Here is a 107,535-nt window from a genome sequence, read left to right as displayed (position 1 = left end):
AGGTAGAGGTCAGGGTTGACTCTGTTTCCCACATCCACGCATTCAGCCTCTTTAATCTTCGGGTGATGATTTCAGGATAACTGAGGGGGATTTATTGGCAGGAGACTGTTACTTTATCATTCACCTCCACAGACAGAGTTCAAATATAATCCCAACATAACTCATAATACGATGATTTTGCCTCAAAAATTATATTTTGACATGTAAAATACACACGCATAACATCAGTGGCCACTGCATTTTTTTGTAGGAGGAGCTTTTGTATTGCAGCAACTCGATTCTGAAGTAGAAAGGGACGCCAAAATGTGACGTTCTGACGCCATCCAGCATCATGGTGCATTTGCAGAATCGTGCCTTTCAGTGAGGAGAGACAGAAGAATAAAGTACTAAATTCAGAATATGAGTGTACAGATTAACAGATGATTTGTGCTGGTTAAGATTTAACAGAAATCTCTGGCACTTTGGACACCAGAGGGAGATATTTTGTGATAGAGGGACATCTGAGTGGCAGCAGGATAAATCCCTCTATGGAGTCCAGACACTGGTGGTGGTGGTGGTCGCTGACTGCTGAGGCTGCTGAGGCAGATGAGGTTGATGAATCAGTAAAGACTAGGTGGCGATGGGGAGGTGGAGGGCTTGCATGACGGCAGCAAGAAAGAACTATATTTACAAAAAGGAGCAGTGAGATGAAGTTGGCTGATTGTGAATCAGCTGATGACTCATTGGACCTACCCAGACAATGACACCTAGAGATAGTGAGCTCTGGATAAGTGTAGGTGCAGGGAATAACCACACAGGAGCCCTGAAGGACAAGATTTTTTGCCAGTATGTTTGCAGTCCATTGGCCATGAGAAGACTGGACATCATCACCGAAAACAAGAATAAACATTAATTTATCATTACATGTAGCATGAAGTATTTTATGCAATGGTATTTTAGTTTAAGACTCACCATGTAACAACAGAGAAGGAAACCAAAGCCCAAGCTTCATCACTGATGAGGAAGAGAAATTTAAAGTGTGAAAAAGGCGAGGAAAAACACGTGAAACTGCATTTCTGTTGTAATTTTGCACACATAGCAATAGTTCACTCACCTCTGAATCCTTTTAATGGCTGTTTGAATACACTTTTGCTTACAGTGCTTGTGAGAGTTGTGCCTGTCTTTGGATGTCATCTTTATACTCTAGCTTTATTGAGCACATAATGTCAGACAACGCCTAAACAGCTACACCACAAGTCTAGGAGACAGATTTTGTTGCAATATGTGGTTACTTTCGTGTTGTTTGTCACCTGTTTAACTTCTGTTTAACTTCTTTTTCACCAACAAATGACGACAGAGAGAAATACACAACACTGAGTTCCAGTAATGCACAGACGAGAGTTAAATGAAAAAGATGAATCAACAAAGGGCCGTTGTGTTTAAAGACCATCTAAAGGCCATCCAGTCTGTAAGAGACAAAACTTATATAGGAGGAGGAATGATTTACAAGATATATTTCTAACATTACCACATGTAAATTTAGCTTTTTATCAGTCTGGGATTTTTTTAAAGGGAAATACAACCATAACCACATTTGCATTTGAAGAAATCAAAACTGGGGAAAAAGCTATTCCTAAATTTCACAGCTTTGCTGTTTAGGCACATTTTGAAGGGTCATGTGATGAGCAGTCAAATGAGGTCAAACCTCATAAAGAAGAAGTGGTATGTTATGGATTTAAATAGCTTTTAATGTAATACTGCAGTGCCATTCTTGTAAGTCTGTGAACTGAACAAAAAAAATCTATTTGATGAAAAAATTCTGCGTTATTGAATGTCATGTAAGAGCCCTGAAACACCAAGCCGGGAGCCATTGGTCAATGTCTGGCCGTTGGTGAGTGTCTGTCGCCCTAGTTTTTGTGGTGTGTCCTGCACCACTGGCACGAGTCGGCCCTTGTCAGCTTTTTTGTTTAAGCTGGTTCAGCATGTTGACGCAAAAAACAGTTAATGTCATGAGGGGATGAGATCATTATATTAGGTAAGATTGTTTTTTAACCATTTAGTTCTTTAACATAAATATTTCGGAATTGTTTGTGTTTTTCAGTGGCACACAGTAAATGTAATATGTTCTTTCAGCATCGGGTTGGGTTATTAATGTGCTAACTGGCTAACTAGCGTCTTGAATCCATCCTGTCAGTCTTCCACTTTCCCTTTTTTAATGACGAATACAGACTACCGCCGTCTGCTGGTATGATGGGTTATATCCTCTCATGCAGGCACAGGATGTATGTGCTACTTGGCTGTTGGCTATAATCATTGCAGTGTGTTCAGTGCAACTTTTTGGCAAAGACCCAGGCGATGTCAAGGTGTAGGCATTTGCATGGTCTGTCATGTAAATTAAATTTCTGTATAGAGATGCATGAAAAACTGATGGAAATAGTCTGAGAAACAAACCCTGGGAGGACACCAAACACTCAGTATCATGATGATGATACAACCCAATTCAAGAAAGTCTCACTCCTCAGCAAAGCCTTATCAGGGTGTAACTGTTGCTCAACAAAATTAAGCAGAAACACAAAACGGGGCAACATTTTCAGCCTCACTAACTTCCACTTTATTCACCATAGGCGTTCACCCAGTTGGCTGCTCTTGATTGGTTCAGTTTTATACACTGCTGCAGTTCCGTGGAAGAAGAGTAGACAATGAAGATCACTGTGGACTAGCATTCACCTTTAAGTCTTTATTGTTTGGTACAGTCCTAAATGTCACATTGTGGGTAATAACTCAATCTCTAAACAGGAGATTGAATCAGAAAAGAAAACAGAAGTTTCAGCTCCAGCACAGATGGCACGGGAAGTAAATTGGCAAACATGTTGAGAAAGACGAGGAAAAACACAAGTGAAGTTATTCAGCTGTGCAGCTGTGCACAGTTTTACAGAGAGCACAGTGGTACAAGTGAATAATTATGTATTACTACACACATTTAAAGCCCTGGTTCTGAGCAATTATAAACTGTACACTATCAGTGTATTACTATAGCCAGATACACAACTTATAATAATGTAATATACAATTATACAAATAAATAGCTGCTGCTTTTACAGGCTGTTCTCATGCACTGTCCAAATGTATACCCACAAAGAGTAATGCCCCACAGTTCATATGTGACCCATGTAAGCATGAACCTGTGATCTATAACCAATGTAAGTGGGAAGGCTGTGATCACATGACTAATGCGTTGAAGGGAAGTTAAGAATGAAAGTGTGTGTAAGGAGGCAGGCAGGGGTGGAGGATGGGTCAACCAACACAGGACTTTCCCCTAAGGAACCTAACCCTAACACTAACCCAACACAGGACTTTCCTTCAGTGTAAACCGTGTGAAACTAAGAGAAAGCAAGTTATTCTAATGTGCATAGTCACCATGTAACCTTTAGTAAAATGAACTTCCATGACTTTACTTTAAGTATGTAACTTTACTGTAAGTCTATAAGGTCTTTTTGTAAGATATCATCCAAACTGTTGCATGAGGATATGTTGATTTGTGACGCCAAATAGCCGAAGGCAGGGATACTCAACTTGCTTTACCTGGGGGTCACTTTTGCAAAGTTACAGGAGGCCAGGTGCCAGTTACAGCAGCCATGGACCGGTCATGTGTAAGTAGAACGTGTGTAGGATTTGAGGAGGTTCGGAGCTTAGCAGAAACACCTGTCAGGTGTCTGGGGGTTTCTCCCCTGGCATGTTTCTCTCAAGCTCTAATTTGATGCTTGGTATGCACTCTATTTACATTCAAAGCACAAAATATACCACTGTGAATCAATTTATTATTAATCTAAATTAGAAAATGGTCAGCGGGCCACCCAGCACCCTACTGCGGGCCATATTTTCCTGGGGGCCGTAAGTTGAGTATCACTGGCCTAAAGCCATGGAAAATGGTCCCTAAAAAACCAAAATGTAAAAGTTCCCTGTTCCTCCTGAAAGAGACAAGTTCAAGTCCAAACAGATTTGCGAGATGCAGCTTCTCTGCTATTTTGTATAATCCACATTTGCATATACATTATCCATGTCATTCATACTCTGATCCATCTGACCGAGAGGGGCCTGCAGAGACAGAAGTTGGGTTTAATTAAAAGTATCCCTCTGAGTTTTATTTGTTACTTCTTTTTAGATTAAACCCAGCTGAATGGGATCACTGTACCTCAGTGTTGATGTAGATAGGTTCATCAATAGCCTTCACTTCAGGAAGTTTCTTGTTCTCTTGTTTGTTGCAAGATGCTTCTCTGAAAAGACAAAGCAGACCTGTTTGGACTCTTTGCTTCTTGCACATACTTCTCTCACATACACAGTGACAAAAAGGATCATTTGTTCTCACAGTTGTGCCATGTAACAAACCTTTCTGCTTGGTTTGATGATGCTCGGCTAAAATTTGCATAATATCCAGATTCCTCCCTGGTGAAAGATTGTGACCTGTGAAAGCAGGTTAAAGGATATCAGTGTATCATCTGTCTAAAAAACGATATTTAAAACAAACATATTTAAAGACCCCCTCCAGACATGTTATATATGAAAATGAACATACACATGAAATACTGGATGATTTTGTCTGGTATGGGTTTCCACAAACAAATACCTAATTAAAGGTTATTTAAATTACATATTTTACTTATTTTCCACATCAAACAATTGGTTTCCAAACTAGTTTATATGTACACATCTTTAACTCAGAGTTAAGGTGAGAAAAGTTCTTATTCTCTAATGTCAACCTGCACATACTTTCCTTCTCACAGTGACGGTCAAACATCCAAGTGAATTAAAAATAACCAAAACACATGTTTGAGTGGAGGGGGACTATATAATGTCTGCACATTGATTACACACGAAAATCACGAGAGTCACAAGAAACAAACACTCAGTTTACATACAAGCTAAAAGTGATGTTACCTTTTGTGTCTTATGTAAAAGACGATTCCGATGACAAAAAGAATGACCAGAATCACAGCAACTGGTACAAAGATGGCCGTATACCTTGATGCTGACTGCGGACTGACTGTGGAGAAAAGTGCGATTGCTGTGAGCAGTAATCTTTTATGATAGCGGAAACTTCATTACAGATTTTGACATATTAAATGTTCAACACTGAAACCGTCCTGAGAAGCAAACTGTGTAAGCTTACCTGTCACTGTTATAAAGGTGGGTAACTGTGGTGGTAGGGCTGTAATATCTAAAAAACAAATTAGTCTTCATGAGAGTTACATTTTTTGTTATAGCTGTTAAAATAATATAAGGTCTATAAGCAAATTGAGGACTACAGAAAAAAATGAAAGAAATGTGAATGAGATAATAAAACCAGAGAGGTTACCTGGCTTGAAAGTGAATGATGGAACACCTGGACCTGTGGGAGAAACATGTGAGGCATTCATTTAATTTCAGGCTCATATAAATGAAGATATAAAATATATATTATTTAAATTCTAAAAAAAATTTGAATTGTGATTAAAAAAAATTAATGAAATTCTTACTGGATACAAAAATGGAGACAAGTTCTTTGCTGAAGCTCCATTTTTCCTCATTTCCAAAAACTCTCAGGTAGATGTTTGGTACATTTTCCGTGACGTTTAAGATCTGGAGGGTGCAGTTACCTGCAGTTTTATTTCCAATGAGCTTGGTCCTTCCTCTGTACTTCTCAATTACATTTGAGTCATCCGGGTGAAAAATGAATGCATGTTTGTTATTGTCAGAGATTTCAATGGGACTTCGCACATTCATTTTCCACCAAACTTTAACGTCTTTGGTGTGGAATTTAGTCGGATAGGTAAATGTACATGGTATGGTCACGTCTGAGCCCAGTGTTGCATTAATCCTTCTAGTTACGTTAACAGACCAGTCTTCACCTGTGTTCGAAACCAAACCAGAATTTATATTCATCAATGTGCACTTCATACTTCATACTTCAAATTGAAAACAAACACAACAACTTAAAATGTCACCCACCTTTTGAATTAGAGGCCATGATGAATATGAGACCAAGATTTATCAGGCCCGGCAGCTTCATCTGATCCAAGAAAGACATCCTGAGGTTATAATCCTGAACTCAGTGAGTGAACTCAGTTTTACAGAAGTATCTCTGGTAGCCTACATGCTACAAAGCTCTGAAGTTAAACTGCCTGTTTCCTGCGTTAAGTAAATACTCACCGTGAGAGCAACCCAAAAGAGTGCTTGTGCTTTGCCAATGTGTATTAGATCTTGACAATGATGTGAAATTGTTGGGTGTGTTTCCTGTTGCGGTGTGACTTGAAAAAAAGGAAGCTGGTTCAAAAATGCACACTGACCATAGTACTTGTCATTGAAGTTCAGGGAAAATATTGCACATATACACATCAACAATCTTCAGGGAGTAAACTGCAACAGTTGTCATATCATTTGAAAATACAAATGCTATATACAGTAAATATGTGCAAGGATATTAACTTGACGTTTAAGTATATTTTTACATCTCTCTGACTTGCCAACATTTTTTTTTACACTCAAAATAACAACTCAGAAGTGTGAAGATACTAAGGAAGTCCCACACTGCATGATACACTTAAAATAAAATGAGAACAATGCAAATAGACACTCCTCAAATTGATCTAAAAAATTCACATCACAATAAAAACACCCACCAAAACAAATGAAGATTCCTCCTCAGTAACCTCTTTTATTGCCGTACCTACTGTGTATATGTGTGTATGTTAAAGTGTACCATGAAAACTGCTTTTACAAAATAATCAAAAGACCTCGTAGAGGTAATTTTATGTGTGCGTTTTTTTCCATTGATTTCTATTAAAAAACAAATACAAACACTAAGGAGCTGAAATCACCTTAACTATACTTCCGAAACACAGGTAATTTGGTGATATCCCTTCAGTTGTGGTCTTGATCGGTACTGAAATAAAATCCAGAGTCCTCTTTGTCTTAGATTGAGACAAGACCGGATAAAAAAAAGTGGTTGCATCTGAGACGAGTCCAAGACCTTCTAAAAGTGGTCATGAGAAAGAAATCTAATATATAACTGAGTAACCTCCTGAGACCCAAACTTTTGTTTGGTATGCATTTTTCATTTCTCCTAGGTATTTGGGATTAGTAGGACTGGATAAGTATAAAAAATGAAACATTCAAAGAGCTGATAATTAAGTCCTAATGTCCTCAAACTACTTCCTAATTAACAGTGTCTTAGCTTGTTTCTGTTGCTAAAATTAGTAAAGTTTGTGCAGCATATCAAACTACTATTAAATCTGATCAAGTTTTGGACCTTGTCCACTTTTGTGTTGGGACCGGCTGCAGACTGACTTGGCAGAAATGGCTGCCATCTTGTTTTTACATGGATTAGTGTATTGTGCTCTTACTACCACTAGAAGGCACAAAAAAGTGTCCATGAATGAGGACAACAGGTAGCCTGGAAATCCAGACCCAAATCTAGAAAGATCTGGGGTCTGGCCATGAGTAATGAAAATGGCCCAACTCGAGGGGCGGCACCAAGCATGGATTTGTAAATATCACTGCACGCAATTGGATAACACTAGGACCAATCAGAACAATTCACAGGGTGATGTGTCCAGAGTTTAGCTACCAGCGGAGCTAACTGGTAGATTAGACTCTTGCCGTATCCGGTCGGCAAAACAGCAAAAACGCCCTTCTTGCAAAGGAAAGACTCGAGCGCCGTCTTCTGTTCCTCTTTTAGAGAAAAAGCCAAGTCTAACTCGTTCATTGTAGCGGCCAAAGCCGTTTTAAACAACTGGTGTTCATCCGTAGCCATCTTGCAATGTTTACTGACTGATTCCGGACTTCGTTGTCGCAGCGCTGTCGTCATCTGTTTAGCTCGCCTCTGGCCCGCCTATATCAGATACACCGATGTGATTGGTGCAGCTTGGTTTCATGGGCATAGGTAATGGGCATCATTACTGATTGCCAGAGTGACTCGCTGAGCAAATTCAAATTGTGCTCTCACGAGAACTCTGGATTTCCAGGGTAGACAACAGGTCCAGGTCAAGCAGAATGAAGTATAAGGTCCAGTAAACCCAAAATGTAATGTCCTCATATGAGGACACAGGGTCTCAGGAGGGTAAATGTCCTTCTGTTGGCTGTATATTCACTTTAGAGTATTTGAATACTGAAGACCACATTTATTTGGCATTGTTGGGGAGCCTTAATTTACAGTTGGACCGGTCCAGGCTATTGTTTCATGGATTTAAATGTACCAGACATGTCAGCTTAACATTAATTCTGTGAAATCTATTCTAGCATAGGATAACAAAAATAAGTTTTAAGATTAGTAATGCCATTTACACCAAACTCCTACCCTACTTTATTTCAGAATAATGAAGACAGATGGAGAATAAATAGATACAAAATAGGATGTAGTTTCTGCAGGATGAATTTTCTCCTTGGCAACTATCATGTTTTCCCAAATGATAGCTTTTTTAGGCTTTCTGTTATCCCAAGACTTGGAAATCAGTGCATATAGCTCCCACAAATGGGGAAGAGAAACCTTCCCCAACTTTGGGCTGAGCTTTGTATGTCTGAATCACAGACTAGTTCAAATGCAGATAAAGCAGAGTACATGGTATTCTACACCTCCAACAGTGACTACACTGCCATTTAAACTTAAAATAGCACCCATATTACTTTTGTTCAGTCATAAAAATACTTAGGAATTTGGCCTGAAAGCAGATCATCATTCAAGATTCATATTCAACATTTGACTCAAATATTAAAAAATTTTGAACTCATCACTGTTCTCTGTATCACAAGGTTGGCGATGGATTTCCTTACAGTCAAGAGGAAAAAACCATCTCATGTTATTCATGTTATCTACCTAACCTTAAATGTCCAATATACTCACTAATGTTGGCAGAACTTGTTTCAGGTACATGCATGCTATTAAATGTCATGAACTGCAAACTGCCCTCAAACTTGAGTCTTACATCCCCCTGGGATATTTTAAAGCTTTATTATCTGGGACCGTAATCACAAACACTAGTCCATACCCATTGGTAGCTTTGTCACCTTCTACCTATGCCAATCCTCAATGCCTATGTGCAGTTTCACATAGATTGACCACGTCAGTGAGTAGAAAAATGTGGGACAGACAGAATGACTGACTGACAGAATGACACACTGACAGTTTCCGTGATTATGTACAGCATACCATACCATGACTTAGTCATACCAAATATTAGAAGAAAAAAACCAAAAACATTCAGCCTCAGGGGGAGCCACAGCGATCGGTCGCATTTTAGCCATTTTTAAGCATTTTTCTGTTGTTATAGCGCCACCCAGTTGCCAATTAGAGTTAAATTTCTCCAGTCACCTTGAGGTGTCCTGTTCTACATATCTACCAAGTTTAGTAAAAATAGATATGGCAGTTAGGCCTAGATAAGAAACTAGCTCTCTAGCACCCCCATTTTGTTTGATGGGGTCAATAATGGAGGGGTCCCCTCAGATTATGTGTGGTCATATGCCTACAAAGTTGTGTGGTGATCGGTGAAACCCTTGAGATGTTATACACCTTTATGTGATGAGTCACGCCCTCCGCAATATTCATTGCCTTATAGAAGCTCAGTTTTAGTAAGTTTTCCAACTTTTGCCAAGAGGGAACTTTAGATATTGGTCCCTAGATTATGTTCACCAAGTTTCATGCAGATCGGTCAAACTTCCTAGGAAGAGATCGATTTTAAGTGTTTTTCAAAAAATTCAAAATGGCGGAAAATCTCTATAACCGGAAGTTATGGGTTCTTGAGGCAAATTTGTTCCTCATGAGGAGAGGCATCTCTGTGCAGAGTTTCATGTCTCTACGACATACGGGGCATGAGATATTCCCATTCAAAGTTTGCAATTTCAATCGGTTGCTATAGCGCCCCCCCTTCGGCCAATTGATGTAATATTGCTTCATTCGCATCCTCCCATGACCCTCTGCCACTGTGCCAAATTTCACATGGATTGACCAAGTCAGTGAGGAGAAAAACGTGGAACAGACACACACACACACAGTTTTTGTCATTATATAGTAAGATTTTGAGAATCTCCTAACTTAGCCTAGAAATTTAAGTAAGTAAGGAGTCCTAGCTTAGGAGTGATTTAGGAAAGTTCTCAGAGCAACTATGAGCAAAGAAGGGACAGAAACGTTTACCTTAGTGAGCCTGTTGCTAGGTATGACACATTCTTTTAACAGATGTGATTGGTTGTCACAGACAAGCCCTTTTATGACCCTGCAACATGTGGACACCCAGTGGAAATGAAATGCACTGCCGACTGTGAAAGTGTTGTCATTGTTAGAGTGATCACTCTGCTGAAGGTTGAGACAGACCCAAGTCATCACAGCTGCAGTGTTGTCATCATTTTATTTCTGGTATTTAGTGTTAGGTGGGAAATGTGTGTGGATCCCTAATGACATTAGCCACACATATTATCCCTGCATGATCTAATCTGTAGCATTTCATTTACTCACTGTCATCCAGCATTTGGAGAACATTTCTACGACCTTTTCTGTGTTTCCACCATTTTACTCCTGTGCTTAAGAAACTCTTAAGCCCATTAGAAGTCCTCCTCCCTGCTCCTTACACTATTTTAAGGTCTAAGATGCTCTGTGAACTTTTATCTTAAGGACTTAGTCTTAACTTTAAGGTGAAATTCTAAGAAAATTTTGCTGATTGTGTTCTTATAAATGTGTTTTGTTCACTAGCCTCTCTTTGAAAAGAGGCCTTAATCTCAGTGAGACTGCCTGATTAAATATAGACTGAATAAAATAATGACCAGTTTCTCCTATTGGCCAGAAAGGTAACTAAAAGGTTTCAGCAGTCTGAGTGTGACACCTCAAAATTTATCTTTCAAAGTTACAGTCTTTTTGGCACCAGTTTCCCTCTGTGTGTTACCGTCCCTCTGCTGCAGAAACGCAGTGTATAAAAGCACAAGGAGGGATTTTCATGTTAAACAGACAGATACCCGTTTGACTTAAAGCCTCGTATTAGCTTTAAATGAACTTTAGAATACATATTTGCTCTGACTGGATTTTGCCCCCGTCACTTCAGTTTAAACTCGGACAGTAGAAAGGAAAGACTCTGCAGCCAGTACAGACAGGAGGAGTGATTATAGAGATCAATAATTCTTTAAATGTACACAATGACAGGACTGTTATAAGATAGACTTGGAAACAATGTGGGCTTATCTTTTAAAGCTTTTCACACAGTGTTGTTAATGTGTCTCCTGCTGCTGACAGTGACACTGCTGTTACAGCCGTTAAGATTAGAGATCATGGACTGTATGTTGGTAGCTGACAACAGCAGCTATCTCAGGTCAAAAACTCAGTGAGGTCAGTGTTTTTGTTGTTTTCTGTAAATAAAACCATCATTAGACCTTCACTGCACATTTAGATATATTATTTAACCTGTTGCGTTGCTGCTTTAGGAGGAGCTGCTTTATTTTCCCCCATATATCACATTGTACCCCACAATTATGAGATCACTTTCTTTAACTTATCATTTGGCTGTTCTTGGGTTTCTTGTTTTGTTCCACTAGCAAAAGCAAGCAGGCAAACTTTGTCAGTTCCCATGTTGAATTCTACTGGAAATAAACATGGGTGGATGTGGATGATGAGACAACAGCCCCCAGGGCCAAACGCACGAAAGGCCCCACCACCTCTCCTACACAGGAGCATGACACAGAGTTTGTGGTGCTTTTGCATCACTTTGGAGTCGTTATGAGGTTTTGTGTCTCTTTATAGTCATTTTGTGTCTCCTTGTGGTTGTTTTGTGTCTTTTTGTAGTTCATTTTGTGTCTTTTTCTGTTGCTTTTCAGTCATTTTGTGTCTCCTTGTGCTGGTTTTGTGTCTCTTTAGAGTCATTTTGTGTCTTCTTCTCATTGTTTTGCGTAGTTGTTTCAGTCTCTTTGAACAAAGTTTGTCTTTTTGGGTGTTTTGTGTCTCCTTGTGCTGGTTTTGTGTCTCTTTATAGTTATTTTGTCTCTCTCTGTGGTTGTTTCAGTCTCTCTGAGCAAAATTTGTGTCTTTTTGTGTCTTTTTCTGTTGCTTTTCAGTCATTTTGAGTCTCCTTGTGTTGGTTTTGTGTCTCTTTAGAGTCATTTTGTGTCTTCTTGTGGTTGTTTTGCATAGTTGTTTCAGTCTCTTTGAGCAAAGTTTGTGTCTTTTGGGTGTTTTGTGTCTCCTTGTATTGGTTTTGTGTCTCTTTATAGTCATTTTGTCTCTCTCTGTGGTTGTTTCAGTCTCTTTGAGCAAAGTTTGTGTCTTTTTGGGTGTTTTGTGTCTTTTTCTGTTGCTTTTCAGTCATTTTGAGTCTCCTTGTGTTGGTTTTGTGTCTCTTTAGAGTCATTTTGTGTCTTCTTGTGGTTGTTTTGTGTAGCTGTTTCAGTGTCTTTGAGCAAAGTTTGTGTCTTTTTGGTTGTTTTGTGTCTCCTTGTGCTGGTTTTGTGTCTCTTTAGAGTCATTTTGTGTCTTCTTCTCGTGTCTCTTTGTGTCTTTTCAGTCATTTTGAGTCTCCTTGCGCTGGTTTTGTGTCTCTTTAGAGTCATTTTGTGTCTTCTTCTTCTCGTTGTTTTGCGTAGTTGTTTCAGTGTCTTTCAGCAAAGTTTGTGTCTTTTTGGGTGTTTTGTGTCTCCTTGTGTTGGTTTTGTGTCTCTTTATAGTCATTTTGTCTCTCTCTGTGGTTGTTTCAGTCTCTTTGAGCAAAGTTTGTGTCTTTTTGTGTTCATTTTGTGTCTTTTTCTGTTGCTTTTCGGCCATTTTGAGTCTCCTTGTGCTGGTTTTGTGTCTCTTTATAGTCATTTTGTGTCTTCTTGTGGTTGTTTTGTGTAGTTGTTTCAGTGTCTTTGAGCAAAGTTTGTGTCTTTTTGGTTGTTTTGTGTCTCCTTGTGCTGGTTTTGCGTCTCTTTGTGGTTGTTTTGCCTGTTTTTTAGTAATTTTGCATCTTTTTACAGTTTCTTTGCACCTCTTTGTGGTAATTTTAGGTCTCTGATTGGTCATAGGTGTTCATTCGAGTGACACTTTGCATATGAAGGCCTATATTTCCATCCATGGAAATATAGAAATAACCCACACATACCCACGTACATGGGTGGATGAGTAAAATGGCAAGTAGCAAGTGCCCCAAGTCTGTTCCTCTAATTAAGCTTCATTAAATAATACTTGAATAAAGACGGATGATTGTGTCTGTTCTACATGAATATGTTTTGTCCTGTCTGTCAGAGCCACTCCTGGGATTTAACTTTTGGTGCTTGGTGCTGTTAAATGAAGCCACTAGGTGGAGTGAGACATGCTCACAACTCCTCTGTGAACTTTGGCTCTGTAGTCCACCTGGAATGTGGGCCAAACTCGGATCTCAAGGTGCAGTCATATGACTCCCAGATGGCCAGATGAGACTCAACGGGGCTGCAAACGGTTCGCTGAAACTCATTCAACAAGTTTTGTGATCTTGAGTCGACTCATGTTGGCAGAGCTCGGTCCTATCCTGGCTGCTCTCAGCTCCATATGGCTTTCGGGAAGAGACGCGCTGTATAAGGAGCAGTAGGTAGTGTGCAGCAGGATGACAGTGTGCTGAGGCTCCGTGGATGCAACAAACTAAATAACACTACTCCTTCACCTGTGCGTGCGCGCTGTGATCGCCAGGACTGCGGGCAGAGATGGAGGATGTGGATCACGGGTGTCCGCGGCAGGCAGCGGGAGAGGAGACGAGATCACCGGACAGTCAGCAGGCAGATGTTCGCTGTCGGGGAGGAGTAGCAGCTCTCAGCTCTCCTGCTCTGTCCACAGCACGTCTCACCTTACCTGGAGTCATGGACGCTGAGGGCAGGGTGGACGAGTCAAGACTGAGGATGCATATTTTCAAAAACGGTATTATTTATTTATCCATCTATCTAGAATATTATGTAATTCATAAATATGTGGAATTTATACAGCTTGACCTCGCATAGCATTCAAGACAACTTTGTCTTCATTCATGTGCAATAATTTGGCATGCAACATAAGTATAACTGGCTCAGTTTGAATTAATGCAGTAGAAACTAATGATTGTGAGGTCACAGCAGGCCAAAAATAAATCTCTAATAATTCCATAATGCCCATTTAGAAATGTTTAATCCAGTGAAAATCATCTTTGAGAGATTATTCATATTTCTGCATATAAAAGTGCTTGTCACGCACTTATAAAACTATATAATCTATATTGTTTTTCAAGCTGAGCACTGTCTTGCTGTTGCAGTAAATACTTCAACAGGGATTATTATTATCAGACGCATCAGTGACCATTCCTGCAGACCTAGAGGAAGTCAAGTGATGCTTTGCTTCAGGACAAGCTGAGCCATAGTCAGCCCATTCTCTAAAATCCAACATTGCGTTGTGCTTCTGACCCCCTGGAGCACAGAAGTCCAGCGTGACTACACCAATAACTATTTATGGTTTGTGAGATTTCCGAGAAGCAGAATAAAATCACATGAGATTCACCAGCCAGACGAGAACATTCAGTGAAGTGTGTGAAGCTCAGCAATGAGGACACATCTGGATTAGTGTTTCAGATGTGTATACATGTGTTGAACGAGCCTATAAACACAATCCCCAGACTGTCGCTCAGCTGGTCCTGGCACTAACTTGGCATGCTGATTGGGCACCAAGCACAGGGCAACAAACATCTACACAGAAGAGTTCCCGCTGGGGTAAAACATCACTTTGAATCTATCATATGAGCAGGAATGTGGACTCACCCTCCTTCGTTTGGCCTTTTGACCTTAATGCACATTCCACCCCTACATGGAAGCATGGAAACCAAAGATTAAAGAACCTGCAGAGCAAAACATTACATAAGACAAATCCTCGTCTTAAATCCTGATGGAAGCAGGGTAAAGTTCACCAAATTCGGATCGGCAATCAATCCGCGTCTTAAAAATTCTCTGTTTTCTCAGCTGCAATTCTCAATGTGATCTGTTCAGTGTTTGTTTTGGTCTGGTGAAGATTGGTTTGACTGAATGATATTAGCTCAAATAACCTTTCAGCTTGAGCTTATGATGCTCATATTGACGACTATAAATGATCAAAATTTTTTCGATCCCCGTCCAGGTGGCGTGTGTCCCTCTGAGCGTGGCCTGGTGTGGCGTTTCCTGTTTGGGATGTACCCGTGCAGCTCTACAGCATTAGAGCGCTCTCTGCTGCAGGAGCAGATGGTCATACGTTACCGGGTCATGAAGAGAAAATGGCAGCAGTTCCTTCCCTCAGCAGTGCGGATGCACCTCAACGGCACTGATGGTAAAAGCTCTAACATGCACCAACACAATAAAGGAAGTCATATGGCTCTCAGCTGCCTCAACGTTTTATTCTCTTTTTTTTCTGCCCTACTTTCTGTCTTTTAAAACGTCTGTGACCTCATGATCCTGTCTCCACTCCAGCTGAGCTGGTTGCAGCAGTCAGGTACTTTGACCAGAGGCAGGCACAGGCCCAGCAACAGACCCAGGATCAGTCTGAGGAGGTCAGAGACAGACTGGGTTTCTTGGAGCTTCAGGCACAGGTCAGATGAGTCAAATATAGTGTTGAATTTTACCTTCTTTATTTTCTGTTTTTCTATCCAGTGCATTTCTGCTTTAGATTTCCACAGTTCCATTAAATATATTTTTATCTTTGTGTGGTGGAAGTGTTTAAAGTGGGAGGAGTGAAGTATGTTTAGGGATATTACTCAACAGGATCTTATTATGTTAAACAAATACTTCATGGCTTATTTACATATGGTATCATTTGATCTTCCTGTACTCGCTGAATTCTTAAGCACCTGTATCTGGAGAGTGTGTGCACTTAAGAAGCACCGATATATTTGTGTATTCACAATCATACTTCACATGCAGCTTGAACAGAATGACCTGACACAAGTTTACAGCCCATACTGTACATTATTATTCCCATTTCAAGTGCAAGAGCAAGGTGTTGGGTTTTTCAATGGTCAAAGGACTCTATGCTGTTCGTATTGTAAAGCCACTTGAGGCATACTTGTAATGTGTGGTTTGGGGCTCTATAAATAAATTTTATTTGACTTGACACACAGACCACTAGTGGTCAAACATATTTCCTTCCCGTTACCAGATATTGTTTGAGCGGGTCACGTTCGACCAAGAGGAGCTGCGGGAAGCCACAAGAATCATTGACAAGGATGTGCCTAGAACTAACAGAGACCTGAGCTATTACCAGTGAGTAATATTTAACCATTGTTGTGCTGTTTTTTGCTATACTTAAGATACGTGTGTGGAATCCACTTCCAGTCCCTTGACATGACGTTTGTGGGAGTAAACATCCAGACATTTTGTTTTAAGCAGGTAAAGGGGATTAGTCTGTTTCTGCTCACTTCATTTGACCCACAGAGGAAAACAAACAGTGATAGACTGGGGTAAATTATTGTTCAAGACAGTAAGTTTTAAGGCTGCATCAAGTTTGTAATATTTACAAGAAGCAAGGATTCCTGCCAATATTATTACACAGCCCTTAGTTACGTAGGTCTCTCATGTTTTGTTTCCCCCGTATTAGGCTGTAAGTCTTACAGCTTAAACTTTACAACCAGCCGTGTATAGGCTATCAGCATTTTCTACATGTTAACAGAAAAAAAAGTTTGGTATTTAATTCAAAGATTATAAAGTCCAGTGAGCTGTGAGTTGCTCTGAATTTAGATCAACACTGGAGAGAATAAACAGGCCAAACTTGATTTGGGAGCAACCAAGACATTTTGTCTCCTCCCCCTCAGGGCTGCAGTACCAGCCTGACTGCTTCTCCTAAATACAAACGTGTTGGTACAATACTGAAATAATTTACATAAAGTAGGGCTACACAATCTCTTTCTTTCTTTCTTTCTGTTTTTTGTTTGTCTGTTTTTAAATCCTCATCAGGATGTCATCTTGCATGATTAACATATTCCGAAAGCTTGCAGTGTTGCACTCAGGTACTTGATATTGCACTTGAGGTATTTGAAAGAGAGTCTCAGTAGAAAACTGCATTTCAGCTTAGTGTGAAGTTCCTTCAAAAAAACTGTGTTGGAAATAATTTCCTTAGATTTTTTAATGCAGCGAGCAATGTGTTGTATTTTAGCAGTATACTGAAAGCAGCAGAAGTACCCTTGTATTGTTAACAAAATATTTAACAACTTTATCGCATATTTTCCTCATATTGTGCAGCCCTAACATAAATTAAAAATGAACAGTGGAGAGCTCAATTTTAAATTGTGGCTGCTTGAATAAGCAAATTTGTATCACTTACTGTATAAGCACTCATGAAGTGCTGAAAGTATATTAAAGAATAAAATATATCAAGTAAACTAATTTAACTAATTTTGTATTTCTCTCGTAGAAAAAATAAATCTTTGTTCATTGTTAAATGCACTATAAATATGAGGGAGCAACTGTCATCGTATTTTATGTTTCTGTGGATAATTTTTATAACTACTGAGCGGTGATACTGAAACTAATGGCCTGCAGTCCAAATCTGGCCTGATAGGGTGCAGTGTGGCACACCGACCATTTTCGAATTCACCATGAAAATAAATTGATTCACACTCGGACTTTGAATGTTAATAAGATGCCAAGTGCATTAGAAAAAAGCATCAAAATAGAGCTTGAATTATCAAAAAGTGCCAAAGGAGGATCCACTTGACCCCCTGACAGAGGTTTGGGCTAAGCCCCAGATATCCTCAAATTATGAAACTGGCCCCTGGCCTCCTGTCAGTTTGCAAAAGTGGCCCCTAGGCAAAGTCAGTTGAGTATCCCCACTACAGAGGCATAAGGAAGCTGCTATCTCTACATAGCGCTCATCAAATACGTTTCTAATTTGTTCAACTAACTGTGCTCCCTCATGTGTCCGCAGGGATGAAGGTTCGGGCAATCTGCTGGTGTTGAGAGATATCCTCATCACTTATGCTGCTTTTCATCCAGGTAAACAACAAGAACAAGCACACCTCAGGTTTATTGACACTGACAAGAGCAGACAACAATAGAGACTGTGTGTTGTGCAGTTAAAGTCACTGTTTGCTGTTTGTGCACCACTTGTTTTGTCTCATTTGTTGATCCAGAGGTCAGTTATGCCCAAGGAATGAATGACCTGTGCAGCCGGTTCCTGGAGGTTCTCGACTCGGAGGTCGACACCTTCTGGAGTTTCTCCTGCTACATGGAGAAGTTCTCTAAGGACTTCAGGGCTGATGGTCTGCACAGAAAAATAGGTGGGATGAATAAATGCAACCTCATGTGTTACACATGTTGTGTGTCCAGGATTTATATGGGGTGAGATGAGATTTGTTCCTAAATGTAACTGCAAGAAAAGATTTAGGACCTCTAGTGGTGAAACAAAGACATTGACTCAAAAGCAATAATTCCAGTCTGTCACAGTATATATTGTATACAGTGGTGGAAGAAGTACTTTTACTTCAGTAAAAGTAGCAGCACCACAGTACCACAGTGTAGAAATATGCCTGTTACAAGTAAAATATGTGCATTTGAAATTAATGACATTAATTCATTTGAAAGTATTGTGATCAGTAACTTTCCAACACTGATTGTGTATATTATTGTACAAGTGTTTGGGGGTTTTCTCTTGCTGTATATTGGACTGATTAGCTTATTCAAAAATCTGACATGTCTTTATTTTTCCATTTATGAGAAGATTGGTGCTAGATCAGGCATTCAGGAAAAAACATGCAAAATATGAACAAAATAGACTGTGCTGAAACCAGAAAAAAACACTGGAGTAATGTAATAAAATCCGTCAAGACCAGGGAACAAAGCCTGGGGGCCAGAACCGGCCCCCCAAAGGGTCCTGTCCAGCCCACTAGATGACTTTGCACACCTAATCTTGAAGCAGTTGTGAGGGCCAAGAGGTGCAGCTTTCAGGACCAAGTTAAATGAGTACTCTACTTTATGTAAAATGCCACCGTGTCCAGAATACAGTCCTCGTATTGTGGTCATATGTAAAGATATTGAATATTGTGCAACATTCCACTTTTGGTGGAATCCTACAGCTGAAGTACGGCCAAAACTGTTCATCATCTTTTATGTAAACAGATACATGTTTTTTAAAATGTACTTGTACTTGTTTACACTAAAAGAAAACTGCAGATGTGAAGGTTGTTATTTTTTCTCAGTTATTCTACAGTGGTTTTACTGGTCTTGCCCAAATGAGATTAAATAAAATAAACTACATGAGTTTGACCCAGTTTAGCCACCACAGAGTTCACTGCAAATCTAAAAATAAGTTAAGATTCTGCAGTTTAATCATATTAAAGAGTTGTGTTTCATGTCTTTTAGAGTTGGAGGCCGCCCTATTGAAGGAACTGGACCCTCAGCTGTATGCTCATTTGGTCACAGACAGCATGGAGAGCTTCACCTTCTGCCACAGGTAAATATCTGCAGATCTTTAATATCATCCTGTATTTTTATTCTCTATTAAAGATGTTTTTTTAACCCATATTTAACCAGGTAAGTCACATGAGATCCACAATCTCTTTTAAAATGGAGACCTGGCCAAGAGAGCAGCGCACAGAAAGTTACAGCCAAACAACCACACACTAAAAACACAGGAACTTGTAAAAATATTAGAATCAATATTAGAATCAATCAATCAAAGTAAAGCTTTGGACAGGTGAATAAAAAAAGCTGCATAGCGCTGCTTCATGTCCATGGATTTTATATATTGTTTCATGTGTGTGTGCATGTGTTGTGCGACCTTTAAGGTGGCTGCTGCTGGGTTTCCAGAGGGAGTTTGAACACAGCGATGCACTACGTTTGTTCGAGATCCTGAGCTGTGACCACCTGGAGCTTATCTCCCAGCAAGTAGACCGAGCCCGTTATCAGGAACGGCTGGCACAGCACTCCAGCACAGGTGAAACAAAGAGTTCGAGTTGGCAGAATAAACAAGGCTGAATGTGGAGGTATAGTTACCTCTGTGAGATGTCTGACTTCAATGTGTCGATATGTTTCTGCAGAGGACAGTTCGGAGTCAGAGCTGCAGGCCATCAACACTGACTTCACCTTTGAGCTCTTCATCTGCGCAGCCATCCTGTTAGAGAACAGAGAGTCTCTGCTGCGGTGCCGAGATGACGTACAGCTCATCCAGTTTACCAGCAGGTTAGTCTGTGTCCTAGGACGTGAACATTTCATCACAGAAAAATGGATTATGTGTTTGTTAATGAATGTGTTGGTTAACCTTTGCCTTTTCTTGCAGCCTTCAGGGAACGTTGGACCTGAACAGCACACTGAAGAAAGCAGAGCACCATCTGTACAACTACTGCAAGCGCTGTGCCTGGGACTATATGAATGGGCGCTGCAGAGCACACAAGAGCAAAGGAGAGGACTTTCTTTATCAACTCCGTAGTTTACTTGTTTTAAAGTGATAGCTGCTATTTAATTGTCAAAGATTGCAATGAAACTGAAATGTTTTTTTTAACAAGGGACATATATAATCCCTGTTTGGAGTTGTGATGGCACATATTCTTTGTCTTAGTTTTTATTTCTGAGGGAAACACACTGACGGCTGCTTACCTTATATTTGATCAGCTGTGTATTATAAATGTAAAATATTTATTGTAAGACAGTTGACCGACACCAACTGTGAGTTATTTTTGGTTGCTCTCCTGGACTGCCCTGAATACGAAAAGCTTAAGCTCATGGACATGAAAATCCACGCTCTAAAGGACTTATTCTCCTGGGTTATGCAATATCCAACTGCTACGAGAAAACAACTACTCAACAGGCGTGTGAAGATCTGGTGTGTCGCAACAGGTGGTGTCTTTAACAAACCGCAGTTATATTTAATGCCAGATGGCCTATGTGGCAGAGAGGCCTATGCAACAAGAATAGACGTCCAGGTTTTGAGCTCTGGCAGAGGCACCATACCATAAGGGGAAGGAAATCCTGCGGTGTCTTTATAGAGAACAAAACACACACACAATGTTGATGACATTAAATGATACCTCAATAAAACTACTGACGAATGAGTACTGTTTTCTTATACACCTCACATAACACAGGATGTTAGCACTGACTTTTAGTAGTTGAATTTTGGTTCATGCTTTGAATGACAGATCCCTCATATTACCAACCAACCACAGGTCAACAGAGATACAAAAATAATTGACACTGAATTTGAAATATAGGAATGCAAAAGAATACAGTTCTCTAGAGACACAAAGTACATGGCCTTTTGAAACCACACTTATTCAAACATACAGTGCTTTACAATTTCTGCATCTCATTCACACATATGGACAGACAGCAGTAGAGCAACTTGGGGTTCAGCGTATCACTCAAGGACACTCAAATATGTGGACAGGAGAACAGAACTGGAGTCGGGAATCGAACTTCCGCTCCTGCAATTTAAAGGTCCAGTGTGTAGGATTTAGTAGCAAACAGTGGTGAGGTTGCAGAACTGAAATATCTCCCATGTGACAAAGCTGAATCCAAATGTCCACCCTATGGACTTGCAGACTAAGCACTTTTGGTCTGAAGTCATATGTACTGTGGTATGTTCACTGTCAACACGTGACGTCTGCGAGGACTGCAAGCCTCTGATAGACAGGCCTCAAGTCTGTTTCATTCGTTGCAGTAAAAATGTTCAAGCAACAACTACAGTCATGTACAATCGCTGATCGCCGCTGTCATATTTCTCACACAAGTTGATAAATAGTGTCTGCTCATCTGTCCCTGTTGATAAAAATATATAAATCCCATGTATAGGCTTTTTGTGACTGAACAAAACAATATTAATGAATCTCTTAAGAACATAAGCTGTACACATTCAAATACAGAAATGTTTGTATATAAGGACCAGACTATGATGACCAATTTTCTGGCCTACATATCTGGCATTACACTGTGCAGCCTACAGGGTTAGACTGCAATAACAAAATTCATTTTGATAACCTATACTTCTACATATTTTGTTATCATGATGTGGCTGAATATTATTTCTGTCCTACAAGAATCAAGTAGTATTCTAATAACTACCAGTAACTATTTTATGCATTCATATGTTTTGATTTTTGAGTCAGCAATCGAAAAAAACTACGTCATGTCCACATTGCAATGAATTGGTAAAGTCTGCACCCTTCGCGAACTCTCTGGAAGTCTGCATAAGGTCCACTTGAGGCCCAATGTGGCACTCCAAAACTTCCCAGGAACACACGTAGACTTCCTGGTCCAGAAGTCTGCAAATGTGGTTAAGTCTGGACAAGCATGTAGGGAGAACTATGGTAGTTGACGAGAATGGCCCTTTCTAGAACCAGTGTTTGATTTGTCCATTCTTAGCTCCTGTAGAACAACATGGCAGTTTCTGTAGAAGAAGACCTTCTCCCTATGTAGACATAAACAGCTCATTCTAAGATAACATTTTCAGGTAATTATAAACCAATGAAAACAAATTTCTAGATATTATATTCCATTTCTGGTAATAGATACCCCTAAATTCTACACACTGGACCTTTGATGGACGACCTGCTCTACATCCTGAGCCACAACCACCCCACAAAACAAATCACTGCTAACAATTTGTGTCTCTAAAGTGAGACAATAATGTGATCTGTCTATTTAAGGTCATACACTGCAAATAACATCTGCAATGGGGGGCCTTTTACAATCACAATAGTTAAAAAGTATTTTGAATAAAGTTATACTGTGTATTGTTCAATGTCCCAGCAGCGAGGGCAACTGAACATGTGAACAACATTGTCTATTTTCAGGAACTACTTTTTTCATAACAGAGCACTGCTCTCAAATTAGTGACAACATGTTTAGTTTGGATGCCAAATCAAAGCTTCATCATCATCAACATTTTTTTATTTTACTTTTTGTTGGTTCGTTTAGCCCAGCTAGCAGATAGCTACAGTAGTAACAACAGCAAGCTTTCATTCTAGGAAATCCAGTCAATGAGCCAAAACACGGGCCTAGAACTTTCCTTGGTGGAGTCACCTGACACCCTTATGGGCTCTCCCTGTACAGTCCTCTATATACACTGGAGAGCAGAGACACTCGACCTCTTAGTCCGCCTGCCAGGAGAGGGAAAGGAGTGCTGGAGAGGAGTGTCGTGTGCTGGGCGAAAAACAAAGCACTGCTCTAACTCAGTAAACTCTAAAGTCTTGAACATCTGACAGCACAAGGTAACCCCTTCGATAAGCATTGCTCTCAGCCTGGCTTCGTAGTCTGTCTTGCTCGCTGCTTTGAAAGCCTAACTGCCAAATGTGAGAGGTGTTTCCAAATAAGCGAGGCCTGCATGGTGTCTGTCAAACGATGGCATGACGAGCTGAAGCAGAATCCCTATGAAAAAACACACAGTTCAGTGGCTGCAGACAAAATGGCTCTATGAATGATTATGAATATTCATATCTTTAAAAGAACAGTGTCAGTCAGACGTGATCCTGATATGAGAACACTGAACATTCACCATACTGTATGACTAACGCAAACTGCTTCTGTATGTGTATCAGTTTTTCACAGGCCACAGTGCTGTTATTATCATGTTCAAACTTTTTTTTTTTTTTTTGAGGGGGGGTACTGCACATGGCAGTTTCAGATGTGGGCGTATAGACAGGCAGTGAAGCAAAAGCACTTTGTCAGCATTTTCTGCTCTGTGTTACACAACTGGATAACGAGTGATAATTCAATAGTCTGTCCTAGTTGGAGCAGTTCTGGGACATTAAATTAAAGTTTCTGCTTTCACCGTTAAGCATATGGAGGTTGTGCACTCTCTAATGTGATCAAATATTTGTGTGGAATATGTGTTTCGCAGCTTCTGATAATTGAATTTCCTGCCTGAGTCTGCATGTTTTGTCAGAGCCAAGAAGTGAGGCAACAGGATGCTTTTGTTGAGTTCCTCACTTATCAGATATGTTTGTTCCAGCACCTCAAAGCTGTAGCTCTCTGTGTGTTTTGTTTGTTTGTTTTTTGAAGGCCAGTTTAATGGAAACCAAGCAAGTCTTGCCCGCTCACCATTGATAAGTGATCTGTTAATTTTTAGCCACCTTCCATTCATTGCCATGTAGATACGCTGATACTTATTATAGTAAGGGCTAGCTATTTGGAGCCAGCTGTCGGAAAAGAGACACACTGATCACTACTCCAGGATCACATCACATTTCACCAGCCTGACTGTTGCGGGGGGGGGGGGGGGGGGGGGGGGATTAAAGGGCAGTGTGTGACACAGTCAAGTCGTTTGGTCTCGAGTGTCAGGAGGTGATTTAAGCCACTACACCATGGATGACACTCCACCACTTTTTGGGCCTCACGTGGCCTTGCATTTGGGTTTCTGTAACAGAAATAGGCACATCGTTGTAGATTCACCCACAGGAGGTATACACAGGTAAACGTAGTATGCAGGTGCATACACATTGCTTTAAAAATACTATAAAGATACACTTTTAAAGCCCAAGTATGAAACAGCTACAATAGTAAACATCAAAATAAGCATAAATCCTTCATTTGGTGATGATGAATACTTTCCATACACTAATACAGGATCACTGTACAACATTTTTTAAAAAAGTCTGCAATTACTAACACAGTTCTTTTTTCTTCTATCTAAGATGTCCAAAGGACCAGCAGTAGGCATTGATCTGGGCACCACATATTCCTGTGTGGGCATCTTCCAGCATGGCAAAGTGGAAATCATTGCCAATGACCAAGGAAACAGGACCACTCCCAGCTATGTGGCCTTCACAGATACTGAGAGACTGATTGGAGATGCTGCCAAGAACCAGGTGGCCATGAACCCAGCCAACACTGTGTTTGGTAAGGACTGCAACACTCAAAATGCAACAGGCTCAGAAAAAGTGTTCCAAAATGAGCATATGACTTACAGAGTCTTGTGTTTTTTTCTCTTAAATCTCCTTTAGATGCCAAGCGTCTCATCGGTCGTAAGTTTGACGATCTTGTGGTGCAGGCAGACATGAAGCACTGGCCTTTCAAGGTTGTGAATGATGCATCCAAACCCAAGGTGGAGGTTGAATATAAGGGTGAGATGAAAACCTTCTATGCGGAGGAGATTTCCTCGATGGTCCTCACCAAGATGAAGGAGATCTCGGAAGCTTATCTTGGCAAGGTAGGTGACAAGAAGTGTACAACACTTTGCTCGAAATGACACAGGGTTGTTTGATTTTATGCAGACAAAAGGGTTTTAACATGCGCCTTTAACACACAAATGTCATTTTTTGATCCATTGTATCCTCGTACAAAGGTTTGTATGATACCCTATGAATGCCCCACAAATGACGTTACTCACTTAGCGTTAAGTTACAAAGGTTAGGTTTAAGCAAATACAGTTACTGTGGTTATGTTAAGGAAAAGAAACATGGCGAAGACGTACCTTAAAATAACTCAAAGTATACATGGTTCTGAACACCAGTCTCTTGGGGGAAAGTCCTGAGGTCCTTGTGGCCCATCCACCACTGCAACCTGCCTTCTTATGTTCATTGGTCACATGATCGAAGCTTTTCCAAAGACGTGGGTTATTCACAAATTACTGGCTTATGATTACTTGGGATATGTGTGAATTTTGGTACATTACTTTTTTAGGAAAATGTACAAACATCGTATGAGAACAGCCTGATTGACTCAAGGTCTTACTGTCTTCACAGCCTGTGACCAACGCTGTTATCACAGTTCCTGCTTACTTCAATGACTCCCAGCGTCAAGCCACCAAAGATGCTGGAACCATCGCTGGGCTTAATGTGCTGCGCATCATCAATGAGCCCACTGCTGCAGCCATTGCGTATGGCCTGGACAAAAAGGTAACTAACTAATAAAAGGCAAACCCTAAACTATTTCATGTTTCTTTTCGTAATTTTCACGATTTATTTTAGGTTGGCAGTGAACGTAATGTCCTCATCTTTGACCTTGGAGGTGGGACTTTCGATGTTTCTATCCTGACTATTGAGGATGGCATCTTTGAAGTGAAGTCCACAGCCGGTGACACCCACTTGGGTGGTGAGGACTTTGACAACCGCATGGTCAACCACTTCATCGCTGAGTTCAAGCGCAAGTTCAAAAAGGAAATCACCAACAACAAGCGAGCCGTGCGTCGTCTGCGCACAGCCTGCGAGCGTGCCAAGCGCACCCTCTCCAGCAGCACCCAGGCCAGCATTGAGATCGATTCGCTCTACGAAGGAGCAGATTTCTACACTTCCATCACCAGGGCCCGTTTTGAGGAGCTCAATGCAGACCTGTTCCGTGGAACCCTCGAGCCAGTGGAGAAGGCCCTGAGGGATGCCAAGATGGACAAGGCTCAGATCCATGACATTGTCCTGGTGGGTGGCTCCACACGTATCCCCAAGATTCAAAAGCTGCTGCAGGACTTCTTCAATGGCCGTGACCTCAATAAGAGCATCAACCCTGATGAGGCTGTGGCTTATGGTGCTGGTGGGTATCTCTACAGCATTAGTTTTATAGTCATTTTATAGTCATCTTACTATTTTAGTACAAAGCTGCCATTCAAACATAATTAAGTGGTTTATATGAAAGCTTTCTTATCATGGCATTAGTTTCACCATTTGGAAACTCTTCACAGCTGTTCAGGCAGCCATCTTGGCTGGTGATAAGTCTGAGAATGTACAAGACCTGCTCCTGCTGGATGTCACGCCTCTGTCCCTGGGAATTGAGACCGCTGGGGGAGTAATGACTGTCCTTATCAAAAGGAACACCACTATTCCCACCAAGCAAACCCAGACCTTTACCACCTATTCAGACAACCAACCTGGTGTGCTTATTCAGGTAGGAAAGTTCTAAACAAACAATAATTCACTCCTCGTTGCCCTGGTATATTACAGTTACTCCTGTGAGTGCTCACTGATGCAACAGAATCTGATCTGAGTAATTGTTTTCAGGTTTATGAAGGTGAGAGAGCCATGACCAAGGACAATAATATCCTGGGCAAGTTTGAGCTGACCGGTATTCCACCTGCTCCCAGAGGTGTCCCTCAGATTGAGGTGACCTTTGACATTGATGCCAATGGCATTCTCAATGTGTCTGCAGTGGACAAAAGCACTGGAAAGGAGAACAAGATAACCATCACCAATGATAAAGGTAGGTAAACATATTAAATACTTCTTAAATCAGGAGCTGTTGTAGTACAGAAGCTAGAGAAATGCCACACATGATTAGGGACAATAATAAATATCGCACAGGAGGTACACAGCTTTGTATTTCATCCTCCCATAGGGCGGTTGAGCAAGGAGGAGATTGAGCAGATGGTGCAGGAGGCAGAGCAGTTCAGGAGTGAGGATGAGGCCCAGAGAGACAAGGTCACAGCCAAGAACGCTCTCGAGTCTCTGGCCTTCAACATGAAGAGCACTGTGGAGGATGAGAAGCTCCAAGACAAAATCAGCCCCGAGGACAAAAAGAGCATCGTAGACAAGTGCAATGAAGTCATTGCCTGGCTGGACAGGAACCAGGTAAAAATACTGTTGACTGAACCATAAGTCTTCAAACAGGTTCCTCTTTGGCTCACTTTGTGAAAGTAGAATGGTGCCCTAAATCATGAAAACAATGTTAAGCAAATTTCTTACTTCCCTGAGAAAATGTCAAAAGAGCTCCAGCAACACGTGTGTTATGCAAAACAACTTAATTTACTGACTGACGGGTTTCAGCTTGTGGCCTTCATCAGCCACAAGCTGATGCCAATAAATGAAGTTGTTTTGCTTACCACAAGTGTTGCTGGAGCTCTTGTGACATTTTCCAGTGTTTCCTCACTCTCCATGCACCTTGTGAATTGGTGAAGTTGTGCCAGAAACCACTTTTTACTTCCCTTAGAAGTAATTTCAATACAGTAAACAACTGCAATATTTACCAACTTGCCAAGTCCTCCATGACAACGAATTGTTTGTTGCTTCTGTTACCCAGACGGCAGAGAAGGATGAGTACGAACACCAGCAGAAGGAATTAGAGAAGGTGTGCAACCCCATCATCACCAAGCTGTATCAGGGGGGTATGCCAGGAGGAATGCCAGGAGGAATGCCAGGAGGGATGCCTGGAGGGATGCCTGGTGGCTTCCCCGGTGGAGCTGGAGGTGGCTCTTCCTCTGGGCCAACTATTGAGGAGGTTGACTAAACACTGTGCTGAGAGTATCCTCATCCCAGATCCCAACATACTTCCTCAAAGCTATTTACTGATTACAAATCCAATACGTGAGATTGCAGGCTTTTTTATTTAAATGTGTGCTGTTCAATTCATTTGTTCAGAACTTTTAAGATAACCAAGCCTGACACTTAGCCTACACACAGTTAGAATATTTAGTCACGTGAGACATAATCAGAGTCATTTGTTGTCTTCAGTATTTTTCTCTCTAGTGATGATTCGCATGAAGGATCAAAACTCACCTCTTTTCATTTTTGTTTTCTGAACTTTAAATCAATAAAGATTACCAACGGGATTCTGATTTGCAAAATGGACTCTGTGTGTATTGTGATTAATATATTTCAATACCATTACATTTCTGAATCAGATATACAATATATCTATCAGTGCATAAAATACCTGTGCACTGGGACTCTCGACATGCTGCTGTTGAAATGTGTAGATTGACCTGTAGATAAATCTGGTTCCTATAAGCAGACCACAGTGGTTAAGATCTACATCTGTCTTCCTGTATGTCGCCTAGTATTACAAACAGGAAATGACATTTTTTAAGAAATCTGATTAAAAGCAGGCGTTGCTTCTTGTTTGTGTGAGGTGTGAAACAAGGAGGCAAAGCAAGAGCATACACACCGCAACAGACTGTGATGCAAATGTATCATCCACCTTAGTTTAAGAATGCATGGACTGTAAAACGTTTTTTTTCCCTCTCTCCTCAGCATATCGACGGGCAGTGTTGTTAATTCTTACCAATAGAATGATTACGCAACAATTTGTTTGCTAACAGCCATGACCTATGTGCACAAGAACAGGACAAACACAAGCATAAGACTTAGTGGATGAATGTTTCACTTATAACCAGATGTTTTCTTCCCAGACCAATCGATGTGTGTGTGTCTGTGTGGTGGGGGGGTACCTGCAATATGCAGTGCTACACATGGAACTCAGGATCAAGTGTTGATAACTACACATATAAAAGCCAGTGTCCACCACTGCCAGCACTCAGGGAAGTGAATCACGATCGAGACACAGCCATGTTCTTGCTTGTCAGTTGTTTGGCTCTTGTGGCCTCTGCACTGGGTGAGTGACTGGCGGTTTACCAGCAGATGTATTTATCTGTAGGAAACTTTTTTATTTTTTTTTGCGATAACACACATAGGTATCATTCCTAATGTTTGGCTGATGCCACATTAATAAGATTGCAACATAATAATACTCAGAACAGCAGTTAATTTTGGGGTTGTGTGATCTGGCCACAGGGTGTGGAGTGCCTGCTATCAAGCCCCAAGTGAGAGACAACAAGATTGTCAATGGGCAGACTGCTGTGTCTGGGTCCTGGCCTTGGCAGGTTTCACTTCAGGTAGCGTGCGTAATGCACCCTCCAACCTCAACCCCTTGTGTAATACAGAAAATGCCATTAAGGAAATATTGTAAATATGCATGTTGTCACGTCTAGGATGGTAGGGGATTCCACTTCTGTGGGGGATCCCTGATCAACCAGTACTGGGTTGTCACTGCTGCTCATTGCCGTGTGTCGTAAGTAATGTCGCCATATCCCACATCCGCATGAGAACAAAAGAAAAACAAAACGACTTTGTACGACTTATCTCTGTAATGACTTCCTCTGTATGTTTTTATTCTCTTCAGTCCTAGAAGCCACCGTGTTATCCTGGGAGAGCACGATCGCCAGTCCAGCAGTGAGCCCATTCAGGTCAAGTCCATTTCCAGGGTAAGCCACACTACAACACGTATAAGCTTCCTGTTCTTCATAAAAATGTAATCTTTTACTTGAATTAGCCATTTTCTGGGTAGATTTGTCATTATGCTCATCCCTCCACCCAGGCCATCACTCACCCCTACTACAACACCCAGAACTTCAACAATGACATCACCCTTCTGAGGCTGTCCTCCCCAGTGCAGATGACATCCCGTGTGTCTCCTGTATGTCTGGCCTCCTCCAGCACCAACATCCCCTCTGGAACCAGATGTGTCACCACTGGGTGGGGCAAGACCGGCCAAACCTGTGAGTGAGCGCCTGCTTTCTAAATCTCACACACAGGGTAAATTTACACACGTATGAACGGTTCCATTTCCACAAAGGGGAAAATATAAAGGCACGACTAAGAACGATGGAAAAGATTTAATTGTGCAGTGAGCTTCATCCCCATTTCTCCTCCGTTCTCAGCAAGCCCCCGCTACCTCCAGCAGACCGGCCTGCCTCTGCTCAGCCCTGCTCAGTGCAAGCAGTACTGGGGTTATAACAGAATCACTGATGCCATGATCTGTGCCGGTGCTTCTGGAGTGTCCTCCTGTCAGGTAACAACTAATTACAGCGCCTGAATACAGATTTATAAAAAGTAATTCCTCAAAACAACAATCACCTGAAGGATAGTTATGAAGCAAGTGTTCATGATTGATTGATCGAGCTATGAATAGATTTCGCAAACAGTTAATAACATGTGCATACTTTATCATTAATAAATGAGTCATTAAAAAGGGTTCTGTCTTCTCACTCAACAATAATGTTCTCACACATTTTCTTGGGTGGTAAATGACTCATGGCAGGCCAGCCCACATCCTGTACAAAACTTAAACGACAAAGTCCTCTCACTCTCAAGCAATGTCAAGAGATTGATCCAGGCTTTTATTAAGTGACCCCATGCATGCTCGTGAAAATCAATTAGTAAAAACCTATCTGTCTCATTTCAGGGTGACTCCGGTGGCCCTCTGGTCTGTGAGAATGGTGGAGTGTGGTCCCTTGTGGGTATTGTGTCCTGGGGCACCTCTAACTGCAACGTGCGTGCCCCTGCCGTGTACGCCCGTGTGTCCTACCTGCGCAGCTGGATCGACCAGACCGTTGCTTCCAACTAACATGCAAACACACAGAATCTGCAGTGCACGTGCATTGTTTCCCATCGTCCTGCTCCTCACTGTGATCAGTGAGTGATTCTATACAGTGTCAATATGAGATGCTTTTGCTATTTCCATTGACTTTGAATGGTAGAAACTATTCAGTGTACTGATGCGTTTGGTGCATCTATGAGAAATCATGCATAAAATAAAACTCTTAAAAACACTAATGTCGGTTTTTGTGTTTTTGTCGCACTGTCATGTTGGATTGCATTATATTCTAAGGTGCTAGTGTTTTTTGCCCTCGCCCTGCACATTGCTTATTGCCTAATTACAGCAGAGGCACTGTCTCATTGGCAGCTGCATGAACTGAGAAGGAGGAATAATCAGAGTGAGAGAATCAGTAAAGGCAGAACAAGATACATCAGCTCAGCATAAAGACAGACTCTGGCCACTCAAGTAAAAAACATGGGGACTGGTAAGAAACTTTAAACATATAACTGCATTGCTTTTAAATTGCATTAACAGAAAAGTGATCTACTCTAATTTCTTGCTAACTGATCTAAAACAGGTATGCATTAACCTCCTTTTTATTTAATAGTTGATGTTTTCTAAACACTACAGCAATTAAGTGAAATGATTGGTAAAGTCAACTTTCACTATTCTGTGACTGCTTCATCCAATCTGGTGCTATAGTGGGAGCCAGAGCTGCACAGAACATGAGCCAGGACAGGAGCATTCAAAAATACAATTATAAAAACTACAAAATAGTGCAGAGTTAATTAAAATCAGATCACCTACTTCATCTGGTTGTAAAAGTAATGTTTTCTCAGTGCGTGTTGCAGAACATGTTAAAGATAGTGATGTCTGTAACGACACGTTTCTTCTTTGTTCAATAGATAACATGACTTCCACTGTACGTCAACCAGACAGGATGGAGGGGATTCTCAGGAATGTACGCACAGCCTGCCTGGTCATCTACTGCGTGATATTTCTGGTTGGAACTCTGGGCAACAGTCTGGTCATCTACGTGACAGGCTGCAGGATGAAGAGAACAGTCAACTCAGTCTGGTTTCTCAACTTGGCGCTGGCTGACTTCCTCTTCACGGCCTTCCTGATTTTCTCGATCATTTCTATCTCTCAGGATCACCAATGGCAATTTGGACGATTCATGTGCAAGCTCAACAGCTTTGTGATTGTGGTCAATATGTTTGCCAGTATCTTTCTCCTGACAGCCATAAGTCTTGATCGTTTCCTGTCAGTCTGGTGGGTGGTGTGGGCACAAAACAAGCGCACCATTTGCAAAGCCCAGATCATATGCATTTTCATCTGGATAGCCGCTATAGTCTGCAGCACCCCTTATGCTGTTTTTCGTGAGCTTAGGTTCACTGGGGGGAAGATTTTCTGTAGTTATACTCCACACATGACACATGAACAAGCATGGACTCTCGGCATTTTTCGCTTTGTTATGGGCTTCTTCATCCCATTCCTGGTGATATTTGTCTCTTATGTGGCCATAAGTGTTCGTGCCAGGCGCCTGCAGAGGACCAGGAAACAGAGACCTCGGCGAATCGTTTTCTCCATCATTCTTGCATTCTTCATCTGCTGGTTGCCCTACCACATTGTGCATTTCGTAGAGTTAAAGTCCTATACTGACCCCTCGCTCCGGAATACTGTTAGGATTGCAGGTTCTCTACTTCTGAATCTGGCTTTTATTAACAGCTGCCTGAACCCCATTCTCTATGTTTTCATGTGTGATGAATTCCAGAAGAAGCTCAAGCAGTCCGTATGCCACGTCCTAGAAAGCGCCCTGGCAGAGGACCACTTGTCCTTTATGTCCTCTCGCACCTTATCGTCACACTTTTCTCGGATTTCCCGGAAGTCGGACTCTACTGCGCCTCCAGAGAGGAAAGGCACGGCCACTTCCTCAGACACCGAAAGCAAAGTGGTCATCACAGAAGAAAAAGAGACAGTTAGCTCTGAGTAAGGCCTCCACAGCCACTTGCTTTGACTTCACAGAAAGCAAAGTGGTTATCACAGCAGAGAGACAGTAAGCACTGATTGGGACTGCCACCACAGGTGATGTAAATTTTATGGGTACAGATCTCTTTTTAAAGCCAAACTGAACACATACTGAAAATGGCATGTTGATTCAGACAATGCATTTGTGCGCAGAAAAAAAATGAGTTGGATGTTTGTAATGAGTGATTTGAATGTTTTTTTAATCGCCTATACACGATTAGGTGTTTTCACTTAAAGCTGATAAGAAGAAATGAACATCAAACGCTTTATTTCCTGCACTCTGGTGATTTTTTTTAATGCATCCGTTTGTGTCTTTTCTGCACCAGTGTATGATAATTGAGCTTCCTGCTTCATAGATGTGTTATCCTCTCTCCCTTTAATGGCAGATTGCAACCATGGCTTTGGAGGCAGCAAACTCTTATAACCTACTTTACCAGAGGCACTGTTGCATCTATGATCCTGATCCAGTTTGACAAAATTAAAGTCCTCTGCTACTTTTGATATTTTTTTATTGTTTTTTTATTGAGGTGGATGTGCGTGTGTGTATCGTCAAAAAATCTATGCCTGTGACAGATCTAATCAGCCAGAATAATTGAAAACACCTACACGGGTGTGTTGTGATGTAAGATGTACATATGAATTTCTCCGTGTAACAATGACTTATTTTGTACCACTGTAACCTTCAAGACATCAGATATGGAATTACCTGTAACTCGTGATAAAGACACCAGTTTTATGTTTATGCTTATAACCTTTGGATGAACTTCTTATTTACCCATGCTTATTGATGAGCAAATTGTCCACTGCAGTATCCATGATACTATCACGCAAGTCTGAGCTTTAATAACTAAGCTATATGCATTTTGATACAGTGAATAAAGTCTTATTTTTAATGGGCTGTTCTCTTCCTTCTGCATGAATAAAATGCAACAACTTGATTTTTTCATGCTCTTATTCATAGCTTAGAGTTAAAGCATTGCTTATCACACAAAACACTTTAACACTTTTTTTTTAATGCAGTGAACAAGTATTATAAATGAAGTGGGGTGGTGTATATGGAGTGCTTTGTATTCTTATCTCAGTTTTTGACCAAAAAGATTCCCATATCACAACTCTAGGACTGCACAAATGACTGCAGTTCCTATACTGTTCATCTAAAATATCAGCTATCAAACGACCAAGTAACCACTCTAACCTCAGTCACTGTAAACATTCACAATTAATGTGCTGCAGTAGAGGAAAAATACATGCTGACCTCTTTAGTTTTTGTAACTGCCATCATGTCATCAATATTACAACAGAGCGCACATATGGAGGATGTGCCCATTAACGGACTCTTCACAACAGTTACTAGGAGTTCACTTGTGGTTTAGAGAGCTGACAAAGAACCAAGCCAGTGAAAACAAAATGTTATCTACAGGCCACTGTTATGGACTGATCAGACAACCTCTAATAAGAAACCTCTTTTATTTTATCTTTGCTGCTTTGTTGTATGATACAAATCTGAGAGAAGAGGAGACACAGGTGGACTTTAATCAGTCTTGTTTATAATGAGGATTTACAACTCACAGTATTCCTGGTAAACTGAGGAGCCATTTAATTTATTCAGACATCTTCACAATTATTTTAGAATAAAAAAACACATCAAACTGGAACACATACCTGCTCAAGAAACAGCAGCACACTTTTTTTCAAATTACTGTATTTCTACAATGCATAGGACATATGGTCTGTTTAAGGCTCGAGGATCTGTTCATGCTTTAGTTTGAATCAGATTTTGAAGATGGCGGGTGTGTTGGAACACTGACTGCTACGCCGTGGCTTCTTTCCAGCTGCATAGAGTCCATTCTGTGGTGGAGAGCTACAGTGCGAGCCGGTTAGCGATCATAGAGGTCCTTCATCTCCTTGAGGATCTTGATACTCTCGCTGTATCGTAACTGGTTCTTGTTAGAGCACTCCTTCCATCTGGAGAAAACAAGACCAATGTGGGTCAGCTCAACTCGATCCAAACTTTTGGCTGTTTCAGTGGTTCTTTAAAAATCTAAACTGCATAAATTTATATCCTGATGCGACTTCATGACAGCAACAATTCAAGTATGTTACATGCTGAGCAAGTGAAACACCCACAGGTAAAAGCCTGACCTCGAGGTGAGTTCCTTCCCGTACACAGGTCATTGACAATGTGAATATTTTTATCAGTAAAAGAAAAAGTTGCTTTTCATGAAGAGCATACTTTTGCCTTATCTTTTTCCAACGTTCCATGTGGTCACATATGAGAGCACCTGATAGAGGAACTGGATCTGTTAACTGTGGAGAGAGAAAACATTCAGATTTAGTTAGTTATAAATCTTAAGTTAACTTAAAAATAAATAATTAATTTGATGTAACAATTGCTGTTTCATTTAATATCATTATCCAAGTCAAACACCATCAATAACTCTAATGCATATATCACACAGAACCTTGGTAACAGTAGGTTTTTCAGTCTGCGGGATCCTGAGATTGATGGGTTCACCAGACGTGCTGATGGGACAGGATGTCGGAGGAGGGAGTCTGTACACATTCTGGGCTTTACCATTCATCATGTCTGTAAGCTGGTAAAAGAAAGAAATATTTTTAAAAAGAAATGCAGTGTAACAGTCATTTACGCAAAATTATTCTGTGACTGTGGCATGATGACATCTCCAGGCCAAAGAAATTACTACTACTAACTAGTTAGTATTTTAAGTGGTCTCATTATTGCTTAGTTTAAATGTTCATTTCACTGTTTCAAAAACAATTTTCTGCAAAATTACTTTTCATACGAATAATAAAGATTAAAACTTTGGTGTTTTACAAAGTCTGTACAAACAAATTGCAAAATGCAGGAATGGAAATTTGTTTGAGGTGCTCAAAACACTGATAATTACAACTGAAACACTGAAGAGCAATTTCTTGTCTTGCTTAAACAACAAATACACGTTTTCTGACAGGCAAAGAGAGTTATATGCAGTTATACAGAGTCAGCTGTATACACTTTGATCCATGATAACTACAGTCACTGCCCGTTGCAAGAGAGGTGTCCAGTATACCAGGTTGACTATATATATTATGGTGAAAAATACTGATAGTGACAACACTGCAGACATTTTCCTTTATTACTGCCATGAATTACTACCACCATCATTTTCAGAGGGAACCATGAACACAGCACAACACTCCTGTTTTTATTAGCAGCTTTCTATTGCTCAGTCACCAGAGAGAGCCATGGTGAAAGTCAGAAAGAGGCAGAGAGGTGCTAGTGGCTTGTAAGAGCCCAGTGTAACTGTGCCATGGTTCATCAATGTTAGGCTCTGTCATACCGACATTTTGCACTTGCAAAATTTTAAACATTTACAGTAAAAAAAAAAACAAAAAAACCCAGACCATATATGAAGGAATAAACTGAATTAAGAGACACAGATACAGTACTGCATTTTAAATAATTCCCAGACAACAGTCAGGGTGTCTACAGGTATCAGACACTTACATTTAATGTTTAATGTTTGAAACATCAAAATTGTGAACTTTTATGCAAAAGAATTCAACTTACTTTGACAAAAATATATTAAAAGATGAATAGATTAAATTAGATCAAGCGTTTATGACAATTAAGACACCCAAATGAAACTTTAAGACTTCTTAATGACATCTAAGGCCTATCATTTAAAGAACTGTATTGACATTGAAAGTGAAGACTTTTTAAAGACTTTTTAAGGAGCTGCAGACACTCTGACTGTCCTGAGCTGTTAACAACAACCTGCTCATTTTTATGTGGTGGTCTATACGTTACAGTGTTTGTAGGTGTGTTAAAATCCAAGGCATAGTGTTAAGTATGTTTGTTATATTCAGCGCCATAAGTAGTATTCCCCTGGCGTTTGATGCAATATAGTGATAATACGGTCATATTTCTGAAAATAGATTTACAGTAAAGTATAACTTTAAAGTGATATTTGCCTTTTTGGTGATGTTTGCATATTGTGAATTAACCTGAAGTTATTCAACATAACTGTAACTATAGCCTCACCTCTTCCTCCACCATGCTGTGTGGGGGGCTTGGGGAAGCAGGTGGCACTCGGACAGAAGGATTGTTTCTCATCCAGGCACGGCAGATAGGATACAGAGGGGTGCTGGTGTTGAACTGAGCCAGATCCACACTGCGATCAAACAACTTAATAATGTAAGCATCTAAAATGAGGAGAAAAACAGAAAATGGGGAGGATAAAGGAAAGGTAAGAAATTGTTCAATGAAGTGAAAGGCAGAGTGACCACGCAGTAACTTAACGACACAAAGGATACTACTACAATGTCATTTCTTGCGGCATTGTTTTCAATATTTGCAGCAAGTTTACTTTGTTTGTGCTGATTGCTCTCTGGTATGCCCTCATCCATCTCTTTTCGCTTCTTCCTCCGGTGCTGTGGAAATCGAGCTGATGGCCTGGAAGAATCAAAGCAAGGATGTGGACTTATTACACGTGGAGAAAAAATCATAGGCGTTACAGCTTATAAATATATCATGGTGTGCAGATATGCAACTTGCCAATGTAAAATTATAAAATCTTTATCAGGGCAGGACCACAGAGAATTATTTTCAGCTCCAATTGTAGACAAATAAATTATATGTACATGTTTTTGCATTACTGAATCACTTGCCTTTTTCCAGCAGACGATGGAGACAAATCCCTAGAAACAGCAAGTGAAACATGAAATATACAAACAGGCTTTTACACTCAATGTTGAAATGAGAAAACAGATATTCACTAGATTCACAGCACCAGCTATTAAACAATCTAAAAATCTGACAAATGTGTGAAATCAAAATCATTGATCCGTACTTGTTTAAGGAGTCCGCTGATATTTTTCCAGTATCGCCCTCATTTTGCTCCCTGTTTAAAATACAATATGACTCTGACTGAAAAGTAATCACAATCATTGAATGCGTTTAAAATTTTAATGATAATTTTACTGACCTTTCATTCTCACTCCTCTCTACGAGTCCCTTTAACACAGCATCCAATCTGCTGCGTGCACCAGCCCCCTCTATGTCTGCAGAAGTAACGATAAAGTTTGTAAACAGTGGGTGTTTTATAGAAAGAACAATGAATAGAAAACCCACATTGAGGGGGTTTATATTAAAGGTAGGTGACATTCTCATTTTTCATGCTTTACATTCTCATAGATTTTGAATAAGGTAATGACTATAATGTCTACTAACGTTAAAATGGGCTAGGCCGGGAGGACATTTAAATCAAAACACCTTTGGGGTAAAACATGTTTTATTACAGGTTATTTTTTGTGAAAATCTTAAAAAGCAGCCTCTTACCTGGCCTTTCAGTCTTGATCTTGACGTGGTGCATTATCTCGACCTTTCTAACGTTATATATCAAATTTAACTGGGGAAAATCCAGACTTTTACAACCACACGTTCACTGTCGTATCACAAAAATCTAAATGCACACTCTCTTGATAACGACTTGTAGCTGACGCTAATGTTGCGTTATTTGACAACACTATCGTAGGACAGGTACGGGACGTTGCTTGCTAACGTTAACGTTAGCTAACGTTAGCTGCGGTTAGGTTTCCAATCAGCTAGCCACCCTCTGCATTAGCACTTTTAACCATTGGAAAACGTTTAAGCTAGCGTAGTTTCTTACGCCCAACGATATATGCGTTTACCCATTATAACGATTACCTAACTAACAGGTCCCCCCAGCGGTTTCCATATATTCACTGGTAATAAACTGCAAACTGGACGCTTTAATTTTATTTCGGACCGTCGAGCATACTAGCTCAAATTACCGTTGCTAACTTAGCTTGTTTTGATCAACGGACACTTGCAGACTTTCCTCTTCCGCGCGCTGCCGGTTTCCTATTAACTGATTGGCTCTTGAGCAGCGACGACGTTCTATGTAATTGGCTAAACTGTATGTCCATCATATCAAACTCGGCGCCCATTGGCTGTAAGTCTTGTAGTAAATAACGATCGGCACAAGCTGTGACGCTTTCTTCTGGTTTCTTCTACTATGTTGTATTTGTGAAAAATTAGCAAAGTATGTATGTTTATAGCTACAAATTTGGACTCATTAGATGAATATCTCTTCATAGTGCCCGCTGTAGCACCTTAATTTGCTATTTTATGGACAATTTGTGTCGTGCTGGCGTTTCGCTCCATGGTAACTTTGTTTTGTGGACATGCCAGGTCAACTCGGAAGGTCGGTGGATAATGTGGTCTTCGTCTGTCTAAGTAAATTGTTTGTTATAGTACAGTAAGACCTTAGTAACCCAGTCTGTCAGCCATGTTGACCCAGCTGTGATTTATCGTCACAGAGCTAAGTTGGAAGGCATAAACCAGATACACACAGAAGCAACTTCTTCTTCTGTGCATCCTGTCCTCTATGCTATTATGATTCACCTGTGACAATCTAAAGCTGTAATGAAATCCAGGTAAGACCTTAAGATCACAGTTTGATAGTACCTTAAACAATAGTTACAGTGGGTAACGTGTTGTTTTTGCAGTGAACCTGTGTTCACAAGGCAGAATCCTTTTCAACCAGCATCCAGATTGGGAAGGACACACTACCACCCATCCCGCAACCAGCCCCTGTCAAATAAAAAGAAAAAAACTGTATGTTTTTAAAGGAAACTTGATTACACACAGCAATATTTGATTTGCATTCCTAAGTTATTGCAATAATGGTTATCACTTCATTGTTCTTTTGCAGACTTTGAGTCATGTACGTCTGAACAAGCAATCCAATTCACACACTCTGAGCCCAGAGAGCCAACAACTGTTTGAGCATTGTGACCAACACTTTACTGCCACAGATGAACAAACTGTTTTTACAGAGTCCTGGCCCTCCACCGACTGTGGATCTTCTCCTATCAGCAGTGCAACCTCATCTGACATGGAGACACCCAAACAGTGTGCGAAAGCAGGCAAATCCACAGTTTCATCAGAGCGAGGAGTTCAGCAGGAATCAGTGATGGCAAAGTAGGCTTTAGTTTCCTAGAGTCAAGACCGTACCCTCAAATATAGCAGCGCCTATGCCCGAACTGTATTTTTTCTCACAATGAAAGCTTGCAGTATGTGAGGCATGACTAAACATGGCAGTGATGTGAAGACTGGTAGACACAGACACTGGTCAGTGGTTCTTTTATGTTACTGTTTGAATCACAGCATTGACCTTTGCCCTCCCAGGTACGTAGAACGCTTTCGTCATGGTCGACCACAGAGTCGAGAGGAGCGCCAGCAGATGTCTTCTGCCACTGGAGAGAAGCAGGTGCCTTTTTGGTGGATGTCACCCCCATCTTTCCCCTTTAGTTCAACACCAACTAAGACAACAGATGAAGGTACACTCTTAGTTAAGGGTTTTTAATGTAGAAGTTGTTAACTGTAAACAGCACCTGAATTTCAATATGGAAAGAAACCTTGCTGGTAAAGTTTTTCTGTGGAATCCCTTTCTCTTGGCAGACCATGGACCTGAGATTTTCAATCCAGCTGGACAGCGTCGGCATGACAGATCCCTTTCCCCATGCAGTGTGAGTGCATTTGTGAGTTTACTGAGAATGAGTCACGATATAGCCTGTGATTGTATTTATCTACTAAATAAAAATAATATGTGCATTGTTTGTAGGAAACAACATGTATTTGTGTCCAGATACCATTTCATCTGGGTTAATATCTTTGCATATGCTGTTATAATGGATTATTTGGTCTGCACCGTGCCCTGATTTATGCCAGGTTTGTCTGCATGCCCGGGAAGCAGAGTGTCTGCAGGACACCTTATACCGACCAAGTGTGCATATAAATATTTGCATTTCAACACCACACCACATGTCCATTTGGAAACCTCCGTGTTTACTAAATGCTTGAAGAGCCATCGTTTTTGCAGCCATGTTTGATACTTTTATGGCTTGTTGTTCAGCCTGCTCAAGTCAAATGTATCACCCTCACAAAATTATAAAAGAACTGCAATATATTTGTTAGCAATGTGAAGCCAGATAACTCAAATGCTGCAAATTTAATCATCTAGTTTTATTTATTTACAGGATTGTTTTTATATTGAACTATCAAGAGCACAGTTGTGGCTTATTGGTTGTTCTGTGTGTTCTCTTTGTTTTTTAGGTTTTGTCAGACACATATCAGGGTGAATTAGATGACACAGAGATACTACACCTTCAAGAAAAGGCCAGCAGGCTTCTGCTGAGAGGGTATGAAGACCAGCAAGTAATATTTATGATGAACTAATGAATTCCTCCAATTATAGGTAACTTTTTTTCTTTCTAACAGTGAATGTACTCTGAGTGATGGATCTGTCCCTGTCAGCTCAGAGGGCCTGGCATGCTCAGATTTCTCTTCTCCAGTTAGTGTAGATGAGCCAGTGCGGAGACCTTTGATTCCCAGTTTAATCAAATCTGCTGGTAAGTGTCAAGTAATCTTCATTTTTGAGATGAAATTTTGTTACTTAAAATTTCAACTTGCTCAATGCCGTTCCCTCTTATGCAACCTGTAGAAGATGATTCCTCTTTTTTTATGCTTGATATTTTAAGCGTTATTGCTGTGTCAGTGATATTGTGCAATGTATTTCTTAACATCTACAGCGAAGGCCAGTTCAGACTCAGTTCCAGCTGTGTCCTCCCAAAAATCCGCTGTCATTCCTTCTCTGGTGATCCCCGCACGCCGGGAAGATGACATCTTGTTCCAGTGGCGTTTAAGGAGAAAGATTGAGCAGGCCAGGGAGTGGCCTCCGTCCCTGCAAAACTCAAGTCTTCATGGTCCTACATTTAGCTGGCAAGCTCCCAATTTAAGCCATCCCTCAGCCAGTGGACAGGCTTACAAGGTTTGAGTCATACTGTATGATATTTACTTATTGTTTTTTGTTTGGTATTTATTCTAGGCTTGCAGATTCATTTTAATGTCTTCTTTTTTGCATCATCTTTAGCAACACCAGAGTACCCAACCTCCTGAATTGTCGCACAAAGCTACACATCCTCACATCACTACTCCCCAGCCACAAACTGAAAACGGCAATGGATCATGTCCCCCAGCTTCAGGTCCACCTCACTTCCCTGCCTTTGCCCTCTCTGGCCCTTCAGGCTCTCAACCACAGACTGTTGCCCACGTTCCTGCCCACATGCATATACTCTGTGATGTCTTGCCCTGTCCCATCAAAACAAACATTTCAGACAGTATGGCTGAGTCTCAGACCAAAGTTGTCCGTAAAAAGACCCAAGTCCCTGGACACTCAACGAACGCCTTCACTGATGAGCCTGTTCGTGAGCATGTGCCATCCCCACCACCTGCTTCATCTGGAGCTATACAAGGAGAGCAGCGTAATCACGACACAAGATCTGTGAGAAACAAGACCGAGAAAGCCCAGCCAAGACAGTCAGAGAAGAATGAGAAGAAGACAGTGACGTCCAACACAAAGCAGAAGACAACAAGGTAGTGTCCAAACATGCACACAGGGTAAAAGTCTGAGTGCTTAATATACATGTTTTGCAGATATATTGTGAATATGGAACATGCTGATTGTCCTGGCTCTACAAACAGGAGGTCTTCACATCAAAGAGTTTCTGAAAAGGTCAGGCCGAGGGCAGAACAACAGCAACAGGAGGGAAGCCAGGGGTTTTCCAGGGAGAGCTGCACTGGCGATAATGCGCCACCCCCTTCTCCAATCCACACTGCTTTAGGACAGGTTGGCAATTTATTTTCTTTGATGTTGTCTGTGAAGTAGGGATGTTCCTAATAACTAATTTTTCCCAACGTTTAAACTTAGTCTAGTCAATCAGGCCTTAAGTCAGAAAAACTCTGAGCACAGAGATGTGCGGCACTTTGCACCTTGCATGGTGAAACTGCACATTATCCTTCAAAACATGACAGCTCACTACATAAAAGTGAATAATTAAAATTTATCGATGATAATATACCTCACGAAAATAAATTCTAAGGAATCTGCATTTTTATTGCGTGAATGGTGTCGCATAGCAAACAGCCTATCCTACTAAAAAAATCATCAAAATATGCATTAATATTTCATTTAAATCTGTTCATTAATCAAATAATTGTAATAAACTGTTTAATCAACTTGTATTTCTGGTGTAGACTAAAGAGGGTAGCAATAATAATTAATCGATTAGTTGACTAATTAACTAATAGCGCAGAGCATTATTAAGTAGTTTGATTAATCCAGTGGCCTTAAGAGGCTGAGACTGCCTATTTTGTCTTAATGTGTTTCCTGCTGTCATAATATCTGGGTGACTTGCCAGTAGGGGTGTGCCATATCATCTTGTTCATGATAGTACTGGTATAATTTTTAGCATCATATGAAAAATTCATATTGTGATACTCGCGATATTTCGACTTGTTGATATATTGACGTCATACCGTTACCCACGGCAACAGCAAGCATGGCTGAAAGCGAAATTAATATCGACTCGGCAGTGGTTCAAAAAAAGGAGCAGCTTCAGTAGTGTGGAATAAACTGTGGCGTCCTGAATGTTTTATTCTCAGACTCTTTTAGTGAGTTACTGCTCAGAGGGAACTCATTCAGCAGCTCCTCTGGCAGCAGCACAGCGTCTCTCCTTTTCCTCTCTCACTGTGTGCACACAGGAGTCAGTGCGTCATAAACCTTTGGTAAACCTAAGTGCCGCTTGCAGCTCAACAAAAAACTACATATATGTGAATGTGCAATAGTTATTGTAGCATAACAACCTGTCACAGGTTAAAGCGTGATGATTAGAGGAGAAATGGCAGAGCATAAAGGTTCAGGTGGGAAAACAGCTCAGTCATTTAGGATTTTGCTAAAAGAAGGAAATCACCTGTTGATTTATATATATATATATAAATCCCAGGGTACTTTTTTTGTATTTGGGAGCTGTTCAAATGTGTAATTTGTGGTAGATTTTATTTTGTTGAACTATTAATATTGCACACAGAATCTGAATCTCACTCCCAAGTTACTGTTGTTGTTTACAAACTAAAGAAATGAGAGATCAGTTTAGTTTTTACTGAATATTTGAAGGCAAACTGTTAGGTTAACATGTAAAACTATATCACTTATTTTGTTGCAATTCTGTTTTCTTAAATTAATGATAATTGTTAAAACTAATTTGTCATATTAAGAATATGGTTGTCGCAAAAATACCCTGAGATATCGTTTTATTATTTTAGGGCCATATTGCCCACTCCTACCTGCCAGAGTTAGGTATGTTGAACTGAAAGATGTCAGTGTTACTGCTCAAAATTTTGGATTTATAAATCTTGTGGTGTTTACACAAGGTGATTATCAAATACAAATAACCCACGTTTGAGTTCCTCCAATTTGTCTTCAAGAGATGGACTGTGTGTGAGACATTATTCTGTTAAATCCAAACCTAAAACACAGGTGTTTATTTCTAACCATGTCAGAATGACGTGGAAAAAGTGGCAATAATTCATTAAATATACTGTATCCATTTATCTCAAATCCTGATTGTGTTGCCATGACTTTGTACATCTAGTGTTGTTTAGATGTCATACATACATCTTTTGGTCAATGTCATTGTGGTAATAAAAAGCTGCATTAACCAGTAGGGTGTTCTCTTTGGTCCCCAACAGGTAGTTTCAGAGGTATTGTTCCCCACGCTGGTGTCATCTCCTGCACAGAGGACCTCTGACTCATCAGTTTCTCCTCCTTGCACTTCCCCTGCACCTCCACAGTCCTCAGTTCCTCCATGCAAAGCACAGAACTCTATAGAGGTCATTTCACAGCTGCTGCAAGAAGCTGAAGGTGAGCTTATGGCAGCAAAGAGCACCAACCTTTACCCTGTAGTTAATTGTGGAGACTATATTCTGACCTGTGAATAGTTTACATTCCCAACATGCCACATTCATGAGGTCAAAACCTCTAGAACTTTCTCTGTCTTTGGTGCACGCTCTAACATTTGTGATCCATGTTAAATTTCAATGTAGGCCTTACTCGTGCTGCCTTCGGGGAGTTAAATAACAACTCTGTATGTACATGCTGATAATATTCCATTATCAACACTCTCCTTGCCTCGTTACCTTCAACAGTACTGTTCTTCTTTTTCAGATTCAGATGAAAAAGAGTTTGAAGATGACCCTTTATTACAAGTCCTCCGCAAGCAGAGAAAATGGGTGAAGGAGCAGATCAGGTAAAAATAATAACCTATGAACTAAACTGATTGTCATCATTTATATAAAATTATGTTGTTTCTGGAAGGCTGTTATTCTTAAAATCATATGAAATGCAGCTCCTATAATATTATTTGAATCACATATCACACCAAATTCCAGAAAAATAATCTGCATTTTTTTCCTTGCAGTCAAGTGGACTCTATGTTGAATGCATTCCTGGAGGAGCGACAAGTTACTTGAACACTGAGAAGACACACTTGATGGTTTGTTTTGTTTTTTATAAAGAAATAAAGTTTATTTTTTCATTTTTGAAGAAACATTTCCACATTAAAGAGTTCAGAGATATGTTTGCGTGCATCATTAATCACAACCACAACACAGTGCTTTTTACAAAAAGTTGCAAATTCGAAAAAAACAAACAGCAGTTTGATCTTTCGAACGCAGAATATTTACAAAAGACTGGTTCCTTGAAACATTATGTAACATCGGTGAGTAATAGCAGAGCAGTATATACAAACCTCAGAGAGCAGGGAATATTAGAACGGTGCCAGGAACCAAACAAACGAGTGTTTTGGCACATGGGCCGAGTGTTGCTGTGATTGAAGGAGCCTGAAGTTATTTCTGTATGTGCCTGTGTGTTTCTTAAAGGCTTCTGTTGCATTCGTTTTCATACATGGTGAAGATGACAGAGATTTTAATGTTTGCTATTATTGTGATGAAGTCAGGGTTCTGGAGTCGTGGGTGTGCAGCATCGGTGCAGATATGATGAGGATGCCATCTGGAGAGACTGCTGACTCCAAAGCCATGGTGTCCACTCCCTTTGGGATTCGGTAGCGGCGGTTGAACTGGCGTGTCGTAACCCCTGGGCCATCCTTCTAATAAAACAGATAAATACAAGTTAAATCAGAACTATTGTGGGGTACGTAAACCAAAAAACACAGCAGTGCTCCTCCCAGAATACGAACCTTCTTTTCTTCATGCTTGCCTTGCACCTCCACAAAGTCTCCTATCACTTTGACCATGAGGTCCTCTGGGTTGAAGTGCTTCACATCCACTTGAACTGTAAAACCGCTGTCGTCACAGTTCACCTACCGACATGAGACAAAACACTGTGTATTATTATATGGAGATAAAATCCCTCAAAGCACAATAAACAGCCAAAAAGCCCTTGCCACTAAGCACTGAATAGATATCCTTATGATATATGAGCATCAAAGTTCATTCTTGACCTTGGACATTTGATATAAATGCTCCTCATGTCCTTTTTGGGGCTTTTAACTGCATTTCAGGGTTTTTATGAGTTGAAGGCTAAGATGATGTTGAAAGTTCTGGGAAAAACTGCCAAGTTAACCTTAAGATAGGATTTCTTTCTTTTTTTTGGTAAGCTTAAACAATCAGGGTAATATTGTGTTTGACAAGTTATCATGGTAAAAGGTTAAGTGTTCGTCAGAGTTCATTCTTGACCATGGAAACTTGACAAAAATGTTCTAATTATCTTTTCATGGGCTTTTAACAGCATATAAAAGTTTTTATGAGTTGAAGATGACTAAGATGAAGATAAAAGTTCTGGAAAAAACTACCAAGTGAAGCTTAAGATAGGATTTTTTTTGTCGAGATCTATATTTTTTCACCAAAAATGAGGGGAATACTCTAATGAACGAGTTATGGTAAAAGATTATGTGGTATCACTGACTGTTTTGTGTTTTCGTGCGGTTCAGTTGAGCCAAAATAAAACAACTTCTGAACATTTTTGCCACATATACTGTAGCTATAGTAATTCAAAATGACTTACCTCTGCAGAGCTGGTGTTATCAGTCTCTGGTAAGAGTAGTTTCGGGGACCAATTATGTTGCCCATAAGTCCCATTCAGCCGAGGAATGAGAGGTGGTAAAACCTTCTCCCATGGGATACCCACAGCTGGCAGAGTGGGTGGCAGGATGAAGTCCATTTCTAAAAAGCAGACTTAAAACACAAAGAGAGTTGAGTTGACAGCACTTGAGACTATGTCAGACAACTTTGCATTCAGCTCTGGCCACAGCTTACCTCTGCTTAAATTCCCTGACCAAGTTAGAGTGCTGGCAGGACGGACAGCCCCTGGTTAACTGCTTGTGTCCTGTGTGAAATGAGAGGAGGGATGATGCGCCCGTCTGTCTGACTCCAAGCTCCTCTTTATCTGGATGCTTGACGTGACGGACGTGTTAACGGTGTGTGTGTTTTATACTGGAGTTGCATAATGAGTTGGGAATTCGTAGTGGGGCACCTTGTCTCTGTTTTGTTCTGGATGCGTACCCTTGGGTGAGCAGGCAGGGCTATATAGGATCTGGGTGTATTGTTTTGGGAGTGACGCAGCTGTCGCGGGCTTATTGGCAATTAACGTGTTTAATGGTCATTAGCAGTCGCAGCCGGCAGTTTATTCCTGATGGCACCAGTGAAACAAACGGTTTGAAACACGTTTTCTCACAAAGACCTGTTAGGTAATATATGCTTAAGGTCGGTTGTCAAGGCAGGTCTGTCCAAAAATAAGTTCAAAAGAGATGTTGTTGACCCTCGTGCCAGACAGACAGTGACAGCAGGGACGTCACATGCTGGTGCACGTGTGTTTTCCCCCCATCACGTACCATCACATCAGTGGAGCAACGATACAGATCATGAAGTAAAAGTAGAGATATCTCAGTGTGAAAATATTCCTGCGTTCAACAGCTCAGTTAAGAAGCTTTATGAGTAAGCATCAAAATTAAAAGTATCCATAATGCAGAAAATTTGGGTCCTATGGTTGTTTTATTATTGTATATTCTTATCATAACTAGCACTTAAATGCCTAGTTCGTCTTGGTGAAGCTAAATTTAACTACTTAAAGGTATAGTTCAGATTTTTTTTTAAATTGTAGTTGTATGAAGTACTTATCTATAGGGAGTATATTACATACACTAGATGTCAGTCGGCAAGCTCCCAGTTTGGAGAAGCAGGCTGGAGTCCTACATAGAGGCAAAGTAATGTACTGCTGTGGAGGGGTCTGCAACAAAAGTATTTGCGACACCAAGAAAAAAAACAATATCAGTTTTAGTGTGTGCTATATTCAGAATATTTTCACCGCTGTACCTTAAGCCCCATTTCCACCAAACACTTTCACGATGCTACCTTTGGAACCAAAAGTAACCCTTCAGACATGGTACCAAGACCCTAGACCCCAAACAGTACTCTTAATTGTGGGCGGGGCTGTTGTCACTCACTGCTCCGTCCAGCACTCACTGTATTTCTACATTACCGGTGACAGATGGAAGTCTGCGCGTCATTTATCGTCCACAGGACAGGGTTGCACGCTGACATTTTCTGAACAAAATAGAACAGGCTGCAGTGAGAGTCTCTCTCCATGGGATATTTAAAAGTAGCGGGTTTGTACATTTAGTCCTTCTCAGGCAAGCTCGGGGGTTTAGTGTTGCCGGAGCCCACAGGAACAACGCTCCACAATGCTTTTTTTTTTCTCTAAGTGAGGAGTGGGCTATATGCAGCTCACATAATCCGTTGAAATTAATACATACATATATATATATATATCTATATATATATATATATAAACCCTTGAAGATCCACTCATTACTAAAAGTGCATGTCATACAAAAGCTTAAGTAATGGTCAGAGTTGTCACAGTGAATTTTAAGGTGTGTTGATAGATCCATGTCGTCAGCTCATACATTGACTAACATTACAAGTAAACGTTCCACCTTAAAAGCCGCCAGCAGTCAGCCAAGTAATTTCTTTTTCTCCAACTCCAGCTGCTGCAAGAGGCAGCAAAACATCCTGTCATTTTATTGTTACAGTTAACTAATGTATAAAACTCTCCATGGTATGAACAGTGATTACATGAGCCTCAAAACCAGCCACAACTCAGCCCTGAGCAGAGTGACCACCTGCTATTAACCAATCAACAGACTGTAGTGTTCACAGCTCCACCTTTTAGTACCAGATCTGTGTGCTAGGTACCCCAACAGAGGGGGGATCAAAAAAGGGGATGGTACAGAACAGTTCCATTGGTACCATCCACAACTTTCCACAGTGGAAACGGAAATAAAGCGTACCAAATTGAACTGAACGATACCGTATTGCTCAGTGGAAACAGGGCTTTACTGTCAGACAGTGAATTCCAGTGGGATAATGAAGCTGTTATATCACTCTCTTTAAAGCTAGACTCCATTGAGAAAAACAGTGATTTCACATTGCTGAACACAGGTGCTTCTAAGGCCTGTACGAAGCCAGTTCAACTTACCCAGGATATCTTTTCATTATCTGGTTTGATTAACCCTAACATCTGGTTAACTGGTACTACTGTACAAAGCTGGTTATCAACCAGTTCAGTCAACTCTGGGTTTTCCTACCCAGCCATGAGCGTGTTCATGTTAAAGAGGCGGAGTTGTTTATCATGAGCAACATCATCAGAACCATGACGGAAGGAGGCTGCTTCATATGATATGAGATAACGCGGTACTAAAAGTGCCTGGGACTGCGAGACAGTAAAATGTCAATGACACAGGATGTAAACGATACTCTGTAATCTTAGTACGGAAAATGTAAAATTGTAGTAAATACGATCCAAAAATACACCATCTGCCGGGACTTAAATTACCTGTAGGTATCACCAGGCTGTGTGTGACATAAGTAAAGAGTACTTTTTGCCATTTACTTGGATGATGAAGAAACAAGTCTGAATATATCACCTGAATCATGTTACAGTAACAGCAGACTGTTTCTGCTACTGAAGTAAAGGGTGGAATAGTAGCCTAGATAATGACTGATGAGGTCTATCTGACCATATTGTTGCATTTATAATAACAGTAGCCAATTAACAGTGTGTGGATGATTTTTCTGATAAAATATTATCTTTGTTCCTAGTTCTCATCACACAGGTGTCTCATGTTATTCTGAGCTGCAGTGATGGAATCAGAAGTGGAAAATGAATCAGAAGTGGAAAATGAAATAATTCTACTGACCTGTAACAATTCATAGGATCCTCTTTATTACCTGAGACTCCACACTTTTGTCCACGGATATGTTTTTCTTCAGTGATCTGACTGGTCAGAGGTGGGGTTAGTGACTGGCTGCGATCCCATAATCTGAACATAACCTGTTTCGGAGCAGGTTAGCTGTTCAGCATAAGTTGCCACAGTGATTTATCCCACTAAAAGAAGAACCAGCTTCATGGTACAGAGTTAACTCTCACGCTCCCTCGTTAACTCCAAATCCTGCTTTGTAGAACAGGCCTCTGGTCTACCACTGCCTCGATCAGTTATTTTGTTTATTATTGTGTGACCATGGTGTTTGAAAGTGCTAGTTTGGATCAACAAAGTCTCACATTAACACGTAACTGATCGAAGCAGTGGTAGAGCAGCAGCTCCTGTGTTAAGAGAGCTAAAATTACAGTTTTTGTCAATGGAGTCTGGTGGCTTTGACAAGAGCATAGATGGGGAAATGAAGCCATTATTGACTTCCCTGTTGAATGTGCTGTCTGACGTAGAGGTAAAGCTGTGAAAATACTCTAAATATATTATACACTTATAGGGATATGGATTTTTTTAGGTGTCTAAAATGTTTTGATGCTGACCCCTATCCACAGCATTACATTGTTGAGCTTCTATGTCGGACCCCAGCCTGCTTCTCCTAACTGAGAGTGTGACTTCTACTTTATGTAATACTCTAACTATAAATAAGTAACCCATACAACCCTGCTTCAAAAAATCTTAAGTATCCCTTAAACATTTAGCTGGTTAACATGTTTAACATGTAACTGAAGCCACATCAATTTTTTCAAGCTGATTAAATAATTTTTTTATGAATTTATTGTATCAAATAAATGCAGTTTAAAAAGCACATTTTTTTCCATTAAATGTAGTGAAATACAAAGTAACATGAAATGGAAGATACTCAAAATTGTACTCAAAGTACTTGAGTAAATGTACTTACTTTCCATAACTTCGCTCAGTACACACACAGAAAGCACAACAACACTTGGAAACAATGTCCATAGAAGGATCCTTTGGTTTACTCCTCATATATCAGTTTTATTAAGGGACTCCCTGCATCATAAAAGTACATGCCGATACTTCTGACTTGTTCTTGGCATGCTCTAATGAGGTCAGCACTTTATGCAGCCGCCACATGGTCTCCCTGTTAGTAACGTAAAACCTGTCATTTAAACTTTGACTGGAGAGACTAAAAATGGCACTGATTATGTTATGACTCATGGGATGATAGGGAAGTGGCGACATTTGGAGGGATTAAGGTATTGGGTTTCACAACAGGCGCCAGTGATTGTACAGACTTTAGGAGCCTTCTGAAACAATGCTAAATATTAGGAGTATATATATGGAGGAAATTCCTCCTCAATGTGTCATCAAACAAGTCCATAGAGATGCATAGATCCTAGTGGGATAATGATATACCAACAGGAGTATTAGTGCTTGCCAGGGGAAAAGTCATACATGGAGAAAAACATTATGACTTGGAGACATTATTGTTTTGTTTTTTTTAATCCATCATTCATACACAGGTAAAAATAGTTTGGGGTGCACAATCACACATCAACATTTAACTCCACAGTTTAGACAAAGGAAAAAAACAGTTTGTTGAATCTATTGTTCGAGCTCCTGAAAGCACATCCAGCTTCATCATTAGATACTGTCATGACAGTTGACATCGTCTGCTATACAAGATTAATCAGCCTACTCTAAAACCAAAGAACTTTCTCAAATGCATTGGCACGCACAAAAACATGAATTTTCAAATCCTACAGCATTTATCTTTTGAAGACATGAGTGATTACTTTAACGTTTCTCAGCCATTGAATTTAGCTCCAGAGACCAGACAAATCACCAGAATCTTTCACTGTAGTTAAAGAAGGAGAATTCTTTGGTCCAATTTAGTGGATCATTAGTTATAGTCAAAAGACCTGACACAGGAAAAATGTCTCAAGGAATGCCCAATGGGATAGTAAAGGAGAGGTAATCTCCCACCTCCCCCCACTCTGCTCTGAAGTGCTGGAAAATAGTAATCCATGTGGTGAGTACTGCTACCCATAACAGCAACCCCAGGGCCGACCGCTTCACGTCTAGATGAGAAACACACAGGAGACACTTGGTATTAAAATAATGGACATCCAGGAATAATATATCAGTAACTACCTTTGCCCAAACCTTTCTTAAAAAAAAACATAAAGCTCATAACATTGCAAATATACTGTTTGATAGAGTTTATAAAGTGCAACATGTGTTCTAAATCAAAAGTGTCAATAGTGGCACTCATTTATGTACGGAAATATTTTTGTTTTTCAAACAGAAAATATTTATCACTAGAACATTCACCATGTTTATTTGAAGAAAGCTCCAGAGTCTGTTAATGTTAACTAGCCTAAAATGCACTATGCATATTTTGTCCCACAGTATTTCATAGGTTTAGGTTTAAGAATGGATCAAATTAATACTGTGATAATTTTCCCAGAATATAATATATATCAATATGTATAAAGACAATCAAGTATTCAAAATGCATAATGAGGCAAATGTTTTTTAGTATTGTCCCTCAAACAAAATCCTACAGTTAGGAGAAAAAAATTCTCAGGTGTTCTATTGGTATATTTTTCATGTATGTGGAAACAGGATTTCTATAAATAAAAGTTTCATATTAAAAGGCATATTCAATCAATATTTAGTTCTGCTTAGGAAACATTTTATCAACTCTTTTTACCTAAAGAAGCCTTCCTATCTCCTCCATGGTTTAAAGATCCAGTGTGTTGGATTTGGGTGGATATATATTGGCCGAAATGGAGTATAATACAATAAATATGTTTTTCGTAATATCTGAAAATAATAACGGTTGTGTTTTCGTAATTTTCATATTTCTATAGTCGAACAGAATGGACAAACTAAACACTAGCTCCACATAGGGCCATTTGCATTTTTCGAGACAGCATAGTACTGCAATATTTTGTGTGGCAATATCATATCATATCATTACATGGACGCCAAGTATCGATAATATTATCATATAAATAAATACTATTACAAATGAAAAATAATCTTTTGGTAGTCTACCAAAATAGTATAATGAATTTCTTTTTCAGTCCAATAGATACATTTTGCTGCTGCAAAAGATGAAGTGAGATGAACAGATTGAAAACTTTATCTTATTAGATAAAACAGATGTTGATGAAGTTTTCTTTTGGGGACATAATTTACAGTTGAAAAAAGGGTTATGAATTGCAATATAATAAAAAAAAGACGTTATTGTGATACTCAGCATATCGCAATACATTTGAAATCACAATAATATTGCATTGTGACTTAGGTATCGTGGTAATATCATATTGTGGGGCCTCTGGTGATTCCCACCCCTAAAAAAACAAAATGTAGAACCTTTGCATTAAGGTTTTTACTCAAGGTCTTGACTGGTTTAAAAATGTAAGGAGTGAATGAATTGAGTCCTGTAAGTGTTGAATCCACAGCAGCTACTTTGGGAAACTAGACATGAACTTGAATAAGCTCATACGTTTGTAAAATCATGTATGAAAAGTAACAGTTTTATACTTACAAGTTTTGATCTGGAGCTGTTCAGTGTAGACTGGCTTTACAAAAGCCTCCTTAAAGAACCAAACAACATTGACCAGCCAGAGGAATGGAAGGAATGCAAAGCCACCTGAAAAAAATAAACAGATCAAAAAACACCATCACTGACAATACCACTGAATGTTACTACTTCATATGAGGGCAGATGTACTCAAGGTGCTCATACTTTGGTTTACACAAGACTCCCAGTCACTGTTAGCCTATCCTCACTCTCACATAAATATGATGCATCAGATCATTTTAACCTAAATGTACAACTTATTGAGGCAATACAGACAGTGCAGGGGCCTGTGGGGTGGGAAATAAGCCTGTGTTCAAAGAAGAATTCAAGGTAAATCAAAAATGGTGCGATTTTCTATATATGCCCTCAAAAAGGTAAACCCATCTCCATCATGGTTATCTGTTTTTTTTGTTGTTGGTTTTTTTTGTATTAATCCATAACAAAATTATAATTATTATATTATGTGATTATTCTACATGAACTATAAACAACTATAATTAAACTTATAATGTTCTATTTTCTTTCGTAGTTTTTGTCATATACAGATGTGTACTGCTGATTGCTGGGTAATTTGTGTGTTGGTGTCCAATATCTGCCTCTGTTTAATCATGCAACATCACGATATGATTTACAGTAGCTAGTTTAGGTGCAAATTCTCTCAAGAGTGACAAGCTGGGCACATCTGCAGGCAGATACAACATGAGAGTGGTAGCATGACACATTGTTGGTAAAACATATATACGTCTAGTAAGTCTGTGTGTACTTCATAACTAGTAACTAGGGAGCACTGGGGCCAATCATAACCACCTCACGCCACTGAAAACAGGTGTTAACACTACTTGCATGTACCCTGAATTTAAAAACCAAAAAGGAACAGTAAAGGTAAAATATAAAGATGTTTGTAAAGTCACTTCTGTCATGATTCACTTTTTAAGTACACTCACCTAAATAATATTTTCTGCACAGACTGAGTTTCTCCTCATTGGGCAGCCGTTCCAGGTTCATTGTGAATTAGTGTGGATCCTGCATCACAAAAAATAAAGTCAAGTTATAGTCCAAAACCATCTCCAAACAACCCAAAGACATGAAACTTTTGTGACAACGGCGATGCTTGTTATGTCTCCGTTTAAACCGCGAGCGTCTGGAGTTACTGGTCTAAACATGGCTGCGTTAAGTAATCTCAAAGACACTATAAAATCCGAACAATAAAGCAGCCGGTGACCTGATTGAATTGTCAGATAACTCGGGAGGCACCTCAGGCTACCGTTAGCATTTCGTTAGCTTAGCACTGCAACAGTAGGTTGTTCCGACTGCTACAAATAGCCGTGGCTGTGACTTCAGTCGGTCCCCAGATTCTGGATGAAGTCTTTATCAATATTTCTATGGAACTAAAATAATTTACATGACTGTGGTAATTTACCTGGTATTGGTAAGGCCAAGAGAATCGTCGCAAAAAAAAAAAACTAAACAGACACAAAAATCACTTCCTCCTTCTTCTTCTACTGACTGCGAGATCACATTCTTCTTCGCCTGTCCCCTTTGTTGTAAATGGTAAGCATCCGCTAATCTGTACTGCATAGCGCCACCTGCTGTACCGGAGTGTGTGACTAAGCGGTTCACAGGTGGACGTGGTGTATCCTGAGGGTTAATAAATATAAGATATAGTAGATACTTCTGTTTAACAATTCTTTGATACTCAATTTACCTCTAATCTAAGCTTTTAGTAGTCTATGTTTCTTTTCATATATTTACATCCGGTGTAACAAAATCATCTTTCCTAAAAGTCCACTTAATGGCCTTTTCTAATGTTTTTGTGCAAAGCTTTGAAATAGCTTTGTGTTAAGGTGTTTAGTCACATATGCTCTTCCAAATCTGTTGTTTCCTTGTAGTAAAAAAAAAAAAATGCTGATCAAATCTGAAACATGGATGGCAATTAAGAGATCTGAACTGTGCCACTTTGAAAACAAAAACAGTAAATAAGTAAATAAATAAAATACTCCTACTCTAAAAGAGCTCATATTTTCTGGCAACATCAAATAATTAATAATGAACAGATTTTGCTCTATTTATCATTGGCTATAATCTGTATTGCTCACCTTTATAAGGCTTCCACAGCCAGTTTATTCTGCAACAATATTTCCTTCTATTACATGAGCTGAATATTAACAAAATAAATCTACACTATATATTCCACTGATGATTATTTCTGCATGTTCCTTTCCTTCATCATGAGCTTCTTCTGCTGACGATAAAGAGGCATACTGCCATCTAATGTATTGCAATGTGAATAGCCTGGGCATACAGACCACCAAAATGTGGTAACTGTTTATCTTTATTTTCTGTTCTGCATTCTGTTTCCTCTGACAGAGGTTTATTGTGACCGGACTGATTAAAGATTAAACCTTCCTTTCCAAATGCTATGCCACTTGTATTATTAAATTAGAGATTATTTCAGAGCCACCTTCTGTTTCCTATCATGGGATCAACTTTAAATAAACAGGAGAAACTGCTAACCCCTTTCCCATCATCCTGAATAATTTAATACTCAAAACTCATAGAGACCTGCTTGATATTAAGGTGGTGATGTACTGTATGTTGTTTACAGAAATCAAGACACTCTCCTATTCCCAATTATAACTGTTCTGACTGTTGAACAGAATAATAAAGGCCTGCACTCAGTTGCCAGCTCTGTGATAAATGTACTTTCATGAAGTTTAAATTATCAGCTGCGTTAAAACTGTTTAAGAGAGGTACTGATGAACCTTTAAAGTGAATTTGGGGCTGTGTTAATGTATTATGTGATTGCATATACATGTCTGGAAAGTCTTGCAACATTTAACTCTCAATTTATGTTCTTTTTTTTTTAAAGATTATTTTTATTGGCTTTTTGCCTTTATTGACAGGACAGAGGGTGAAATGGGGAGACAGAGAGAGAGTGTGGACTGACATGCAGCAAAGGGCTGTGAGCCGGATTCGAGCCTGCGGCCACTGCAGCGAGGCAGTGCCTCTGTACATGGGGCGCTGGCACTATCCACTACGCTACCGACGCCCCCTCAATTTATGTTCTTTAAAAAATACATGTTTGTTATTATCAGGTGCACAATCATGGAGAGACAGTCGTTAGTGATGAAAATCATAATTGGAGGCTCCCTATGATGCTCATCATATAGGGATACTTATAGGGATAATAATTCTTTATTTGTCTGCATGATTTATTTTATTTTATTTTTGTTGTTATTATTTGTCTGTTTATCTGTCTGCAAAGTGTACTGAGCAAGTGGCTTTCTACCAGATAATTTCTTTCTTTTTTAAACTTTAATAAAGAGAAAAAAAAATCAAAAATAACATATAGGGATACAATATATATATATATATATATATACATATATATATATATAAATTAGTGAATAGGTTTTGTTGTCGTCAGAGGAATTAAGATTCTTGCAAGCAAACATTAGACCTGTATCTATCTAGCATTTAGTGTTGGGAGAAGTTTGCCTGGAGGACTTTCTGTCAGAAAGTATTTTCTTGGTTAAGCTTTAGAGAGAAAAAGAAAATCATAGTTTGGGTGAAATTAAGATAATTCTGCCAGAAAGGCACATATGTGTCATATGCATATGTGTTTCCTCTGATAAAAAGATGAACGTGGCATGGTATGTTAAATATATTTTGCCTACATTATAAATTAATGCAGATAAGGCACAAATTGGTGCATAAAAATTCACCAAAATGCAGGAAAATTTAGTTTTTGAAGCTCAAATTGTCTGGTGGTGTTGCCCCCTATTTAATAGGCTATGTGCCCCCCCCCACAAATGTTGAAACAAACCTTCACCCTTGCAGAAAGCTTTCTGACAGGCACTCTAGGTCAACTCCTCCCATGTGCGCAAAGTGACATAGTTTAAGATGTAGTCAGTCACACATTTCTGAATGGAGATTTGACGTACAATCACCACCAGAGGTCGACCCTGTTTCCCCTTCCATTGTAGCCTCGTTGAAAGAAAAAAACTCACTTTCCCGTGCTGCATTGCGGCTCCCCCCTCCCATCTCGCGCCTTCCCTCTTGTGTCTCCTCGAAGTGTTAGCCGTCGGTGTGTGTTGTTGTTGAAGCAATGATGGCGGCAGCGGGATGCGGATCAGCAACCGCGGCTGCCGTAGGAGGCCAAGGTGGAACCGCTACGGCCAGAGGTCGTTTCCCCGGTCGGCCTTGGTCGTCACGCAGTCGTTTGCGCTCCGAGAAGCGATGGCAACTCGGACGATCAGGCTTAGAAGCTGATGATGTGACTAACGGAGGGCCAAGGCCCGCAAACCTGGTTCTATCGTTAAACGAAGACCAGTCTCACTTGCGCTTACTTGGGATAGAGGCGAGCCACCAGACCCTTGGCCAGGCTGGATACAGCTCTAGTGGGAGTGAAGAGGTGAGGTCCCAAACCGAACCAGGAGTTAGTATCTTTATTTCATCTTCTCACATTTTGTGTGATTGTTAAATGTGTAAGAATGAGTGCTGTCCACAGCAGTGTGACTGGTTAGTACCATGGAGAAATGTCAACATCCTTTCGCTAGGCTAACGTTAACTTTAGCTTCATTTGTAGCAACATTTCATGCTAGCTAACGTTAGCCTAGTGTAGCTTTCCATGACATTTAATGAACAGCCGCAACACAAAATACCACTTTAGCAAAGCAGCAGGGAAGTTACATTAGCACTGTTCCCTCAACTATTACTATTATGTAATGTTAGGTGAAAATATTAGAGTGTGAAAACATGAGTAAAATATATTTTTTAAAGGAAGTGAGAGAGTACGCCAATTTGTAAACAGGCATCGTAATTATTTCATATATGGCCCGCTCGTTATCGGGCCAGAGTAGCAGTTAGCTAATAGTAGCGAACACAAAGAACGGGAGAGCTAGCGCCTCTGTACGCTTCACAGCGGCTAACGGCTAACTGTACTGTTTTCATACGCTGTCCAGATGCGGGCACAGTAGTCTGCTTAACTTGTTTGAATAAGACAGCACATACGGATCTTATAGGAACCTTCTCGTTGGCATACGTTTTAATTCTGGCTAGCTTTTCTGCAGACTGAAGTGGGTTTAAATGCTTTCGAGATGAGGAGATTGCTAACTGTTAGCTAATGATACCAAACACGACATGTTTAAATGGTGGTGCAGAAGTGTGCCAAAGCCAGTTGCACCCTCGTTGCTGGAACCGAAAGCTCACTATTACTATGTTACGCATGTAAGGGCACAAAGCTCGTTACAACACACATGCAACGTCAATCGTTAATGTATGCTCCTGATCTGAGCGGTTTGCAGGGTTCCGGGTCACAGCTGCAGGCATGTGGGAGATGTATAGTAGTTGGAGGGAATCGTAATTACAGACCTACCTTGCTGTGCAGTTGTTTGTAGGTAGTGTAGGAGTTCATCCTAACTGCTCCAGTGTGATTCATGCAAAGGTTGTAGAGTTCTGATCTTGCATGAGGTGGGATATACTCTAGTCTGTATGCAACTGCATCATAAAAAGTTCAGGAAGAGTTCCCCCTAGCAGTTAAATTGATTTCTGTTTGTTACTTATGCAGGACCTGTTCATGTTTAATGTATTACAACGTAGATGAGATGAATGAAAAGCGTTGGTTTGAATGTGAAGGTATGAAATCAATTGTCCATTGTTTGTCATTGATATAATTGATGTAATGTCTTAACCAAACCAATTTTTATTATTGTTTGATGTAGTTTTTGGTTCAAAATGCTAAGATAAATGTACTTTGTTATGTTAGGTTTATTGATAAAATCATTATGCAGGACATGAATCCATTCTTCATATAGAACTGTCAGTGTCATTTTCAGTGTTCCTCCATCTTCAGTGGATACAGCTAATGCCATGCTCTTGAATTCACAATGAATGCTGTAAACTAAAACACTAAAGTTATTGTTTTGCTGATGGTTTGGCAGCCTCCAGCAGAGGTGTTAACTTTGTCTCAAGTGTTAAATATCTGTTTTTACTTTTCAAGGGAGATGACTTCAGAGGATTTGAAGCTGAGAGAAAAAGCTTCAAAGGACCTGTATGGTCACGACAAAACCCTTCCAAAGGTAAGGAAAAATGTATCACTGTGTCATATTACACATTTATTGTAAGTTTTACACAGTACACACATTTAGACTAAGTATGTATCACAATATAATGTAGGATTGTTTTTGATTCCCAGTTTTGCATTCATTGGAGGAGCCATGAATTTTTTTGTAATATTTAAAATCTTTTTGTTTTGTAGGTGATGCTGTCAACACAAAATCTAAACGACAAAGTGAGAAGCTACCGCTTAAAACGCCAGCAGCAGACGCAGATATTACCCCACCTGATCCTGTAAAGGATGTAAAATCTTTGAAAGAAACGCATGGCTTAACTCCTGAAGCAGAGCCTGCAAAGGATCGCAGGAAAGGTTCAAAACGAAAAAACACTATGGATCGACAGTCCACTAAAAGCGGAGCCTCATCAGCAGCACCAAGGATTACTATTAAGTTGGTGGCCAAAAAGAAAATGAAAACCATAAAGGAGCCTCATAAAAAATCTGCTAAGAAGCTGAAGGTAAAAGGAATCGAGGATCAGCCTAAAGCCAAGGACATTCAGGGTGACCAGATTTCCAGTGCTCATGTCAAATTAAAAACTGAACCTCATGAGGATAAACATGGCACAGAAGATAAGGGAGGGGGGACTGTACCTGGAAGAAGGCGTGGGAGATCTGCTTCAAAGACAACAGAGCCAGTCTGCCAGACTGGCGCCAAAGTTGTGGTTGATGACCAAAAATCAAAAGAGAGAAAATCAGCTGATCAACTTGACACTGTAAAGGAGAGCGAGGCTGTGGAGCCAAAAAGGAATGCAATGAAACTAAAGCATAAGGAAACTGTGTCAGACCAAGGTTCTGAAGTTAATCAGCAAGTCATTCGCAGAAGCAATAGAGTCACCACCCCACTGAGTAAAAAAGTCTCAGGCAGTGCAGCTGAACCAGAAAGTCTGAGTAAAAGTGATGCCCATCTGGTGGAGTCAAAGCCGGAAGTTTCTCAAACAGTGGAGACCAGGCCATCAGCGAGGAAGGACAGACGAAGGCAAAGCAAGAGGTTGAATAAGGATACTACAGTGCCAGAAAACCACGGCCCATCACCCACAGAGACTGATCATTTAGCTGCGCAATCCAAGGACAGTTTGCCTTTTAAAAATGAGGAAATGCGGGTCCCGAGTTTAAAGTTGAAGAAGATCAGAAATCCAAAATATGATCCACAGGGCAGTGGGAAGAACTCAACTCGAAAGAAAAAACAGAGAAAAAAATTTATCTGGACTTTAACATTAGTGAAGGGAGAAAGTCAGACACATAGTTCTGAAAACACTGTCAAAGTAACAGAGAAGACTGTGAGTGAAGTGGATCAGTCCACTTTTTTTGACACGAGTGTCAAGAAGAGTGTGATGGTGATGGATAAAAAATCAAAACCAGATAATTCAGCCCCACAGGAGAGTAAAAGCTTGGACAATAATGAGAAAAATTCCCAAAACAAGGCTGATGTGTCAGTTGAGGAAAAGTCCACTTTGCAGGTAGAAGTTGAAGTGGAACATGAAAATGAAACACCTCCTCAAGAAGTGACTAAAATGGATTGCGGGAAAATTCCACCTCTTCAGATCAAAAAGGTCTCCTCTCCTGGGAAACATAAAAGCTCAAAACCATCCTTTTTAATTCAGCAAGTTAGTCCTGTGTCTGAAAAGAAAGAGGATGTCCTGAAAGATCTAAGTGAAATTAGTGAGGATAAATCATCATGTCTGAATACTGAAGTCACACCAACCAGGAGACTAAGGAGGAGGACATTAAGCTTTGATTCACCACAAACAAAGTCTGTCAGTCAGAAGCCAGTGCCCACTCAGAAACGGAGGCTTAGAACGAGTTCACAGGATGAAGATACACAGCAGGTGCATGTCGAAGATTCCTTTCAGGCATCAACTGGAGATTCCAGCTCACATGGTCTTCCTAAAAACTCCATTCAGGATTTGGCTGAGGAACCCTCACTGATGACCAGTGTAAACTCCACTGAAGTTCCTCATGAGGATTCCTCAAAGATTGCTGAGGATTCCTCAAAGATCACCGAGGATTCCTCAAAGATTGCTGAGGATTCCTTAAGGGTCGCCAAGGATTCCTCAAATTACGCCAAGGATTCCTCAGAGATTGCTGAGGATTCTTCAAAGATCGCAGAGGATTCTTCAAAGATTGCAGAGGATTCCTCAAAGATCGCTGATGATTCCTCAAAGATCGCTGAGGATTCCGTAAAGATTGCAGAGGATTCCTTAAAGATTGCTGATGATCCCTCACCAGTGCCAGTTGAAGTTTCTCCACCAAATGTGGACAGTGAGGTAGAACCACAGATCAAAGAGGCCAAACCATTATCTGTGCCTTCTAAACCTAAAAGATGTAGAAATAATAAACTAGGGAAAAAGAGGTCTGTTCAAAGGAAGAAGCCTGTTGTTGTTCCTGAAACTGCTGTCAGTGCAGAGTTGGCTACAGTTGAAGCTACTATCGCAGATGTACTAAAGGAAGATGCTCAGCCTTTAGTAACAAAAGTCAGTCAGCCAGAAACAAAAGATTGCACCCAGCCTGAGGCAAAACAGGACAATGTGTCAGTGGAAGAAGAGCGGATACAGCTACTGGTAAAAGAGGAAACCGACATTCAGTTGATAGATAGTCAGCCAGCTTTGGTGGAAGAAAGTCAAGTAAGCGATCCAAAAACACTGTGCCTACAAAAGAAATCTCTGAAAAAAGTAAAAAAGAGGCGTAAAAGTTTGATTGGGCAGCGTCAGAAACACAGACACAGGGGCAGGGATGGGAAGTTTGCTCCACTTAAAATATCTGAAAGTCAGAAAATTGTTGAGGGGGACAGTGATATTTCCACTTCATTGGCAGCTATTACACCGACCCCAAGCCCCAAACTTATTGGAGTACAAAAAAAGTGCAAAAAAAGACTCACAGGACTTCATTTTCTTGGGTCGAAAAGGCCAAAACCACAGTCTAAAATCATTACTAAACTGATGGAAATGGGGCTTGACAATGAAGGTTTGAAGCAGGAGGAAACAGACACATTAGTTGATGGAGGACGAGCAGATGTTGTAGATGCCCAGCCTGGTAAATCAAAGTTTGTGAAAAACATCAAGCACTTCATTATGCCTGTTGTAAGTGCCAGATCCTCACGAGTGATCAAGACCCCGCAAAGGTTCATGGATGATGCTGGAATGTCGGTATTGCCTCGAAGAAACTCACCAAAGAAGGGTTTACAATTGGGCTTGCAGATGCGCCCCGTAAAGAGGCGAGATGACGGGATGGGCAGAGCAATATCCCCTATCCTGCCGGTTGACGAGGAGGACATTTTGAGTGAAGCTCAACTGGATGTCGATCTGTTTTCAGCTCAGGACCTTGATGACGACATTGACATAGCTGACAGCCTATTTTCAGAGAAAAAAAGTGGCAAAATTGAAAAGAAGAAGTCTCTAAAGAACTCTGCTTTCAAGTGGCAGTTGCCAGAAGAGTCGCTAGAGGACGTGTATACACTGGACAAAACCTCAGAGGACAAATATGAGGATCTGTTTCTATCTACACCAGTTGATAAGCCCACAGATCTATCTACTGACCTCCTGGATGCCCAGAAAAAGAAAAATTCCCCTAAGTTCAATAAACAAGCGGCTCACCTCAAGATTTATCAAAGGCTAAAGAAGGCACACACGGGTCTTCCAAAAAGCAAGACCACAACAGAGACGGATAGTGTGAGCAAACCTCTTCAGCCTCCAGTTGATTTAGCAGAAGGACTTGATGATGAGGCCATGAGCATCAGCCTTAGGCAGCGGAATACAAATGCAGAAAAGGGCAAATCCAAGCTTAAGATAGAAGACCTTGATTCTCCTGGAGTGGTGAGAAAAGTTTCTGTGTGTGTTAGAACTATGAACTCCAAGTCTAGTGCATTTCAGCACGGAAAAGAGGAGGGTTTAGCAGGGAAAGACACTGCCCAGCATCACTCAGGTAAGCAAAATTATTTAAATAGCATTGATAAATCTAATGGTCAGCAAACAGCATTAGCTTTATTTACTTAGAATGGACCAGAAATTAGCACGTATTACTTTATATCCACAGGAGAGCTGCAGTCAGAAAAGAACTCAGGCGCAGGTGAAGGCGGTTTTCCTGGATCTGTGGAGAAGGGAGCTTCACAAAGAGCGCGCCTCACCGGTGCAAATAAAAGAATGTTTAATCTCCTCAGGAAAGCCAAGGTCCAACTCATCAAGATTGACCAGCAGAAACAGCTTAAATCATCTGGGGTAATGCCATGATCACCACACAAACATCATCTCTGTCATTGTACACCAATTTTTCATTGTTAGATAAAGTCTATGTAATAGGACCTGTCATAGATGAGGGAAACCTCCACGGGTGTTTTGAATGACCCAGGGAGATTTGTTTTAGTTTTCTGAAGCTTGTATTGATGACTTGTTTTTGCCTCTTAACCCTGTAGTTGTTATCTGGCCCGACTGGCGCCAGGTCTCGAGACGTGACCTCTAAGAGGCAAAGGAGGAAACAAAAGGTTAAGCTTGATGCTGATGTTCCAGTCAAGATAGAACCACCTCAAGGACAAGTAAGTGTGCAAATCAATAGCCCTGAGGCAGAAGTCGATCCGAATACAAATCTTGTGTCTGTCTCTGGTTTTACCGGTTCATTATTGTTGATCAGCCTTTCGCTGTAATTGCAAACTTAGCATGAACAAACATGCTCTGTCTCAGTATACTTTACTGAGATGCATGACCAATGATTTAGATTTGGAAAAAAAATCCTCTGTCAATTCAAGCCTCTTTACATCAGTGCCTACATGTTGATCTGATTTTTATATTTTCATTTCTCCAGCCGCAGCTCATCTCCCCGCTGTGTCAGGAGTTCCGTAGAGCAGGAGGTCCACGCATCAAGCATGTGTGTCGTGCTGCATCCGTGGTGCTGGGGCAGCCTCGAGCCTTGGTACCAGATGACATTCCCAGACTGAGTGCTTTGCCTCTGCATGAAAGAACTGGCATTTCCCCTTCAGCCATCCCTAAAGGTAGGTGTAAACTGAGTGGCAGACCAATTCATTTTCATTAGATATGCTCTTAAAACTTCTCACAATTGACTGTGATGACTTGCCAGCAGCAACAGCAGTAGCAGTAATAGACATGGTGATAGTAATAGTTTCAACTTCCCAATCCTGGCAGAGGACGGAGTAATAGAGGAACATGTCTTTTAGCAGATGGATGCATAGTATTGGAATAATTTATGATCAGTGTAATATTTGGATTGTTACACCCCTGCTCTTAGCTGTCTATGCCCATCAGACCATCATTTTGATATTTGTCAGTTTGCATTTTCATCAATTTATCTGTTTTGTGTGGTTCTATAAACGCAGCATTTGTGAGTTTGTGGTCGAATTGATCAAAGGTGATTTGATCAGTGGTTTTGAGGTATAGCTGCTGTAGAGGCGACTGAAAGCAAACTTTTAGACCCAGCGCTGGACCACAGGATGCACAGTTTCCATGCCACATAGCCGAGAGCTTTGATTGGGCCCTAGAATCAGGCAAGTGTCTACATAAACCTGCACTGCCTCTGTCCAAGCCAAATCTGAGCCTGAACCAAGGCAGCAAAAAAAAAAAAAAAAGGCTGATTTGTTTCCTCGCACCACTTCTCCTTCTTCTCTTCCTTTTGTTATTTCAATAGTCTGTGATCGGCTCTGAGTTTGGCATACAACGGGCTGCGCCCCTTGGTGCGTTTCTGTTTTCCATTGCGCATAGCGATGCAGTGTGCAGATGATCATCACCATTCTTTGCTGCATGTTATGCACATCTCTCTCATTGCTGGGAAGGCAGAAGCAAACATTGCCAACGTAATTAATGATAATAATGTATTTCATTTTATAGGCACCTTTCAGAGCACTCAAGGACACCTTACAAGAAATGGTTAAAAAAAACAAACAGCAGTGTATCCGTTGATCATAAAATAAAACAATTCCGTAATATACATTAAAAGTTGATAAAATGACTAAACATGCAGAACCCCTCTCTCTCTTTCTTTCTCTCGTTTTCCATCCCTCTCTCAAGCACACTCAGTCTCTCTCTACTATATTGCTGTTGTTCCTTCACTCTACCTCTATCTACCGCAGTCCCCACCTCTTTCTCTCTATTTCTCTCTTGATCAAGTCCAATGCAACTCCTGCCATTTATGTTCAAGAACTGCATGTCCCTTAAAAAAGAGCACTGTTTAATTGGTGAGAACCCCACCTAATTCAACAGTGAGAAATTACAGCCCAGCCCCGCCTGAACCCAGCAGGTCGGGTGGGGCTGGGCTGTAATTTCATCTGAAGTAGGCTCGAAAAATGATGGACAACACGAAAATGGGAGTATCATTGTTCTAGTAAATAAAGTGTTCTATCTCTATATAAACAGCCAAGTTTCACTTTAACTGTGCCAGACTTCTACTGCTCCATTTGTGCCCAGAGTAGGCTCTGCGCTCCGAGAGTGTGGTGCTCTGAATAACCAAACGGCACATATTCCAACGGCACTCTGAATGAACGGTCCAGCTCCAAAAATAGAAACTCAATACGCGGCAGCAAAAGCTGATATTGCCACCACAGATAAATGTATATGTGGGAAACCCTGGAATGCAAATTAAAGGACTTCAATAAATTGAGCTCTATTTAATTGATGATTATTTAAAATGGTTACTTTACAGTTGGCTTATTGCTGAAACCTTCGTCCTGTCAGTGCTGCTGTTCCAGAGATTAGATTTGACCAATGGATGAATGTCTATTTTTGTTGCAGATATTGGGTCTCCCTCTGAATCAGACAGTCCCGGGCTGTCAGATCCTAAGGTCACCAAGGTCAAGAAGCCGTCGAACTTTGTGAAACGGAAAGGACTCGGGCCATTTGGATATCGCTCACGGAGGTGTGGAGTATGCAAAGGCTGCAACCACGAGGATGATTGTGGCAAGTGCATGAACTGCCTCGACAAACCCAAGTTTGGTGGTCCCAATACCAAACGGCAGTGTTGCGTGTAAGTTGATCTTTATTTAATTCTTAGTTGTAGTGGAGCTCATCGCTTTGTTTAAAAATAATTTAAAATCTGTTTGTTTTTTTACCACTAGGTATAAGAGATGTGATCAAATTGAGGAGAGAAAAGCACGCAGACTAAGTGGGAGGACAGCACCCAAAGGTAATTTTGTGCTTCAGTGGGCGACGCTTCATGTTGCTGTAATGCTTCCAGAGCATTTAACATGTCAGCTACATACCGCCTCTTTTTATTTTAAGGTGCCTCCAAGCGACGGCGATCCTCTCTCAGCGGGGGTCATTCAAGTAATGATGAAGGGAACGAGGGTGCTGTGGACTCACCATCTGGTCTTCAGGGCGACGGTCACAGTCCATCGGTAAGGAAGCAGCCAAAGCGTGTTGTGAAGCCTCGCGTCTACTTTGACCTGGTGGACTACGACTCCGATCTCGATGACAAAGCTTTTTCAAGCTCTGCCTCGCCAGCCAGGAGAAGGGGCACTGGATCCCGTTTTAGTCAAGGTAAAGTAACATTCAGAAACTGGACGACGTATGTAGAAGCTTTTTTCATGAGCTGAATGATTATTTTTATTCTTAACGCCAAAGATAATCTGTCTTTGCAAACACATTTCTTTACAATATATATTTCAAGCTTTCTGATGTGCCTCCTAATAATAGATTTTGTTTTTCTTCTACCTTCTAAAGACTTTGTGTCGTTGGATGGATTCCTTGGAGACATTTCAGATGAAGAAGTCAGGCATCGAAAGTCCAGTTCACACCGTGTACCGCCTGTTCGACGTAAACCTGAGAAGGTGGGTACTTCTAAATTTGATCAGTGCTGATGCCCTGGTTGGCTTACACAACCTGCATTAGTCGCATGTGTTTTGGGCTTGATTTGCTCTTTCACACAATAATTTCCTGTGCAAAAATGTGTGCTGGCAAGCAGAGGCACACTGTGTTGATCAATCCCAAATAACAACATAATGTCACATTTCTATGACACCAAGCTGCCAATTTTATCTTTGAGAACGCGCCAAATGCAGCATTTGTATACTGCCGGCTTTTGGCATGTTGTAGCTGAGAAACCCTCTCATTCCTCCCTGTTCTTTTTTGCAAAATCCAGGATGTGTGGTCTATTTCTGCAGCTTTGTTTTTCCAGAATAAATGTGTGCACTGTTAGTAGGCTGTAGTTCCAGTTCTTGTTTAGCCACTCCTAACTAAAGCCTTGTTCGCAGGGGACTAGTATTACCAGGGGACCTCATGTGATTTAGAAATTACGCCCCCACGCCTGTGTTTCTTGTGGCGCATTCACACGCTACAAGCAAAATCTGTATTTTAATCGAATTTACTGACATTATCTCCTGAATATGATGCGTCATTTGTAACTCCACTCTACACAACACAGAAGCACTACACAGCACTGCCAGCATTAATGTAGAGTGTTAACCTCTTTTCTGACTTTAAAATGTGCCCTCCACATCATTTCAATCTGAATCTGAGCACTCTGTCACATCTGTTCCACATAAAGAATGATCAGATTCAAGCTTCATACATATTGGTGTGAAAAGAGATTACATCACACTGGGCCACCTAAAGTGCGCCGTAGGCTGTGTCAGCTGATTTCATAGCTGATGTGCACCTCATCAAAAGTGTAACCACACTTCAAGGCTCCAGAGGTAATGGAGATGTCAAGTGTGGAACATGAGCACTGTAATTAACCCTTCACTAAGCCTTGCCCCTTTCTGATGTTCCGTCAAGCTGTCAGAGCTAGTGTGGTACCCATACTGTCAAACTGCAATCCCTGAAGTTATATTAAATCTTTGGATAAACGGTTAAGCAGTTTCAGAGAGAAGCAGGTGATAGGGTCTATAATGTGTTTGAAGGATCTGGAATGTTGAAGTGACTCAGTGGCAAAAACAGGTTAAAAAGATAATGGTAGAAGCTAAAACCTACAGATTACAGTGTAAAAGTGAACCACCACGTGACCTGGTGATTGAAACTGAAGAAACTTTCAGACTGCTCTTTGTCATCACAGTGTGTGCAGATGCTGTGTTTGGCTTCCCCCTGTGCTCTGAGCTCTGGGGGAAGCCGGACACAGTTCATCTGGACACACTGCGACAACAGAGCTGGTTGAAAATCAGCAAAGTATCCCTGTTTCATTTCACTGTTCCTGTAAAGCAGAGTTGGTCTTCATTCACTGTGACAATCATTAAAAAGCAAAAGCAGCATGTGTGTACATTCAGTAAACCTTCAGTAGCCAGCTAGCTAACCCTACACGTGTCAGGATTTGATTTTTGGTTTTGCAACAGGGAAGAATCCTTCCAACCTCTCCAACAAGTGTCACTATTAAATGTACCTCATGAACAGTATATAACCATGACGTGCTGGAAATTCACAATACCAGTCTGAAAATAAAGAAAGTCTGCATGAGAGTCAATGGAGCATAGCCTTATGGTTGTTGGACGCTGGTCGGAGCCAGGGAGGGTAAAAAGAGGAGAAGTCACAGCGTCATATTGCATCAAATCATTGAGGTATAGCACATAAGCAGTAAAAGCTGGTCTGCACTTGCCAAAAGGCTCAATAGCTGGCTCACTATCGCAAACATTGGGATGATGGATCCGTTTCATTGAGGCGGCCGCTGTTGACCTTGAGATGGCACATAGTTTATTCAAAAAAGCTGACACCCTCCCTTTACTTCTAGCACAGTTTGCTGTAACCCTCCAACATGGCAGCTGCAGTTATATTGCACATGTGTAATACTCCATAGCTCCCGAGGGGTCGGAGAGCATGTCACAGCCTTCATTTAATTGCCCTGGTCGGAGCTGCTTGAGTTTTCTCCCACAAGCATCTGATGCCGGGTGAGATTGTTGACAGAAAACAGCATCAAGGAAGTTAAAGAAAGACTCTGTCATCTTTTAAATAACACTCTAGCAAAACACTCCGCTGCAAACCCTCTGACTGCAGTCAGAATTATGAGAATGAACATCAACACGGCAATTGCACTGCAGTAATCACCTATTCAGTCATGAGACAAGGCAATAAAGATGTTTCCTGGATGTTAATCCAGTTCTATGAGTACACTATAATAGCCCACTGTTGCTTTAAATCACAAAGTTAATGAAAGAATGTAAAAACAGTTACTCTGAATAATATAATTAAAGCCAATGTGGCTTAATCACAGACGCAGTGCATCTATGGTAGCCATTAGAATGTGCAGGGAAAAGTAAGTACATTAACGCTTTAAGTGCGTCCATTTCTGCCCACATTCATGTTATGGTTGTCCCTCAGGGTCTGTCATCTCAGGGTCCTTTGGAGCAGACTCCTCCCAGTGTCCTGGCTGCCCTGGCCCATGGATATGAGCAGAGAGAGGCTGAGTCTTCGAAACCTACTCATAAAATCAGGGTTGACTTCAAGGTAGGTCACTTTGCTTTGCAGTACAGCACATGCATTGTAATAAAAAACATTTCTTAAATGATGATATTAATTTCCTGTTTGGATGTACAGATATATGATGTACAATGATTGTTGTCAAACATTTGAACATATTTGACTTTGTCATTATTATTAATTACACAAAGTTCTTCTCAGAGTGTCTAACACAAAGTCTCTCATGTAGCTATTGTGATTTAGAAGTTCACATAGCATTATTATTTTTGTCCACTAGAGGTCAGTGTTTGATAGTTAATTATATGTGTCAACCCATCTCCTTCATGACGCATTATAACCTCAGAACATTTCAACACATACGATCATGTAAAAAAAAAAAAACATACAGTTGACCTTACCACCAGAACTTAAAATACAAACCCAATCCTCACATAGTCACCCCATTGAAACAACAACATATATTGGTCGGCAGACGTAGTGTCATGCTGGTAACTACAATGCACAGTATTTTCTCAGCTGGTAACTGAGATGTGTACACTCTGTCTTTATTTCAGGAGGACTGTACTCTGGAAAACGTCTGGAATATGGGTGGTTTGAGTATATTGACCTCTGCACCGCTTATGCCACCCTATGTCTGCTTCCTTTGTGCCAGTAAAGGGCAACATGAGGTAACTACTTCAAAACTTTGCTCTTATTTAATAGAAATCTGTCTCTTTATCCTTCTTAAATTTGTGTTAATGTGGTGATGGACATGGTTGTTGTCTAAAACATATCACCAAATGATGCAGATGAAAAAAACATGAATCTCTTTATAGCAGGTGTTTATATAGTTTGAGGGCAATTTTGTAAGTTTAAATTGTTTTTGTTAATTTCTTTTTGCAGATGCTGTATTGCCAAGTATGCTGTGAGCCCTTCCACCAGTTTTGCCTTGAACCAGCTGATCGCCCCTCCGAGGAGAACAAAGAAAACTGGTGCTGCCGTCGCTGCAAGTTTTGTCACGTGTGTGGCAGGAAAAATAAGCACTCAAAGGTATGGACTGCTACTATGACTTGATTTGCTATATTTTACATCTTATTGTTAATTTAGACATTCAGGGTTATGCTGGGTTCACACTAGATGCGGAAGTGTGGCAAAGCATGGGGATTTTTCATGAAGCGCTGTCTGCTTGCTTTCGGTCCCCATGTTAAGCAGTTGGACCGTTTACACTGAACATGCGGTGGCCCAAGCTCCGCAGCCGGGCTCACAATCTGCAGTGATAAGTTTTGCCGTCTGGTCTTTTTTTCCACGATCCACAAGCAAATCTGGCAAGAAATCACACTGATAATCCTGATAATCTATTATGAACAATATAAAGGATTTATTATATAATATGAATTATCAGATTTCTACCGGTTATAGAATATGCATCTCATGCTCACTTATTCCCAATATTTATCAGTTGTGTATAAACAGACAGCGAGGGAGTGAAGCAGACACACTCACACACACAAGTAGACATATGTGTGATTAGAAAAGAGCAGTGGAGCAGAACCGCTTGGTGACCGACATGAAGAAATGCGCTTTTGGTGTGAACAGCCATGTGACTGCTGATTGGGTGGCTGTATGACGCTTGATATATCAGGGTGCTTCTGTAGCCAGTGTGAACATGGCTTTACACTTTTTATGTCTCCCTCAGCCATTGTTGGAGTGTGAACGTTGCCAGAACTGTTATCATCCTTCGTGTCTGGGGCCTAACTATCCAAAGCAAAACAAGAAGAGGAAAGCTTGGGTAGGTTCATGTTTCTCAGAAAACACAAAGTCATGTGTGTTTACTATAAACACACTGAGGTTAGCGTACGTTAACTGCTGGTCCTAATATGCTGGTTTCTCTGCAGGTTTGTATGACATGTATCAGGTGTAAAAGCTGTGGCGTCACACCAGGGAAGAGTTGGGACACTGACTGGAACCATGAAAAAGGACTTTGTCCAGACTGTTCAAAACTCTATGAACTGGGTGAGGGGAGAATCGATCAATGATCTGTCAGCTACTTTATTAACTTCCAACATTAGCGGTCTATGTCAAGGCTAATCTTTTCTGAATGCCTCCCTCTCTCAGGTAACTACTGTCCGATCTGCTTCAAGTGCTATGAGGACAATGACTATGACAGTCAGATGATGCAGTGTGGCACATGTAACCACTGGGTACATGCCAAGTGTGAGGATCTAACAGGTAACTTTTATTCTGATGAGTACCCTGAGTCTTGAAACAAAACAAAGGACATCAGAATAACAAAAAATGAAGTCAGCAGTAAGAAGCAAAAGCTCAAATGGGCATATCTAGTACCTAATAGTCAAATATCCATTCTTACTTATTACCTAACTGCTGACCGTTCATACAAAGCCCTGCTTCACATATGTGGCAGGTGCACATGATCTAGTGGAAAAAATCTGTAGGTATGTTAACATAATGTAGTTAGAAATGCTAAACTCCTTCCTCCTTTAAACTAATTTCAGATGAGCTATATGAGATCCTGTCCAGTTTGCCAGAGAGTGTGGTGTACTCATGTCGGCCATGCAGTGTGACCCAGCCCAGTGCCTGGAGAGAGCTGCTCTACATTGAGCTCAGAGCCGGGGTGGAGAAGGTGCTGGCTTGCTTGCTCTCCTCCACCCTTACCCAGCACCTTGTTGCCTGCTCACAGGTGAGAGACTCAGACAATTACAACAGTCACATAATGTGTTTATGTCAGTTTGCTTGTTAATGTTCACTGGATTTTAAGTATTGTTTGTATTAGTACTGATGCAGTACTGAACCCTGTGAAATGCAGTGCGTGATACATGCTTTGGTTTCTGCTGCAGTGTGAAAAGTTGGTTGATCCTGACAGTGGAATTGAAGGACAGCCAGCCTGTGACCTCCGAGCTGTAGGCAAGAAGTTTGACAAAGGCCTTTATACCACGTTGGTGAGTACACAACCTCGTATTCAGTGTCTGATCACTTGAGTGAAGTGGACAAAACTCTTTGAATTTTGAGGCTTTGTGGACATTAACTTATAAATTTTAGTAAGAACTGAGAGATTCCTTTGAGGCAAGAAAACAGAAAATGCCAGTATGCTTGGAATATTCCTCTTAAGTTTTGCCTTAGCAAATACATTTTTCACAGTCAGTAGTTTTTGATCCTGTACACCTCAAGATCCAGATACACCAAACCAATGTTGGAGAACTAGCAGTAACAAGAGCCCCCATGCTGTGTCGCCTCTCGTTGCTCTGTCCCAGCCAAAAAGTTGCACATGAACACACCAAAGCAATGGCCAACAAGCACATATGTTCGGCGCCTGTGCGAGTGGACATACCCCTCCATACCAGCAGACTGCGGTCATCTGTAATTGGCATTCATAAAGGGAAACCGGACGACTGTCGTGATGTTAGTTAGCCAGTTAGCATATTAACAACACAATGTTGAAAGAACAAAGCATATTTACCATGCACCAGTGAACAATAACCCAAAGAATCACAAAACTTTTCTGCTAAAGAGTCCAATGACTAAAGAAAAATTGTATTACCTTAAGTAACAAGTTTGTTTCGATCTCACTCCCTCTCAGCTTTAGCTTTTTGTTTACATTCCTCACGTCCATTTCACTCCGGCTCACAACCATTTGCTGCATGTCATCCCCCCACTCTCTCACTCCCCCATTTTACTCTCTTGTCAATTAAAGACAAAAGCCCCAAAAAAATCTAAAAAAAAAAAAAAAAGAAAGAAAGAAAGTCCTCCTAGTACCACCGAGGGCTAACAAGGGTGGCAGACGCTCACCAATGTCCCAGCTTTAACCGACAGCTGACTATTAGCTTGGTGTGTCAGGGGTAAAACTTCTTGATATGCCAGAACTCCAGCCACAGGAAAACTCAGGAGCTCAGACAATATGTCACTTAAAACAAAATTTAAAAAAAAAAAAAAAGAATAAACTTGTAGCTTAAAAGTAAGCCACTTGTGATTTTTAAAGGTAAGTCTAAGATCAGCCGACGGCCCCTCCTCTATGTGATCACAGGCCTCCAACAGTATTCTGCATCTAGTTGCTGTTCTGCAAGCCATCACGTCTCTACAGTGGTAAGAAAACTAAAATAAGGCATGTGTCCAACATGTCTTTTTTCTTTGGCAGAAACATGGTGACAGGGCACTGGTGAGCGCTTTATCCCAGCGCTTCTTAAAAGAATCGCTCATAGTGCTTATTTTAATGACGCACTGTGGTTTGTTCATATGAAATCAATATCTAGACATTAACGTTAACTGGGTAGCTAACCTAATGCTATGTTAACAGAGGGTTAACCTCATAGTTAACTATAAGCTTACAACACGTACGATGATAGAAGCACAACACTCACCATCAACATTTAGTGTCCAACCGATCTGCTACCATAAATGGGCTTGTCTGTCTTGTTTTGATTTTCAACTTGGGATAGACAATAGCTAAAGTAGAGGCAGTAACGTCACTAGCGCCTTTCTGGAAGTTCAGAGATTTTATCCGAGAAGCACTCAAAGCAGCTGCACAAAAAATGTAACGTGTTCTGAGAAAAGACGCTGGGCACACCGCTTTGTTTCTTGGTGGCCACATTGGGCCACATACGCTCTCTTCTTATTGGGAAGATCTGAGAAAAGACGCTAGTGCCCAGAAAGAAAATGCTACGTGGACACAGGCCTATGTGTCACTTAATGAATACTCAAAATAATGTTTGTTTTTTATAGAAAATGTTCCATGAAGATGTGGTTCAGGTGGTGCGAAAGAGGCTTGAGCAAGAGGAGGATCTTCCAGAGGAGCAGAGACCAACTGCCTTGGCACGCTCTTACTACTTAAAGGTGCTGTATGATCACAAAAAAGTAGTGCAGAGATTACTGAGAAGTGTCTGTAAACACATTATTTGTATTAACATGGGAGCGTGAGAAACTGCAAAGTGAAGCTATGTAATAGTTTTAGAAATGCAGGTGAGTTTGCATTTGTAATTAACTGATATTATTTTTCTCTTTAGCTCCTCGAGGAAGTGTTTAATTGGTTCAACAGCCAAGACCCAAAGGTGTGGAACCCTTGTACCAAAGACTTGCCCATGTGAGTAATGGTTTCCACTTACTTATTTGCATAATGATAATGAAGTGGATTCAGTTTTTAAACCCAAAGATGTTTTAAAAGTACATTTAAAAGACATATATGAAAGTTAAAAGCACTGCTCTGTCTTTTAGGGCATGAAAAGAAATGCTTATCAGCCTTTGAATTGTTGAATTTTCTTCTTAAATAGGGGGATGCTGTCCCAAGCTGTTCACCCTCCTACCACAGAGCATGTTTACGCCCAGTGGCAGGAGAGGGAGAGGGTCTCATCCAGGGCTCCCCTGGGGCTCCTGCAGGAGGACAACGGACAAAGCTTAGATGTAAAGGAAGAAGAGGCAGTTTCTCCGTTGTCTGGGGAGCCAACAAGCCGAAACCACTTCAAAACCAGCAGGGCTGTCAGGCTCAAATTCAAAGGTAATGCTGTCATTTTAAGGGAGGCAAAAACAGAGTTAGCTATTGATATTTTTTTAATCTTGTGCTGCACTGTGCCCTATTAACTCTCAAATTTTCGATCTAGGGAAAAGGGGCCGCCTTTCAAAAGCTGATTTAGACACTGGATGGTCTAAGGATGATGAGAGACAGTGCTCTTTGTGCCAAAAGTATGGTGACCTCAAACCTAATGTAAGTAATGCGTTAAACATTAAAATGAATAGTATATTGTAAATACCAAACTTGAAGAGCAAACGTCTTATAAATACTGTACATACAGTATTTATAGGTTACTCAAGGTTTTTAACTATTTTTTTGCTTGTGTTGTTCCACAGGAAGCAGGCAGGTTGCTTTACTTGGGCCAGAATGAATGGGCACATGTCAACTGCAGTCTGTGGTCAGCTGAGGTGTTTGAAGAGGACAATGGCTCTCTGCTGCATGTACACAGTGCTGTCACAAGGGGCCGACTGATGGTTGGTTGTTAATCTACCTAATAAATTAAATTACCTGTTAGTTTAATGATGTATAGGAACACACATTATTAAACTGAGTTGTATTACTTGTAAACTTGTAAATGGATATGGATATTTGAGAACTTAAAAATATGTGAACAATTCAGCAGCCAGGTTCTACTCATATACATAAATATCGATTCTTTTAATTAATGACTGATCCTATATCACATCAATCCCAACCCCCTCTTAGCGATGTGAACGCTGCAACCAGACGGGTGCCACGGTGGGCTGCTGTCTGACATCGTGTCAAAGCAACTATCACTTCATGTGCGCTCGCTCCCGTCACTGTGTGTTCCAGGACGATAAGAAGGTCTACTGCTACAAACACCGACATCTCATCAGTGGGAGGGTAAGATCTGCTCTTACAAGTTGTCTCTGACCCTATCAGTGTAAAGGTTTTCTGAATTTGATTCAAGGTTTCATCATCACTTGTTTTTCTTTTTTGCACAGATGATTACTGGTCAAGAATTTGAAGTAAACCGCAGGGTTTATGTAGACTTTGAGGGCATCAGTCCCCGCAGAAAGTTCTTGACCGGCCTGGAACCAGAATTAATCAACTTGATGATTGGTAAGAACCTATCTTTTATCTGGTTTACTTTTCACTCCTTGGTATTTACTTATATGATCTCATGTTTAACTAATAACTGGTATTCCAATTGTCACCACACAGGTTCCTTACAGATAGACCAACTGGGCATGCTGACAGAACTTTCAGCTTGCAAAGGAAAACTGTTTCCTGTGGGGTTTCAGTAAGTTGCATTTTATCTTTTTATACCTGCTTTTTTAAAACAATTTGTGTTTACATGATGGAATGAAAAGCACTTTTAAAGCTTTGTTCTTCCTTCCTAAGGTGTACTCGTTGGTACTGGAGTACAGTCAATCCCATGCGCCGGTGCAAATACACATGCACTGTGCGAGAGGTTCGGCCCACTGTCCCTGAGAAGCCAGTCGAGGAGATGCCTGACCAGGGAGACAATCACACCATTGCTCACAGTCCCTGTCCACTGCCTGGTGTGTATTTTATGACCAAAAATGTGCTGTATATAAATAAGTGATTTGCTGTTAATTACAGGCCTCTAGACTGCGACCGAAGTGCTCACATATGCCATTTTTTGTGAGTGTGCAAGTTATAATTTCACAGTTGCATTCATGCTAGTACATGATGTAGACAGGTGTCTTTAAGGTGGCAAACAGAGTGACTGCTGACTCATATCAACGGGTCTAACACAGGTTAAATGCACATCAGCAGGTGTTATATGTGTCTGGTGTATAAAAGTCACTGCGATGCGTTTTTGTCTCACGACCTCCTCTTCTACTTGGAGTCCTCGCATTCGTATAACAGAAGTTAAACATAGTAATTACTGGGAGAGCACAGCACCAAATTCAGGTGTTAATGCAAATTCAGGGTAGAGGATTGTGATACAATTTAATATTAATGAGAAAAGGTGCAAACAAATCATTTACAGGTGTGACCAACTAAGAGAGTTGGTAGCACTAGTGCTACCAGTGGATGAAAGTACAAATAGTTTCATAAACTGTTTTTTTTCTTTTTTTTAATCTTCAGAATCTGAAGCCCAGGAGACTGACATAACAGAACCCCAACCCCCAACAGAGGAAAACTTACTCCCAGGACCTAACCCCAAGTCAGATCATGGTGCAAGGCCAAAGATTCCCAGGAGACCAGCTGGAGGAATGTCCCGACCTCTGCCATCCCCAGGTAAAATATAAATTTATATTTTTTTTTTGTTAAAAATTATTTAAATTCACTAACAGCAACCTGTTGATAAAATCAAAAGCTCACGTCACAAACTGTGGTTTCATTCTGATTTCTTCTCAGGAGCACTCCAGTTGAAACCCCACCACATATTAACCATAAGTGATCTGGAGGATACTCGAAGGGTTCGTCGCCACAGCCCACACCTGCAGACAACGGGCCTCCGCAGTCACATGCCTCCCCCTCCTCTGGGCCCTCTGCCTGGACCGATCACCCTCCGAGCTGGAAAGTCTTCCCTCTCCACTTCTCCGCTGTTCCCACTCGGTGCTCCAGACAACCTGTTAAATTCTCCATCGTCCCGCTCAGGCGGAGGTAGAAGTGCTTCCGCAGCCCGATGCCCTGGAAATACAATGACTCATTGTACCTCATCTTTCTTTCCTCAGTCTCCCTGGCAGGACAGTGCGGCAAGCTTTCCCTCTCCAAGTCTGTCTTTCTCTCCATCCATACAGCATCTACCCAGAAATCGATTTTCATTTGATCTGAACCAGCCAGAGTCAGTGGAGGTGCCGCACAACTTCTTAGCTTCACCAGAACCTGAAGATGTCTCTCCAGCAAATGGTACATCACCCCAGGGGGATTTAGACCAACAGAAGGATGAAGAGGAATTCCCTTACAGTTCATTCCACAAGGATCCCAACATGAGTCTGGGCCAAGAGATGAGGACAGAACTGGAAATTGAAGAGACACTCCTGAGTGAAGGTGTGGCAATGAACTGTGGGGGACAAATAGTGGTAGAAGGCGATGATCAGGAGGAATTTTGGGGAAGAACCCAAGAGGTACACAAGCGAAAGACTCTCATTGCTAACCTGCCACGGTCTGCAGCCTCAGCCAGGGATGACTTAGGCAACACCTCTTCTGATGATGATATGGAGCACTATTTTGATTTCTCGCGGACAATAGTCAGCTGTCCCGGATCAAAAGATTCCAGATCTCCCTCCTCCCCCTCTTCCCGGCCTATGACTCAGCTGGATGGTGTAGATGACGGTACAGAGAGTGATGCAAGTATAGCGACCAACGATGATGCTCAGAAAGCTGAGGGTTCTACTCAAGCTCAGATACAAGCCAAAAGCCTAAATAATAAAAATGTCCCTCAATCGGACGCTGCAAACAGCACACAGGCTGTTCAGAGCTTGTTTCCCAAAGCATCATCCAGTCAAAAGCACAGTGAATCTTCATCAGACAGCATCTCTGTTGCCAGCAAAAGTTCTACGGATACTTCACCGCGAGGTACATCTAAATCCCATGATGCCAGCCAATCAAACGAAGACAACATGTTATTTGTTTCTCCACAAATTTCCGGGAACCCTCCAGTAAAAGAGCAAAGCTCTGACACTCCTTTAGTAAATCAGGAGACCGTGCTTCCAACTCCATTTCGTGATGCTCTGCCTAACTTACTCACAAAGGTGCCTGAGACCTCCTTTTCAGAGGAGTTATTCCAGGGTTCAAGTTTAGGTTTTGCCTCTGGAACACCTCTTCTTCTTGAGAGATGTGACACAAATCCACATTTAACTGAGATGGTTCCTTTGCTTGAAGGTACACTGCTTGAGACCCAACAGTCTGAAGCTCGTAAACCCCTGAACTCAGAGCCTGACAGCAGCTACTCCACGGTATTGAACCACCGAACGGCAAATACAATGGAACCCTCATTAGCCGATTCTGCTGATAACAGTCAGGGTGCCCTGCTGGATCTTCTTCAGCCTTCCCCTGTAGTGTCCACGGATGTTCAAAACCCTTCTCAAGGCCTCGTAGACTCTCTGCAGATGTATTCCTGTTTCAGTCAGCCCCCTATAACAAGTATTACACTTCAGCCAGTAACATCCTCGCAAGAGGCAACAACCTTCCCATCCATGGGGCCTTTGTCTACCAAACTTACTACCCTCAGTACCGTTGGAGACATGACTCAAACACTGCTAAACGTTGCCCCTCAGAACGATCCAGTGCTATCAGCTACATCAGGCACTTGCCCCCCAGCAGGAACATGTGCAACAGTGTCTCTCCCTATCTTCTCCACACAAACACAGCCATTGGGTTCCACAGCTGTCACCATTGTTTCTTCTTCTGCATCACTATCGTCTCTGTCTGGGCTGTCGACACACTGTCCAACAGCTCCAACGCCAGGCCAAACCACCTCAGCCCCTGTGATCTTAAATGGTTATAGCTCTTCATCTGTGCAGAAGGAAGCTACATCAGGTCACACTATCTCCATCAACTTTTCTACACCCAGGCCAGCTTTAGAACCGCAGCAGCCAGTGGTTCCCCAGGCTTTACCTGGACATGCTATTCTTACTGTGAAGGAGGTGGGAGGTCCAAATGTGGACCCCACACCACATGTCCTGCTGGTGAACCGCCTCGGGCAGATCTTCGTCAAGAACCCAGAAAGCAACACTTTCCAGTTGCCCACTCCCACCTCTCCCTCCTACAACTGTGTCACTCAGATAGCCAGCCTTTTACAGAGCAACGCACTGTCAGCCACACTAGCAGCAGCTGGTAATATGTCTGCTCCAACTGCCGGGGCCAACGTTGCAACAGCAGTTCCTCCGTTGGTTACACCCACAGTTCAGAATCCAACCACAATTACACAGCTGCTCACTCACAATAGCAACGGTGCAGTGGCGTCAGCTAATGCGAAGAAGTCGAGAAAGAGTGCAAAAACACCAAAAGATGAAACCAATCCGGAGCTGAAAAAAGCAAAGAAGAAGAAGGATTCCAGTGCATCCAGAAAATCCAAGTTATCCAAGGCCTCAGGGCAGCCTGCTCCACCTACTGAGACTCCTCCCATGACTCCTGCAGAGAGTGCTCAAGCAATTATCAATCAAGCAATGGCGAGTAACTACACCCCCAAGTGGAGTGGGCTTCGAACCCTAAGCCCTTCCTCACTGGTTTTACCACCTGACCTGTTAATTGAACCGGAGCCTCCGGGGTTGGAGCCTTGCCCTCCATCAGTATCACCAGCACCAGCTCCCGCACCCCGGCCTCGCACCCACGTCCGCATGAAGAGAGTGTCTTCGCTTTCAGACCGCATTGTCACAAAGAAGTCTAAAGTTGACTTCCTAAAACCAGAGCCCCTCAGTGAGGATGAGGAGCGACGCAGACCTGTCTTCCCGAGCATCTCCAGCAGGGCTTCAGGAGTCCGCATCAAGACCCCAACAGTGAAAGGAGTGCTGAACCTGGACCAGTTAAAGGAGGAGCGTATGAGTGATTCTGATAGCTCAGGGTAAGATTTTACTTGGCTTATATAGAGCTGTAACTAACTTTTATTTTCATTATTGATTAAAGGTCCAGTGTGTAGGATTTATGGGCATCTGTTGGTGTAATGGAATATAATATTCATAACTATGTTTTCATTAGTTTATAATCACCTAAAACTATGAATCATTGGGTACTTTGGAATGAATAATTTACCTGCATACAGAGTCCATCATGTTGTTTCTACAGTATCCTAGAATGGACAGACCAAACACCGGCTCTAGAGAGGACCTGTTCTGTTTTTGCATCTGCCACTGTAGTTCTCTGTGCTTGACACACTGAAGGAGATTGAGTTTGTTGCAATGTTGCATCCTCACCACTAGATGCCACTAAAGCCTAAATATTGGAGATTTAATTGAGAAGGAAAAACAGAAGATTCTTACATTTTAGAAGCTGGAGCCAGCAAATGTTTGGCTTAATCACTTGAGAAACCATTAACCTATAGATCCAAAACTTTGACTGACAAATAGATTTTGCAAATTTACAAATGATGCAGTTTTTTTTAAGTGATTTCAATTAAAGATCCATAATTAACTTATTTTTATTTGCTTTATGCCATATTTTGGATTTGCTAGAACAATACAGCATCAGTGTTGCTGTTATGGCATCTGGAAACAGTATATTACACAGGAGGACTGAATTACATGGAGTGCATTTGGCTTTTCATTAAATGATTGTGTTTGAAAACCTTTTGTCCTCCTATTGTTCTCAGATCAGAGCCGTGGGATTATATGTCTCGTGGTGAGCAAGGCAAACAACAGGCATGGGAACCAGTGGGACACAGCACCCTGACTGACTGGAAGAAATACTCTGGTATTCTTGAGTTTTAGTGGCATGATTTAATGACCTCTGTGAATTAAAACAATTATTCCTCGGCAATGCCTGCCACATATGGTATGACACTAACTAATGACTGGGAATATTGTGGGTTTTTTTAGGCGCTGCTTCTACCTCAGATGATGAATCACCACCATCTGACCAGGATGAGGAATCTCCGATCAACAGAGACCAGCCACACTTAAGATTTGAGATCACTAGCGATGATGGTTTCAGTGCAGAGGCAGACAGTATTGAGGGTAAGGCCAATACTACAAGAGAAGAATTTCCCAGAAAGCCTTTAAATTGTTGAACATGTTCTCACACAAGTTTCTTGATGTGATAATTCTGTAGCCATTTATATTCATTGTATTCACATAATGACGCATAATTCTCGTCTTTCCTTCCAGTGGCTTGGAAAGCAGTGATAGACGGGGTGCAGGAGGCACGAGCTATTGCCAGGTTGAGACCTCTGACCTTTCAGAGGATCACTGGTCCCCGTATGATGGGTCTGGTCCATGATGCTGTGGTGTTCTTGCTGGAGCAACTTGAAGGAGCCCACCGCTGCCAACGTCATGCCTTCCGTTTCTTCAAACAGTGCACGCAGGATGACGACCTCCCTGTCAATCCCAGTGGTTGTGCCCGCTCTGAGCTGTACCTTAGGTTAGTAAACCAGTACTGTTCAAATCAGTTCGGCTTATTGATCTTTGGTCTCTATTTAATCTATCCAGTCCTTTTCTCTAAATAAAGTGAAAAAACAAGTGATTATAAAGTGTGAAGTTTAACTTGTTAAGTCTGTACTCATCTAAACCTGATGTTTTCTTTTTTCTCTTAACAGGAAGTCCACATTTGACATGTTTAACTTCCTGGCTTCTCAGCATAGACAGCTTCCTGACATTGGACCTTATGACGATGAGGAAGACGAGGTTCTTTTGAAGTCCACAAGGTAAGGCTTCACTCATTTAGTAATAGATGTTTCCTGTTATAATATGTATAAGACCTTCAAAAGCACCTTGCTTTTTCATTTAAAAAAAAAATTATTTATTTTTATTTACTTGTTTATTTGACAAGGACTAATGCATAAGACATTGCTTCATATGTAAAATACAAAGTAGATGCAGTGCATACAGGTTTCTAGCCATGGTGAATTTGCAACCCCTCTCCCTGGTTTGGCTTTTAGAATTAAACAGTAAGTGTAAGATTAGTGGGGATGGAGTAGTTCCATACAACAGTACAATATTACATCGTTTCATTAATAGTTTTCTCTGAAGTTTTGCTCAGTTTATCTTTGACTTTTCTTTTCTGCGATTTGGTATTGAAACTGGAATAAACTTTAAGATGGAAGGGTAAATGCTGCATGTTTTTTAAAATAAATATTCACACCATTTTCTGCTTTTTCTCTGCTCTTTCTCTTAGGCGGGCCACTAGCTTGGAGTTGCCCATGGCTATGCGTTTCAGACATCTGGAAAGGACATCCAAGGAGGCTGTAGGCGTGTACAGGTCAGTTCAGAACTGCTTTTACAAAATAATCAGACTTGTATGTAATGCTTGAACAAAAGAGTGAATAAATAATAATAAATAATGAATAAATGTTCCAAACAAATGCCCAAAGTGACTCAAACAAGAAGCTGCAATGATTATTAGTTACACATGCAGCACGTTTAGGGTCATATCTAAGTCAGTGCATAAAAAAATAAATTTATACAATATCAATATCCACAAGGTAAAATTACAAATGAATAAAACACCTAAGTAGGTTTATATGGAAATAGAAACAAGTCAGTAAAACTATATGACAATACCCTGTCAGCATACCTTTTCATGGACTGTTTATTGAGTCAATGAGTTATTACAGACACCGCTAACTGCTAACTGCTAACAGCTAACGGTTAGCCCAGCTAATCTACAATAACCATGTTATTAATTACAAAATGTGCACACAGAAATAGTAATGTTTGTTCAATCATTGTGTTTATAGACTTTATAAACATCAGATTAGTCTAAACGATGATATAGTGATGTGAAAAATGTGATATAGCTAAACTCTGCTGGTTTTCTACCCGGAAGTATTTGTAAACAACAAGGCGATTTCCTCTATAGTGAGCCGGTGACAGTTGAAAAATAACTCCCTTCCGGGGTTCCATTCCCCTGTCGGGAGTTATTTTTCAACTGTCACCGGCTCACTATACATTATCCCTTACGGAAGGAGCTGAGGTGGTTGCTGTGTTTCTGGCGTGTCTCTTCGTTTACATGGCAGTGGAAGCTATGAACGAGCTAACCCTCGCCTGCTGAGTTTTAAAAATGCCGGCTATTTTGTCGCTTTCTGTTGACGTCACATCCTGCCTTGAGTATATCCAATCAGCACCAAGTAAATCCTAAGCCCCAGCCAGGAGTTTCTCGGGGCCGTTCTGAGTACCTACTCTGAGGCAGGGACTTGTTTAGTCCCTGTAAAAGTTCCGGAACTCTGTCCTTCGGGGGTGGTTCCTGCGGTGGAGACACGCACCAACGGCCCCGGCCCCATAAAATTACCCTGAAGTTCCTGCGGTGGAAACGGGCCTAATGATTTGTGGAAGATTCAAATGATCTAAGCCCATTGAAATGTATAATGTAGCTTTAGTGCCATCTATAGGTGAAGTGCTATCAGCTTTTGCAGGATCAGCCTGCACATCATCTACATTTAAGTGCAGTTGCAGTGCATTTAAGATATTTATGAATCACATTTTTGGGGGATATCTAAATGTGTAATGAAAAATGTTGCATTAAGTAGAAATGACAGATAAGTGTTGCCCATATGGATAGTCAGACTCTGACCTAACCAGTGCAGATGCGTGACTCTATTTCATCATCATTGTTTATAACCAGTTAGGATAATGGATACAACCTAGCTTAGATGTTTATCTTAGAGCAGCCTCGAGCATCTCTAAAGTAACAGCAGAACTGGACGGCTGAAATGGTGACATCAACAACAGCTGCTGCCCCGATGTTCAATCAGAGAGACTGAGACAAAGCTACAGTTAAAACAATGTGGGAGACTCAGGCACAAAGTGAGAACAAACAAAACACAAGGACAAAAATGAAACCAGAAGAAGGAACTACAGAAGTTCTTCCAGTTCTGTTTGGCTGTACTCGAACACAGTGGCTCTTTGAGATAAATACTACAGTCAGTATGCTAACATGGTCCCACTGAAAATCTTAACATATTGATGTCCAGCAGATAATATTTGCTGAAGTCATCACCATAGCTTAGCATGCTCCCATAAAAAATATTGTGATATGAGATCAGATATCATCTCAGATTTTGAATATTGTAACATTGGAAGTGTAGCCTTTTCCTGGTTTTAAAGGCTGCATTAAAGTACAGTGATGTAATTTTCTAGCTGCTTTAGCTGCTGATGATTATTTATCAAAAATCTCATAGTGTAAATATTTTGTAAAAGCACCAAAAGTCAACCCTGCAATTTGGTTGCAATGTTAATATCAAGGTATTTGGTAAAAATATCGTGATATTTGATTTTCTCCATATCTCCCACCTCTATTAGCATGGAAATACTTACTAATTAGCATGAAAAAAATTACAGCTGAGGCTGATGGCAGGTATTTGGTCATAAACCAAAAAGTATTGTAGAAATTACATTTTTGACTTGAACAAAGATGTTTGACCAGCATCAAAAAACACTTTTCACTGTATCTATTCGGCATGTTAAGTTTGTCATTGTGCACGGCCACAGTTTCAATAAATAGACTGAATTATATTAGTGTAATGATGAAATCCCTTTTATTTTCCCACCCTTATTTGATCAAATCTCTTGCACTTGCATTCAGTGTCTACAGGTCCTTAAAGAGTCTTAAAATTAAAATGACTTAAACTCAATGTTACAACAGTGAGGCCTTAGGTCATTAAATAGTCTTAAATTTGAGGTCATACCTGCTACAAACATTATATCTAATTTAATTTATCCATTATTTAATTTCTTTTTGTGACAATGAGTGAAGCCTTTCTATGTAAAAGTCCACATTTCTTATATTACAAGTCTTTAAAAAAACTATAATACTGTCATTTGACTCCATACTTGCACTTACCTGTTGGCAGAATGTAGATTGACTTGATTCTCTCTCATAACCATATTCCAAGACCACATATATACTACTTGTCTGCAATGCTTAAGTATAATAATAATAATATAATAGTAATAAGTAAAACAGTCCAAAAAACTGGCCTGTACTGTTTGGTTAAAAGGTGTCTTGAACGAGTCTCAAAAAGCATTGCGTTTAACTGTCTGATACCTGTAAACACTGAGCTCATTTTATAGCTTAAGTAGCAAAGAATTATGGGAAATTCACATCTAGAAGTTGGCTTGAGTGTGCATCCCAACAGTTAAAACATCGTCACCGTGGGCCCAGCGCATGAACTTGTCTGACCTAACCTGTTGCAGGTCTGCTATCCATGGCCGCGGTCTGTTCTGCAAGAGGAACATCGAAGCAGGGGAGATGGTTATTGAATACGCCGGCATCGTCATCCGCTCAGTGCTCACTGACAAAAGGGAGAAGTACTACGACGGCAAGGTTGGTCTGGTTTCTGTTTCTTTAAGTAGTTTCATTGTAATGTAGTCTAAAATAATTGAGGGTTAAAGTAGGAAAAGGTCAGAGGACGTATCAGTAGATTTCATTTTTGCCTCTTCCGCAGGGCATCGGCTGTTACATGTTCCGCATTGATGACTTTGATGTGGTGGATGCAACCATGCATGGCAACGCAGCCAGATTCATCAACCACTCCTGCGAACCGAACTGCTACTCTCGAGTGATCAACGTGGAAGGCCGGAAGCACATCGTCATCTTTGCTCTTCGGAAGATCTACAGGGGGGAGGAGCTCACCTATGACTATAAGTTTCCCATTGAAGACGCCAGCAGCAAACTCAACTGTAACTGTGGGGCCCGGCGATGTCGGCGTTTCCTCAACTGAGACATCCCTCGATTGAAAAGGGGAGGATCCTGTTTACTTGTAAGCCTTAAATTAAGGTGGATTGGGCTCGGGGAGGCAGCAGGCTGTCTGCACAGAAGGGGAATTAGCCACTATGAGACCAGCTGAGAATATTCGGCTGGTCAGAAGTGATTTATGTGGACATTTTTATGGATCGTAGAGGAAGAAGAGCCTTGAATCTGCACAGAAAGTTCATACCAGGCAAGTTTAAGTTTCCTATCTTGTCTGTGAAAGAGTTTAGATGTACAACTACCACAGCAACATCGCCACAAAGTAAATATTGTTGAGGAAGTGGTTTTGGTTTCAGTGAAAACAGAGACTTTAAAACCATAGGGGGGTTCCTGGATCCGTATGAATGAAACCAACAGAATTTCTTTGAAACACACGTCAAGCCTTATCTGTTTGAATCATTGCTGAAAACCTATAGCTAGGCTCTGAGAGATTCCTTATATGTTTTATTCGTTTCTGGGGGGGGGGGTACATCTGTCTATAGTACACATGTAATCATGATCGCTCCATCCTCCAGTGATGGGAACATTATCGCCCATCCGTGCAGTGGTGAAGTCAGTTCTTGAGCCATACATTCACCCAAACCTTTGTGTGTTTTATCTTACATTTTTCACTTCTCGCGTTGTCAATATTTTTTTTCTTTCTAGACTTATTTTTTTCCAGGAATAACAAAACAACCATGGTGCTAAGCTTTGAAAGGTCTTTAACGTCTTTAGTTGGACAAAGATGTCCTGCAAATCAGGAATGTGTTTAGCTGTTTATTCACCCTGCTGAGACCATTAATCTTAAATTTATGCACTCAAGCAGTACTCTTATCTTCATTGGAATGTAAAGTGTCTGCTACGTTTCACACTTTTAGACCATTGGTGTGGTATTTGTCACCTATTTTCTTCCTGTGTTGACTTAAAAATAGCAACGTTACCAGTTTGAGTCAGTAACATAGTGTCATATTTATAAAGACAGAAATGTGTCTTTGAGACGTGTTTTTTCTCTTGATGTACAGTGTATGTAGCAAACACTACCCAAGCCAAAAGTGAAGAGTTGTGGTGAATATCAGTTTTTTTTTAAATATATATTTTATTACTCTCATGGCAAATGCTCATTACTTATTGCAATAAGACGTTGCTGCCCTACAGGTGCACATAAATAACCATCAAACGTACAAATTATCTTCATCTGTGTGAAACCTGCTACATTTAATCTCTTAATCAGGGAGGACGCTGGTTTCGAGCATTGCCACCATGCATGCATGCGTGCGTGTGTGTGTGTGTGTGTGTGTATTCAGTTCCTGCACCAGGCTTGTCAAGACACCGGCGCACAGACTTTGTAGATGTTGCAGAAAACATTGAGTCTGAAACGGAGCTGAGAGAATGCACTCAGCACCTTAAAATAATGTTTAATGTTGTTCTTAGTTGATGTTCAGTGCCGTCTTTGATGAGGGTAATCTAATTCACACACTGTTCAAATTGGTAGTTATATTTATTCATGTTTTGATTTCTATTTTTAATAGTAAAAGGTTGTGCTTTGTATAAATGGTGGTGGTCTAGTGTATTAGGAGATCTCCCCAATTTGTATCCTTTTGTTGTGTTTACAACTGATGTCCTTTGTTTCACTAATTTACTTGAATTTTCTTTTGGGGCAGTTGTTGTCATGCATTTAAGCCTTTGTGACAGAAATTGTTCTAAAGCAGGTATTTTTAAAGAATCATTTTTATTTTATTTTTTGTTACGGTAGATTACTGACGGTCTTAGAATCAGCCACAGGAGTAAAATGAGCACTGTTTGCCTCCCCAAGTGCATGATCATCTTTTTCTTTCACCCGGCCTTTTCTCTTCAAACTTCTTAGAGTAAATTTCCTTCATGTTTTTGTGTCGATCTTAACTCCCTTTCCTTCTTGCATGTCCAATCACTGGGATGGAGCCCAGATTTACTTGTGTCAATCACCTAGCTGACAACAAGAGCAGAGTCACTCCCAACTCCTTGCAAGGATTCTACCTCAGCTGTTTACACAGATGTTTGGGAATACTGATGCAAAAAGAGAGGTTGATAATTTAAAGAGTAGCTTGGTTTTAATGTCCTGCAGAGCTGGTGAGTGTGTGTCTGTGGATGTGTCTGTGTGAGTGTTTGTGGATGTGTCTGTGTGAGTGTTTGTGGATGCGTCTGTTTGTGTCATTGTGTGTGTGTGTGCGTGTGTTTGCATGAAGGATGGAAAGCACTAGTCAAAACCTGAAGTTATCATTACCATCTCTCCCAGAATCTGTTAAGAAAGCTGTATGTTATATATACACACATATATAAAAAAATATATATATAGTATATATAGTAGGGTTATTTTAAAGTAAGTGTAAAAGACATAAAAATGAGAAAATATGTGATCTTTAAATTTACGTCTTTGTTACCATGTACAAATAAACCCTGGGTTTGTAAATATTTGTATACATATTTCTAAACCTGTTTAATTTTTCTATGCACTTTTTTATTTATAATGTTATTTGCTTAATAAAGATGTTAAGATGTTTGAGCAAAGTTCTTTTTTTTTTATTGTAAGTAGTGAAACAGTAGAAAAAATAATGTGAAGCAATAAGCATTGACTGGAATGTATCACAATATTAGGGCCACTGTAAGTCTCAACATAAGAGAATTAAGTCATAATAGGTTGCTTCAGGTCATGTTATGCTTGTAAATTGATTGGATTACGCCTTCCTGACGGTCCACAGGCATCCGGAGTCTTCAGTTATTTTGACTAAAAATCGTGTTTAGACTACAGTGTGATGCCTCCCCTACTTCCTCCACTTTTATAGGCATCTCTGATCTGTTTGGGACAGTCTTCCTACTTTGATCTGCCCACTGAAAATCTTGAGGAAGCAGCTGTGCTCTGGCTTAATCAGAGTTAGTGTAGTAAACATCTGTGCAGGCAATAGGTCGTACAATGGTGAGGTTTGTCCCTGATCAAAAGTGTTTTCAAGCGGTTTCGGTTTTCCATCTCAGATGAAAGCCTGCAGAAAGGGGCTTTCCCAAACGTCTTATCCAGAGCTAGTCCCAAAAAGCTTACGTGTCTCAGACAGTCTCAAGGGGAGTCGGCCATCTGAGCGTGGAGCACTTATGTAATGCACAGCTGACTACAGCGCAGATGGAGTCTGTGTTTTAAAGCCCAGTGAGCTTACATCACCACTCATGCTTTTTTCACTCTGGACAAAACCTTCCCTGATGAACTCCATCTTCAAAAGCACAGCTGGTTATCATCTCATACATCGTGCGGCACGTTTCTATTGGCTCTGATAATCGGGTGCTTACTGGTGAAACAGTCATTAACAGGTCATTAAAGGTCTACTGTATAGGGTTGAGTGGCATCTAGTGGTGAATTTGCAACATTGCAGCCAGCTGAAACTTTTAGCTGACACTAAAATGCAAAAACCCTATCTAGAGCCAGCGTTTGGTTTGTCCATCCTGGGCTACTGTAGAACATCATGGTGGACACCATAAAGGAGGAACTGCTCCTTATGTAGATATAAACAGCTCATTCTAAGGTAACGAAAACACAACAATTATTTTCAGGTGATTATAAACTAATGAAAACATATGAATTTTATATTCAATTTATGCCATCAGATGCCCCAAAATCCTACACACTGTACCTTCAACATCACTCATTAGACACATAAAAGACAGACTGCTCTTATCTGTTTACTCATGCTTGTAATATTACGGCTTTTCCTTGCATCAAATGACCTTATTGTCATTAAATTATGACTTTATTCTCGTAGTATTACCTCTTTCGCGTGGCCCTAATACTGTGTCGTGTAAATGTTACAAGAGGCTTTTGTTTAATCAAAATCAACATTTGCTGAATAATACTTCATTTGGCTATTAATTCTTCTACATTATGTGTGCAAATCATGTAAACAGAGTGGGTATCGCACCACTCCTGTATTTTTCCTTCATGTTAACACTGATCAGATCAAGAAGATTCTTTTCACACCATCTCTCCGGATTTCTGAAGAAATGTTACACCTGCTGTATCATTTTCAGTTTGAGCTTGGCGAGAACAGCAATGGCATCGTTGCGCTCCATCTGTCGTAGCACCTTAGCCAGGTGCCCCACCGTCGAGTCAGGTTTCCTGCTGGTGACGCCCTCCAACACGGCTGTCAGGGGGCTCTTACTTTCCTTCATAGAGTAGGTGTAAGTAATCCAGGTGGCGGGGAAGGAGAAATGAGACGCCAGATGTTTGGTGTTCTTGACTCCTTGGCTTTCTGGATCCAACAAAATCACCAGCTCTTCCAAAACATCCAGGTTGTCCAGTACTGTCTGTAAAGGTGCTGACAGGACGCTGGGACCTACAGAGGAAGGTTGTGGGAGATTAAAATACATTGTTTGCCAACTTTCTGCATCAGTTTATTAACTTTGTGTTATTGCAGCTCAGTTTATCGATTGGCCCATTAATATCCCAGTTACTGTTGTTCCTGTCCCAGCAGATCAGGATCATAGGCTGCATAATAGAGATGGGTGGCATGGAGCTCCCCAAAAGTGAAGCCAAAACATCTCAATCACCCCCTGGTGGCTGGCTGCAGTATAGGTCATAAACCTCACCTCCTCCTTGTGCACATCAAATAAATGTTTCCCAAAGATGGTTTCTGTCATTTCTGGTAGTTCATATCATGCTGATGTATGCTCAAGTGTAAGTCTCGTTTTAATTAGCTATTTGAAGCTATAAAAAAAGGGGATGTGACATCATGATTGACAGCTGTGTGTGCAAGTTGGTGTACTCGCAATCAGTGGCGCTGCTCGCAGTTTGTCAGACAGGTGTTAGAGTGGGAACGCAATACTGCTGAGATCACTACTGCACACAGTCTGGCTCCACATGACATCACCAGAGCAAGATGGAGGCGGCCATATTCACAATATTTTGGCTTCAATTCTGTACAGTGGGAGGAAGTGGAGACGTAGAGTCCATCTTTTTATACAGGCATTGACCAGGAACAAGGAGGTATAAATGCACCCACAGATTATTGACAACAGCTGAGTCTGATGCTGTAAAACTATCTATGCAGTGGAAAGACGCAAATACTTAAGAAACTGGTGCCACATCACCAATGAAAAAAAAGTGCTGTGGCAGTCGCTGTTGCTAAAGAGATAGAAAACCTTCAACTACCGGAATTGGGTGTTGTGACACAGGAAATACCATGGACCCAGCTGGTAACAAAGGATATAGAATATCAGATAACACTCACATCATATAAGCTAAAATGTGTTTCTACAGAAATACGATCTTGTTTTTTATTGGATCATCGCAGCCTAGTTTCACTGTTTGATCTGAGTTTTGTTTTTGTAGTTTGAGCAACAATCAAGGAGTGAAAATCATTAAATGTATCGTCTGGCAGATTTCAGCTGAGAGATCTGGCCCCTGGCAAGATGTAGGGAGGTTTACTATACTCCATCTACATGTACTACCACATTGTTATGATACAAAGCTGCCTGAAAATCAGCAACGTATCTTTAATGTCACATTTAGCTGTACATTGTACATTTAGAGACGACAGTGTGATTTACACTCACTCAGGATGTCCTCCAGGTCGTTACCAGTAGAGAGAGAATAGAACCCTGGATTAATGTATGAAGATCTTCTGCTGTAGCCCAACACTGCTTGGTGACCTGTGTGAAACACTGACATCAGAGAGACACAGTTATAATCAGTGCCAGGACCACCCAAGTATATTTGCATTCCAGAGGGATAAAATGTTTTGCTTGTACAGTGTCCCTGGATGTGACTTGACCAAACAAGACTCTCCTTTCTACTCTTCTGCACATTTGTCTGTGTTTAAAGCCTTAAAGGGAAATTTCGGTTTATTTCAATCCGTCTCCTATCGTCCTAAATTTCTTTCAAGTGACTAGTGACATAGAAATAATAGTTAGCATGTTAGCCGTTAGCCTAGATACAGCCGTAGCGTCAGACCTGTTAAAACGTAAGTGAACGGGCATCCTTTCAAGTGCAAAGTTAGTCCACTAAACAAGCTTTTTTTCCACAAAGACCGCCTCATATTGTTAGGATAAATGTCAGAGAACATATAGAAAACGACATGTAAACGTGTTGTCTTACCTTACCGGTGTGCTGCCATGTTTGTTTATCATCTAGCTCTGCTTTCCAAAGCGCGGCCGAAATATATCTCGCGAGCTCTAGATAAAGCCCAGCTGGATACTACTCCAGGTGGAGGTGTCTCGTCCTCGGTCACATCCAGACCTTGAAAATAAGGCTGCAACCGGTCCCATTCCTTGCAACAGAGACATTCCTCTTCTGTGGGCACTGGGGTACAGCATTCACAGGTAATGTTACACCACCAATCTCCAGAGCTACGCAGCCTTGCAGCAACCATTCCTCCCTTCTCATCCTCTAACATTACCTGTTGCGCCTCTCTCTGTCTCCTCCTCCGTTCTTCAATTTCACGAAGCTCTTGGTCAGTGTATTCTGGCTCAAATAAATAAGGGCGGCCATCAAACTCTGCAAAATCAAATTCCTTCTCCACAAAGTCAAAGTCTGGCAAAAAGTCAGCCATTATTCTATAAATCTTTCATAAAATAAATGAATGAACTTTTCAGGCTACTGTCCGGTTCTGCCTTCCAGCCGTTGCTGCTTGTTCAGGCACACTATGAGATCGCTGCTTGTTCTCGCAATATTTCGGCCGCGCTTTGGAAAGCAGAGCTAGATGGTAAACAAACATGGCAGCACACCGGTAAGGTAAGACAACATGTTTACATGTCGTTTTCTATATGTTCTCTGACATTTATCCTAACGATATGAGGCGGTCTTTGTGGAAAAAAAGCTTGTTTAGTGGACTAACTTTGCACTTGAAAGGATGCCCTTTCACTTACGTTTTAACAGGTCTGACGCTACGGCTGTATCTAGGCTAACAGCTAACATGCTAACTATTATTTCTATGTCACTAGTCACTTGAAAGAAATTTAGGACGATAGGAGACAGGTTGAAATAAACCAAAATTTCCCTTTAACTTTCCAATGTGCCAACCTCGTTTCCTCTTCATGTAGAGCACACATGCAGCTATCATAACGAGTATGATGATGATTAGGATCGCTAATGGTACTGCCCCTGTAAAAACAGAAAAAGAAAAGGTCACAGTTAAATTTAGATCAAGAACAAATATGTTCCATAATCAAGTGTATGCTGAACTTACACAGTACAGCAGGACCAGACACTTCTGTGTTTATCGATCTCTGAAATGAAAACAGAGTGAACTCTCCCGACTGTACACTTCAGATGAAACAACAAACCATCTGTGACATTTAGCAAAAAACATTTTACTGTTTCTGCTCTATTTTAAAGAGGTAAATAATGTGCTGCCATATTCTTGTACCAGTGTCATGTTTTTGTAAAACAACTTTGAGCAGAATAACTTATTTTACCTGCCAATAATTATGCATCAGTGTCTGAGATGGTTTAACAAACTTTAATTAAAGGTCTACTGTGTAGGATTTAGTGGCCACTCCTCACGACAGGAAAAAAAAGGCATTAGCGGCAACATTTTTACCGCTGTTTGGTTCGAGTTGCAGGTGGGAGTGTAACACTGGGGGCACCGCCAGAAGTGAAGGGGGTGAGTGATCCCCGAGGCCCCTGCACTTCCGTTAGTCGAAAAACTACCGGGTGGTGCCTCCAGAGGTAAAGGAAGAATTTTTTTTTTTTTTTTAACAGATGGATTTCCAGATTGATTTCTATGAAGTTGCTCAGTGGCGTATTAAGGCAAAACATCAAACTGCCATATATAAAATTACCGAGATTATTGGTGTTGCTTTTGCAATATTGGGCCCACTGGGCAAGCAAGCAAGCAAAACTCTATTTATACAGCACATCTTATTCCAGGTGGAAGCACAAAGTGCAAGGTAGAAATTGCAGGCACAAAACAAAGCCAGCAACCAACCATAAAGTGAATAAAATCCATTAAAACTAAGAATAAAACCTCGGAAAATATTCCTTAAGATGAAGAATAAACCAATAAAATATAAAACATGTGACCCCAAATAATAATAATAATAATACCAAAACGGACCATTAAAAGAGGGTAATATTTATGAATTAAAATAAATAAAAGAACTAAAAACAATATAAAATAAGAGAAATAGATAAATAAAAGATGATAATAAGATAAAATAACAGATGAACCAATAAATCACTTAAAGTAAAAGCACCCCTGAGTTAAAATAAAGTAAAATAAAATAAAATAGGCAGGCACACTAGACCTAAATGGGGATAAAATGCATCCACTGATTTACAGGCATCTCTGTCACAATGTAGGTCAAAGTTGGCGGAAAAGTCTTTCTGGGCCCAACTGCATCATGTGAGAAAAACTCGGATGGCGTTTATTTCCACCACCAAAATTGGCTTCAAAGCTCACCACACTTCCTAGGGGCCTCCATTTGTATCAAAGTTTGCAGGTACACATGTAACTTGGCCCTGGCTCCATAACTGGATAGTAAAATGATGAGTCATTGGCCATTCAGGAAGAAGCATCAAATATGGGATGAAAAATCTTGTACTTGTGGGTATGTGAACTTTTTTCATCCACAAAGGAATAGATGTGTAACTGCGAACCTTTTATTTTGTAATTGTAAACCTTAATGCAAAAACTTGTTACTGCACTCACAATGTGTCTTTTCATTTATTCCAAAATATCATGTACAGCTACAGATCTGTTATGGATTCAAACATTTGTATGCTCTTTCACACATCTAAATGTATTTATACAAAATGTGTTCACACATTCATATATGGTCACACCGGGCTGCCAGACTTGTGACCCTTTTTTTGACTTCAGACCTCTAAATCCCAGACACTGGACCTTTAAATGACTCAAACCATGAAACCAGGGATTTTTTATGTGGGTTCACTTCCTTTTACAAAACAAACCGTGACGTAGGCCTGATACTTTCCTGTGTAGGTTAGAGCACTATTAACACACAAGTAGTCTAATGGGCCTGATGTGTAGGCTGTAAAAGATGACAGTTACATGAATTACCTCTGGTGTCATTCTGGAAGAAGTAGAAACATGCTGTGATGTTGCTGTTGTTGTTGTTGTTGTTGTTGTTGTTGTTGGCACCTGAAGACAAAACACACTGAGATCATGCTAGTTCAGAACACCATTCACATACATCATACCCACACCCAACGATCAGCCTACTCACTGTGGTTAACACCTCGGTCGTCCTTCTACAGAAATTCAGAAATAAATAGTTGCTTTACTTTGCACAACAAACAGTCATTACTTTAGAAAAAAGGTGCGTCTAGTGTGTGGTCATGGTTTCATACTCCTAACAGGACTTTGCTGCAGTCTAGTAACGGCACAATACACACTACTTCTTTCTACTTTAACCCTTTCCTCTGACACAGAGTTTTGCATTTGTGCAGCATGCTTACCGTGGCTCTTGGCACTGGGTGTCAGTAGTTGTACTGCACGGGTTTGTGGTGATGTACCCGGGATGGCATGAAGTACACGGCCGACAATACACATCGCTCCCATCATTAAAGGTTCTACCGGCCTCACACGCTCTCTTGGAGGCTTCGTGGATCCCCCCGCTATCATCTTTGCCACAGTTTGGCGTGATCTCAAAGCCTTTATTATTACAAACGACAGTGTAGCTATTAAAATATCACCTTAGGATAGAACAGAATAATAAGAATAATACACCCGGATTTACACAACCCGGTAAAAGCAGCAATAGGCTATATGAATTTATTATAATATTACTAATGGAACAGAACAGAGCAGAACAGAATTAAAATAATGACCTACCTGGACCTGGACCTGGACACCGCTCACATTTTGAAATAGTCCCCTTCCAATAGGTTTTTGGATCGTGGCATTTGCTAGAGTATACCATCGTGAGTTTGACTGAACTGAACTGAACTGCGCTTAACTCCAGTGTAAGACATTACCAGCACCTACCTACGTGGCGCCTCCCACCAGCCCGCCTGTAAATGTGGTCAAACTATACTACATTCAGACAAAAATAAAAAATAGAATAAAAATATATATATATGCATCACTCTAATTAAATTACATAATAAAACTAATTGTAACCCTGTACCCACTGAAGAAAACACGCAGCCTAATTCGATTAGAGTTGATGATTACAAAGCGTCTGAATGCTATATTGTTTGCATGTAAAAGCTTAGGCTTTATGCAGACTTGAACATTTATTCTGTCACTTTGCCTCTTGCCACCGTGCAGCAATGCCTTCCTTTTGTATATTTCCAGACAACACGGTTCAGCAAAGCCGCTGGAACAAATTTAAATGCAACACCATCGAGGGCTGTGATGCGTCATTACGCAGTCATGGAATAGTTCTTATCTCTTGAAGGTGATACACGCAAACGCGGGGGAGGTCTTTACAGCTTTATTGTTCTGTCCAGTTTAAACAATCTGTTAGAAAAACAATTAGAAAGTCATTAAATGTGAGGAGTTACATTATTTGATGAAGTGATTAAAATAGTGACATTACATTGTAGTTTTAGGGTAACTAGTAATCTGTAGACTATTACATTTATAAAATAACTCTCCTAACAAAGGTGTTAAGAGAGTTATTTTAGTGTCTTAAAAGAGAGAAAAAAAAATTCACACTTAATGCTGTAAAGGCATGGAATGAGTTCCCAGAGGATGTGGTGCGGAGTCTGGTGGAGAGGATTTATGTTCTGTACCAGCAATTTTCATTAAATTTCATTAAATAACACTGGTTATAGTTGCATTTAACCGATGACATTTATGTCTTAAACAATGGCAATTTTAAAAGTAGGAGTAAGTGCTCCTCTTGCATTACAAAAGTCTTCCATGTGGCCTTTGATTAAAAAACTCACCCAAATCAAACAGCATCATACATGATGTAGAATGAACACAGTATAAATGCTAAATATGTAAAATGGCCGGAATAAACCAAACTAGAGGATTTAGACTACAATGAAACTGTTTTGAGATTTTTAAAGAGAAAAAAGTGCAATATTTTCAATGTAATCCAGAAGTATTCAGATTAGATTACTTTACTATATAATGCAATGGATTAATTGCAAAAATTGCCATGTAATTTGCATTTGTATTCAGTAACTGATTACATTTTAGAGTCTGACCCACCCCTGAATTTAGGTTAAATTTAAATAAAAGCTCTGAGCTTTTCAATTACTTATTTTTATTTATTTACTATCAATTATTGTGTCTTGTAGCAGTTCAAGGAGGACCCAAAAGCAGACTAACAGGCCGGTTGAGGTTTTAACAAAAAGTGAGCTTTAATACAGCCGATAAAAAAAACACCCAGATACAGCAGGTAACTGAGAGTACAGATGAAAGCAGAACAAAAAATAAACTGAAAACCATTCGGGAAAAATACAATGAACTCCAGTAAAACATCCAAACAGAAGATATCAGGCAGGATAGGGAGCATGGATGACATCAAGAACTCCGGGACCAGCACAGAATATACACAGACGAACTGACAAAGAGCAAAAGGAAACAGACAGATATATATTCACAAATCACTAACCACAAGAACGAGACACAGGAAGACATAGGCAAAAGGAGGGAAATGGAGATTGGCTTACAACAAGGGTGTGGAGGGGAACACTAGGGTGAGGCAAACAAGACTAATACAGAACAGATGTGAAGGAAAGGCTCCGGACTAATGAGACATGTGTGCCAGAAAACAGGCAGGAAAACACACAAGTAAACCCAGACATGGCACAAAATAAAACAGGAAGCAGAATAAACATGAATGAATAACATGAAACGGACACAAATAGAAAACTGAATGGCTATAAACTTGTTTTCTAATTTACCTATTCAACACATAAAGTTCAGTTTATTCACCCTGATAAGAACTTCTCAACTTGTTAGAGCGGCTGTAAAATGTTGGCTGTGGTTCTGGAGGAATCTTTCCAAAGTCTGAGAAAATAACTCTGTTTAGGTAGTCTTATCTTTGGTGTGGAGGCGATAAGGTTATGAAAAACTCTGTCTCTCCCTTCAGCCACATTTCCTTTCTCCCTAACCCTTTCAATGCCATTTTCCACCTGTTTACCAAATGCCCTCAGACTTTTCCACCTGCTTCAGTCACGTGATTCCCCCATGCACATGCTCCTCTCTTTCCTTTTTGCCTCATCTGCCCTGAAATAAATAATCGTCTCATTTCTGCTCATCCCCTGCCAGATCGTCAAAGTTGCCATGTGTTTTGTACCTTGGCTTTCTAGCCTCTGTTTTCTGTTACCTGGAATCTGGAGCTTGTTACCTGCCTGTTTTGGACCACACCAGAGGCAGGATTTGGAGTTAGCGAGGTAACTTCAGGGTTAACTCTGGGTTATCAGTACTACGAAGCTGGTTCTCTTTTTACTGGGATAAATCACCATGGTAACATGCTGAACAGCTAACATGCTCCGGAGCAGGTAATGTTCAGAGTATCGGATCACACCTTCTGACCAATCAGATCACTGAAGAACAAAGCATCCATGGACAAAAGTGTGGGGTCTCAGGTAAAAAAGAGAAGCCTATGTGTTGTTGAATCATTTCATTGTTTCAGGGAACTATTCTACTGGTTTTGTAAGAGAGTTCCTATGAAACACAAAGATTGTTTACAACACTAAACACATGATTTTAGCACCATTTTGACTTCTGCAAAGTTTACTTTAGTCGAGTTGCTGACAGTGTTGCTATTTTTATAGTCTGATTTCATCACTTCTCCTCAAAGACTGACCTCATTAGTCATTAGCTAGGCTACTTTTCCGCCCTTTACTTTGGTACTAGAAACAGTCTAGTGGGTTCCTGGTTTGTACCCAGGGTGGGGGAGCCCTTCTGTTCGGAGTTTGCATGTTCAGGGCAGGTTTTCTCCAGCTTCCTCCCACAGTCCAAAGACATGCAGGTTAGTTGGTGACTCTAAATTGTCCGTAGGTGTGAATGTGAGTGTGTACGGTTGTCTGTCTCTATGTGTCAACCCTGTGATAGTCTGGCGACCTGTCCAGGGTGTTCTCTGCCTCTCACCCAATGTCAGCTGGGATAGGCTCCAGCCCCCCTGCAGCCCCTAACAGGATAAGCAGTTACAGAAAATGAATGAATGAATGAACAGTCTGGCACTACTTTAAAGTGTTTATGTGACATATTTATCATTGTGCAACTAAATTGCAAAAAACAGTCTGTACTGGACACATGGAGCCTCGTGATACCTGCGTGTAATTCAAGTCTTGGCCAGTGGTGTATTTTTGGATAGTATTTTCAATATTTCTACATTTTCCATTGTAAGATTAGAGAGCATTGTTTAAATCCCATGCCACTGACATTTTTCTGTCTCGTAGTCCCAGACACTTTCAGTCCTTTCATCTCATATGATATGAAGCAGCCTACGTCATTCATCGCTCTGATGATTCATTCATTAATTCATTTTCCGTAACTGCTTATCCTCTTGGGGGTCACGGGTGTGCTGGAGCCTATCCCAGCTGACAGTAGGCGAGAGGCTGGGTACACCCTGGACAGGTCACCAGACTATCGCCGGGCTGACATATAAAGACACACGACCATTCACACTCACATTCACACCTGCAGTCAATTTAGAGTTCCCAATTAACCTGCATGTCTTTGGATTGTGTCATTTCATCCTGTCTTTGTCATCAGTCTGTGTTGGTAATTACTTTAAATGTTACCAAATTTGGTTACCAAGGCAAAAGTCCAAAAATCAGAGACAGTCAAGAAAAGAGAAGTGAACCTAAAGAAACGTGACCAACCACATTGTCATGCCAACAGAGTTGGAAATAAATGCAAAAATGTAGACAAAAGGTTTCTTTGTGTCATCTAACTGTATAGGTTTGCCCCAAATAAGACCGATCTTGTTGATGATCATATGACCACAAACATTCCGAAGTGGAATTTCTGGATGAGCGTGATGCTGATGCACAGTGGATACATGCTTGCAAAGCAGTTTAATGCTGCATTAAGTGAACCATGTTGCAATTACCACAAGACAGTGACTGTGGCAGTCCCTCATTTTTGGTGTCTGCTGTCATTTTGCCTTTTTCAGTTCATTTTAGCTGGATGTCAACATTCTCCAGAGTTGACTGGAGGGTAAATGCACAATATGGTGAATGGTGAAAAGTTCTTTGGTGATTAGACCACATCATGACCTGAATATTTAGGGGGTGGAGATGCCATGGGTAGCGTAGGAATATTCACCCCGATGGAGTCTAGACACTGGTGGTGGAGGTGAAAGGAGGGATGGCTGAGGGGTGAGGATGATGGGATGAGGAGTAGGATTGGGCGGTGGATGAGCTGAAGGGGGTTTAGGAGGGTTAGGAGGGTAAACGCAAATGTCGCCGTATCGAGCGCCTGTGTAAGTCTACAAAGCTTCAGGTCCATCGTATTTATTTGAAAGAACTCTTAACAGAGTATAACTCAATGGTTAAAGCTGCTCGGGCCTCTTATTTTGCTGACCTCATTTCCTCCAATAAGCGGAATCCCAAAGTTGTTTTTGACACTATAAATAATCTTGTTTGTTCCCAGCCCCCTGTGGTGCCCATTTTTTCTGTTAATGACTGTAACAACTTTCTGTCATTTTTTGTCAACAAAGTTGCTAGTGTTAGAGCAAGCATTACCCCTTCCTCTGCTCTTCCCCCTGCTCCTCCTTTACAGCAGCCTATACTAGATCGTTTCTCACCCATTTCCCTACAAGATTTAACTAAGCTAGTGAGCAGTATGAAGACCTCCTCCAGCCCGTTAGACATCTTGCCCACGTCTCTACTGAAAAAAGTTATTGGTTCCATCGGCTCTTCCCTGCTCTATATTATTAATTGCTCACTGGTCTCTGGCTGTTTCCCCTCCTATTTTAAACAGGCGGTTGTCCAGCCGCTTCTTAAAAAGCCCAATCTGGACCCTTCATTATTTAGCAACTTTAGGCCCATTTCTAAGTTGCCTTTTATTTCAAAGATCTTAGAAAAAGTCGTTGCTAACCAACTAGTTCCGGCCCTAAATAAGCATTGTATTTATGACAAATTTCAATCTGGTTACCGTCAGCAGCATTCCACCGAGACAGCACTTCTTAGAGTGTCTAATGACATCATGATGGCCTCTGACACTGGTAAATGTACCATCCTAATGCTGCTTGACCTTAGCGCAGCCTTCGATACTGTGGATCACCGCATCCTGTTAGATAGGCTCAGTAACCGTGTTGGCACTTCAGGCAGTGCCCTTGACTGGTTTGCCTCCTACCTCTCTGGTAGAAGTTTCTCTGTAGCATCTGGTCCTTTTATGTCCGAGTCCGTCCCCCTTTCTTGTGGGGTGCCCCAGGGCTCAGTGTTGGGTCCAATTTTGTTTGCTTTGTATATGCTACCTCTTGGAAACATTATCAACAGGTTTGAGGGTGTATCTTATCATATGTACGCAGATGATATTCAGCTGTATTTTTCCTTTAATCCTGACAGGACTGACAGTCTGAATGTACTGCATGACTGTTTGTCTGCAATTAATGACTGGATGGTCAACAATTTCCTCCAGCTTAAGGCTGCTAAGACAGAGGTCCTTATTGTCGCTCCTGACTGTACTGCTTCTAGGGTGGTGAGCTGTATTGGGTCCCTGAATTCAAATATCCGCTCTAACCTGAGAAATCTCAGTTATTTTTGACCAGGCCATGCACTTTGATAAACACATTCACATGTTGACCCATACATGCTTTTTCCACCTTAAAAACATTGCAAAACTGAGATCTGTTGTATCACATGCTGAACTAGAAATGATCATTCACGCCTTTGTGTCATCATGTCTGGATTACTGCAACTCTCTTTTCATGTGTCTCAGTAAAACTCATGTAGATCGCCTCCAACTGGTGCAGAATGCCGCTGCCAGGCTGTTAACCAAATCACCCAAAAACTGCCACATTACTCTTGTCCTGGCCTCCCTACACTGGCTTTCTGTCAGCTTTAGGATCCAGTTCAAAATCCTTGTTTTAACATTCAGAGCCCTTCATGATCAGGCACCTGAGTATCTGTCTGACCTGCTGCATGTATATGTTCCTAGTAGGACACTTAGGTCTGCCGATTACGGCCTGTTGGCAGTTCCTCACACTAGGCTTAGAACTAGAGGTGACTGGGCCTTTGAGTCCATTGCACCCAGACTGTGGAACGCCCTCCCACAGAACTTGAGAGCCGCAGCATCGGTTGATATCTTTAAGAAGCATCTTAAAACCTATCTGTATAGGCAGGCATTCTTTAACTTGTCTTACGTGATTTAGTTTTGCAACAACTGTTTCATTTTTGTGTCTCTGTATGTGACCTGTATGTTTGTATGTATGTATTCTTGTTTGTATTTTAATCCTGTGAAGCACTTTGTGAGTCCTCTCTGTGAAAAGTGCTATACAAATAAATTTTACTTACTTACTTACTTACTTAGATATGTTCATCCTACAAAGACAACTGACAGCAACAAAAGGGAGGAAAGTTTGTAAAGCAAGTAAAACTTGATAGCAACTATATGATTAGCTTAAAGGGCCAGTGTGTAAAATGGGTTGAAAACCGTTGAAAACAGTGACATCAGTGGTCAAATTCTAGATTGCAGGGCTCACTCGCTCACCCCTCCCATCGAGTAAATGACGGTGGCCTCGTAGGGACAAAAAGCCTTGCACAGACACAAGTTTTTCAGGAGTAGGTCTATCTAGCGACGAGGTGACTATTTATTTAGAAATCTAAACCATGTTACGATATTGTAATGAATCACTCAGGAGCAGGAGACCAGAGTAGCGTTACCACACACTCCAGGGGGTAGCACGTAAAAGACTCTGTCCCAAACTGACTCTTCCAGCGTAACACACACACTTCATACACACATAGTCACTTACAGTACCCAGCGGGGCAGCCCTCCCCTCTCTGCTCCACCAATCTCCAGCCCACACACTGACTGACAGCGGCTTGACTTCAAGCGTAAACAGAGCTCAGCTGTTTATTTAGCCTAGCAATATCTCCGGACTATAGTAGCTGCAATGGACGACTTTGAACTCGATTTTGAAGAGTTTCTTGTAGCAGACAAAGACCCAGAGCCATACCTGTTTGAGCTGGAGCACACAGATGAGGAACTCCATGTGTTTGATGCTGAGCGGGCAAGAAGAGAGGCTGAATGCACAGAATGGGATTCAGTGCTACTGCTGCCATCGCTGGGGAGATATATCACCAGGAGGAAAAGCGCCGCAGAGAGTGCATCACAAGGAGTGAAGTTGCGTCTTCTTTTCCTCGCAGATGATGGTTCGGGTTCATTCTCTCCTGTTGCGTGGTAAGTGTGGTCCATTCACAAACTTTATAACTAAAAAAACTTTTCACTATTCTCTATCGACGAGCTACTAACACTCTGCTGTTTCCTCCTCCTTCTTCCTTCCTTCCGCTGTCTTCGTTGGTTTATTTATACACGTGAAACGCGTTCTCTAGCTGGCTGGATTGTCCGCTCGGGCTGCCTTACATACATGGCGGCGCAAGATGGCAACCTCTCTAAAGCAAGGCTCTTGCTATATATATGTATAAAAGCATAATTATAAGGCTACGAAAACCAAACGAATTGTATTTTATAGCGATTATACACTTGTATAAACATATTAATGGGTAGAACATTCAGATTCAGATTTGACAATAAACCATGCCAAATATTACACACTGGCCCTTGAAGGAGATAATGGCAAAATGTGGTTAGATTAATTTAAGGTGACGCCCATAGTCAGCTGACTGAGTAGAAGCTGGAGTTTTACAACAACTATAAGTGAATGGAATATACACTCACTGGCCACTTTATTAGGTACACCTTGCTAGTACCGGGTTGGACCCCCTTTTGCCTTCAGAACTGCCTTTATTCTTCCTGGCACAGATTCAACAAGGTGCTGGAAACATTCCTCAGAGATTTTTGTCCATACTGACATGATAGAATCACACAGTTGCTGCAGATTTGTCGGCTGCACATCCATGATACGAATCTTCCGTTCCACCACATCCCAAAGGTGCTCTATTGGATTGAGATCTGGTGACTGTGGAGGCCATTGAAGTACAGTGAACTCATTGTCATGTTCAAGAAACCAGTTTGAGATGATCTGACCTTTGTGACATGGTGCGTTATCCTGCTGGAAGTAGCTATCAGAATATGGGTACACTGGACATAAAGGGATGGACACGGTCAGCAACAATACTCAGGTAGGCTGTGGTGTTTAAACCATCCTCAGTTGGTACTAAGGGGCCCAAAGTGTGCCAAGAAAATATCCCCCACACCATTACACCACCACCACCAGCCTGAACCGTTGATACAAGGTAGGATGGATCCATGCTTTCATGTTGTTTACACCAAAGTCTGACCCTACCATCTGAATGTGGCAGCAGAAATCCAGACTCATCAGACCAGGCAATGTTTTTCCAATCTTCTAATGTTCAATTTTGGTGAGCCCGTGCAAATTGTTGCCTCTGTTTCCTGTTCTTAGCTGACAGGAGTTACACCTTTTTTTTTCTTTTTTTTTTTCGGACTATCCTCTGTAAACCCTAGAGATGGTTGTGCGTGGTTCCCCTGTCAAATGGCCAATGGGACTTTTCCATTGGATTTCGGAATATTGCAGAAAAAAATCTCTGTAGCAAGCAAAAATGTATGATACTTGAAAATGTCCACAAATTAACACATCTTTTAAGTCGTAAATGAGATTGCCAGGAGTAAGAATCTAACATTAGGCTTAGAACAAATTACACTATGGTTGCATGACGTCGCCATCACAACGAGGCTGTAAAACCGGATTAAGTGTGATGACATTGTAACAACATGTAAAAGCTTAACCCGACTGGGGTATTTACTGATGTATTTTATGTTGTAGAACAAAACGCAAAAGTCTCTTATGTCTGTATTATCACAGACCTTATTTCAGGCATCTAACCAAAACCCCATTCAAAAAACCCATTGACTTCAAGACAAGGGAACAAAGACTGCTAAAATGCTAACTCATTTCCAGGATTTACAACTCATTCCTGAGCCACTCTGTACTCTGCACATTCAATTTATTGGCCTCACTCAGACTTTCTGTGCCAAGGTTCACATTCCCACGAGAATGCATCCTGCCGACTTTGGTGATCCCTTCACTTTTCTTCTAGTGTCATCATCAGGTCAAAATTTAAATTTGTCCAATAAAGACATTCCCAACAGCCTCTGCTCTGCTTTGTCTTTATTGCTAATTAGCAAAAGTTAGCATGTTAATATGTTAAAGCAATACATGGCATCATACCAGCTTACTTTCGGCATGTTAGCGTTGTCATTGTGGTCATGCTGGCATGCTGACATCAGTGTTTAGCTCATAGAACAGCCTCACAGGGCTGCCACATGGCTTAGTCTAGTTTAACCTTTGCAAAGGTGCTTCAAGACCTACAGAGAGCAACTGTTGTTACAGGCTGACCAGTACTCCCCATGATGAGTCAACTGACCTTTTATCTGTTTATTCATTCTCAGACAGATCAGTAGTCCGCTCACTTACTCAAGGGAGCATCTTAAAACATTCTTTTTGATTATGTATAAATGTACTTCTGCATGCTTTAAGTATTTTCCTTTTTTAAGTTGTAATGAAAATCATAGCCTTGTTAAGGTGCTTTGTTTTTGTTAAGCGTTAAATCAGGGTTAATTGTAGTATATATTGTCTATGTAAGTGAGAGAACCTTTGCAACCTTTACTGTGCAGATGAGAGGAGCATCTGAGTACACTCAACTGTGGAGGATGCTGAGACAGCAGGATGATAAAGCTTAGCTCCAGTAGGGGATCTCCTTAAGCTTCCTCCCTTTGTGTGGGCTGCTCCAACGTTGAAGTATGCAGGGTAAAAACATTACTTGGAACTAGGAAGTTTTTCGTGTGTTGTGTGTGGTATGGATTGATGGGATGCCTTCAGGTGCCCTCAGGTTAGTTCATCTCAGATTTAATCTGGAAATTGTGTGTTTTTTTCTCTCCTGAAAACAGCTTTACTTTGACAAAAGCGACTCAAACTAAATATTTTTTAATTGGGTGACACTACTGAAAAAAAAGCCTTCAGAGCTGTCTTGTCTGTCACCATTCTGTGCTCTTTCTTCTTATTTGTAGCTAAGTGTTAAGAGTGTTTGAGTCTATTCTTAGGAGCTGAGCACTCCCCTTGCCATGTTACACCTCCTGTGTGACAGTCTTCTTCTATGTCCTCAGGTCCTAAATCAATGGAGTCTAAATGACCATACCCATGCTCTGCTGCTGGTGTTTCTTGCCTTTGAATTTGCCTTTGAAACATGTGTCCTGGTGCATGAAGAAAATATAACTTTGAGACCAGTCTGGGTCTCCTTGATCTCTTGGAAGCACAGGGACCATGGGGCCTCCAGGGACCACCCAAGATGGGACAAGGGGGCGGCGGACGTCCATGCCCTGCCAACCAAAATCTATCATGATTGTCCATTCAACACCTTCAGGAGAGGGAAATCAGTGTGAGAGCTACGTAATAAATGTAAGGCAGTGCAGTTGTACTCTTGTCTATTTTTAATAATAAAGTA

At 40.9% G+C, this 107,535-nt stretch overlaps 11 protein-coding genes across 14 annotated transcripts; 6 read left to right on the top strand and 5 right to left on the bottom strand.

Annotated features, from left to right (window-relative positions):
- Positions 1 to 2,705: 2,705 nt before the first annotated feature.
- LOC117266121 (uncharacterized) lies at positions 2,706 to 6,201 on the bottom strand. The gene is made up of 8 exons (XM_033641079.2): positions 5,965 to 6,201; positions 5,493 to 5,864; positions 5,333 to 5,365; positions 5,147 to 5,194; positions 4,915 to 5,020; positions 4,366 to 4,440; positions 4,172 to 4,253; positions 2,706 to 4,074 (listed from the first exon to the last, which is right to left on the bottom strand). The coding sequence occupies exons 1-8, from the start codon at positions 6,041 to 6,043 to the stop codon at positions 4,000 to 4,002; spliced, it is 870 nt and encodes a 289-aa protein (XP_033496970.2). The 5' UTR covers positions 6,044 to 6,201; the 3' UTR covers positions 2,706 to 3,999.
- A 7,020-nt stretch (positions 6,202 to 13,221) lies between these two features.
- On the top strand, positions 13,222 to 20,955 carry LOC117265603 (TBC1 domain family member 15). The gene is made up of 10 exons (XM_033640175.2): positions 13,222 to 13,852; positions 15,071 to 15,256; positions 15,397 to 15,515; positions 16,082 to 16,185; positions 17,846 to 17,913; positions 18,051 to 18,197; positions 19,279 to 19,369; positions 19,704 to 19,852; positions 19,956 to 20,097; positions 20,195 to 20,955. The coding sequence occupies exons 1-10, from the start codon at positions 13,642 to 13,644 to the stop codon at positions 20,361 to 20,363; spliced, it is 1,386 nt and encodes a 461-aa protein (XP_033496066.1). The 5' UTR covers positions 13,222 to 13,641; the 3' UTR covers positions 20,364 to 20,955.
- A 2,019-nt stretch (positions 20,956 to 22,974) lies between these two features.
- LOC117265744 (heat shock cognate 71 kDa protein-like) lies at positions 22,975 to 28,403 on the top strand. The gene is made up of 9 exons (XM_033640414.2): positions 22,975 to 23,123; positions 24,546 to 24,750; positions 24,855 to 25,060; positions 25,596 to 25,748; positions 25,821 to 26,376; positions 26,525 to 26,727; positions 26,841 to 27,039; positions 27,175 to 27,407; positions 27,856 to 28,403. Exons 2-9 carry the CDS (start codon positions 24,546 to 24,548, stop codon positions 28,060 to 28,062), a joined length of 1,962 nt encoding a protein of 653 aa, XP_033496305.2. The 5' UTR covers positions 22,975 to 23,123; the 3' UTR covers positions 28,063 to 28,403.
- Positions 28,404 to 29,052: 649 nt separating this feature from the next.
- LOC117265746 (chymotrypsin-like protease CTRL-1) lies at positions 29,053 to 31,166 on the top strand. The gene is made up of 7 exons (XM_033640415.2): positions 29,053 to 29,166; positions 29,346 to 29,446; positions 29,543 to 29,622; positions 29,734 to 29,815; positions 29,929 to 30,109; positions 30,272 to 30,402; positions 30,796 to 31,166. Exons 1-7 carry the CDS (start codon positions 29,121 to 29,123, stop codon positions 30,955 to 30,957), a joined length of 783 nt encoding a protein of 260 aa, XP_033496306.1. The 5' UTR covers positions 29,053 to 29,120; the 3' UTR covers positions 30,958 to 31,166.
- A 111-nt stretch (positions 31,167 to 31,277) lies between these two features.
- LOC117266269 (chemerin-like receptor 1) lies at positions 31,278 to 33,851 on the top strand. Its single transcript, XM_033641370.2, has 2 exons — positions 31,278 to 31,414; positions 31,836 to 33,851. The coding sequence occupies exons 1-2, from the start codon at positions 31,405 to 31,407 to the stop codon at positions 32,921 to 32,923; spliced, it is 1,098 nt and encodes a 365-aa protein (XP_033497261.1). The 5' UTR covers positions 31,278 to 31,404; the 3' UTR covers positions 32,924 to 33,851.
- A 559-nt stretch (positions 33,852 to 34,410) lies between these two features.
- On the bottom strand, positions 34,411 to 38,797 carry lin37 (lin-37 DREAM MuvB core complex component). The gene is made up of 9 exons (XM_033641218.2): positions 38,300 to 38,797; positions 37,947 to 38,022; positions 37,812 to 37,862; positions 37,630 to 37,659; positions 37,329 to 37,414; positions 37,004 to 37,164; positions 35,421 to 35,552; positions 35,192 to 35,265; positions 34,411 to 34,923 (listed from the first exon to the last, which is right to left on the bottom strand). Exons 1-9 carry the CDS (start codon positions 38,331 to 38,333, stop codon positions 34,836 to 34,838), a joined length of 732 nt encoding a protein of 243 aa, XP_033497109.2. The 5' UTR covers positions 38,334 to 38,797; the 3' UTR covers positions 34,411 to 34,835.
- Positions 38,798 to 38,957: 160 nt separating this feature from the next.
- proser3 (proline and serine rich 3) lies at positions 38,958 to 45,457 on the top strand. Its single transcript, XM_033641217.2, has 14 exons — positions 38,958 to 39,188; positions 39,304 to 39,420; positions 39,493 to 39,601; positions 39,699 to 39,967; positions 40,175 to 40,326; positions 40,448 to 40,515; positions 41,102 to 41,187; positions 41,267 to 41,397; positions 41,578 to 41,816; positions 41,919 to 42,421; positions 42,530 to 42,674; positions 44,576 to 44,747; positions 45,051 to 45,132; positions 45,304 to 45,457. Exons 2-14 carry the CDS (start codon positions 39,410 to 39,412, stop codon positions 45,353 to 45,355), a joined length of 2,019 nt encoding a protein of 672 aa, XP_033497108.2. The 5' UTR covers positions 38,958 to 39,188; positions 39,304 to 39,409; the 3' UTR covers positions 45,356 to 45,457.
- Positions 45,380 to 47,409, bottom strand: hspb6 (heat shock protein, alpha-crystallin-related, b6). 2 transcript variants are annotated; one of them, XM_033641220.2, is made up of 4 exons: positions 47,159 to 47,409; positions 46,908 to 47,077; positions 46,081 to 46,203; positions 45,380 to 45,987 (listed from the first exon to the last, which is right to left on the bottom strand). In XM_033641220.2, the coding sequence occupies exons 2-4, from the start codon at positions 47,061 to 47,063 to the stop codon at positions 45,823 to 45,825; spliced, it is 444 nt and encodes a 147-aa protein (XP_033497111.1). In that variant the 5' UTR covers positions 47,064 to 47,077; positions 47,159 to 47,409; the 3' UTR covers positions 45,380 to 45,822. The 2 variants fall into 2 exon arrangements, with proteins under 2 accessions (XP_033497111.1, XP_033497110.1); XM_033641219.2 differs by having other exon boundaries at positions 45,380 to 45,990; positions 47,159 to 47,404.
- A 4,211-nt stretch (positions 47,410 to 51,620) lies between these two features.
- psenen (presenilin enhancer, gamma-secretase subunit) lies at positions 51,621 to 55,302 on the bottom strand. Its single transcript, XM_033640173.2, has 4 exons — positions 55,149 to 55,302; positions 54,673 to 54,751; positions 53,693 to 53,797; positions 51,621 to 52,214 (listed from the first exon to the last, which is right to left on the bottom strand). The coding sequence occupies exons 2-4, from the start codon at positions 54,731 to 54,733 to the stop codon at positions 52,075 to 52,077; spliced, it is 306 nt and encodes a 101-aa protein (XP_033496064.1). The 5' UTR covers positions 54,734 to 54,751; positions 55,149 to 55,302; the 3' UTR covers positions 51,621 to 52,074.
- Positions 55,303 to 57,760: 2,458 nt separating this feature from the next.
- On the top strand, positions 57,761 to 89,540 carry kmt2bb (lysine (K)-specific methyltransferase 2Bb). Of its 2 annotated transcripts, none has more exons than XM_033640953.2 (36): positions 57,761 to 58,166; positions 59,730 to 59,808; positions 59,988 to 63,761; positions 63,873 to 64,054; positions 64,249 to 64,368; positions 64,635 to 64,821; positions 66,572 to 66,803; positions 66,895 to 66,962; positions 67,058 to 67,315; positions 67,499 to 67,605; positions 70,082 to 70,207; positions 70,735 to 70,848; positions 71,063 to 71,209; positions 71,856 to 71,948; positions 72,055 to 72,172; positions 72,275 to 72,388; positions 72,673 to 72,857; positions 73,015 to 73,116; positions 74,894 to 75,004; positions 75,175 to 75,251; positions 75,439 to 75,662; positions 75,766 to 75,869; positions 76,013 to 76,150; positions 76,383 to 76,541; positions 76,643 to 76,760; positions 76,863 to 76,941; positions 77,043 to 77,203; positions 77,757 to 77,909; positions 78,030 to 81,180; positions 81,925 to 82,025; positions 82,151 to 82,288; positions 82,439 to 82,691; positions 82,867 to 82,974; positions 83,445 to 83,528; positions 86,462 to 86,591; positions 86,713 to 89,540. In XM_033640953.2, the coding sequence occupies exons 1-36, from the start codon at positions 57,837 to 57,839 to the stop codon at positions 86,986 to 86,988; spliced, it is 11,901 nt and encodes a 3,966-aa protein (XP_033496844.2). In that variant the 5' UTR covers positions 57,761 to 57,836; the 3' UTR covers positions 86,989 to 89,540. The 2 variants fall into 2 exon arrangements, with proteins under 2 accessions (XP_033496844.2, XP_078027964.1); XM_078171838.1 differs by having other exon boundaries at positions 57,789 to 58,142.
- Positions 89,103 to 97,259, bottom strand: igflr1 (IGF-like family receptor 1). 2 transcript variants are annotated; one of them, XM_078171851.1, is made up of 8 exons: positions 96,809 to 97,259; positions 96,433 to 96,628; positions 96,201 to 96,225; positions 96,035 to 96,115; positions 94,199 to 94,238; positions 94,033 to 94,113; positions 92,568 to 92,663; positions 89,103 to 91,348 (listed from the first exon to the last, which is right to left on the bottom strand). In XM_078171851.1, the coding sequence occupies exons 1-8, from the start codon at positions 96,894 to 96,896 to the stop codon at positions 91,020 to 91,022; spliced, it is 936 nt and encodes a 311-aa protein (XP_078027977.1). In that variant the 5' UTR covers positions 96,897 to 97,259; the 3' UTR covers positions 89,103 to 91,019. The 2 variants fall into 2 exon arrangements, with proteins under 2 accessions (XP_078027977.1, XP_033496845.1); XM_033640954.2 differs by having other exon boundaries at positions 92,568 to 92,675; positions 96,809 to 97,254.
- Positions 97,260 to 107,535: the final 10,276 nt, after the last annotated feature.

Source organism: Epinephelus lanceolatus, chromosome 10 (assembly GCF_041903045.1).
Source record: "Epinephelus lanceolatus isolate andai-2023 chromosome 10, ASM4190304v1, whole genome shotgun sequence".
Classification (NCBI taxonomy): Eukaryota; Metazoa; Chordata; class Actinopteri; order Perciformes; family Serranidae; genus Epinephelus; species Epinephelus lanceolatus.
The sequence above is the reverse complement of the archived record's forward strand: the minus strand, read 5'-3'. Positions and strand labels throughout refer to the sequence as shown.

Excerpts from the sequence above, each read along its gene's own strand:
- LOC117266121 (XM_033641079.2), bottom strand. The coding sequence starts at position 6,043 with ATGTCTTTCTTGGATCAGATGAAGCTGCCGGGCCTGATAAATCTTGGT. Across the intron at positions 5,865-5,964 it reads CATGGCCTCTAATTCAAAAG|GTGAAGACTGGTCTGTTAAC; the intron begins GTGGGTGACATT and ends TTTCGAACACAG. Across the intron at positions 5,195-5,332 it reads ATCATTCACTTTCAAGCCAG|ATATTACAGCCCTACCACCA; the intron begins GTAACCTCTCTG and ends TTTGTTTTTTAG.
- LOC117265603 (XM_033640175.2), top strand. The coding sequence starts at position 13,642 with ATGGAGGATGTGGATCACGGGTGTCCGCGGCAGGCAGCGGGAGAGGAG. Across the intron at positions 17,914-18,050 it reads TTATGCTGCTTTTCATCCAG|AGGTCAGTTATGCCCAAGGA; the intron begins GTAAACAACAAG and ends TTGTTGATCCAG. Across the intron at positions 19,853-19,955 it reads GGCACAGCACTCCAGCACAG|AGGACAGTTCGGAGTCAGAG; the intron begins GTGAAACAAAGA and ends ATGTTTCTGCAG.
- psenen (XM_033640173.2), bottom strand. The coding sequence starts at position 54,733 with ATGAACCTGGAACGGCTGCCCAATGAGGAGAAACTCAGTCTGTGCAGA. Across the intron at positions 53,798-54,672 it reads GTGCAGAAAATATTATTTAG|GTGGCTTTGCATTCCTTCCA; the intron begins GTGAGTGTACTT and ends TATTTTTTTCAG. Across the intron at positions 52,215-53,692 it reads ACAGCTCCAGATCAAAACTT|ACGTGAAGCGGTCGGCCCTG; the intron begins GTAAGTATAAAA and ends TTTCTCATCTAG.
- igflr1 (XM_033640954.2), bottom strand. The coding sequence starts at position 96,896 with ATGGTATACTCTAGCAAATGCCACGATCCAAAAACCTATTGGAAGGGG. Across the intron at positions 96,629-96,808 it reads GTGTCCAGGTCCAGGTCCAG|GCTTTGAGATCACGCCAAAC; the intron begins GTAGGTCATTAT and ends GTAATAATAAAG. Across the intron at positions 94,239-96,034 it reads CTTCCAGAATGACACCAGAG|AGATCGATAAACACAGAAGT; the intron begins GTAATTCATGTA and ends TTTTCATTTCAG.
- LOC117265744 (XM_033640414.2), top strand. The coding sequence starts at position 24,546 with ATGTCCAAAGGACCAGCAGTAGGCATTGATCTGGGCACCACATATTCC. Across the intron at positions 24,751-24,854 it reads CCCAGCCAACACTGTGTTTG|ATGCCAAGCGTCTCATCGGT; the intron begins GTAAGGACTGCA and ends AATCTCCTTTAG. Across the intron at positions 25,061-25,595 it reads CGGAAGCTTATCTTGGCAAG|CCTGTGACCAACGCTGTTAT; the intron begins GTAGGTGACAAG and ends CTGTCTTCACAG.
- kmt2bb (XM_033640953.2), top strand. The coding sequence starts at position 57,837 with ATGATGGCGGCAGCGGGATGCGGATCAGCAACCGCGGCTGCCGTAGGA. Across the intron at positions 59,809-59,987 it reads ACGACAAAACCCTTCCAAAG|GTGATGCTGTCAACACAAAA; the intron begins GTAAGGAAAAAT and ends TTTGTTTTGTAG. Across the intron at positions 76,761-76,862 it reads ATTAATCAACTTGATGATTG|GTTCCTTACAGATAGACCAA; the intron begins GTAAGAACCTAT and ends GTCACCACACAG.
- hspb6 (XM_033641219.2), bottom strand. The coding sequence starts at position 47,063 with ATGGACTTCATCCTGCCACCCACTCTGCCAGCTGTGGGTATCCCATGG. Across the intron at positions 46,204-46,907 it reads ATAACACCAGCTCTGCAGAG|GTGAACTGTGACGACAGCGG; the intron begins GTAAGTCATTTT and ends TCATGTCGGTAG. Across the intron at positions 45,991-46,080 it reads GCAAGCATGAAGAAAAGAAG|AAGGATGGCCCAGGGGTTAC; the intron begins GTTCGTATTCTG and ends CTGTTTTATTAG.
- lin37 (XM_033641218.2), bottom strand. The coding sequence starts at position 38,333 with ATGCACCACGTCAAGATCAAGACTGAAAGGCCAG. Across the intron at positions 37,415-37,629 it reads CCATCGTCTGCTGGAAAAAG|GCCATCAGCTCGATTTCCAC; the intron begins GCAAGTGATTCA and ends TGATTCTTCCAG. Across the intron at positions 37,165-37,328 it reads GAGCAATCAGCACAAACAAA|ATGCTTACATTATTAAGTTG; the intron begins GTAAACTTGCTG and ends TCCTCATTTTAG.
- proser3 (XM_033641217.2), top strand. Across the intron at positions 40,327-40,447 it reads AACTAAGACAACAGATGAAG|ACCATGGACCTGAGATTTTC; the intron begins GTACACTCTTAG and ends TTCTCTTGGCAG. Across the intron at positions 41,817-41,918 it reads CCAGTGGACAGGCTTACAAG|CAACACCAGAGTACCCAACC; the intron begins GTTTGAGTCATA and ends CATCATCTTTAG.
- LOC117265746 (XM_033640415.2), top strand. The coding sequence starts at position 29,121 with ATGTTCTTGCTTGTCAGTTGTTTGGCTCTTGTGGCCTCTGCACTGG. Across the intron at positions 29,623-29,733 it reads GCTGCTCATTGCCGTGTGTC|TCCTAGAAGCCACCGTGTTA; the intron begins GTAAGTAATGTC and ends TATTCTCTTCAG. Across the intron at positions 29,816-29,928 it reads AGGTCAAGTCCATTTCCAGG|GCCATCACTCACCCCTACTA; the intron begins GTAAGCCACACT and ends CCCTCCACCCAG.